Here is a 121,295-nt window from a genome sequence, read left to right on the forward strand (position 1 = left end):
AACAGAACACCTGATGGTGCTACTGTCATGCTCAAAATTTGATCTCATTGCTTGGTTCCTCTAAACATACATCTTGTCAAATTGCCTTGCCTAAATGCAAAAAGGATAGTAAAAATGTCTGCTTAAGAAATCAAATTTAATAGAACATTCCAAACATTCACCTCTTCTCAGCAGTCAGTGCGAATGCATATTTGTTGGCTGTTCTGCTCACACTACAGGCAGCATGGGAGACGGCCACAGACACAATGCCGTGAGCTGAAACTGTGACGTGACGTCATGTGGGTGGCCGTTGAGTGCAGTCAGCACTTTTTTTCTACCCCCGCCCTGCTCCTCCTCTTCCTCTTCTCCTTTGCCCTACAGCTGCACATCACAGACTGACCTCTGTGGGGCCCAGGAGGGAAAGGGCCAGCACCTGGAACCCTGCAGAAAACCTCGAGGGACCCAGGCTGGAGAACCGAAAACTTTTTAAGGTCATCGAACATCTATAGCAAGAGCGTGGTGTTAGTCTGGCAGCCCTGTCTCGCTGTGGTGTCCAGATAAAGTGACAGTCAAAAGGGTGAGAAAGACTAAAAGCTGCAACAGGCAACCTGGAGTGCCTGTCTCACATGCTTCCCCATGTGAGAGTCGGCGGAGGGAAAACGGGCGCTGCTTTATGTAAGTGTCTCCGAGCATCCTGTGGGACGGCTGGACAGCCTCACATGGCTCAGCCAGACCAGGCCACAGGCCGTCCCGGCTCAGAGCACTTATCATCTGTCTCCCTCTCTCACTCGTTCTCTGAGTGTTTGCTGTCTGCCTCGCTGTTCCTCCTATCAGCGTCTACTCATTCATTTTTTTTTTCTTCCATTCATGCCACTGCTTCCCATTTCACCCCAGGGTGTAAGGGCTTGCAGCTGGGAAAGGGGAGTGGGGGAGGAGAAAGTGGCGGGGAACCAAAGACCGGGAGGAGGAGGAGGAAAGGTGGGAAAGGATCAGGACAGATCAGAAGCACCAACTCTTATTCCCCGTAGACATAGCAGAGATCAAACATAAATGCAAAATTCAAGCCTTGCTGCAAATCTTCACTAAAGTAGCAACAAAGCATAATCTGGTGAGAAAAAACACTGCCACTTATTAGTAGATACGCACTAGTACAAACGCTGGAAATATATTTTACAAATGTAATTTCTGATGAGACGTTAAATGCATGACTTAAAGCAAACGCACACACAAATGCTCAGCTTTGACTCAACCTCCCCTCCTTGTGCCTCTCCTCCCTCCCCCCTCTTCTCCTTCTTCTCTCAGGGCAGCTGGCAAAACACAAAGGAGAGAAGTGTGCAACTGGTGCGATAAAGCCGGGAACATCTTGCTATTCAGGCGTCAGCATAATAAACTGGAGGCACAATTAGGAGGAGGAGAAAAAAAAATCCCCAAAACCGCAAGTGCCGCAGCACTCGGTGCCTCAGCCCAGCTGTGCATCGACTTTAGCAGGAAAAAAAGAACAACTGTGCTGTTCTGTTGCCCCCCACCCCCCATCCCCCTTCTCTTGTGGGAATGCAAATGATTAGATTCAGTGATAACAAAGCATGTGTGTTTTAAGTTCAGATGTGTATCACTAATACTATTGGAGAGGTCTGACACATCATTGAGGACAAACATAACTCCCTTTGTCTAAAGTTCCCTCGGGGAAAACAAAGGCAGCAGAAAAACAAAGGAATATTCATGCAAAAGCAGTTGTCAAGAGGTGTTTTAAACTTTGTGCCTTAACAGAAAAGAACAGAGCCCTTTGCAATCAAGCAAGATTATTAAGGTCTTTAAAATACCCCCAAAAAAAGCACCAAGTTTGGAGCTTTTTTTTTTTTTTTTTAAGGCTTGGACAGATTCCTCCCCCTCAAACCTCCTCTCTGTTCTCTCAATCCCCTAAGGAGGCTGGTGCAAAGTCTGCCAATGTCTGGCTGTTCGCATGGCAACCACCAGGTGAGTGGCTTGGAAGGCACGGCGGAGAACATGTGACTCGCTCCACATGCTCAGGCAGCACACGCTCAGTGATAACACTCCCTCCTCCATTCAAAACTTGCAAGAACACGGCACAATGTCAAAAAACAAAAACAAAAACAAAAAAAACTGTGTTTGGAAAGTCTAGGAAGCCAACAAGCAGATGACCAGTCTGCCAGTCCGTCTGTTTACCACTCTTTGTCTGCCTCTCAGCGTGCTGTGACACACATACACGCGCACACATAAATAACCGTGCAGTTTTTGTGGAGGTCAGAAGAAGAGAAAGCCGCCCTTGAGCAAGAGGCCGGGTGTGGGGGGGGCGAGAGGGGGCAGTGGTGGGGTTCTAAGATGTGTCACAATCAGTGAACATCAAGCGGTGCTTGTGTTGTAAAGTGTGAAGGAGACAATAAAGCAGCAGGAGGAGTTGAGCTTGACAAAGCAGCAGGAGTGGATGAAAGATGAGCAGCGAGTGAATGCAGAGTGTCTGCAGGTTCCCTTTTAGATCCACTCTCAGTTCATGACATCTGGATTCTGTAAGCAATTTTTAAAATGTTGAACTTAAAGGGATAGTTCGGAGTTTTAGGTGGTTTTTTGTGAAGCACTTTTCATCAATCGCTATTTTGGTGGCTAAAAGACGTCATGTCATAGTGTATAAGAAGGAAGGTGGAGACATCCTCGTATTGGTGGAAAACTGACAACTATTACCAAATTTTTCCTGGCAGTTAATGTTCAAATGTCAAATAAATAAATTAATTAATAAATTAATGACATGATTTTAAGAAGACTTTATGTTGCACCACATTTTCATAGTTTGTGGTTCTGATGTGTTTACACTACACTTTGAACTCTATGATTAAACCATAAAACGCTGAGCAACCTCCATCTGCCACCTGTTGTTTATTAGATTGATAAACCACATTTCCTTACAGTAAACCTTGAAAAAGAGGCAGAAAATGTTTTTGAATCAAGCAGGAAAGAAATTGTCTGGAATGACCATAATTTCTTCAACGGATATTTTAGTTTACTAAAACGTATCAAGTTCTCATACGCTCACTGAGGCTAAGCTCCAATACATACTAAACTAAAAGAAACAGACATGCTAAACATACCTTCCCTGAGTGGAATAAAACAACTATTTCTGCAGTTCTTCATAATAACAAATCCAGAGGAGAGATCAAGTGTGGAAATGTGCAAATTTCTAATCAAGACTTTCAAGTGTTTCATAGGGAATTGATATATTTACAATAATTTAATGGAATGGAAAGTTTTACAGACAGTTAGGAAAACAGTTTCCTAACTGTTAAATTTAACAGATTTAAAAACTGTTAAATCATTAACAGTTTTTATGTACCTTTTACTATGGTGTAAAGTCGAAAATTCTTGAACATTATTCATCAAAATTCTATAAACTCCATATTTGATGTCTTCACAGTCTACTAATCCTATGTATCATTTTATGTCAGATGGAGGACACAAGGTGAAAAACACAAGAACAACTTAATATTTTTCCACAGCAGAGCAACATAATCCTATAGAGCCAATCATTAATCATTAGGTTTACACTCCGACAAGTGACATGAAGCCATTGCTGCTGCAGCAGGTTTGAATAATGTTGCACATCAAACGGATCACTGTGCAGGTTATTTATCGTGCTATGTTTACACTGTAGCTACATTGTTCAGCACTATAAGTTACAGGAGTAATACAATCACAAAAAAATATTAGGTCACCTCATTGAGCCTCAGTGTCAATCAACAGAAACGTTTCCACTTCCACATATATCTTCACACCTCTATGTAATAGCAGTAATAGAAAATTTCCACAGGCAGTTACATTCTCATTACATGCTGAAATTATTATATTTCAAAATTATTTCAAGTGTAGTGACATGTACACTGGACTATGCGCGTTACTGGAATAGGACATTGCTTATTATTGGCACTGTTTATCACTGAGAAATTGCCTGTGACTGTTGTGCTGTGGCCTCTTACTCTCACAGCTTCCCTGCACAGAGCAGCAGAGCGTCAGCCTCTGGCAAATACCCCCCCCTACACAAAGAATCACCGGGCTATAAAAGCTGCGAGCCATAAATTTGCCGGCACTTCCTGGCAGCTTCGGGTGATAAAGATAGACGTGTTTCAGGATAGGAAGATTCCCAATTAGCCAGATCAAATTGTTATGATGGGACACAATAGCAGGCCTGTATCAAGAAGCTCTTATTAAAATGTCAGTAGTGATGAATGAGGCAAAATCAACCCTGCGCAGGTCTCTGTTGTGGATCTGCAGTGAGAAAGAGATGCTGCACCTCTCCTTGTTCATCCTCGTAGCTTTGACTGAGATTTGCATAATCAAGCAGATGATAGAGGGCAGCATGCACTCAAGTTGCTTTTCATTATTCATTTATCCTCACCTCTCTGCCCATGTCCAAATCCTCAAGATGATACATGATTCCTTAAGGCAATACCGATGGATAGTGGATGCAGCTGACCTAAATCTGACACTGAATCAAACAGATCTTTTATTCATATCTATTGGAAAACTAGCTGTGGAAAATATTTGGTTCTTAAATATGGTCACTGTTTTGGAATTTATATGTACTTTGTTAATAATGATTAAAGTTGTATATGACCTAGTGATACTTGAGGTGATCATAAATAAATAAATGTAGATGGTCATAACGACTTGTCACTAGTTCACTATTCTGTCTATAATTTCTACTGACTGACTGAAGAAGTAAGTCAAAGAAGTAACCTTGTCTTCAGATTTTATTTACCGCCATTTAATTGTTTTTTAATATACAGTTTCTGTAAGGATTAAGGGGTTAATTAAATTGAATTACAATTTAAGGTTGCTAAGTGCACAACACAAAATTAGGCAAAAATTATTGTTGTGGTGGCTGATTGGTAAAGATGGAGACTTTATTATGTGTGTATTCTCACCTGTCACTTTTGGTTTGCATTAAGAGGACCAGAGGTTATTTCCCCCCCATCAGTCCACTTATTGATCTGTTGTGAATACGCTCAAGCAAAGTATTTTTGATGCGGTCTTGGTCCGCTTTCAAACAAACTTAGGTGTGTTTCGCTTGTATTTGGGGAAAAATAAACTGTGAATATTTATGTTGGAGAGAGATGAGAATAGCTGGAACTGGGGCCCCAAAAGGAATTATGCCCAGGGCTCCATACATTCTTGGACTGGCTCTGCTTACATCTGCTTTTATCCACAACAGTTTTCCCCGTCTATAGCTAATAAAAAGAAAAACAAAAAGGAAGCATCCCTTCTGTGGGCAAGTTGCGGTCCCTGCATCTGGTCCTCACATCTGACTATTTTCTGAGGCAATTTTTGCGGAACAAGACTTCTGAATAGATTGGCTCGTGTTGCTGTGGATTCGCCTGTCCGCCTGCAGGCTCTATAAATAGCCTCTGTCAGATATTTTCACTTCTGTGTTGAGCACACTCAGTGGCACAGCAGTGTATTAATATCCACTGTGACCGGAGTCGTGCCTCACCAGTGGGAGAGAGTACGGTGTGGAGGTGTGGAGTGGGGAAGGAGGCAGAGGAGCGTACAGTCAGCACCCAGCAGGACTGCACACAACCAGCAGGCCCATCATTTCTCCTCCAAATTCCCTCTTCAGAGTCAAGTTGCAACAATGAAGTCTTTATGTCAAACACTTGAGCATCTTTCCATTGTATGCAAGCACACAGATGCAAAGTGGATCCAAAAACGGATGTGATTTAAGCCACCTCTTCACTCAGATTATCTCATGCTATTACTCTGAACAATGTGGCAATTATGCAATCCGATGCGATAAGCTCTGAGGGTTAACCTCCTGGAGGGATATCACTTTGTTCCCAGGGGTCAGAGATCCTTCCGCCGAGTGGGAGTGACATTGCAAAAAAAAAAAAAACTGAAGTCCCAGGTGCACAATAAGAATCATCCCTGAAAAAGTACAGATGTGCAAATAAAGTTGAGGGTTTATTTTCACACCTATACTTTTTCAGAAGTACAGATGTACTTTTTACCCTCAGCTGTGTTAAATTCATGCGTGCAAAATATATCTGAAAAGGTTACCGAAAGGTCACTGTGGATTAAGTGTCACACAGAAGAAAAACTTTACATAAAACCTGTTAATTAATATCTAAGATATATGATTCCCACTTAAAAACAAACAAAAAAAAATAAAATAGAAAGATACTATTTCCGGAACTAAAATGTCCTTTTTGTTTTGGTTGCTGTTCAAGAGGCAGTAATTAATCATTTCTGTCCTGGTCATGTGTTTCCCAACCCTTCGCCACTATCACACACACAAACACAAGCACACATCCAGTGACTGCCTTGTGTAACCAGTAGGAGGGATTCTGCATGTGCAGCTGCAAAGCATTACATGTGCAACTGAGCAACCTGAGCTAAACATGCAATATTCATACAGTGACACAAAATGTGTTTAATCTTTTAAACTCTGCATATTATTGTTTGTTTGTTTGTTTTGACCTTTATCTATAATAGGTTTTTTAAGACAGACTTGTTTTTCTCACTCTTCTTATCTGCTTTTGAAGTTTCTTTTCAGTTTACCGTCTTAACAGGAATGCGTATGTAAGTGCAATATCAACTGCAGAACTACAACAGTATCACTCACAATTGTATTATATTTCTGTAGTATCATTTTCTCTAGCAAGGATTGCTCTGGAGCTTGCGGAGTAGCGCCCCTCATGGTGGAGGCTGGAATAACCAAAACAGATGATGCAGAGCTGTATGATCAACAACTTGGAAAGTACGTGTGATCACGTTTCTTGGAGAGTGAAGTGGGGAAATGGACTGAAAATTAAAATGCACTAAAGAATTAAAGGGGAGACTATATAGGATTACATGAGTTTATGTTCAGTTCACCCAGTTTTTAAATGGGATTTTTGCAACATCTGCTAATGCTACAAAACAAGTATAAAATCATTTAATTGGAGTTCATCGAGCCTTTTGGTTCTAATAAAGTCAGGCTTAGAGGTTTTTTGTTTTGTTTTGTTGGGTTTTTTGGGGTTTTTTTGTCATGTGCTTTCAAACCTTTGAGCCTCTCTCAGTCATAAAGACTCAGATTAACTTCCTAGTATTGCAAAGATTCTAGTTTTTTTTTCTTTTCCAGCATGTCCAACTTCACAGGACTCCAAAATTAATCCTGTTGACACAAAATAACACAAATATTTTCTAAACGGCTGAAGCTTTCCCTTTTCATTTACTTCTTAGAAATACATAATGAAACCTTCTTCACGGCAATTCCTAGAATAAATCTAATTATTTTAAACATAATAAAATAACAAAAAACATGCAACATTCACAAAGACGCATCCGAAATGTAAATATTGTGACTCCTCTCTGATAGTTTTTGCAGATATGAGCCAATTTGACGGTATTGCAGAACAAAGTGTCACAGTCAGTGATAAGAGATAAGTCCTGGCCTCTGTCTGAGTTTGTTCTGTCTATGCAGGACATTCCAGGAGCCACGCAGTGTGACGTCTCACACACAGGTGTCACATTTCAGAAGGCAACCAAACCACATGAACTTTTTTCCTGGTTGCAGATAATTACCTGTGAGCATTAACTAAAACTGTCACGCTTATACGTAAGATAGAGGAAGGGATGCACAGTGGAGTAATTCATTTTTCAGAAATTAAAATGGAAACTAAAGCGGAAGATGAGATACTCCAGGTTTTTATTTATTCTCAGTGAAAATCATCAAATTTGAAACTTAAAGCATTTTTCTCTGTCTATAAGGGATTTATCCTATATGAGTTTTAGTTTTGGATTAACTAACTAAATACACTAACTTTGCATTGATATTTAAATTACAGAGATGTACATGTCATCTGTTTCACATAAGCTTTTATGTGAAAGTCCTTTCACTCTTTTATTTCGTTTACTTTCTTACATGTGTACCACACAGGTATTGTATGAAGGTTGAACATTTTTATACAGTGAAGTCATAAATGAACCTCAGACAAAAAGGGCATAAAAATCTGTGGGTAGCAGAATCACAATAGTGGCAATAAAGGAAAGCTCATTAAATATATTTTAAGATTCTCTGTTGCTCATATGCTACCAATTATCCAAAAGGAGACAGAAATTCCCTGTTATAATCTCCAAGCAGCTCCCAAAACCCAAAGGTGACAGTGGTGTGGCTGGTGCATCCTTAGAGAGCAGCAGATAGTGACTCGACGCAGCACCGCCACGGCTGGCGGAGAAGGAACAAAGGTTGAGGCGATGAGTACAAACTGTGCACACAGACTGGAAACCTGATATTCCAGCTCCCGGCTCGTGCTGAGCCTGCAGGGGAGGGAAGAGTGTGTGCCTGTTTGTGATATCGACAGCTGTGAACATTAAGTCTCGCAGAACACACTCTGCACAGAACAGTACGATGCATTCGTGTGCGTCTGTTGTGCTCCCCTGCACCACACTTAATCATTCCCGACTAAACTGTGGCAACGCAGAGCCGAGCTTGCTCCTTTTAGCGGCTAATGAAACACCAGAGCAGGGTATGTAAATGATGCACTTATATGAGATGTGCATTGTGATTAGGAAGTAAACAGGGAAGGATTTCGGTTTCATCGACTGAAGGAAGAAAGCAGCATTTGTGGTCATGCACTGAGCAGTGCAAGGCCTCTGTGGGATGCAGCTGACCCAGCACTGTCATGTGAAACCCCGGGCATCAAGCTCCAGCGCTCAGCTATGCTGTCAGCCCCTCCAGGCATGTAGAGAGCACTGCCCTTTTTCGAATAGCCAGCGAGTTGCTGCCCTCCTAAGCTTTGCAAAGCAGCTTAGGAGCTCCAGCTCCCTCCACTGTGCTTCACACGTGTGAAACGTACTCTCTGACTGGCACACAGACTCACACTGGCCGGTCCCCGTGCGTGTTCACGCTGAGGTAGGCGGGCTTGTGCCTTGTGCAGACTCTCGCGGACAGCAACGAGGATAGAACCGGTCGCTGTCCCTCCCACTGAGCTGCATGGAAGCACGTTTTTTTTTTTTTTTTTTTTTCTGGAGCACAAACACACCTGCAGAAAAGCATGTAGGACGCACACAATGCGCTGCTCCTCTGTTCGTCATGCTTTCCTTCGGTATGGGTGGGGGCCAGTGTTCTCGCAAATGAGAGCCATGTGTTGGTAGAAGCTGACAGCATGTTCCTGAACTTTGTGAGCTGGAAACTGTTGAAGAAGAAGATCATTTAATGCTAGCTTTGGACAAAAAGTTTTGGCTCTTTCCTCTTTTCTCTCCCGAGTCCTTGGCGAGTGGCGGCGTCCTGCTAAAACGAAACTAACACAGCGTGTTGACGTCACAGATCACAGAGTTTAATTCATAGAAAGCGATGAACAACAAAGCTGCAGAGATACAGAGATATGCATTAACTCATAAAATAACAGACACACAAGGGATAGACAAACGAACACAGAACATATAGACAGACAACGGCGCCCAACGTGGAGAGGAAAAATGGAAAAACTCTCTCCCTGTATTAGCGTTACATTGTACTTTATACTGACTAGGCGTTTCCTCACTTTAATATATGCAAAGAAGGCGTTCCGTAATTCAACCAATCAGAGACCTGTTTCGGCCCCCAGAGAAACCTGAGAAGTCTCCCCCTTTACACCCAACTCGAACGGGCGTCTGGTCTCCGTCAAGCCAGAAGGGGAAGAACACTTAATCTCAGAGGTACTGGGTACGACTGTGCCCAGCACCGAAGTCCTGAGATAAAAAATAAAACAGGGACATATACAAAAAAATTAACAAGAAATGCTCTGCAACTTAAAAGACAACATACATCACAAAATTACAATCTGTCAAAATGAGAAACACACAAAAGTACAATCTGTTGCTCGTCTTTTTCTGTTTTATTTTTTGTTTCATATTTTGGGTTTTTTGTTTGTTCTGTGTTTTGGTTGTGTATTGCGCGGCTTGATAGATTTTTATTGAGGTCTGTTGTTTTCAGACCTCAACAGGGGGATTGTAAAGGAAAATGATTAGTTAAGTGCTAAAATACTTACAACATGTGTAAAGGAATATTAAGCATTTTTATTGGAAAAACAGGCTTTGTGTGACCCTTTGAGATGGCCCAAGGAGACAAGCAGACGCCTTCCACTGTCTGCTTAAAGAGCACACAAGGGCCATAAAGTAGCATCTCCATGGAAACGGCAGCTGGAATGTGGGACGTCAAAACTCCAGGGGAGTCTGCGAGATTTATCTCAGGACTTCGGTGCTGGGGACAGTCGTACCCGGTACCTCTGAGATTAAGTGTTCTTCCCCTTCTGGCTTGACGGAGACCAGACGCCCGTTCGAGTTGGGTGTAAAGGGGGAGACTTCTCAGGTTTCTCTGGGGGCCGAAACAGGTCTCTGATTGGTTGAATTACGGAACGCCTTCTTTGCATATATTAAAGTGAGGAAACGCCTAGTCAGTATAAAGTACAATGTAACGCTAATACAGGGAGAGAGTTTTTCCATTTTTCCTCTCCACGTTGGGCGCCGTTGTCTGTCTATATGTTCTGTGTTCGTTTGTCTATCCCTTGTGTGTCTGTTATTTTATGAGTTAATGCATATCTCTGTATCTCTGCAGCTTTGTTGTTCATCGCTTTCTATGAATTAAACTCTGTGATCTGTGACGTCAACACGCTGTGTTAGTTTCGTTTTAGCAGGACGCCGCCACTCGCCAAGGACTCGGGAGAGAAAAGAGGAAAGAGCCAAAACTTTTTGTCCAAAGCTAGCATTAAATGATCTTCTTCTTCAACAATACAGAACATTTTCCTTATGACGCACAGATTCCCATTCAAATCCCAGGCACAAATCAAATGAGAAAATTCTTAGTTTTGTTTACTTTGCTTCAGTGTTCTCCAAAACAGTTTGTAGCCGGGGTGAACTGCCACATCCAATTAGAACACCAAAGGAAGCAACTTAATGTGGTAGAAAAGACTACAGAACAGGAAAGCATTTCTTTGTACACGCACAATGCAATCTGCTGTTATTGACATTTTGGTTCCTTGCTCTTCCTTGTGTTGTCAAATTACATCATTATATGTATTTAGATTCCAGTTGTCAGACCAATACAAAGGGTGTGAGATATTGTTTTAAAACACAATCCTGTCTCACCATTCTTCACATCATGAATGGATTCTAATGATGCATGAAGACTGCATCATTGGTCTTCATGATGCAGTTTTTACAGTAACATTCTCAAACAAACTCCTGAGGCATTCGCAGAACAATTTTATACTGATTAAAATCACACAGCTAAACTCTGCTCATGAATGCTTAGTTGCATTTAACTTTGTTTAGTGCAACCACTCGATACTTTTGTCTGTAAAATTCTAATAAAATGTAAAAGAAGTCTGTGTTATAATGTGACAAAAGGAAACCACTGGTTGGAATACTTCTATAGCAGACTGCATGATTAGTGTTGATGCTTATTGTACAAATTAAGCTTGGTGATTTTCTTCCAAAACGTGGCTTCTGCAAAGTTCTCCTCTAATTCAGCTAAAGAATAAATGCACACATCTTTTTCTGACTCCTTTCACTCTACTCCCACTCATTCTTTTTACCCTCTGTTTAAGGAACAAGGCATGTGGAGAAAGAAGATGGAAAGAAAGGACATGAAGAATTCTCCTTAAATGTATATTTTTAAGCATTTCTCACTGCTTACTTGAACGTATATAGCGTAGCAAGCACCAAATGATTTATATCCTCACCTTTAATTTTTTTTTTTTTTCCTTTTACATGCCTTATCTGATCTGATACTTCCGTCTGGATGTTCAATGATTATTCAGCAAAACTGACAGCCAACCTTTTTGCAAATTGTCTGTTTCATCCTACAAGTTCAGGTGAAAAGCGACATCGAAACCTCGCTGTCAGATACTGACTCTGCAACCACAATATCCTCTGAAACTTTCACAAGCATAAGCAGCGGTACATGTAAATGTGTTCACTGAATGTCATGAAATAAAAATGTAACCCAATTTCCCAAATCCATTGTGCAGTGCTTTGTACTTATGTAGCCACACATTTGTAATATTCATAATTGAACCAAAGGCATAGATATATTTAATTACATAGTGGCTTACAGTACAAAATATTTATTTTTTTGTCACTTGAATCATACATTTCAATGTATTTTATCATAATCATATGTAATAGACCAACACAAAAATGTGCACAGTTTCGAAGTCAAACGAAGAAGACACAATTTCAATATCTTTTGCTATAATAACCTAAAGTGTGTTGTTCATTTTAATTATAGGCCCCTTAAACCACTTTGGTGCAACCAGTTTTCATCAAGAATCAACTAATTACTAAATAGAATCTGCCATTGCTGTCATAAGACATGGTAGTGGTAGCATCATGCTCTGGGTAGAACGCCATTCCAACAAGAGACAGAGCCTAAACATATAACCAGGGCTGAAATGGAAAGGTTAAGATGAAGGTATCTACCTCCATGGGGATGGTTGCACTCGATTTTATTTAGAGTTGTTAGAGTAAAGGGGTCTAAATACAAAAGTACACCGCATATTTTATATTTTTTTATATTCATTACAATTTGAAAAGCCGTTGTCAAGAAAATCCGAGCTCATCCCACTTCCCCATGCTGGAGATTTTAGTTTAACAGTAATAATAAATAAAGTTATCTTTAAAATGAATCACTCAAGTGACATCAAGGCCCAACATTAGACTTAAGTGTCAATAAAATAAATCTAGTTGTGTGTGTTGTTTTTGTCTCATGCAAACTTTGCTTTAATTCTACTTTTTTCTATCTAATCATAAGAAATCATAGTCAGTCAGAGAGATTCATGAAACAAGAAAAGCAGGTTTCCTGGAAAAAGAGGAAGTTTCCAGCCTGCAGATTTATAAAAATAGCTGAGACTATTTTAAAGCATGAAAGTTTTAAAAAATTAAATCTAAACATTTTGAGTAATTTGATAAGATTCAAAGTAAAATACTTATATTAATATTGATTTACTTGTAATAATACTTACACTTATATTTGTGAGAACACTTATAAGAAAAACAAGCAAATGTAACTTTGGTATCAAATAATTAGAATAATAGATTATTCTTGGTTTCTTTTCAGAAAACATCTGTAATAACTCACATTAAGATTATAATAAGAATAATTAATAAGTTATGGTTATAAAATTATAAATGAATGCTAAATCAGAGAAGCTAAAGAAAATAAATGTGATATAAATGTGATTTTGACATTGAACTTGAAATGGTGTAAAAGGTTGTAAAACTGCAATTAAACATCACTGATATGTTGGAGGTAGATGGTAGGTGAAAGGTGACAGGAAGGGAAACAGGGGAACTAACAGGAGAGCAGAGATGATCAGCACCTTATATGGAAACAGGAGGTTGAGCAGCCCTGAGACATTGGCACAGACATCATGACATGATGTCTCTTAAGACAGTGACGGATATGAGATCATCTGTCTAAGCAGACAGATGAACCCTATATAAGGTGGGTGCAAAAGAGGAACCGTTCGTTGGATCCTCCGGGCAGCTTCGAGCCAAGATCGAGATGGACAAAGAACTCTGCAGCTGAAGAAGAGCCGGGGCCACGGAGCCGGAGACTGTCCTGCTCATGGAGACCAACCCGTCAGCCCCACAATCTGTGGCTTCGAATCGCACTTCTCTCATCGGCTGGGTTCAGACCCCAAAGACAAAGATGAAGACAAAGACAAGGAAGAAGAACTGGTGCCTTTTTTCCTGCCAGCACCAAGTCCTGTGTGACCTCAGCATCCATGCGGAGAGGAGGCTCATCAGACCTGCGGAGATCCTGGCCTTCATCGATCAACATCTTCCTCCTGTTGCAACACCTTCTTCATCATCGTGCCAGGTCTGGGGTTCGAGGCGCCAAACTCCGTCCGTCTCTCTCTAAGGTTCCTTTTTTAGTTCTCAGTATCAGCAGTAGGGAAAGATAGACTAGATGATTGATTTTACTTATTTGATTATTTCTGCTACTGAATTAAGCTGTACTGACCCTTGCAAAAATGCCTTACTAATAAAATATTTAGCATAAAGAAAATCTAAAAGATGTTGTGGACATTCAGTTAATGAGTCACCTTAAAGTTCTTTGATGGTTGTAAAATAGCTGTGATGTTTGATTCTGGAGAGGAAGAGGTGGAAAATGTTTTTAGGTTGCTGGTAGCCCATATTTAAAACCTCATCCTTGGGACTCGACCGAGTCACTAAAACCTACCTGGTTCAATAACAAATGCAAGTTGCAAAATAGAGAACGAGCGACCGTTAACAGGTGTGCTCTGTGAAACTAGTTGGCTGTAGGCTGCTCAGTCTGGCTAATTCACAGGGGGAAGAAGGGTGGGACACCTGGATGTAGGCCGTCAGATAACCAGGCGAATCGTTTCTCGAAACCAGCTTAAACAGAGTTTACTTCAGTTCTGGACAGGGTAAATCCCAGCAGATTTAGGAAACTCAACGTACCCGTTAGACGGAGAGCTGGTAGCACATCTCCCCTCTCAGAAGAGGAAGTACGAGAGTGAGAGAGTAGAGACAGAAAGGAGGGGGGGGGTGTTGCGCAACAACAAGTGGCGCCCAACGTGGGGCCCAGTCCAACGGAGTAGGAGGGCCCTATGGCCAAGTTAGTAAAAACAGATGTGAGGATCTGAATAGCTCACTTGGCTTGTTAACTCTTAAGGAATAGAGTTAATGGTGACTGATAAGGCCGTCAGTCACAACCCTTGCAGTAACTGTATAGCATACAGGTGAGGGAAAGCTTCTACTGAGGATAAATGACCGGATCCAGACAGTGAAGCTAGTAGCCAACATAGTCTAGACCCATCCCTGCTCGAAGGCTAAAGAGAGGCTTTGGGGGATAGACAACTCGAACCGACAGAGAGACGGAGTGATGGATGATCACTTCGAGGAGGAAAATCTGGGGAAGAAACCGGAGGAAGCCGGCCGTCCAGATCGTTTGGAAAATGAGGAGACCTCAACAGAACTGCATCAGCTTTCTGCACAGCTACTGTGACTCAGACCTGAAGCAAGTGGGGAAGTTGGTTCCAAGAATGAGGAACTGAAACATCAACCCGAGACAAAGGAAAGTTGGCTCACTCTTGCTGGAGTGGTTCGTGATGTAATGCTGACAAGACCAGCCAGCAAGCATGCAGAGGAGACGGAGAAAGGTGTCATCAGCCGACGATGGATGAGGAAGCACACCGCGTCCTCCACTGCAGCCATCGAGAAGACATCCGGCAACAGAGGAACAAACACCAGCAGCTGACATCATCCCACAGACGCAGACATGGTTAAAGTCATCACACAGACCCGAGAGAAGCAGCTTGAGAGCGCGAGAGGGAAACAAGTAGCTCATCACAACTTATGGAAGAAGAAAGCAGAACTGAGGCTCCGCCCGAAACTTGAGGTGCAGCGACAAGGCGCACACCTGAGAAGAAGCCCTATGGAGGGGCAAAGATGACGACCTTTCGTGCCACTAAGAAAGGTTGTCTCTGCCGGTGTCGAGGTGGGACAGAACACCTAAGGACAGGTGGTCCTAGAGTAGCACGGGGACCAGGTAGTACGGTGCGTGCATAAGGCCCTCGAATATGCAGGCGTGCTACACCCCCGTGAAGAACTGAGCAAGCAGGACTGCTGGATGTCCCTTCAGCCCATCCGATGCAGCTGTGTGACTTTGAGGTATGTGGTCGATACGCAGGGCACCCAGGGCAGCGGATGGAAGGTTTGTTCATCAAGAGCACAGTCCCATGGGGTTCAGTCTGCATGGATGTAGCAGAGCCAATGGGGATAACAGAAAAGAGAGGTGAGAAGTACCTCTTGGTGCTGATGGACACAGTGACAACTGCTAGAAGAGCAGGTCTTCCCCTGCAGAGGAACTCCGTTCACGTCACAGAAAGCAGGGAGGCGAAGACACTTCTCCTTTTTGCTTAGAGAAGGAAAAGGGAAGTTGCAGCTCAAATTGTCACTGAAAACAGGGCAGAGAGTTTGGATTAAAGCTCAAGATCGGCCTGCAACTACGGTGATCAAGCTGAGATTCAACGCCCGAGATTTTGTAAAGTAAGTACTGAACTTCAACACAGTACTACTGATGAAGAAAGGGGTCCATGAGGAAGCAGTGCTCAAGCCAGTTCTTAGCTACAGCGAACCAGAACATTACAAGAAGATGGCCAGAGAATCAAGCACCATGCCATCCTACATTAGACTGGCCACTATTACAGGAAGGTTGCCGTTCAAAGAACAACTTCAAGGCTTTGGACTGGGAGGGCCGTGAAGAAATTGGACTATGCTAAAGAAGAACTCCTGTCACAACCTGATGGATTAAAATGGAAAAGGATCATGATTACGGATAAAGCGTCATGATGCTTATGCTTTTTGCTTTGCTCTGCTGAACAGCCAGAATTTGATTTTTTTTTTTTTGAGGCCTTCTGTCTCAGCCCATCTTCCCTAAAGAACCATTCCACATCCTGAAGAACCGACAGTTCATCCAGCGAAGGTTCCTGTAGAAGAATCAGAGCGATCCAAGTTTTCTTCGACATTCATCACCTCATGGGGGAAATCAAAACTCCATGGAGGGGGTGTCAAGAGAAGTGGAGTTTTGATGACTACACTGAGCCCTCTGTGAAAACTGAGGATGAAGAATCTGCATCTTCACATCCCAGACGAACTTCTTCTCTTTCTAGGGGATGAGGACGGCGAACTGCAGGAGGGTGATGGACTCCCAGCATGTGAAAGGTCTGACCTCGTGGAGGGGGTGTCAAGAAAATCCGAGCTCATCCCACTTCCCCATGCTGGAGATTTTAGTTTAACAGTAATAATAAATAAAGTTATCTTTAAAATGAATCACTCAAGTGACATCAAGGCCCAACATTAGACTTAAGTGTCAATAAAATAAATCTAGTTGTGTGTGTTGTTTTTGTCTCATGCAAACTTTGCTTTAATTCTACTTTTTTCTATCTAATCATAAGAAATCATAGTCAGTCAGAGAGAGTCATTAAACAGGAAAAGCAGGTTTCCTGGAAAAAGAGGAAGTTTCCAGCCTGCAGATTTATAAAAATAGCTGAGACTATTTTAAAGCATGAAAGTTTTAAAAAATTAAATCTAAACATTTTGAGTAATTTGATAAGATTCAAAGTAAAATACTTATATTAATATTGATTTACTTGTAATAATACTTACACTTATATTTGTGAGAACACTTATAAGAAAAACAAGCAAATGTAACTTTGGTATCAAATAATTAGAATAATAGATTATTCTTGGTTTCTTTTCAGAAAACATCTGTAATAACTCACATTAAGATTATAATAAGAATAATTAATAAGTTATGGTTATAAAATTATAAATGAATGCTAAATCAGAGAAGCTAAAGAAAATAAATGTGATATAAATGTGATTTTGACATTGAACTTGAAATGGTGTAAAAGGTTGTAAAACTGCAATTAAACATCACTGATATGTTGGAGGTAGATGGTAGGTGAAAGGTGACAGGAAGGGAAACAGGGGAACTAACAGGAGAGCAGAGATGATCAGCACCTTATATGGAAACAGGAGGTTGAGCAGCCCTGAGACATTGGCACAGACATCATGACATGATGTCTCTTAAGACAGTGACGGATATGAGATCATCTGTCTAAGCAGACAGATGAACCCTATATAAGGTGGGTGCAAAAGAGGAACCGTTCGTTGGATCCTCCGGGCAGCTTCGAGCCAAGATCGAGATGGACAAAGAACTCTGCAGCTGAAGAAGAGCCGGGGCCACGGAGCCGGAGACTGTCCTGCTCATGGAGACCAACCCGTCAGCCCCACAATCTGTGGCTTCGAATCGCACTTCTCTCATCGGCTGGGTTCAGACCCCAAAGACAAAGATGAAGACAAAGACAAGGAAGAAGAACTGGTGCCTTTTTTCCTGCCAGCACCAAGTCCTGTGTGACCTCAGCATCCATGCGGAGAGGAGGCTCATCAGACCTGCGGAGATCCTGGCCTTCATCGATCAACATCTTCCTCCTGTTGCAACACCTTCTTCATCATCGTGCCAGGTCTGGGGTTCGAGGCGCCAAACTCCGTCCGTCTCTCTCTAAGGTTCCTTTTTTAGTTCTCAGTATCAGCAGTAGGGAAAGATAGACTAGATGATTGATTTTACTTATTTGATTATTTCTGCTACTGAATTAAGCTGTACTGACCCTTGCAAAAATGCCTTACTAATAAAATATTTAGCATAAAGAAAATCTAAAAGAGGTTGTGGACATTCAGTTAATGAGTCACCTTAAAGTTCTTTGATGGTTGTAAAATAGCTGTGATGTTTGATTCTGGAGAGGAAGAGGTGGAAAATGTTTTTAGGTTGCTGGTAGCCCATATTTAAAACCTCATCCTTGGGACTCGACCGAGTCACTAAAACCTACCTGGTTCAATAACAAATGCAAGTTGCAAAATAGAGAACGAGCGACCGTTAACAGGTGTGCTCTGTGAAACTAGTTGGCTGTAGGCTGCTCAGTCTGGCTAATTCACAGGGGGAAGAAGGGTGGGACACCTGGATGTAGGCCGTCAGATAACCAGGCGAATCGTTTCTCGAAACCAGCTTAAACAGAGTTTACTTCAGTTCTGGACAGGGTAAATCCCAGCAGATTTAGGAAACTCAACGTACCCGTTAGACGGAGAGCTGGTAGCACATCTCCCCTCTCAGAAGAGGAAGTACGAGAGTGAGAGAGTAGAGACAGAAAGGAGGGGGGGGGTGTTGCGCAACAACACCGTGTATCTTCACGCTTAACCAATACTTTTTCACGTAAGTAAGATACATTTAACTTTGTCATCATAGTGTGAACCAATGTGAAAAAGTTTGAGAAATTGAATTTATCTACTATTGCCTGGTTTTGGATTCACACATGGTGCATTGTTACGTCATCTAAACTTATCTTGTTTAACAATTAAAACCAAAACCTAAGGAGCACAGTATATTGGACATTACTCCTTCTGGGTTTTTAGGAAGAATTTTGTAAAGCTGTTGAGACATTCCTGACAAAATTATATATCAACATTAAGGTGAGAACATACTGGATAAAAATGCACATGTTTGATTTTGCATTGTCATCATCTTTAGCTTAGAATGATTGAGAAACAGTGAGCAGTAGTTATGACTAAAAAGTAACCTGTGCAGGTTAATGTCTAGTCTGAGCTACATGTGCTTTAATAGGACATTCAACAATGGGGGCTTCCTCCTGGTATCCATGTGATCTAGTCAGAAAAGGTGTGATAAATGGATAACATATTCCTTCACGTGCCAAAAATAATGTGCAACCACAAAGCTACAGATGATCTGAATAGTGTTACAAAGTGTTTAACAGCTAGTGCTTACTTATTGAATGAATCATGTTTTTTCTACTGCATTCACCAACACCAAGCCTGTTTTTATTTGATCTCAGACAGGATCTGAACGATCACCACCTAGATTACCTCAATTACATGTTGGACAGTGTCATTTTTAGTAGCAGAGTGAATCATGCACATACAGACACACACACAAGCATGCACAGTGCTGCTGAGTCACGCAGCCACTGTCCGTGCATTTGTCACGAAGCATGCATACGTCCAACTCCGACCAACTCATGACTGCTGGCTTTGTGAGGTGTGTTTCTGTTGCTCACATCCAACAACCAGCATCACATGTTCTGAAAACGTAAAACAGGCGTCCTTTTTTTTACCTTCTGTATTACTTTAAATGTCAAAAACAAGCTGCTATGCTGCAGCATTTAGACACTATTAAATATTTACTCCAATGTCCTAAAAAATGTTCCTGCATTCAGAAGTTTTGAACTGCACTCAGCACTTGGACAATATTATCCTTAACCATCCTGCCTCTGTTCTGACTGCTCTCTGTTCTGGGTTATTTTGGTAACTTTTAAAGAACATAATTTGGCCTTGGATAGCCTCAGCATAATGTTCCCACATAACCCCAGTGTGGTTAAAAACACTAAGCCTTGTTGTAGTGGTCTCTATCGCCCCCTGCTGGGGAAAAGGTGGCCCTTCTATCCTCATTGTTATTCACTCAAGAAAGGGATCCTCATGCAGGAAGCATAAACACTGTGCTTTTCTTCATGCAACTCTTTATAATCTTGGAGTCAGATCTACTGCTGTTTAACTTACCCTCAGACTACCCACTAACCTTCTTCATAAACACAGGACTTGTGTTGTAAATGCAGACCTGTAAAGTCCCCCCTAATATCGGTGCCCAGTTTACAGTCATACAGAGCGCATTGCATATTCCCTTTCATCTCACCAGTGCCTTAGAGACAGAGACGGGAGCTGGTTTGAGAAGCATAAGGAGGGGCATGAGAATGGAGAAGGAGGAGGAAGAGGAGGGAGGAAGAAGGAGAGAGGGAGGGGAAGCAGCCAGGCTGAATCTCTTGGTTTTTGCCCCAGGGGTGTGTGCTGCTGCTGCTGCTGCTGCTGCTGCTACTGTTGCTCTCTCTTTGTCTAAAGACTGATTAACAGCAAAAAGGACCAAAGGGGAGTAAACAAATAGTGTGTGCCAAAGACAAAAGCACATAGACTTATTTTAAGTGCTACCATGCTGGTAATGCTTCAGAAGGATGTTGGTTGAGTTTCAACAACACAATCTCTCAATGATGAATTTGGAAAGCCGTATTATGCATAATTAAATTATATCCTTCTGCAAAACGATTGCAAACTTAAAATCTTATCAACATGAGGAAATTATAAAATTATGACAATAAATACATTTTAAGGGTGCGTTACTGCCCTCAAGTGGAAAGGAAAATCGCAAATTAAAAGACTTGTTTCATCAAAGTGGTGTTAAACCATTAGTGACTTATTGGACTCATATTCATGTGAGCCATGAATATGACTCAGAAAGTAGACTGGTTCTCCAGAGTTTTGGTGGGAAATATGCAAATCAAACCCAAAACAAAAAGACAAAAGGAATTAAACGACCTCATGAATATCCCAACTGAAGCTAGTAACAAACTCCTGTACCAAGACATGGTGACGTTATTCCACTCTGGTCCTCTTCACAAAACCTTTCCATTTGTCTTTTGTAAACAACATGGAAAATTTTGGGGGGGGATTTTTGCAGATATATTAAAAACAGAAAACCAAGAAAACACGTTTACATATGCATTTACAGTCTTTGCTTAGTAATTTGTTGATCCACCTTTGACAGCAATTGCCGACACGCAGAGATATGGCTGTTCACAGTTTAATATTTATATATACATATACATAGTTTGCGGTCAAGGTTTTATATATTTACAGATTTACAGATCCAATCTAAACAGGTAGAGGCAATAAGGAAGTAAAAGGACTTTGCTCCAAAAACGCCTGTTATCAGGTGCAGGTCTTATGATGCTGCGGAAGTGTCTCTATCAGGCTGTCGCGGGGAGCAGGCACTACATGACATCTGTAAGGTAACCATTCATTAAAAATAACCTCTGGAAAACATGATAGATGGCATGATGTTGTTTCTAGAGATTAAGATTATTAATGTGGCAGTATGTTTTCATAAAATGATGTGAAAATAGACTCAAAATGAAAACTACAGGTGAGAGGCTATGTAAGTAAATTATCTGGAGACATTCTGACTACTGCAGAGATGTAGTGTGTTGGTGATAAATCATTCATTTTTGTTTGACAAGTGCTTGAATAAAATTGGAGAAGACCTGACCTGCTTTGATTCGACTATGGAACGGGAAAAGGATCTAAGGCGCAGCCAGTCTTTGAAGAGTCTCCCCTCGCAGTCTGACAAGGCGATCTGGACAGATGCAGGACTGCAGGACAGGACGATATCTGTGTCCCAGTTAGTGGCCAGGTATAAAAAATATCAACTCTTTTCTGTCTCTGTGATAACGGAACATGCAATGATGTGTTAAAAAAAGGCTTTTAAACTTGATAATGGTGTAGGTATCAAACTACAGTGAAGAAAAGGACATCAAGTCAACCTGCGCCAGAGAATAATGTTGAAGGAAATGCAAAGAAACCACTAATGGAGGTAAACCTGTTTATTAGCGATTCTGCACTAAGAAAAATAATTACTTCAGTCTACTGTTTTTTTTTGTAAATATTTTTTTCAGATGACTCCATCTCCCCTGAACAGCAGAGATACTCATCTGGAGTCCCTTCTGAAGAGAAATGAAGAGCGGGAGAGAGCTCGGGCCACAGCCACCCTGACCCGCAGTAAATCAGTGGGTAGCCTCCAAAACAGCACTGGGTCCATAGAGGCCTTGAAGGCTCTTTTTGAGTTGAAGACAACGGCAAAGCTGAAAACAAAGAGCAGTTTTAGAACTGGAAACGTAGCATTAGGTTACGCTGTGGACGAGCCAGTGATGAATGGAGAGACTGAGGATGTGCAGAGTGCTACAGAGGAGCAGAAAAAACCTGCTGAAAAGAAAACTAAAAAGGAGCCAAAAGATGATTTTCTGACTCAAAAGGTAATTACATAACCCAATTATTTTTTGGTTGTTCCTGTTTTTAACTACCATAGAAAATTCAGTTGAATTAGGTTAATTCCTCTTGGTTAGGTATGGAACTGTGTGTGTTACATTTAGGAAGTTTATAAAACATGCATCTTTCATTTGCAAAAGCTGTCCTTTCTTCACTTTGTTTTCCTTGCACCCACAGATATTTATGTTTATGAAGTTACACAAGAGTAGGGGCCACTTTTTTAAAACTATCAGGAAATATAACATATTGACCAATTGATGGTTCCAGTCCCAGAATAAAAACCTTCCATGAAAGGATTGAGCATAACTGAACCTTTGGGATGGATTTTGAGTTATATTTTGCACTGTTGTCTGGCAAGAATTTGCTTTTCCCTCTTTGCTTGCAGAATTTGCAAGAATAAAGCAATAAAAAAATTTAAGCCATAAATGATCCAGTCAAACTCTTCTGATACTGATAATTGCTTTACTTTGAGTGTCTGACCAAAGAATTTTGATTTCAAAAAACTGTAACATATAAAAGAAAAACATGTCCTGCAAATTCTTTTGAATCCAACTGAAAAGAAAGTAATAAGTAGAGTAGCACCTATTTATCTAACATCGTCATAAAACAAGCATCAAAATGCAGGCTGTTTGTGGAAGCATTTGTAGACTGAAAATATTTGAATTTCCCTGCTTCGATGTAATTGACATATCAGGGGTAAAAAATACATTTCCCATTACTTGTTCTGCTGGTCACTGTTCAGAGATGATAAAGAGATTATTGACTGATCTCTAGATGAACCATTTACTGTTCCTGAATCCTTTTCTTAACCTATCCAAATAAAGCTAATTGTGGCGAAAGTATAGGTTATTCCAAACAACTAACATTAAGCTTTGAAAATAAAAACAAAAACAGCTTGCAGACACTGCTGCATAGACGCTGATGCATAGATGCATTAAAGCTTTTCAGAAAGTGCTCTACTTTCTGCAGTGGCTGGAACTATTTCTTTAGACTTTGAAAAATAATAACACATCCAGTTTATCAGCAGTGCTTTGGTTTTGACACCTCCACAGTTGCACCAGACAGACTGTAAGGCCACTTATTAGCAGTGATGATTTCTTTATTCTCTCTCCAGGTGGTGAATCAGACCCAGACAGAGAGGAACAAAACAATAGCGGGCATTGATTTTGAAAAGCTTGCAGCATCTGAAGCTGGTGAATTTCTCATAACATCTTTTTATTAGGATTTATCAACGTTTTCTCCATGAAAACTCCAGTTCAGTAAATCCAGAAATCAGTCAAATGTTCCAAGTGTTTTACCCATGAAGGTGTAGCTAAGGCCAAACTTGTACCTCTTCACTAATCAGGTGTAAGATAAAGTAATGAAAGACAGGCTGACAACAAAAGACAAAACTCAGCAATAGCCTACATATGACTGCAATTAAACCATGGACTAGCGGATGCATAATTTACGCAGTCAGGTCAAAATCCAGCTGATAAGAAAGAACTTGGTTTTCACATTGTATGCTCATGCATTGTGGGCGTGTTCCATCTCCATTTAAATCAAAATGCACAGACACTGAAGTATTCTTACAAGTACACTTACATTTAAAACAAAATAAATTTCTGTGAAGGTGTATGCATCTATGTAGATGTGAGATATCCACACGGTGACTACGCAAAAGCTATGATTGACTAAACCTTGTGTGGAAAACACGGGGTCACTTCAGAGTGGGACAGAAATAGCTGCCAAGTAACAAGTCCTGAATAAGTATAGGAGGGTGAAACGGTCAGCTGTCTCCAGGACAGATGACCCAGAACGAAGGAGCGACACAGCTAGGCAGACACTTTCTTTCAAAACACAAATCAAAAATATACCTAAAACATTTTATTCAGATAACTAGAACAAATTCTGAAGATAGGATCTAAGGAATCAGAATTTCTTCATATTCTGTGAGTATGAAGCATTATTATTATTGAATAGATCTCCATGCATTCCTAAGTCTTTTAATTATCACTTACTTGGAGATAATCCTCCTTAGGTTTTGTTTGTTAGGCCATTTAACTCTGACTCATATATTTGACTTCTGAAGGCAAATGGTTGGTCTGGGTTTTATAGAGGAAAAACAGAGTAGAGAGGACTGAAGACAAATGCATGCTACACTGCTCCATTTTTTATTTTCCTAAAAATTTCAAGACCATGTATCATTTCTTTGCAACATGACACTTATGAGCTAATTTATGCTGGCTTGCCGCCTAAGTCTTCAATATAACCTGCATGATTCAACAGGATAAAATGAGAATAAGTACCACAAAAATCTGCTCTCAAACTCAAGGTAGCAACCTGTAATGATTATATAGAAAACACAGCCAGTTTTAAATGGGATCTTTTGAAACATTTTTACCAGCAGGCTCAAAGAGAGACAATTTTTTCTCACAGTTGCTTAAAAGTTTGGGGTTTGGGAGTATTACCTATTTTCCAGTAACATAGTGCCATTTTATATCACAAACAAATAACTATGTTACCTTCAGTTGTTATGAAAATGCTGTATGTACCAAAAACTAAAATGAAACTTTGATTTTGCATCTGATTGGCTTGCAATTCGCCTCTGTGCTTTTAACAACTTCCTAGCAAAAACATCACAACAACCATTCTTAGGAGAGGTGCACTGAGAAGCAGTTCGTCTGATAAGCTCAGCAGATGCACAGTTGCACCAGGTATTTGCTAATTGCTGTTGCTGCTAGTCTGGAGGAACTGAGTTGGGGAGGAGAGTGTGTGATCTGTGTGGCTGAAGCTCAGCTGGGGCCTAGAGCCGAGCTCCATCGTGTTAAGTAGCGCTGTTTAGGTGTTTCAGCTTTCCAAGCATCATTTACCTTTGAATATTTTTGTTCCTCAAAAATACTATGCAAAAAGGCAGATTTTCCGCAAATAATTTGGAGTTACATTAAGCAAAAAAGTATTTGTGAATAAGGAACCTCAAATAGGCAGGGGTCCACTGCAGCATGATATGCATTATTTAGGCTAAAACTATTCATACCACTTGGCAAATTTGATTTAAAAGCCTTTTACACTAGATGTTTGTTTCTGATAAGAAATGAGAAGGGTTTATCTCCAAAGATAATTAAATAATGTAAAGCAGTTCCAAAAAGACATAATTTTTTAGTCTTTGAGGTTGGAAAGCTTGGAGGGCCTCATTGCTATCACCCTAACAAAGTGAATTCACTATTAGACTGCACTCCTTGTTTAGCTTTTGCTGTGGGGATTCACTCGTGCTTTAACCGTCAGTATGTGTATCAGTGGAGTCAGGTATCTTTCCTGCTCCACCACAAGTATACATTTATAACTCAGCCACATGACAGCTGGTAAATATCATCTCGGGAAGAACTCTGAGCAGGACCCTAAATTAGTACCTGATAATAAATACAGTGGTGACGTGAACATTAACACGGGAGAATTAAGCATTATGTTAGCGGATGACTCACTGTTTAAAACCCTCTTTACTCAATTGCATCGCTCACCAGGCCTTTTTTCCCCTCATGCAAAGTACAATGCGTGTTAAAATTTCAAGCTTACACATCTAATGTCTCTGCAGATGAAAAGAGGAGGTCAGCTGCTGACTTCAGAGACAGTTCTTTCATCCAAACCACAGAGATACCGTCTGTCTCGGTCAAAGCTATGTCTGCTCTCTATATGTCAAAAGTGGCAAATAAGGAATCACCAGACAGGCCTTCTAAAGTGGAAAAGGTCAGTCTGTTAATCATCTGTTTCTTTTCATCCAGGTCAGACTAAACTAGTTTTATTCATAGATCTGAATCAACATCAACCTCTGCATTTAATTAAGATAGTCTCTTATATCATCCATTCATTTTGCATATCTTCCTTAAAAACATTATTTATGTTACTTATAAATAAACTGTAACATTTATAAGTAATGTAAATGTTACATTTACATTACATAATATAATGTAAATTATATATAAACATAATGTCTGAAAGCTTTGGATATCAAATGTGAAGAAACACAAAACTCTACATTTCACTCCATATTTATGGAAGCTGTCATTATAAAAGACATAATGAATGACAAAATAAAAAAAAATTATAATAATTTGGCTACCCTGGTGAAGATATATAAAAATCCTTAGTCAAGAAATTGTCATAACTGGGTCAAATCTTACTGTGAACATATACCAAGGATAATAATTGGAGGCACTTTGCCACCATCTGATTGTCAGGACATTTTTTGAAAAATGTTATGAGTGAGTTTGTTCTGTAGGGATGAATCGTAACTATTTCTATGAAAGAAATATCATTGAAGCCCTTATATTTTGCAGCTGATACTATAGTTTTTAAGTTGTCGAGTGTCTGGCAAGTAACCATGACCGACTGTTTTCTTGGGGCACAATGGTCACAAAGTAACGTCCGGCAGTGGAATAATTTTGTTTATCACATACGTGTTGTTTCCTTTCAGGATCAAGCTCAACCACGAGATTTGGGAAAGTGTACCACGCTAACTAAGGTAAAGCAGTCCATCGCCAGATGTTTTGTTGTTGTTGTGTGATGATTTGGTTGGTGGAATTGGTTCATTTACATTGTCACAATAACAATCAATTTCCCTGCTGACTGCCAACTGACTGCTTGACCTGAGTGATGAAAATTGCACAGTTGTTTTTGAATGAATAAAAATAATCTAGAAAGTCAGTCACTCTGCTTATGTTCACTGACCATGCATAACATTAAGATAACTGAGATGAAATTAATTTAGAAAAATATGCAAATATAAGGGTTTCAGTGAATTTAGCCAGGGCCAAATTGTGATGGCAAGACTGGGCGGTCAAAGGTCATTGATGCACATAGGGAGAGAAGACTGTCCATCATCCAATCCAACAAGCACTAATGCTTATTGGAAGGTCTCTGAATACACACTGAATCATAGTGTTTGGAGTGTGGGGCTGCTTAGCTGCAGAACAGTCAGCTTGCCTATTCTGACCCATGTCCAGCATTGAATCACCAACAAGAACAGGATCAAGGAGTAATGAAAGACGACGGCATGGGCTAATTAATAATGCCACTAATCTGGATGTTAATTTTGATTTACCACCTACCCAAGTATGAGTGCAGTACATATACACCCTTTCATGTACACAATGTTCTATGATGGCTATGGCCACTTTCATCAAGATCCTGCCACAAATAAAAAATTGTTGAGGAACACAAACATTTGGTTTGGTTGGAGACTTGACCTCCAAATTCTCCAGATCTCAATCCAGTTAGCATGTGTGATCTGAAAAGTTCAAAACATGGAAGCCCATCTTATAATTCATAGGACTTAAAAGATCTGCAGCTAACATGACATAATGTTATTGCTGATCAGCACATATTTCATTCCTTCTGCTGCTTCATTTGTTGCTGCAATGCAAGTTTTCTTCCCCCTGTTGGAGTTTTCCCAATCTGTTTACACCCGGCTTGTTGAATGGTATGCATTCATGCCTGAATCTGGTGATAATACGCAGCTCCCTTTTATGTGATGTGTTTGCCTTAACCCTAACCCTTCCTCTGGAGCATGGCTTTTATTTAATCGTCATGTTTATTAAAAAAGATGGATTTTGTAAGACCCATACTTTATTCTTCTAAGATGGATGAAGACTCTGAACAAAGAAAAGATGACTATCCACCACAGCCCCCAGAAGAGCCTGAAAAGGGACTTGAAGACATTGCTGACGGACATTCTGAACAGTTGATGTCTTCCCAACTTGCCAGAGAAAAGTTATTCCAACAACGACAGAAAAACGAGCTGAGACGGCTCCTAAAACATACCTGCCCAGAGATAAAGATGCTGGATGATGTTGTGAATGAGGAGTTTGCTGAAGTGTTGAGTTCTAAATCAGAGTCTGGTGGGGAGACCGGATATGAGGGAGAGGTTCTTTCAAGATGCTTGATATTTGAAAACCGTGGCAGCAGCTACAGCACCCCAAAGACCTGTGTAGAAGAGGGAGCTGTGGAAAGGCAGGATTATCGGAAAATATCAGCGGTTTTGGAAGGGCTAAAAGATGAGCCTTGCACTAAGAGTTGTGAAGGGATGATGATAAGTGATAAATCTCCTGACTTAATATTAAATTATAATAAAGAAGTAGAGGAACAGATAACAAAAATAGATGTTAAAGCTACAAGAAAGATATTTGAGAATAAGTGTTCAAGCACCGTAAAGCCAGATGAGAATCAGAGGAATGTTACTATGGTTTTGAACAAACCATCTGAAATATCTTCTGCTGATAGCATACAAGGCGATAACAAAAGTGGGAATAAGAATTTAGAAGAACAAAAGCTGTGTGCTAGTGCTGTTGGCAAAAGTACAGAATATGACATTTCTTGCAGAGAGGCATTTCCCTGTAATGATTTCCCACTTGAGGGAAGTTTCATAAGTTTTACTGAATCAGAAAGAAAAAGAGAAATAATAAAAACAAATGCAGCACTTTTCCAAAATAACCCCTTTATTTCCTCTAACATTGAAAGAGAGAATTTTTTAAGTCATCCATCAAAAACTCAAAATCAAAGCATTGTAGCAAGTGAAGACTATCCGATTGCCAACGTAAAGAACAGAACACATCTGTTTGAATCGATGCCATTTGATAAAATTAGACATCAGAATCAGGATGAAATTGAGACACTGGTGGAAAATATCAAAGAAACGTTAAATTTCCTCTACCATGTGAAAGCCATTCACTCAGATGGGGCAATTATTGAGGTTAACGAGACAATGATCGCTAAAAAGGCACAGTTCATAATATCAGGCAGGGGACCTGAGATAAAATACGATAAGGTGGCTGAAGGTGGTGCACAAAATTTTATAGTCCAGCTGCTACCGCGGGTAAACCTAAAACCTCAGATAATTTACCTTAAGGAAGATGATAAAGGATTTATGGAGGCCACAGTGGTGGATGCACTGGCTCACCAGCATAGATTCAGTGCAAACAAAGATGCTGAGTTAAAAACTGCCAATGTAGTACAGTTGGTTGAGGATATCCTCATTCAGGACAACTCCCTGAGAAAAGGGGTAATTATTCAAGAAGATGCCAGAAACGATGCAAAAGTCATTGTTTATTCCCTCTACAAATACTTTGATGAAGAAGACGTGAAGAGCTACAGCCCTCCAAACAGTGCAGATCATGATGAACCTGAGGCAGAAACAGTCCCAGTTTCAAAGAGCATCCAAGACCAATCCAGGTCAGGGTCAATTAGGGCCAATGTCAAATTGTTCAAAACTTGCATCGAAAAGGGTGATCTGGGATATTTAAGATCACTTCATGATGATGAACAAACCATTCACAATACTGAACATAGTCAAAGTGAAGTAGCTGTCAGGCTGGATGATGAATCTCATCATCACCATATAAGTAATCCAACTGAAGAGTGTATCCAAGTGGATGTAAAAAAACTAAAAGGCATGTTCTCTGAAGGAACAAGTCCTAATTGTAGTAAATGTGTCAAATCTTCTGCAGTGACATCTGGAAAAAGTCAATCTCCTATATTATGCAATACAGGAGCATTCTTGTTTCCACAGTCCAACAATAGTTTTAATGCTTGCTTCGGTCAAGGGCTTAAAGAAGTTCTGGCAAATTCTGAACATCAAAATCAAAACAGAGTTCAACAAGGTGAAATGGCAGAAGCCTACACAGAAGAACTGTGTGAAATACCCACTGTAACACTGTCAGGAGCAGAAGCAGAATCAGCTCGAGAAATTTCAAGCACAAAAGTGGAATCATGCTTAGAAAAAAGTAATAAATCTCCATTAGTTGAAGGAATTTTCTCAGCACCTGAATCAGACTGGTTATCCAAAAACACAGAAACAGTCAGTGAAGAGGCCAGTTCTAAGAACGAGCACACCTCTGAGACATGCAACAAAATTAATGAAGGATTTAGAGAATTAGCTAAAAATGAAAACGTTAAAATTTCTTTGGTTCCTGAACAAATTTCAGAAGCAAAACCTGAACAACAAGAAGAAGTTTGTTGTCAGGGCACAATACAAGCAGCTTTGGATTCCTTGGAGAAGTCTAATATCAATGTGACAAGAGGAGACATCAGGGCAGCTATGATATACAGACAGTCCAACAAATCTTATCAGAAAAACTCACAAAGTTATGTTCAAAAGCACAGTACTACAGACTTTTGCTTTTTGGCTGAGCCTAAATCAAATCAAGAACAACAAAAGCCAGAAACACCCAACCAAGAAGTAACAGTGGCAAATGTGGAGCCTCCACACCTAACAACAGCAAATACTGAGCCTCTACACCTAACTAAAGACCCACTACACCTACACATGACTGCATCAAATGCAGAGCCTTCTCACCCCTCTGTATCACCACTAAACCTAAAAGTGACTCTGTTAGATGCAGAACCTCCACACCCAACTAAAGAACCACTAAACGTAGATGTGAATGTAATGAATGCAGAGCCTCCACACCCAGCTAGAGAAGCACTGAAGCAAAAAGTAATTGTGACAAATTTGGAGCCTCTGCACCCAGGACTAATGGACATACAAGTGACTGTGTCAAATGCAGAGCCTCCATGCCCAACTACAGAACCACTCAACCAAGAAGTAACTGTGGCAAATGTGGAGCCTTCACACCCAACTAAAGAACTATTAAACCTAGAAGAGACTGTAGTGAATGCAGAGTATCCACACCCATCTAAAGAACTGCTAAACCAAGAAATGACTGTGGCAAATGTGGAGCCTCCATGTCCAACTAAAATGCTGCTCAACCAAGAAGCCACTGTTGCACATGTGGAGCCTTCACACCCACCTAAAGAACCACTAAACCTAGAAGTGGCTGTGCCAGATGCAGAGCCTCCACACCCACCTGAAGAGCCACTCAACCAAGAAGTAACTGTGGCAAATGTGGAGACTTCATCACATGCACCAAAAGAGCCACTCAACCATGAAGCAGCAATGGCAAATCTCAAGCCTCTACATCCAACTGAAGATCCAGTAAAGCTGCAAGTGAATGTGGCAAATGCAGAGCCTCCATGCCTAACTAAAGGATTACTAAACCAAGAAGTAAATGTGGCAAATGCAGAGCCCCCACATCCAATCAAAACCCATAACAGGCCTACTCAGGGTGTTGTGTCAACAAAAAGCAAAAGAATCACTGGCCCCAAACCACCAATTCCACCTAAACCTGAACATTTGAAAGAGAAACAAGAAGTAAGTCAGCCATCTGCTAGTAGGCATCCAGAGGAACACAAAATTAGTACTATGGGAACTGAAGAAATGTTCTGTCAGGTTTCCCAGCCATCAGTAACAACATTGTTTTTAGGTCAAGAAGACACTACCAATAAGTCAGTGGATCATCATGAAAACTACAATTTAGACAAATCTACGAAGATGTTGCAACAAATAAAAGGGAAGTCTGACATACAATGTTTGACTATGCTCTTAGAGAGTAATGAAACAGATATAAGAAAAATAAATGAACAACAAAAGATTGAAACCATAGAAAAGAAAGATATGTCTGAAAGCGCATTCGTACCTGACATAATATCTGAAACAGATGAAACCCATATAAATTTCCATGAGGCCCGGCAAAAATTCACCGGCAAAGTTGTGTCATCAAAAAAGACGGCCCCTGTAAAGCCAAAACGAGTAAAACATGTTCAGTCCTGTGACAAAACCCAAAAACACTTAACAGGAGAATGCACTACAGATGGCACTGTCCACATTGGAGCTAATCCATCATCCAGCAACTGTGAAATAACTGCTGACAGTGCAGATAGGCATTACAAGGACGCAAAGCAAGACATCAAAGTTGAGATGAGGGAAAAGAAAGCAAGAATGGAAACAGATGATGAACGCAGACAGCGACTGTCCATACACATGGATGAGATTGTCAGAGGAAACGTAACTGCGGCAATGGAAATCTTTGAACACTTGAGAAAGCAAGAGCAACTGCAAAGCATTCTGAGTCGTGTAGAAGAAATTGAAAGCGACACGAGTGAGGTTGATGTGACATCTCTCAGGAGAGTATTTGAGAACTTCCCTGACTGGATTGTCAATACAGACAAAACAGGACGAAAGAAGGTCAAAGCAGAAAATAAAGACAAAGTGATGCAGTCGTCAGCAGACAAAAAACATTGCAAGTCCTCAATGGAGCATGTTTATGGAGATCTTGAGCGTGCTAGTGAGGAAATAATAAATCTTAAAGAGCAGACTCTAGCTAGACTTAAGGATATAGAGGATACCATTAAGAAAGCACTTCTTTCTGTTTCTTCACTTAAATCTGACTCAGATATTGCAAATTTATCAAATCTGCTCAAAGAATCCCTGGGGGTTGTGCAAGAATCTCCCCATTCTAGTAAAATAAGCAAAACTGATTTAAGCAGAACCAAACCACAGCAATCAGAAGAAAGTTATTTTCCACAAAGAAGCAGCTCTACAGGCACTGCAGCAGCTCCTACCACAGATCAGTTTTCTACAAAGCAACGGCAAAGCCCTCCATCTTCACCTGCATTCATTTCTATTCAGTCAGCAGCAAGAAAAACAGATAAAACAGACGCTGTGCCACCAGAAACTTTAATCTGTATGAAGTGTCAGTTGAGCCCGAGGCCAGAAGGAAAATTCAGAACCACAAAGACAGTGATGTGCAACAGCCCCACTCAAGGTAAAAAAGTAAAACCCAAGAAAGGAGAAGGACAGCAAACTTCTAACAGCCAACAAAATCGAGAGCTTAGTGTGCTCCAGGTACAAACTGACAGCGAAGGGAACAGCATCAGAGGGACAGCAGTGGAAAACTATGAGAGGACAGATGACTCTGATAACAGGTCTTAGACATCCAAAGCCTCTGCTCTTGTTGCTACTCAGCCAGAAAGCAAAACAAGTCAGGCTGTAATCCAGAGGTTCAGCCGCCAGTAAATCAGGTTAATGATTTGGGTATCTGGACAGATAAGTGTTTGTCTTTCATGTTCTCACAACATGTTCATTATCTACTAAGTACTTATTTGAGTGCTAAATAGAATGATCTTTTATAAGTTTATTGCTGAAGGTATTTCTTAGGTTTTTAACTGTTGCTACTTCAGCATTACGTCATTTGGTTTTTGCTCTACTTTGCATTTGAATTTTAGTACTTTTTACATTTCTATCAGCAACTTTCTAATAAATTCTTTTTGTGAAAATCCTTCTTGAGCTTGAAGTAAACCTAGTCTCATTTTTCTTATCAGTTTCAACCAACTTCTCGAGAGATGTGCTCAGCCTGTCAGAAGCCAGTTTATCAGATGGAAAAAGTCACAGCAGACAAATATATTTTTCACAAAACGTGCTTCTGCTGCAAACAGTGCAAGAAAAAACTAAGGTGGGATATCAAAATATGTTTCACAAGGATCTCTTTCAGTTTTAATCAGGTCTTCTTCCTCTTTTGATTCCATGTTTTACCAACTTAACTGCAGGTAGGCTAAATGTTGTTCATATCCTTGGTAGTTTAAGTTTAATACAATCTTAGGCAACATGTTTCTTCTAACAGGAAATAGTATTGAGATTATGGTGTGGCCAAAGTCCCAACTCTGACAGAGAATCTTTGATGACAAGGAGATAAATCATCAGTCAAAAAACTGGTCAGCACGTATTATAAGCATTTGATTGGTGTAATGATATTAACAGTTTTCCACTCACCATTGAGTATGGTACAATGATTCTTTGAAATACTATATTCTTCATTAAATATTTACCAAAAAAAAAAAATTCTCAATCGACACTTTATTACAGAAGCAGTAAACCTAAATCTGCCAGGGGTATGACATTTTTTCTTCTGAATTGTATACAGATTTAGCAATACAATGATAAATGGGAAACTGATGGAAATAGTATCCAAAAGCAACATATACTTTATACCATGGCAACTACTGCTGTTAGCTTTACCATTGTATAGAAAAAAGGCAAAACAACACAGATATGCCTAAATCCTGTGCTGTTGTTCACATTTAGGCTACAAAGAGTTAATATTGTCACTATCTTACAGTAAAACAGAAAAGGATTCATGTAGATTGTACACAACACAAAGTCTAAAAAGTGCTAAAAACTACCTACCATAATTTTATTTGAACAACCTATATGTATGCTGTGTTATGGAAGTTTACAAAACACTCATGAAAACTGACTTAGAAATAGAAATATTTTGGATTTTGCATGATATTAAAACAGACCAAGCTAACTCCAGGTTTACATTTAGCAAATACACTGTAAGCAGATTCATCACACTAGCAGCATTGAAGTACTAATGTATAGACTAATGTATAGACTAATATTATCCATCTATCCATCCATTTTCTTACACCCTTATCCCATTGGGGTCGGGAGGGTGCTGGTGCCTATCTCCAGCTGTCAACGGGCAAGAGGCGGGGTACACACTGGACAGGTCATCAGGTCACAGGGAGACTAATAGTTTGCTACTACAAAAAACATAATGCTCAATGCTGAAAGTAACAGGTGTAGGTTCAAAAGAAACTGTAGCTGGCAAAATGTAACATATACAATATAGCAAAAAATATACACAAAATAATTTTAAAAAATCCTTTAAAGGTAAAAGGTAAAGGTAATTTTATTTATGTAGCACATTTTCAGCAACAAGGCAATACAAAGTGCTTTAACTATTCATTGGTTGTATCTATTTTAGGCTGTTTAAATCAATCTTCACAATATGTTATACTGCAATGTTTCAAATGTGGGAACTCTGTCCTCATTAATGTTTTCTCTTCCAGTAAAAGTTTTTAACAACTACTGTACATATCACAGGCAATTAGATTTGCTACTAACTTGTACTTTTTTTTAGCATGCAAACTTACACACCTTTGAATGGTGAATTCTACTGCATATTTCACTACCAACAACTGTTCAAACGAAAGGGGAATTATGATGAGGGCTTTGGACACTCTCAGCACAAGAACAAATGGCTGTTCAAGAATTCATCCAGCACAGTGAATGATGAATCTGAGGCGTAACTCTGCAATGGGAAAGTGAGTAACAACAAAAGCCAAAAAAAAAAGGTCTTAATTGCTTGTGTTAATGAATTCAGTCATTTTTGTTGTTAATCACTGTAATCATCTTTGTAACCGTGCTCTCTTTGTGTTCTCAGCCGATGAGTGACAATGACAGCACAGAAAATCCTAATGAAGATGTTTGAGGCAGCTTGTTCAACGGAGTGCAACAGAATTGCACAGGCATATAAACTGCATGATAATTAATGTTAGACAACATATCATAAAATCTACTAATTATTTTTTTAAATGTCTTGCTTTGTGTTGAGACACATGTAATTGTAATCTGTTATTCATTTTATATTCAGCTTCATTGTGCTTTTCTTAGTTTAAAACTGCAGCAACAAATTACAGTAAGGAAGAGCATAATAGAGAAACCACTTACTGCTTGTAATTACCAGATAATCAACAACATAAAAATATCAGGCGAACTTATGAAGATTTCCAAAGTGACATTGTACTTTATGCATATTTAATTTCGTTCTGCAAATTTCTGAAGAATGCTCATAAATAAGTAAGCATTGTTTTGTAAAGTGATTATTTTGTAAATCATTATCAACTTTGTGCAGAGAGAAAAAATTAACCACATAAAATCTAATTTTAATTTCCTTGTGTTTCAGTTCAAAGAGACTTTTATGAACTGTTGCCTCAATGTTTAAGTGCCTTTATTTTGTGCAGATCTGGGTCTGTTACTTTGCTCCCAGTGCCTTCAGGTTTATTGTTCTTAAAATGTGGCTCAGCTGATATTTTACAACTTTTTACAAGCTTTCACTTGGTCCATCCAAGCAGTCTACTGTAGTTTGTTGTGTAGTAGAGGTCTGTGAATTCACAGATCTGTAATCTTAAAAGAAAACATATCCTGATATTTTGTAGCATCCAGATGTTGAAAACAGTTACATAATCTTTAATATGGGCATAAAGAAAACTTATGTTGAGACGTAACAAGATACTGTTAATATTGTGCCCAGGTGTTTGCCATCACAGTGAAATCTCTCCCACAAAGGGTTACTCATTTACCGTCAGTACAAGACTTTCCCTTCAAGTAAATGCAAGCTAATACTAAAATACTCTGATTTTGAAGTAAGAAAGAATGCATTGTAGCGTAAACAACATGGCGACGTCTATGTATCAACATTTTATTAAAATTTATAAAAAATTAACAGCCTACAGTATTAATACTGTACTGTTTTTTTACATATAAAATAAATATTTCCCCAATGAAGTCTATTGTAACTAATTGTGGATGCCTTTAGAAGAAAAAAATATTCTGCATGTTATATTTTATGTTTATATGGAAACTTTGTGACCTCCATGATGAAATTTACACATTTATGCACATTGAGTACTAAGTGTAGTACTCAGTGTGATTGATAGCAGAAAGAGCCTAGCCTCACCATACTCACCAGCAAAGAAAGTACTTCTTCAAGACATAGGGATGCTTGCACATGAAAAAAAGCAAAGTTAAAGTTGTTCAAGACACAAATGAAATATAGTTATTATTTTTTTACTTTTTATTTTGTGCATTCTCCTGTAACGCTGTTCTCGGCAATTGTCCACATAATTCATATCAAAATTACTGTTAGTCAGATTATGACAATATGAAAATGGTGATTTCAAATTAAACAAGAAAATTAGATCAAAATAGATTTAAAGACAAACACTGAATAGAAACAAAGAATTAACAGATTAGGATGAAGCGCAAGTCCAGAACTCCTATAATTAGCAATAACATTTGAATTTTCTCTAAGGGGTACTCATTACTTTTGTTCGCAGTGTTGTAGTGGATAGACTACAGTGGAGAATATGTAACCCAGAGAAGAGCATTATATGTAAGAGCCAACATGTCTGTATTCAAACTGTTGCTGATTTTACAGCGCTCATTCAAGCTTATAAGTATAACTGCTGCCCTGATGTAACGTTTTTTTGCCACAGTGTGGCAAAACATGGACGGAATGACGAATATTTTTTGGTTGTTTCATTAAAGTCTGTTAAATATTATTACCAACAGGTGTGCTGTTAATTAAAGGAGAAACCCTGATAGCTCATATCTGACAATATTGTTGCTGGTCTGTTAGTAATTTGACAGGTCATGAAAGCACACTGATTGCTTGTTTAAACATTAACTTAAAGGATGGGACTCCTTCTCTTCTCTTGAAACCAAAGCTGCCCCTTGCCTTCATTACTTGCTGAGGACTTTAGGACACCATTATGAGCAACTTTGGGCAAATCTTGAAGGAGATCGGGGAATTTGGCTTCTTTCAGAAACGCTTGGTGGCTGCATTATGCATCCCCAGCGTGTTTCTGGCGTTCGACGTGATCGGCCAGGTGTTTACAGGTATGAACTTCCCGCACCAGTGTAACACCGACTGGATCTTGGAGCGGGGACCCAACCTGACTGATGAAAGACAAAGAAACCTCACCATACCCACTAACAGAGAGGGAAAGTTTGACAGCTGTAAAATGTTCACACCTGTAAGTTTGGACCTGGAAACCATTGAAAGGTACGGACTTAACGAAACAACGGGATGCATAAATGGATCAGTTTTTGAGATGCCCAATCATGCCTCCAGCATTGTGACAGAGGTAAGAAAATCTTGAGCAGATCAACATAGAGAGATAACTTTGGCGAATCTGCGATATGCCACATAATTGTCACTGAATGATTGACTGACGCTAAATAAGTGCTGACCTTAGAACACTGATCTGCTGAAAGTGCATAAATATGACACAAAGTACTTTAAAGTCAGTTGACATGGTTTTTTTTAAATCTGCCTATAGTGACATAATACATGTAAAAACCTTTGAACAGATTAGAGAGTCAACAAGATGTTAAACACTGGAGGGAGGCTCAGAGTCTAGAGACTGGAGATTCCATCCATCTCACTACTTTAAGCTATAGATACTTGAGATATATGGGATAAAAGCGGAAAAAAACACAAAACACATTATATGAGGTGTAACTAAGGACATCAAAGAGACATGCAGTAACATGATGAAGACAGTGGAAGCAGCATCATAAGATTGCATAAAAGTTGGTAACAAATACAAAGAAAAGTAAATAATGTTAAACAAAATGTTTTACAACCTATCATAATGGAGGAGGCAGGTTTCAGACAAAGGTTATATTTTTTCATTCATTGTCTATGCCCACCTAGCCAATCAGGGCAGTAGAGGTCAGGGCTGATGCTACCAACTTTTAATTAGAGAATATTTTAAATTTACTTTTCTGCTTACAGTTGTTTCACATTATTAAGTGTAGTATTCAAATTTGCTATCTCTAGAGTGCTTTTCTAGACCCCTGCTAATAATATTTTGTGATTAGTATTTTCATTTACAGCCTCTTAACGTGTTGTCTTTCAGGATTGCCTGGTATTTGGCTTTCTTGTCTCTGGCAAAGAAAACAAAAGTCCCCGCAGCATGATTCTGCCAACACCATGTTTGATTCCGGGGATGTAGTTTTGGTTTTCCTCCACACATAGCTTTTTACATGAAGGCTGAAAAGTTTAGTTTTTGTTTCTTCTGATTAGGGAAACTTCTTTCCCTAATTTTCTTATCGTTTCAAGATGTATAATAACTTTTGAAAAATGTTGTGTAGCCATGTTTATAACAAATTAATACATCCAAAAAGTAAAATATATCAAAGTAGCTGAAGTAAAAGATTAACAGGCTTAGAGAAATGAAGTATAACTAAATTTTTCTTTATGTCTCTTCAATGTTGTTGTCAGTTTAACCTTGTGTGCGACAGAAGCAATTTCATTGAGGCATCTCAGTCTATTTACATGGCCGGTCTTCTGGTTGGAGCCTTTGTTCTGGGACAGATGGCTGACAGGTGATGACCACTTGTGTCCAGCCATTAACTAGGAAACAGTTAACTAACAAAGTAACTTTTAGGGACATGTGTAACATTTCAGCCTTTCTTTCTGTAGGTTCGGCCGACGTTTTGTGGTCCTGCTGTCTCTCCTCATCTTATTTGTGTTTGGAGTAGGACTCAGTTTCTCACCCAACATCTATGTTTACATTGCTCTCAAATTTGTTTGTGGCTTCTCAACATCTGGAATTGTTGCAAATGCCTTTGTGATTGGTAGGTTTCACAGCTGAATTTAATGGCAACTTTATTTCGAGTGCATTAACTATACCAATCAATACCGTAATTTCCAGACTATTGAGCAAACCTGAATGCAAGCCTCACTTAGGAGGCAAAAAAGTGTACATAGGCTATATTTGTCTATAAGCTGTAGATGTCGATGAGATATTTAAATAGAAAGATAATTTTTTACATACCCTACATGCTTTTTCCATAACAGTGTCTGTAACACAGCTGCTTAAAAAGCAAGAAACTTCAGGAGCTGACCAGAAAAAGCCACTGATCACATCTTCCTCCTGCACACTGGAACCACCAAAGTAGTCTTCTTCACTATCAGAATTGAACAGCCTCTCACACACGCCCTAAGTCTCTCTTTCTTTGTTGCTCTCAATGTCACTTTCCTTTCACTCTTAAGTTTGTGCCGTCCTCTTCATCGGGCAGCAGTCCAACCTTTTGAAAACCTGGGAAGAAAGCGTTATATTAGTCACATCGCAGTGTTCAAAGCGTGTGAAAAAGGAGCAACTCATAGTCTGGAAATTACGGCACATAGATAATTGATTTCACACTTGTTATTTCCATTAAAGGCGGAGAATGGAGTGATTCTTCAAAGTTTGCTCTCTGCACCATCATCTGCCATGCATTTTTTCCTCTTGGACTGATGACACTTTCTGGAGTTGCTTATTTCATCCGCAACTGGAGGATCCTGCAGCTTGTGCTCTTCAGCCCTCTTATCCTTGTACTGGGAATCTTCTACTGGTTAGTATTTGTTTGACTGCCTCTAAAAGTAAGCATATGTATGATTTTCGCAGTATTAACTTGAGTAAAAAATAATGTGATTTTATGACCATGTTGACATGATTTAAAACAACTTGACCAAATTATTTAATTTGAAACAGCTTCTCAACTTCAACTTTAAAACAGTGTTACCTCAGTAAAACTGATGGGTGGAACTTCTTTAGTTTCCACACTATGTCTGTCTTTTACATAAGGCAGGCAGAGGAGATGGGTGCAGACAAATTTCTTTCCTCAAGAGAATGAAACAACCAAAAAAAATGAAAGAGATGGATACAATTCTTGTTTCTTAGCAGTTGGTTCAAAGTGTATCATCACTTCAACTCTTTAGTATCAATGGATTCCCTGTGATCTCAATATTGTGAGGATATGACTGCAATCTAAACAACCGAAAGCTACAAAGCCTGTGACCAATATATTTCAAAGCCGGAAACTTTTTTTGCGACTAATAGAAATATGTTGTAGCTTTCAACATGTCATGCAGCTGAAAACAGCCACAACAATAATAAAACAAACAGCACAGTTTGTGATCCAGACTTATTTGTCAAGCAGGATTCTTCCAGAGTCGGCTCGCTGGCTCATTACACAGGGCAGGAAGGAGGAGGCCTTAAAGGAAGTACAGAGAGCCGCTAAAGTGAACAAGAGAAAAGTGCCAGAGGAGCTGCTAGAGAAAGTGAGTCCCACCAATCACACTCTGACCTCTACCAAAAACCAAACACGTGCTCACTAATCACACCCACAATTTTTCAGCTGGATGGTATGGGTGCGAACAAAAAGGGAACCATGCTGGACATCTTCAGGTTATCATATTTGAGAAAACGGGCTCTCATAATGAGCACTATCTGGTAAGCATCCAGTTGGCACTTTAGTAGCTTTAACTTTATGGGGGTCACTTAATGTCTTTGTCATGACTTAACAGGTTTGCGACAAGTCTGATGTACTATGGACTAAGTCTCAATGTTGGCAACTTTGGTCTGGATATTTACCTCACACAGTTCATCTTTGGCGTAGTGGAGGTTCCTGCTCGTGTAGGTATTTTGCCATTCTTACAGTATTTTGGAAGGAAAATTTGCCAAGGAGGAGTCCTGTTGTTTGGAGGCCTTGCTTGCCTTGGCATCCTTGTTATACCAAAAGGTAACAACCTTGGCTTGAAATGTACTATTTTAAAAAAATCACTTTTACCCTTCTTTTTTTTTTTTTTTTTTTGCTACTAGGTCATCTAATGGTTATGGTTATAAAAAGTCCAGCCCTCATTACAGAAATGCAATTTGTTTGCTCATCAGATCTTCCCGTCGTGATCACAGTTATAGCTGTTCTGGGTAAATTTGCTGCCACTGCCAGTTTTGCCACAGTTTATGTTTATACAGCAGAGCTATACCCCACCATTCTGAGGTAAGAAAGTAATGACCTGAAGGCAAAACTAAGGATCCATCTTTATCATTTGGGAGAAGATTAGCTTTATTTAAGTGATGAGACAGCTGACGACTTGATCTTCTGTCCTTCCAGGCAGAACGGCGTGGGTCTGAACTCCATGTGTGCTCGAGTGGCAGGAATCCTTGCTCCCCTGATCCGTCTCTTGGATGTTTACCATTATATCATCCCCATGTTGATTTATGGCACTGTCCCCATTGTGGCTGGAGGTCTCTGTGTGCTTCTACCTGAAACTCGCAACGCCGAGCTGCAGGACCTTGCTGAAAACAAGTGAGTTTGCACATTTCCCTCCACCCCCACCAGTTGGCTTATGTTGACAGCTAATCACTCAGTTCTGTTTATAATTTCAGAAAATCATCTGATGAAATCACAGAGAAAGGATCCTGTGCTCAAGAAGAAAAGAGTACAAAATTGTGATTGTTTCGGAGGTTACTGACATTATGACTATCTGATATAATAGTTATGTGTTTTTATTGAGTTAACTGTAGGGTTTATCATTTGAATTATCTGTGACATTTTATTAGTTGTTACAATCTTAATTTTTTTTGACAGTCCAAAGATAACGGGTCACTTATAAATTACAGTGCTTTTAGTACTTTTTTCCCTTTTCTTTTTAATGATATGTAAATGTTAATATGTGTCTTTGGCAGTTATGTGTATTATAACAGAAAGCAGTGAAAATAAAACAAATTCTGCCTTCCTGTGTGATATATTAAAGTCCTAAACAGGTCTACATATGTGTTTTAAAACTCTCCTGTGACTAAACCATCTGAACTTCACTAAAGGGTCTGCAATGAAGTTGACAACTTATGGCAAAGAAAATGTAAAACATTACAGGGTTAATCTGCATATTTGCACCACATCCAGTAGCGAACCAAACAAATGCAGAATAAATGACCTAATTCCAACTATAAAAGCTTAGAATAAATTATGAGTCAATTAATTTCAAGTTTCTTACTTCAGCAACATGGTTGTACTGAAAGCAGTTGTCTCTGACTGTGTCTGCTGTTTTGGCAAAGAAATACCTTAGTTGCTGTTTCTTAATGACAAGAAAATCTTAATGCTTCCTACCTAATTTTCTGCTAATTGAAACTTTTATTACTGGCACAGAGAGCTAGACTGAATAGTATTATACAGTTATTATTAACAGATTAAACTATGGGTTGCAGTGAGGCTTGTTTGTCACTTTAAAAGTACCTTTTGAAAATAATCTTTATCATGTATTAAACATGTTTTTCATTAAGCACACATTTCTGTCTTAGAAATGTTAACTGGTCTGATAATACTCTAATCATTTAAGAAACTAAGTCATGTTTTCATTAACTACAAGTTGGAAATTAGCCTTAAACCAGCTTGAAAGGCTTAAAACGTTGGTCTTTGTGTAATTAGTCACTAAGTGAACTGAGTTAAAAAAACAGAGTAACTTTTGAAAATTCAAATGTATTCATTATTACTATAATTGTCTAATTATTGCAGCTCTGTGTAATACTGATGTACTGTATGGCAGACCAAAACTGCCATACAGGAAGGGTTGTGAATGACGTCAATTTTCTGCGCCATTTTAGAATTGGAGTCTATGGTTGTAGTTTGGCAATGGCAGCAGACAAAGAGAAGGAACCTATTCAGTCAGGTGTTCAGTCCAACATTTCATTGCTGACAAAGATGTTGTACTCCTCAAAGGATTTGGCAAAAGCCTAATTTTCCATTTGGCTCCATTAATAACAGAGGAGGTGGGTAGGCTGAATGCTAGAGAAGCACACGATTTTATAGCTTGATTTCATAGTGTAACTTTTTTTCACAATCGTGTTGCCGCATTACATACTGTATGTCACAGACAAACATTAGCTATTGGGTAAAATCAAATCCAGTTGTTTAAAACTTCAACGGAGTCCATGCGGTGTCTGATTTTTGTTCCTGTTGGAAGATTTGCTATTAATTTACCTAAGCCTTCATCTCCAATGTAGATTCAGCTATAAAAAAAAATCACCTTGTTAAAAGCAGGTAGGAAAAGATACCCACCCAGGAAGTGGAAATTAAATCAAATTATGGTGGTATAGCAAAAGGATCAAATAGTATTAATTATAATTCAAACCTGAGCCTATTAATTTTTCTATCATCTCACACTTGCTTTAGTTATGTTCCAGTTGTGAGATTAAGGGACCCTGGCTGGGACATTTTGTGACACTTTGTAACATACTGCTCTGTTGAAAGATAATTTTAGCTTGCAAATCAAATTACATCTATCAGTAAATTAGAGAATTGAGTAAACAAAGTAGTGAGCTTTCTTTCATTTATTGTGGATTTTTTAAATAATGATAATCTTCCATTTGTATCTATACAATATAGTTGTTTTATAACGTATCACACACCTTTAACGTCATTGGAAAAGCTCATAAACATAATGATCTTGTCTTAATCCTTATCTTATGTTCTTCAAAGGGAAGAGTTAATGCTCAAGTTCAGTCATTGCACTGTAGGTGTGCCATGGAAACATTTTCATGAAATGTGAACTACCAGAGTGAAGTTGCTAAATATAACAGATGACAGATAAACAAAACTGCAGCAAGATACAATGACATTTGAAGAACAAACATGAGCGCAATCAATAGCTTCCCAGGCATGGATGATTACTTCACTGTGATTCAGATTTCACCTGAACTCACACATACCTGGTACTTAAACCCACCCTGGGAAATCTGATGACACATGGGAGTAAATACTGATATGAATGCATTAGTTTCTAAAAGATACAAGTAAAATCGTAAAAGTAACATTTCTGCTTGTTTTGAAACATAATTATTAACTAAAAACTTAAAGTTTGGGCGTGCCGTGGTGACATATTTGGAGGCCTTGAGTCCTCGACGCGGCCGTCGCGGGTTCGACTCCCGGACCCGACAATATTTGCCGCATGTCTTCCCCCCTCTCCTTCCCCGTTTCCTGTCAGCCCACTGTCATATAAGGGACACTAGAGCCCACAAAAGACCCCCTGGAGGGGTTAAAAAACCCCAGAAAACTTAAAGTTTATCAATGATTGTCAGTAGAAAAAAAAAACACTGCATTGTAGAGGCTTTATGGATCAATAGACCCATAAAGCCTTTTTACAGGTGAGTTAGTTTTCTCTTCTGTGTAAAGTTCATTTAGATTTTTGAAGCTGACTCTACCTGCTGTGGTCATTGAATTGGAAAATATGTCGAGTCAATCCCGTTTGTATTTCCTAGGTCTGTTGCATGCTTACCTGTTTGCATGTTTACATTCACAAAAGTGTTACTCTAGTTTTAGTCATCATGACTCTTGGTGGCCTAAAAATGCCACAAAGCTGCAACTCAAGTGAGTCTCTATTAAATGAGTTAAAAAGGTTCAGGTGACCAAAGATTTCATGTGACACACAAACATTTATACAATGTTTGTGTGTCACAAACTAGTGCTCATAGCACATTGTGTGACATTGACTACTACTTGCATGCTAAATGCCTGGTTATTTAGTTAGGGAGAGGTGCATATAATGTTTGAAAACAAAATATTATATTTTACAGCCAGCAAACCAAGAAATATTCAAAGTATGAAGCATGAAAACACAGAAAAGTGTTTTGAGTTAAGTTCTCAAAACCAGATATGCACTTCTATGTATATATGGGTTATGACATATTTTATCCTGCTGCACCTTGTAGAATTTCGACATTGTATTTGGCAAAGAATGCATTATTTTCTTGACGAAATACATATTTTTACTATAAATAAATCAAATACATGCACAGCTATTTATTGAAGCAGGAAAATGTAAACACCTTGGAAACTATAATGTATTCTGAAAATATTTTAAATCTGCACTGGATAAATTACTGATGTAGCACAAATGCTAAGTATATACTATTAATGAAAAAGCTATAACATAAATTCTCTCTATTCATAATTTGTAAATGAGTATTTATTGTGCTGTTACATTTAAAAAAAGGTCTTGTGGCCAAATGTTATTTGGATTTGAAGGAATCCAAATAAACTAGCTTAAACTAGTTATTGGTTTTATTATGTCTGATTATTAAGCCATCTGTGTGTATAAACAACATAGTAGATATGATGAGTAAGATATTTAAATAATGTTCTGTTATTGATTATGATTAGTCAATACCCAATAGTTTGCATAAATTATTTCTTTTGACTTCATTGTTTAGATAAAAGTGATAAAAATGTTAGAATACCAAGTGTTTAGTAGAAACCTATAATTTGTATGAATATCTGATGGATATATGCTGAAGGTGTGAAATCACAACATCTACCTTTCCTTGTAGGCCCAAATAATGATGAAACAAAGTTTAAAACGTCTGTGTCGGCATGGAAATATTCAGATTTACAGCTCTCTGTAAATCGGAATATTTAAAGAAAGATTTACAGTTGAATATTTACAGCTGTAAATAAGAATTTTATCATCTTATTGTATGCCTGTAAAACAAATTAATAATGTCTTTTTGATTTATTGATTCAGGTTTTTTTCACTTTTGGATTACTATCTGTGTTGTTTCCAACTCAATGGCATTTTATTGCTGTCGTGATAACTGTTGTTCCCCTCGAAGGAGTTACAAAGGCAGTTACAAGGACTATCTTATTTGTGATTAGTTAAAAATTAAACCTGTCTCTACTGTGTAGATCTATGAGAAGCCTCTGTTAAACGTCCACATGCCAAGATGAGCGGCTTCAGAGACGTCCTGAAGGAGGTCGGGGAGTTTGGTTTGTTTCAGAAAACCTTGCTTGTTGCTTTATGCATACCCAGCATTTTCCCGGCTTTCGATGTCAGCAGTCAGGTGTTTGCGGGGCTGAGATTCTCTCACTACTGCAACACTGACTGGATCTTGGAGAGAGGTCCAAACTTGACAAAAGAGAGACAAAGGAACCTCACCATCCCGGTGGACAAGGATGGGAGATTTGAAAAGTGTAGCATGTTCACCCCCGTGGATCTGGATTTGGAAGCTATTGAAGCATATGGCCTCAACAGAACAACAGAATGCATCAATGGCTGGGACTACGAGGTTCAACAAGGAGCCTCGAGCCTTGTCACAGAGGTAAGCAAAAATTCATTATTTTCTTACAATCTTGCATTCCTCCTTATAATTCTTAGTGCATTTTTATCTTCATCTGTAATAACAGTTGCTTTTGTTTACAGTTTGATCTAGTTTGTGGCAAAAGTGGGTTAATCGAGGCATCGCAGTCAATCTACATGGCAGGTATCCTTATTGGATGTTTACTGGTTGGGGCTATTTCTGACAGGTAATACATTTCCTTTTACCTCACCATTTAGCAAAGAACTCATGGTACGAATATCAACCTTAAGCTATTGGTTCCAGGTTCACACATTGTGGGAAATAATGTTTTTAATTTTATCTTAGTCAATATACTGAGACAATTTTCATTTTATTGTGTATGTGATGTTAGATTTATCAGATTTTAGGCTCTTGCAGGGCTTCTGCACAGTCCAGACAAGTTTGGAAAAGTATGGAAGTTCTTTTTGTCATATTCCAGGTTTGACTAAGTTTGGGTGGAAGGAAAAGCTGCGGGAAAAATGGTCGAATTTACAGACTTGACTTCTTACTCCCCAATTTAAAAGATTGGGTCTATATTCATTTTATCTGAAAGAGAAAAGAGGCGCTTTTTATCTTAATTTATATCTAAATTACTTATTCTTTTGATTTTCCACAGCACAACTTGAATTTCAAACCATTTGGGGTTTTGAGAGGTTTTGAGAACCCTCACATTCAAAAGTCAAGAGAGGAATAATTTCTACATTTTCAACTCTACACCTTCTTAGATGTTTATGGGGTGCTGTTGGGATGCAAAAGAAATATCCACTTTTATGAATGTCTGCAAAAATATTCAAAAGTGTGAAGAACTGTGACTTAGTGGTGGGCAGTCAGGTCTGGTATTTGATGGGCATAACGTAATTTTTTTATTTTTGGTATATGTTTGTTCCGATAACAAATCAAAATAAACAAACAATAAAATGTGAAATAGCTCTTTACATCACAGCCTCATCAGAAGCCACTTTGACAGCATTGTGTTGTTTTTTGTAGTTTGTGGAACTTGCAGAAAATAAAGCCAAAGGTGAATGTTTCGGCCTTAAATATTATAATAAGTGATGAAAGAAATGAAGAAATCTGACTGGAAAAGCGTTTAACTGTGAAATTAAAAATGTGCAGGAAGCCCAGGTCTTTGAAGTTGTCATCCTTAGTGATCATCATCAGTATAATACCGATAAAGTTGAACTAAACAAGCTGTAAAGTTTTGTTTGTTGGTCCTGGAGGTTGGAGCCAATGACTGTCTGATAGCACACATGAGTAAAGTCGACTTCTACCATTTTATAGCAACTCTAATCTCAAAACATCATAGGTGTTTAAGAGAATGCATTGGATATTTATATAGAAATATGGAAATGGTTATTTACAGACAACATGGAGATAGGAATCCTTATTCGTGCACTATTAAAGATTTTAATTTGTGAAACGAGTACTGAGAATGTAATATGCAAAGCACGTCAGAACAGCTGATATGCCTGAAGGCTGTCTGTAACTTAATGTTAATTTTAAAGAGTCGTGTCGAGTATTATGATTTTTAAAAAATCAAGAATTTTGTGTGATTTCTTTGCACTCCTTTTCAATTTTGTTCTCTAATAAAGCTCTGTTTTCTTTTCTAGGTTTGGTAGAAGATTTGTAATCCTGCTTTCACTTCTCCTTCTACTGTTGTTTGCTGTGATTACGGCTTTCTCACCAAACATCTACGTTTACATAATCTTTAAATTTTTATGTGGGTCTTCTGGTGGTGTCATTATTATGAACACATGTGTCATGGGTAGGTCAAAGTTTTATTCTTTTGTTTTGTTTTGCTTGAACCCTGACTTACACAGATCTTATGTATTCAGCTCTAAGTACAGTATAAATGTACAGTTGTAACATTACAAAGGTTTTAAGCTCTTACTCTTCAGCAGTGTAAAATAATTATGACCATAAGTGACTTTTCTCCTAATCTGGTTTTCAGCGGTGGAGTGGACTGACGTTTCAAAGTCTGCTCTTTGCACAACGTCCATCATCAGTTTCTTTTCAATTGGACAGATGCTTCTGTCTGGTATTGCATATTTGACGAGAAACTGGAGGATCTTGCAACTTGTGCTCTTCAGCCCTCTTGTCATAATCCTGTTGATCTTCTACTGGTTAGTAGCAGAAAAATTACATTACCAACTAAAACATTGCTTGGGCAGTCTTTAGTTGCATTGGAGGTCTTGTTTCAACAGGCTTCTCCCAGAATCATCTCGATGGTTAATGACGCAAAACAGGAAGGAGGAGGCTGAGAAGGCACTCCACCGGGCAGCCAAAGTTAACAAACGAAGAGTACCAGCACATCTGCTAGAAAAGGTTTTCATCCACACGTAAACTTCAAAAACCTCGAATGTCTTCCTCAGACCTGATATTAATATATTTACTTGGATGGTTTTGAATTTAAAGTTTTATGTTTTCACATGCGTCTTTAAATATAAAAAGTTTTTCTGTGACATCACAAAATACAGGCAACTAGGCTTTATTTCTTGATCTGAATTGTTTCATTTTTACATACATAGATCAATGTATCTATGTATTCAATACATACATTGATCTATATATCTAAATACTTAGATCCTAAATACAAATATTTAGAATCTAAAATAAAATGCCACGAAAATTTCCTTAAATTGGATGAACGTCAGCTAGGACGATGCACTATCTAAATAAAGCCATAAACACCAAAATGTCTATAACTGTATTTCTGTGAAAATTTTTCTGAAGTTCATTTTCCACATTTTAGGTAAATTTGGAAACTACTCCAGACAGAAAGAGCATGATGGACATCTTCCGCATATCATATTTGAGGAAACGCACTCTAATAATGAGCTTTAACTGGTTTGCCTTCTTAAGAATCCATTTGCTTTAAAAAGTTACTATGTGCAGATATACCACAGTAGTCAAGCTAATGCTGCATCTGATTTCAGGTTTGCAGCCAGCTTCCTGTTTTATGGACTGAGCCTAAATATAGGGAGTTTCGGCCTAAATATCTACCTCACGCAGTTCATCTTTGGCACTGTTGAAATTCCTGCCAATGTGGCTTGTTTGACTATGATTCAACGTTTTGGGAGGAGAATATGTCAGGCAGGCTTCCTTTTCCTTGGAGGAGTTTCTTGTTTGGTTGCCACTGCTGTCCCAAGAGGTAATCATATTAACTGTTTGTGGTTTTCTTACACTTTTTTTGTTTTTATTTCTATTTTTTTATTTGCTAAACACATTTGTTTTATACCCACCAGCTCTACCTGTGGTTGTGACAGTCATTGCTATGATGGGAAAATTTTCTGCTGCTGCTGCCTTCAGTACAGTCTATGTCTATACAGCTGAATTATATCCTACTGATATAAGGTATTACTGCTTATTCCTTAAAAAACCTAAATACACTGTGAGATCTAGAAAATAAGAAAAAAAAGCTGATTTGGCTAAAATATGCATTGAAATAAAGACTCAATGAAAAAGCTGAGACAACTTTCTTCACTTATTTTTTTTAGCAATTAAACATTATAAGTACAATACAAACAAACAACTAACTAATTAGTATATCAGTATTGTTATAACAGAGAGAAATTCTGATAGTAAATAATGAAGATAGTAAATTTGAAACATTTCTATAAGGGACATGTTTCCATTAAGCTCTTTAATGTGTATTTGTGCAATGCAGCCCAAACATGACATTATTTGTTCAGATAGAAATATTAAAATTTTTAGATGCCAGCTAACATTGAGTCACTCCAAACTCAATAAACAAACTTTCAAATAGACATTGCAAACTCTCACTATATATGTAACAAAGAATACAGACAACATTGTCCAAATCATATTAACTTGTCAGTTAACCTATTTTAAACAGCATCTTCCTTTATTTTCTAGGGAAGTAACATTACCGCCACCTAGTGGTATATGTGTTCCTTATTTTCATCCTAGAGAGATTCCACAAGTTTTGATGCACTGGCCTAAAAAATCCTATATCCTCTGTGATAACCAAGTCAAGGCACTAAAAATAGTCTTTTCAAAATCTCTGGAAACTGTGACAGTCATGTAGTGTGTCACCTGCTAAAGCCACCAAGCTTCTTTCGAAATATACAAATGTAAAATAAGAAAAATGTGATAGTTGAAGTTCTGGTGTTGAAACTATAATCCAACTCTGACGACTGTGTAGGGGGTTGAAAATAAGAGCTATTTAAAGAATTAAATGACTGTGAACACCATATTTTACATTACATATTCTTACATATTTGGTTGTGTAGAGCCAAGAGTTGTTTGGTATTAGTGCTCAACTCATTAATGAATTCCCCTTACAAATATTGCATCATTTAAAATATGTCTATTCAGACATATAGGCATATTTTAAATGTGTCTATATTTAAAATATGGCTGTGCTATCTTGCAGACATAGCGGTATGGGTGTAAACTCTATGTGTGCTCGAGTGGCGGGCATCCTCTCACCACTGGTCAGGCTCTTGCAAGCCTACCACTACAGCATTCCCATGGTTGTTTATGGCATCATCCCGATGGCTGCTGGTTGTTTCAGCCTGTTGCTCCCTGAAACACTCAATGTTGAACTTCAAGACTACATTGAACTGAAGTAAGCTGATGTCAGTGAAAGCAACATGAATTATTTTCAATGCATTACACTGTAATTAATATGTGTGTTGCTTGTTATGTTTTTGAAATAGAAAAGCGACAAAAGCACCAGAGGGGAGCCAATGCTGTGATGTAGGAACGGATGAGAAACTATAAATTTGAATATAAACTACATTGTTGTAACAGATCTAACTCAAAAAACATTTTAGGAGGAACTGATTAAATATGTTAAATGTGGTGTGTTCTCATTTTAATGACTGTTTATTATGTCAGAGAAGAGCTGAATGTTGGTCATTTGTGAAATTATTAATGGTAATAGTAATAATGAATAGTGTCTTATGTGACTGATGGAAGGCTTGAGAGAAGGATTACTGCCGATCAAAGGAAGTTAGAAAGCATTTTTTAATCTTCTGCCCACTTGTTTTTCCAAATGATCTGTCTTTTGAAACATGTTACATGTTCTTATCGTTAGGGGTTACAGTAAATCATTTTCTCACAACTTTCAATCTGCTTGAAAGAATGACAACTATCGGTAGGACAATGAAGTGTCATTCCAGAGTTGTTGATGTTTTGTCAGGTCCATGATTTTCTATAGGGGTTTCTCCAGATCCGGTGAGGGGAGGGTGGGGGAGTGGATTCTTTTAAAGCTGTAACTGTTTCTTTACAACAGAAGTTGTTGCCTTCTTCTCAAGTTTAAACTTTTTAATACTTTCTCAGATCACAAAAAAGTGAACTCTTCTCCTCTGGTACCAACTGCGTTTCAACACTCATGTGTTGATGTATTGATTCTGCTGTTTCTTTTGATCAGCTGCTGTTTTGGCAAAGAAATACCTTAGTTGCTGTTTCTTAATGACAAGAAAATCTTAATGCTTCCTAGCTAATTTTCTGCTAATTGAAACTTTTATTACTGGCACAGAGAGCTAGACTGAATAGTATTATACAGTTATTATTAACAGATTAAACTATGGGTTGCAGTGAGGCTTGTTTGTCACTTTAAAAGTACCTTTTGAAAATAATCTTTATCATGTATTAAACATGTTTTTCATTAAGCACACATTTCTGTCTTAGAAATGTTAACTGGTCTGATAATACTCTGATCATTTAAGAAACTAAGTCATGTTTTCATTAACTACAAGTTGAAAATTAGCCTTAAACCAGTTTGAAAGGCTTAAAACGTTGGTATTTGTGTAATTAGTCACTAAGTGAACTGAGTTGAAAAAACAGAGTAACTTTTGAAAATTCAAAAGTATTCATTATTACTATAATTGTCTAATTATTGCAGCTCTGTGTAATACTGATGTACTGTATGGCAGACCAAAACTGCCATACAGGAAGGGTTGTGAATGACGTCAATTTTCTGCGCCATTTTAGAATTGGAGTCTATGGTTGTAGTTTGGCAATGGCAGCAGACAAAGAGAAGGAACCTATTCAGTCAGGTTTTCAGTCCAACATTTCATTGCTGACAAAGATGTCGTACTCCTCAAAGGATTTGGCAAAAGCCTAATTTTCCATTTGGCTTCGTTAAAGCAGAGGAGGTGGGTAGGCTGAATGCTAGAGAAGCACACGATTTTATAGCTTGATTTCATAGTGTAACTTTTTTTCACAATCGTGTTGCCGCATTACATACTGTATGTCACAGACAAACATTAGCTATTGGGTAAAATCAAATCCAGTTGTTTAAAACTTCAACGGAGTCCATGCGGTGTCTGATTTTTGTTCCTGTTGGAAGATTTGCTATTAATTTACCTAAGCCTTCATCTCCAATGTAGATTCAGCTATAAAAAAATCACCTTGTTACAAGCAGGTAGGAAAAGATACCCACCCAGGAAGTGGAAATTAAATCAAATTATGGTGGTATAGCAAAAGGATCAAATAGTATTAATTATAATTCAAACCTGAGCCTATTAATTTTTCTATCATCTCACACTTGCTTTAGTTATGTTCCAGTTGTGAGATTAAGGGACCCTGGCTGGGACATTTTGTGACACTTTGTAACATACTGCTCTGTTGAAAGATAATTTTAGCTAGCAAATCAAATTACATCTATCAGTAAATTAGAGAATTGAGTAAACAAAGTAGTGAGCTTTCTTTCATTTATTGTGGATTTTTTAAATAATGATAATCTTCCATTTGTATCTATACAATATAGTTGTTTTATAACGTATCACACACCTTTAACATCATTGGAAAAGCTCATAAACATAATGATCTTGTCTTAATCCTTATCTTATGTTCTTCAAAGGGAAGAGTTAATGCTCAAGTTCAGTCATTGCACTGTAGGTGTGCCATGGAAACATTTTCATGAAATGTGAACTACCAGAGTGAAGTTGCTAAATATAACAGATGACAGATAAACAAAACTGCAGCAAGATACAATGACATTTGAAGAACAAACATGAGCGCAATCAATAGCTTCCCAGGCATGGATGATTACTTCACTGTGATTCAGATTTCACCTGAACTCACACATACCTGGTACTTAAACCCACCCTGGGAAATCTGATGACACATGGGAGTAAATACTGATATGAATGCATTAGTTTCTAAAAGATACAAGTAAAACCGTAAAAGTAACATTTCTGCTTGTTTTGAAACATAATTATTAACTAAAAACTTAAAGTTTGGGCGTGCCGTGGTGGCGTATTGGTTAGCGTGACCCATATTTGGAGGCCTTGAGTCCTCGACGCGGCCGTCGCGGGTTCGACTCCCGGACCCGACAATATTTGCCGCATGTCTTCCCCCCTCTCCTTCCCCGTTTCCTGTCAGCCCACTGTCATATAAGGGACACTAGAGCCCACAAAAGACCCCCTGGAGGGGTTAAAAAACCCCAGAAAACTTAAAGTTTATCAATGATTGTCAGTAGAAAAAAAAAACACTGCATTGTAGAGGCTTTATGGATCAATAGACCCATAAAGCCTTTTTACAGGTGAGTTAGTTTTCTCTTCTGTGTAAAGTTCATTTAGATTTTTGAAGCTGACTCTACCTGCTGTGGTCATTGAATTGGAAAATATGCCGAGTCAATCCCGTTTGTATTTCCTAGGTCTGTTGCATGCTTACCTGTTTGCATGTTTACATTCACAAAAGTGTTACTCTAGTTTTAGTCATCATGACTCTTGGTGGCCTAAAAATGCCACAAAGCTGCAACTCAAGTGAGTCTCTATTAAATGAGTTAAAAAGGTTCAGGTGACCAAAGATTTCATGTGACACACAAACATTTATACAATGTTTGTGTGTCACAAACTAGTGCTCATAGCACATTGTGTGACATTGACTACTACTTGCATGCTAAATGCCTGGTTATTTAGTTAGGGAGAGGTGCATATAATGTTTGAAAACAAAATATTATATTTTACAGCCAGCAAACCAAGAAATATTCAAAGTATGAAGCATGAAAACACAGAAAAGTGTTTTGAGTTAAGTTCTCAAAACCAGATATGCACTTCTATGTATATATGGGTTATGACATATTTTATCCTGCTGCACCTTGTAGAATTTCGACATTGTATTTGGCAAAGAATGCATTATTTTCTTGACGAAATACATATTTTTACTATAAATAAATCAAATACATGCACAGCTATTTATTGAAGCAGGAAAATGTAAACACCTTGGAAACTATAATGTATTCTGAAAATATTTTAAATCTGCACTGGATAAATTACTCTTGTAGCACAAATGCTAAGTATATACTATTAACGAAAAAGCCATAACATAAATTCTCTCTATTCATAATTTGTGAATGAGTATTTATTGTGCTGTTACATTTAAATAAAGGTCTTGTGGCCAAATGTTATTTGGATTTGAAGGAATCCAAATAAACTAGCTTAAACTAGTTATTGGTTTTATTATGTCTGATTATTAAGCCATCTGTGTGTATAAGCAACATAGTAGATATGATGAATAAGATATTTAAATAATGTGCTGTTATTCATTATGATTAGTCATAAATATTGTTCACCCAATAGTTTGCATAAATTATTTCTTTTGACTTCATTGTTTGGATAAAAGTGATAAAAATGTTAGAATACCAAGTGTTTAGTAGAAAGCTATAATTTGTATGAATATCTGATGGATATATGCTGAAGGTGTGAAATCACAACATCTACCTTTCCTTGTAGGCCCAAATAATGATGAAACAAAGTTTAAAACTTCTGTGTCGGCATGGAAATATTCAGATTTACAGCTCTCTGTAAATCGTTGTTCCCCTCGAAGGAGTTACAAAGGCAGTTACAAGGACTATCTTATTTGTGATTAGTTAAAAATTAAACCTGTCTCTACTGTGTAGATCTATGAGAAGCCTCTGTTAAACGTCCACATGCCAAGATGAGCGGCTTCAGAGACGTCCTGAAGGAGGTCGGGGAGTTTGGTTTGTTTCAGAAAACCTTGCTTGTTGCTTTATGCATACCCAGCATTTTCCCGGCTTTCGATGTCAGCAGTCAGGTGTTTGCGGGGCTGAGATTCTCTCACCACTGCAACACTGACTGGATCTTGGAGAGAGGTCCAAACTTGACAAAAGAGAGACAAAGGAACCTCACCATCCCGGTGGACAAGGATGGGAGATTTGAAAAGTGTAGCATGTTCACCCCCGTGGATCTGGATTTGGAAGCTATTGAAGCATATGGCCTCAACAGAACAACAGAATGCATCAATGGCTGGGACTACGAGGTTCAACAAGGAGCCTCGAGCCTTGTCACAGAGGTAAGCAAAAATCCATTATTTTCTTACAATCTTGCATTCCTCCTTATAATTTTTAGTGCATTTTTATCTTCATCTGTAATAACAGTTGTTTTTGTTTACAGTTTGATCTAGTTTGTGGCAAAAGTGGGTTAATCGAGGCATCGCAGTCAATCTACATGGCAGGTATCCTTATTGGATGTTTACTGGTTGGGGCTATTTCTGACAGGTAATACATTTCCTTTTACCTCACCATTTTGCAAAGAACTCATGGTACGAATATCAACCTTAAGCTATTGGTTCCAGGTTCACACATTGTGGGAAATAATGTTTTTATTTTTATCTTAGTCAATATACTGAGACAATTTTCATTTTATTGTGTATGTGATGTTAGATTGATCAGATTTTAGGCTCTTGCAGGGCTTCTGCACAGTCCAGACAAGTTTGGAAAAGTATGGAAGTTCTTTTTGTCATATTCCAGGTTTGACTAAGTTTGGGTGGAAGGAAAAGCTGCGGGAAAAATGGTCGAATTTACAGACTTGACTTCTTACTCCCCAATTTAAAAGATTGGGTCTATATTCATTTTATCTGAAAGAGAAAAGAGGCGCTTTTTATCTTAATTTATATCTAAATTACTTATTCTTTTGATTTTCCACAGCACAACTTGAATTTCAAACCATTTGGGGTTTTGAGAGGTTTTGAGAACCCTCACATTCAAAAGTCAAGAGAGGAATAATTTCTACATTTTCAACTCTACACCTTCTTAGATGTTTATGGGGTGCTGTTGGGATGCAAAAGAAATATCCACTTTTATGAATGTCTGCAAAAATATTCATAAAATGTGAAGAACTGTGACTTAGTGGTGGGCAGTCAGGTCTGGTATTTGATGGGCATAACGTAATTTTTTTATTTTTGGTATATGTTTGTTCTGATAACAAATCAAAATAAACAAGCAATAAAATGTGAAATAGCTCTTTACATCACAGCCTCATCAGAAGCCACTTTGACAGCATTGTGTTGTTTTTTGTAGTTTGTGGAACTTGCAGAAAATAAAGCCAAAGGTGAATGTTTCGGCCTTAAATATTATAATAAGTGATGAAAGAAATGACGAAATCTGACTGGAAAAGCGTTTAACTGTGAAATTAAAAATGTGCAGGAAGCCCAGGTCTTTGAAGTTGTCATCCTTAGTGATCATCATCAGTATAATACCGATAAAGTTGAACTAAACAAGCTGTAAAGTTTTGTTTGTTGGTCCTGGAGGTTGGAGCCAATGACTGTCTGATAGCACACATGAGTAAAGTCGACTTCTACCATTTTATAGCAACTCTAATCTCAAAACATCATAGGTGTTTAAGAGAATGCATTGGATATTTATATAGAAATATGGAAATGGTTATTTACAGACAACATGGAGATAGGAATCCTTATTCGTGCACTATTAAAGATTTTAATTTGTGAAACGAGTACTGAGAATGTAATATGCAAAGCACGTCAGAACAGCTGATATGCCTGAAGGCTGTCTGTAACTTAATGTTAATTTTAAAGAGTCGTGTCGAGTATTATGATTTTTAAAAAATCAAGAATTTTGTGTGATTTCTTTGCACTCCTTTTCAATTTTGTTCTCTAATAAAGCTCTGTTTTCTTTTCTAGGTTTGGTAGAAGATTTGTAATCCTGCTTTCACTTCTCCTTCTACTGTTGTTTGCTGTGATTACGGCTTTCTCACCAAACATCTACGTTTACATAATCTTTAAATTTTTATGTGGGTCTTCTGGTGGTGTCATTATTATGAACACATGTGTCATGGGTAGGTCAAAGTTTTATTCTTTTGTTTTGTTTTGCTTGAACCCTGACTTACACAGATCTTATGTATTCAGCTCTAAGTACAGTATAAATGTACAGTTGTAACATTACAAAGGTTTTAAGCTCTTACTCTTCAGCAGTGTAAAATAATTATGACCATAAGTGACTTTTCTCCTAATCTGGTTTTCAGCGGTGGAGTGGACTGACGTTTCAAAGTCTGCTCTTTGCACAACGTCCATCATCAGTTTCTTTTCAATTGGACAGATGCTTCTGTCTGGTATTGCATATTTGACGAGAAACTGGAGGATCTTGCAACTTGTGCTCTTCAGCCCTCTTGTCATAATCCTGTTGATCTTCTACTGGTTAGTAGCAGAAAAATTACATTACCAACTAAAACATTGCTTGGGCAGTCTTTAGTTGCATTGGAGGTCTTGTTTCAACAGGCTTCTCCCAGAATCATCTCGATGGTTGATGACGCAAAACAGGAAGGAGGAGGCTGAGAAGGCACTCCACCGGGCAGCCAAAGTTAACAAACGAAGAGTACCAGCACATCTGCTAGAAAAGGTTTTTGTACTGTCTTTCCCACTTCACTACGAAGTAGAGGACCGGCAGCAAGGTTCAACACCTTTCTTCCATTAACACACTGAAGACAATTCTCTTTGTCCACAGGTTTACTAATGCAGAAAGTGTGAAACTGAAATAAATACAACAAAAAATACGATTACAACATGCACCATTTTGTTACAGTAAAATATAGTGAATAAGCTAAACATAAGTAGATAACAAACAGTATACATACAGACGATAAGACGAAGGATGGAGGCAGATGGACCTGGATGATGATCAGACGTCAAGCACCATGTAAACATCCACCGATTTTTTACTTCCTGTGACGTCACTTGCTGTTTACAAAATCTCCTGTTGGGGGTGCTAAAACTACACTTACAACAACACTAATACCACTCTAACAGCACAGTTTTCATCCACACGTAAACTTCAAAAACCTCGAATGTCTTCCTCAGACCTGATATTAATATATTTACTTGGATGGTTTTGAATTTAAAGTTTTATGTTTTCACATGCGTCTTTAAATATAAAAAGTTTTTCTGTGACATCACAAAATACAGGCAACTAGGCTTTATTTCTTGATCTGAATTGTTTCATTTTTACATACATAGATCAAAGTATGTACATAGATACATACGTTGATCTATATATCTAAATACCTAGGTCCTAAATACAAATATTTAGAATCTAAAATAAAATGCCACGAAAATTTCCTTAAATTGGATGAACGTCAGCTAGGACGATGCACTATCTAAATAAAGCCATAAACACCAAAATGTCTATAATTGCATTTCTGTGGAAATTTTTCTGAAGTTTATTTTCCACATTTTAGGTAAATTTGGAAACTACTCCAGACAGAAAGAACATGATGGACATCTTCCGCATATCATATTTGAGGAAACGCACTCTAATAATGAGCTTTAACTGGTTTGCCTTCTTAAGAATCCATTTGCTTTAAAAAGTTACTATGTGCAGATATACCACAGTAGTCAAGCTAATGCTGCATCTGATTTCAGGTTTGCAGCCAGCTTCCTGTTTTATGGACTGAGCCTAAATATAGGGAGTTTCGGCCTAAATATCTACCTCACGCAGTTCATCTTTGGCACTGTTGAAATTCCTGCCAATGTGGCTTGTTTGACTATGATTCAACGTTTTGGGAGGAGAATATGTCAGGCAGGCTTCCTTTTCCTTGGAGGAGTTTCTTGTTTGGTTGCCACTGCTGTCCCAAGAGGTAATCATATTAACTGTTTGTGGTTTTCTTACACTTTTTTTGTTTTTATTTCTATTTTTTTATTTGCTAAACACATTTGTTTTATACCCACCAGCTCTACCTGTGGTTGTGACAGTCATTGCTATGATGGGAAAATTTTCTGCTGCTGCTGCCTTCAGTACAGTCTATGTCTATACAGCTGAATTATATCCTACTGATATAAGGTATTACTGCTTATTCCTTAAAAAACCTAAATACACTGTGAGATCTAGAAAATAAGAAAAAAAAGCTGATTTGACTAAAATATGCATTGAAATAAAGACTCAATGAAAAAGCTGAGACAACTTTCTTCACTTATTTTTTTTAGCAATTAAACATTATAAGTACAATACAAACAAACAACTAACTAATTAGTATATCAGTATTGTTATAACAGAGAGAAATTCTGATAGTAAATAATGAAGATAGTAAATTTGAAACATTTCTATAAGGGACATGTTTCCATTAAGCTCTTTAATGTGTATTTGTGCAATGCAGCCCAAACATGACATTATTTGTTCAGATAGAAATATTAAAATTTTTAGATGCCAGCTAACATTGAGTCACTCCAAACTCAATAAACAAACTTTCAAATAGACATTGCAAACTCTCACTATATATGTAACAAAGAATACAGACAACATTGTCCAAATCATATTAACTTGTCAGTTAACCTATTTTAAACAGCATCTTCCTTTATTTTCTAGGGAAGTAACATTACCGCCACCTAGTGGTATATGTGTTCCTTATTTTCATCCTAGAGAGATTCCACAAGTTTTGATGCACTGGCCTAAAAAATCCTGTATCCTCTGTGATAACCAAGTCAAGGCACTAAAAATAGTCTTTTCAAAATCTCTGGAAACTGTGACAGTCATGTAGTGTGTCACCTGCTAAAGCCACCAAGCTTCTTTCGAAATGTACAAATGTAAAATAAGAAAAATGTGATAGTTGAAGTTCTGGTGTTGAAACTATAATCCAACTCTGACGACTGTGTAGGGGGTTGAAAATAAGAGCTATTTAAAGAATTAAATGACTGTGAACACCATATTTTACATTACATATTCTTACATATTTGGTTGTGTAGAGCCAAGAGTTGTTTGGTATTAGTGCTCAACTCATTAATGAATTCCCCTTACAAATATTGCATCATTTAAAATATGTCTATTCAGACATATAGGCATATTTTAAATGTGTCTATATTTAAAATATGGCTGTGCTATCTTGCAGACATAGCGGTATGGGTGTAAACTCTATGTGTGCTGGAGTGGCGGGCATCCTCTCACCACTGGTCAGGCTCTTGCAAGCCTACCACTACAGCATTCCCATGGTTGTTTATGGCATCATCCCGATGGCTGCTGGTTGTTTCAGCCTGTTGCTCCCTGAAACACTCAATGTTGAACTTCAAGACTACATTGAACTGAAGTAAGCTGATGTCAGTGAAAGCAACATGAATTATTTTCAATGCATTACACTGTAATTAATATGTGTGTTGCTTGTTATGTTTTTGAAATAGAAAAGCGACAAAAGCACCAGAGGGGAGCCAATGCTGTGATGTAGGAACGGATGAGAAACTATAAATTTGAATATAAACTACATTGTTGTAACAGATCTAACTCAAAAAACATTTTAGGAGGAACTGATTAAATATGTTAAATGTGGTGTGTTCTCATTTTATGACTGTTTCAGGGGAGTTAGTGCACAGCATTCTAGGCAACTTTATCTTTTAAAAATGTGTTCTATAGTTTATTAGTTCATTTGATTTTAATTTAATAATTTTTTGATCACAAAAATCCCAACTTTTCCACATTTGTACATTTAATAAACTTAGGAAACCAATGCTAGGCTTCCCAAGACTTTCAAAATTCCTTACCATCGCAGTCTCCATTTTTTTCATTTTGATATATCAATAAAAAATAATCTTTGTGTTTTTTATGGGTTGTCTAAAGTTTAAGCGGAAGTTGAATGTGATATAAAATATTTTTTATGGCTTATTTGTTCTTGTTTTAGCAACTAGAGTATTTTTGCTCAGCTATATTTAAAATCTGTTATGTCTATAGTTTATGAATTCTGGACAAGATCATCTCACACTAAATGCAGAAGTACAGTTTATGATCTGTTCATTATGTTTAGTTTAAAGTTATAGAAAGATCCAGACTGGTTTGAGAGGTTTTATTCTTAATTAACATTTATTAAATCATCATTTGTGTCTATCTTCTTCTGAGCTCTTTAATTCATTTTTCTTGTGGCACACAAGAATACACAAAATATTTGAGTCAAATATATCCAAAACGTTTTTCTGGAGGCCACCCCTTTCGTCAAATGCAAATGCGAGGACATTCAGCGAGATCACTCAGCAAGAGTGAAGATCACTCACAAATTCAGAATATCATGTTCTAGATTATGGGAGGAAACATGGGTACAACCACCCAGACTCCATGCAGAATCAGTCCAAATGGGATTTGAACTGTTAATTCATCTATGAAGGAGATGCACTAGCCATCATCAGATCCAACAGCCTGTCAGTTTTTTTCTGAGTTGTTGCAGCAGCTGTAGAGAAATTTGATCGGGTTGAAAAAGGATAAAATTGAAATCAAAAAGATACTTCTAAAAATGACTGTGAAAATTGTTCTTTTTCACAAAAATTTGAACATTTATCTTTGTGTATTAGAATGTTTACTTAATTACTACAAAACGGAATATCCTATTTTATATTATGTAACAAAGATATATATGGATATAGAATAATAGATATCCCATTAAAAAAACTAAAAGTGAGTTTTATTAAAAAGAAGTTACCACATAAACTACTTTGTAAAATAACAGCAAAAGACAGAGAAGTCAACCAATAAGTTGTGTCCCTGTCTCTTCTACCTTCATGGAAAACAGATAGAAAACACTTATTAAGTTATTTTGGTCCTTGCTCTTTGTAAATATTCAACTCTTTGAGTTAATCAGCATGGAAACAGAACAGAACAGACCATGCTCTGGCAAATAAGCAGGATTAGCTTCAATCGACCATTTGCCTCATTTCATGTCTTTGCAACACTCATATTCAACTCATATGCAACTCTCTTGTCATATCCACAGTCACAACCCTAGTCCCAGCTCGCTGTAGTTCAGCGTTAATATGTAACATTATTTAGTATGTTACATAAAGTCACCACTAAATAAATAGTTTTTAGTTGTAAAATCTGTTCCGCATTTTCAAGGCACTGAATTTAACAAGGAGTAATACATTTTAAATCATTTCCTGGCCTCAAAAAGTGTCACTTAAGAGAAATAAGAGAAAATATTGATTTAAAAAATACCGCAATTAATCACATTAAACGCAATGAATTGCTATTTAAAATAATAGTCAACTATATTAGTAATCAATTAATCGTTAACTGTAGTACACAGAATAAAAAAAAGACTATTTGCTGAAACAAGAACACACGCAGAGCAGTAATTAAGCCAAAACTGCAAACAAAATACATAAATTTTGCAATTAAGATAAAAAAAGAACAACTTTCATTTATGAAGATGTTCGACAAAAACCTCAACCTCAACAAATGACAAGTTGTACACTGAAGGAATATATTATTACATTTTAGGCAATAAAATGTTTGATTTTTTATTTTAAAATTAATTATTTGTTTATATGCCTCTCTTAATATATTTCTAATATTGCACAAAAAAGGCTTAAATGAAACATCCACAGAATGGGCCACTTTTTGTCCGATTAATCTTCAGAATAATCTATCAATAGATTAATCGATAACTAAAATAATCGTTACTTGCAGCCCTAATGTACTTTAGAATGATGTCAAAAATGATAAATTATAAAATGATAGTTCCATTTCCTGTACTAAATACATACTTCTCTGATACACAGATGATGCACATAGTGGGTGTCCTAAATAGATACTCCATTCTTGCACCTTATTATCAGTATGCATTGTCTAGTCACTGTTCAGAACATTAACTATATGGAAGGTAAAAGCATATATCCTGAGACAGATTGGACTTTAAGTAAATTATTCATAGAAGAGCTGAATGTTGGTCATTTGTGAAATTATTAATGGTAATAATAATAATGAATAGTGTCTTATGTGACTGATGGAAAGCTTGAGAGAAGGATTACTGCCGATCAAAGGAAGTTAGAAAGTTAGACCCAGACTAAGAAGTCTCGGTCTAACATTTTTTAATCTTCTGCCCACTTGTTTTTCCAAATGATCTGTCTTTTGAAACATGTTACATGTTCTTATCATTAGTGGTTACAGTAAATCATTTTCTCACAACTTTCAATCTGCTTGAAAGAATGACAACTATCGGTAGGACAATGAAGTGTCATTCCAGAGTTGTTGATGTTTTGTCAGGTCCATGATTTTCTACAGGGGTTTCTCCAGATCCAGCGAAGGGAGGGTGGGGGAGTGGATCCTTTTAAAGCTGTAACTGCTTTTAGTGTGTATCTTTACAACAGAAGTTTTTGCCTTCTTTTCAAGTTTAAACTTTTTAATACTTTCTCAGATCGCAAAAAAGTGAACTCTTCTCCTCTGGTATCAACTGCGTTTCAACACTCATGTGTTGATTCTGCTGTTTCTTTTGATCAGCTCTGTGCTGTTGCACCTGTGAGAGTAAGAACACATTTGGCTGGTGAAACTTGATTGACCTAATTTAAATATTGAGGGTGTTTTCTTCAACTTGAAACATTCACAATAGAATAAGTTGATTTGAAATTCTACACTAATATTTGGTTTGTATTTCATGCTAGCAGTTGGACTAGCGTGGTTACTACAGCTCTAAAGGTATTTTTACTCTTTCTTGCTATTTAGTTGGTTTAACCCCATTTTGTTTGAACTCTTCACTTGCATTGTTTACAGAAGAGTTATTTCTTTAACACTTGTGTTATCAATCATTCTAGCAGTTTAGCTGTGTTGCATTTTATTGTTCTTGGAACAATCATAAAGTAATAAGAACTGAGGACATACCATTACATTTTTGGCTTATCTTAGCTATGCTTGGCTAATTATTAAGTGTGCTTAATAGTGGCTTTAGTGTCTCTACTCCTCCTTCAGATCCTCAAACTGCTAATGGATGAGCCACAAGCCAAGATGAGCAGCTTTGGAGAGGTCCTGAAGGAGATAGGGGAGTTTGGTTTATTTCAGAAAAGCTTACTTATTGCGCTGTGCATACCCAGCATTTTCCCAGCTTTCGACGTGACAAGCCAGGTGTTTACTGGAATGAGTTTCCCACATCACTGTAACACTGACTGGATTTTGGAGAATGGACCAAACCTAACCAAAGAGAGGCAGAGAAATCTTACCATCCCCGTGGATGAGAACGGAAGATTTGAAAGCTGTAAAATGTTCATCCCTGTGAATCTGGATTTGGAAACGATCGAAAAGTATGGTCTTAACGGGACAACAGGATGCATCAGTGGCTGGGACTATGAGGTCCAACCTGGTGTTTCCAACATTGTGACAGAGGTAAAAAATAAAAATAATAATAATAATGTGCAGTTGAAGCCAGTTATTTAAATTCATAGTTTAAAAAGCCACAAAAGCTGTGTTTTTTTTCTTAACCAAAGCCAGAATAAAAATGGCCTTTATTAAATCAGCTGGGATTTTCTAAGAGATTAACTTATTTTGGTTTTGGAACTTGTTTTGTAAAATTAGTGCACCAACCTCTGGCAAAAGCTGAAAAAAAGATCATTATCTTCAGCAGGCGCCCAATGTAAGGCCTGAGGGTCATTTGTTGTCCATTGGGGGATTTTGTGTGGCTCCTTTCCAGTAAAAAGGAGCCACCCTTCCAGTGAAAACTTGACTCAACAGCACAGGCAGAAAGGAATATTTTTTTCTTTTTCGAAGGTGAGTAGAAAAACTATATCCCCATATTTGGATCAACAGATCTAAAAAAAACACCTTTCATGAATTTCTAAAGAGGTTCAGAAATCATGCACTTGAACCTTTTTAGTGCTTAGACAAAATGATTTTCAAATTTGTTTTATAATTTTTTTTTCTACAAAAATCAGACAATGAAATATGGCGTGTTTCATTTTCTTATATGCAGGTGTCTCGTGAGTATATTCAACCTGACAATTTTGGCTCGTGGGCCAAAAAGTTCGGACCCTACAAGTCCAAGTTTGCAGTCAAAAGCCCCCTCCTCATTGAAGAAAGGAGATACTTCAAAGAGCTAGATTGTAGTGCAGATACACGTAGGGAGGAGTCCTTAATTACTGAAGATATAGTCAGACAAAAATGCAAGTTAAAGGCAATAATTTTGTGGGTTTTATCATGGTTTATTCAAATATCTGCCGTCAACAGTATATCTGTGTTTCTCTTGCATACTTTGCAGATTGTTCATGTCTATCTTTATACTGTCTGTCCCTTCTCTGTAACGATTGCTCCTTTTTGCAGTTTAATCTGGTTTGTGACAAAAGTGGTTTAATTGAGGCATCACAGTCCATCTACATGGCTGGTGTTCTGGTCGGTTCGCTGATGTTTGGGGCAATTTCTGACAGGTATTACTTTTCCTTTAAACATCAGCAGATCTGTTGCCAGAGCAGGCTTCACAAATTTAAGATCATTCCAAATCCAAGCCAGATTATGTTGCATCCTTTAAAAATCTCAAACAGGGTTCTGAATTCCAGTGAGCGATTAATGAACACAAGCTAAAAATGGAAAGGTTGTTTCTAGAGAGTTGTCATCAGCAGACAATATCTTACCTGAGAGAAACAGGTCTCTGAACATCAGAACTAATCTCAGATTAGATAAGCGGAGCAAAGGTCTTAAATGGGTATCTAATAACACCATTGCAATTCATCCTGAAGACCACATCAAGTCCATGTCCATCAAAGCTCAGACACATTTGTTATTATTAAAGTCAGATTGCCAGCTGAAGAAAAAGAAGAAAAAAAAACTTAAATTTGTTTGACTTAAATTGAATACTTGTCTTTTAGACTGTGTCTCTGAACAGTTTCTTTAACAGTGTTAATTTCTGCATTTCAGAAATCACATGTAACATTAGCTTTACATGTTACCTCAGTTTTTTGAATTTGAAATTGTCAAGATTATGCCTTGATTCAGATGTGGACTTGGATCCGTATCAAATTACAGTTTGCCCATCTCTCAGTTCATTGTTTTCTGAACTGAGACTGCTTTTGATTCTAGTCTGCTCTGCATTTTCAAGATCTGAACGAAATTTGAAGAAGCAGTCTTCAATTTTTATGCTTCACAAATCTGCAACAAACTTCCAGAGCATCGTGTCACAGCCAAAATACATCGTTCCTTTAAGTCAAGGCTACCTTCGATTAATAAAAACTGGATCTTTTAAAGTAATATCTAGTCATAGCAATGTAATTTTTTTGTTTGTTAATTGAGTTATGTTTTTATTATGTAAAGAACCTTGAATTGCCATGTTGCTAAATGTGCTCTGCAGATAAACTTGAAGATGATACTGGCAAATAATAGATGTATTGCATTTTTCATATTAAAAAGTAGAGCACAACCTAGATAATTTAGAAAGTGTTAAAATCTACTATTCCTCTCTTTAGGTTTGGCAGAAGATTTGGGATCCTTCTTTCAGTTTTCATCCTGCTGTTGTTCAGCGTCAGCACAGCTTTCTCACCAAACATCTACGTTTACATGACTCTCAAATTTTTATGTGGAACTGGTGTTGTTATCATGAACACATTTGTGATGGGTAGGTTCATCGTTTTGTTTCTCCTTTATGTTCTGTGTCCTAATATTAGAAGCAGCAATATTGGCAAGTTTTTTTTTTTTTTTAAGTCTCAAACTTTTGAGACTTAAAAATGTAACATCAAGCCTATTTTACCAAATGTATTCACTTCTGATCCACTTTTCAGTGGTGGAATGGACAGATCCTTCAAAATCAGCTCTCTGCACGATGTCCATCATGAGTTTCTTTTCAGTAGGACAGATAATTTTGTCTGGGATTGCTTATTTGACAACAAACTGGAAGAACATGCAACTGGTGCTCTTTAGCCCTCTCGTCATTGTCCTGGTGACCATGTTATGGTGAGCAGATGGTATATTATTCTTAAAGAAACAGATTTTACACCATAAAATTCTATTCAAGGAAATTTAGGGTTCAAATTGTTTTTTTTCCCAGTTTTCTTCCAGAGTCGCCCCGATGGCTCGTGTCTCAGGGCAAGAAGGAGGAAGCTCTGAAGGAGCTCCAACGGGCCGCCAAAGCTAACAAGAGAAATGTGACAGCGGATCTGCTTGATAAGGTCTTTGTCCACAATTAATCTTTAACAAAACCAGATTTAGAAAGTCTTTGGGTTGATGTGAACAATTTCTACCAACTCTTTTCTAATTTTTTAGATCAATGTGGAGTGTTCTCCGAACAGAAAGAACATGGTGGACATTTTCCGAGTAGCCTACTTAAGAAAGAATACTGTAATCATGGCCTTTAACTGGTATGCACTATTTAAAAATGGCTCACATCTGTAATCGCTACCAAATAGACATGGAAACTAAATGTATCTGATTCCAGGTTTGCAGCAACTTTTCTGTTTTACGGACTGAGCCTAAATATCGGAAGTTTCGGCCTAAACATCTACCTCACGCAGCTCATCTTTGGCTTCATTGAAATTCCTGCCAACATGGCCGGCTTGACTCTGATTCAGCGCTTTGGGAGGAGAATATGTGAAGCAGGTTTCCTGATCTTTGGTGGGGTTTCTTGTTTGGTGGCCATTATTGTCCCAAAAGGTAGCTTTAAAGTCATGTCATAAATAGTACGTTGTTGCTATAAAGTGTAAAACAGTTTTGCACCTCTATGTTTTGTATCTTGTACCAATCAGATCTTCCAGCGATAGTGACTGTCATAGCAATGCTGGGAAAGTTTGCTGCTACAGCTGCCTGCAGCACGGCCCATGTCTATACAGCTGAATTGTACCCTACAGATTTAAGGTAACTTTCTTCTGCCTTTGCTCCACAATCTATAATAATCTCCTAAAGATTAGCTGCTATAAAAACCGTTAGAAAATACAGTCCACATTGAAATGGCCATTTGTATCTAGTCTAAGGTTGCTAGTAAAAGCATAGCATGGTCTAAAAATGTTACATAGGTAGAAGAAAAATAGCAATGTAACCAAACCTGCACATGAGAAGCCTTTTAAATACCTAAAGACATTGATTCAAAGTAGAAATTAGATCAGGACAGTGATGAAGCATATCTCTGTTTCTAATGCCATCATGTACACCAAGGAAGATGGAGATGCAAAACAATTAACCACAGTTGCAATTCAATAAAAGTTGGGTCCAAATTTTCACCATACTGCAAAGCATGGTGAAAGTTTGCAATAGGGAAAGCCAAGTATACAAAGGAGGACACTTTTTATGCTGTGTTATCTATGTCTTTGATAACATCAAAGACATGTTTACAGTCATAAATATTTAAACAGCTGTACTAGGGTGCTTTGACCTTGAAAGTCCATTTTGTTCTTAGAACTCAACCAATTAAAACAATAACTCATTCTAAAAACCAATAAAGCAAGAATGTCTTTAGTAGTTGTCTTAACTACCTAAATATTAGTAGAATTATTTTATGCAAATTTTCCAAAGAATAATTATTCGGAACATCTTTCAATATGTGGAACTTAATAATGCAGACTTGCAGTAGCTGTAAACGGCTTTGATTTGGTCCAATTGTTTTTTTGTTTTTGTTTTGTAGACATAGTGGTGTCGGCTTCAACGCCATGTGTGCTCGTGTGGCTGGCATACTCTCACCACTGGTCAGGCTCTTGGAGGTCTACCATTACAGTGTTCCCATGGTGGTGTACGGCATCATCCCAATGGCTGCTGGCGGTTTCTGCTTGCTGCTGCCCGAAACACTCAATGTTGAATTTCAGGAGGTCACAGTGATTGGGTAAGCTGAATACAACAACAAAAATTTCTATAAGTAATGCAATTGATACATTAAAGACTAACTTTATGGCATGTGCTCCTTTCCTGTTTTATTGCAGACATAGAATAAATGGACCACTGGAGGACCAACGTTGCACTGAAGACACTGTCAAGAGTTCATAAACTGTAATGTTTATCTTGGTTGTCTTATGCCAGCCTAACCATGCTTTAAGCTTTTCCACTGTCTACAGTTTATTTGCTTTTATGATTGTGTTTGTTCAATAAAGCTCTGTGAAGACCTCTGAGGTCTTCACAGAGCAGCTGGATTTATACTGGTGACTTTATTGCATTTGGTTGGATATTAATTTGTGAGTCTAAAATAGAAGGGGGCTAGATTAAAATGCCACCCTTTTCTGATTCGTTACAAAAATGCCTAAAAACCTTTTCTTCCATTAAGTAACTGTGGCCTACTTCCTAAAATCCCAATAAAAACTTGAATATTGTGAGAAAACATACAAAAGTCAAAGAGATACAAATACTTTTTCTAAGGACTGTCTTTAGATGCAGTTTAATGCTGTGTTCAAGTTGTACTCAGAATTGGGAAATTTCAACTTTCCAGGCAAAACAATTCAACTGGAAAGCCCTAAAAAAAATTTCCCGCTGGGAATTTGGGAGCAACACTGATTACCCCCAGTTATGACTCATAAGGTGGACTGCGCTCTCCAATATGGCCGTTCCTTGCATCAACAGGAGTAAGATGTGATGAATTCATATTTATTTTACAAGACACACAAGCGAGTCCATCTTAAATCAGTGTTACATGAAGTGCCTGCAACTCTAAACCGAACAAATTAAAAATGGTATTTGCTTATGCAAAGTAAAACTAAAAATGTTTTAAACAGGTACTGTAAACAATATTAATGGGCATCGCCATGTTGCAATCCCGACTTTTTATCTAGAACGCCGTTACCTCCGGTCTGCCATCAAACATAGCTCAGAGTTCCCACTTCCCAAGTAACTGCAATGCAGCACCAGTGGCAGTCTTAATAAATAATAAAAAAGACAAAAGTCTAAGATGCAGATGTACTAATTATTTTAATGAATAAAAATAAGATAAACATGCCTGAACTCCAAAATAATCAAAAAGAAATGGAAATACTGAACAAAAACAGTTATAAATCATATAACGACCTCAATTAGTCCTAGACAAACATTGTTTACTCTTTTATCTGTTCAGTTGCTACAGTTTTGTTAGACGGTGTGGAAAAGGGACAGAAGATCGAGAAAAGAACAAAGCCACAAGATCATCTCCACTTGAAGCCAGACTCAGTCTACACAAAGCACACACAAACACAATCTCATAAGGCTCGATCATAAACGTCCTGACCACCTTAGCAGGGCTCAGTCTGAGACCATCAGCAAGTGATGAAAGACACGATCACTGCTTTTTGTTCCCTCACCTGCGCAAGTTTCTTTCAGGAATTTTTATGTGAACTAGGACATATATCTAAACCAAAATCACCTCCTAAATCCCACCAAAAAATTAAAATAGAAAATAAAGATTAAAAAAATACACTTGGTCATTTGTGATTTAAGGCTTGCACATAGGTTTACATCTTCACAGGCAAAAACGTAAAGCTTTTCTCTTAGTTTTCTTTGATGGCATCCAAAAATGGCATCTGGAGAGTTGTGACAATACATCATTATCTAATTAAATAGATAAACCACACCACAGTCTATACTGTTTCATATGCAATACACAAGTTCCTCAGACTGGGTCAATAATGCTAAATTTGCAAGAAAATGGACTTTTCCAACTGTTTACAATTAAGTTTTTATTTATCAGCTGTAAGAAACAAAGATGAGAAAGCATGTGAGAGTGACTGTAAACGGCCCACAACTGGGGTCTAATGAACGGCGTTGACAATACTTTAAGATTTTGGAAACTCAAAGTGATTTAGAACTTATGTTCACAATTTTCAAGGACATTAACCTTTTCCGATAAGAAATTATGAACAGACATCATACTTGTCAAATTGTTGCCGACATCAAGGCCTTCAAAAGTATATGACCCCAAGCCAAGAACCAATCGCCACATTTGAGGAACCTACAATCATGTCGTGAGACAGAAACCCAAGGCAGAGTGAAACAGCATGAAAATAAAACCAAATGACATTATTTACATCCTCAGGTTTAAGTCAAGTACTTATTTTCAGCCCTGTTAAAATAAATGTTAAATTCAGAAACTAATACCAGACAGTGAGAAGAGTTCAGCTGCTGCACTTTCACTTCCAACTAAATAGAACAAAACAAAAAAAATGTCAAGAAGGCTTTTGGATTTTTTTTTTCTGGTGATAGTCTGAATTAACTGGAGTTCTTCAGAGCACAGTTTTAAATATCAGAAGAATAAATCAGCTCATTTAAATGCATAAAAGCCAAAACAGAAGAGCCATTGTAAATTTTTATTGCAGTACTGGGTTTTGTTCTTTATGGGGAACTGCAATGCATTATGTCCTGCTCTAAGACTGATGATAGATACTTTCATTTCAGTTGGTTGGAAAAGAGTGAGATTGCCCAGGTTGCCATTTGTGCAAGAACCATCACTAACTAAGCATAGTGTTTCTTTTTAAACAAACACTTGGATGTTAGTTGAGAATTTGCATTTATATTTATCCAGTGACCTTAATAATCAAATAATTAAGCAAAGTATCAAGAGTTCAAGATTCATGTAAACCATAAAGCCTTCAATTATTATACACAGTTTAAGTTAATCTGATGTATAAAGTCCATTGCTTAAAACAGTCACATGTGTTTGATATACGTTGTAGCAATGTATATATATATATATATATATATATATATATATATATAAACCATGCTTTGAACTTTCAAGAAATAAGTCCTCCTTATGGGCACACGTTTAGGACAAAAATATTTTATACGTTTAAATCCAGTTTTGTAACACTGTGACACAAAGTTCCTGAGAAATTAACATATTAAAACTGCGCGTTACCCATTTGCATGAGCCAGTTGAGCTGAAATTGCAAACAGAACCGGGTTGTTTTGCTGTATTTAAAATAAAACTGTGGAGGTAACTTTCTCAACTATAAATCTCTGTCATTTTCACATATAGTGTGAAAATGAGATGAACTGTATAAATAATTTCTGACGTACCATTTTTAAATGTAAATAGTAGCAGTTATACTGTATATATATTTTCAAAACTCTCGGGACATGGCTGCGTCATTTCTCATCAGAAACAAGTGTCTTGGTCTACTTAAAATAATTTCAAACCTAAATCTGCACATGAAGTCAGTTTCTCAACAGTATACCCGCTTTTAAATTTGCATGGGTGTTTTCAGAGTAGCAAAGCCATAATCATTGTATGTCGTTTTGGAAAGGGCTCCTAAGAAAAGATTTTGCATTTTAATTCTAGAGGAAGTAAGCATTGTAGAAAAGAAATGTCATTCATCATTTGCAACTTTTGAGGATCAATTTTGCATAAGTAAAAATTCTTGCAGTGAAATATTTGTTAATTTATTCCTTACACTGATAATAGGAATGCAGAAGCTAAGGTAGTTAGCTAGAGAGTGAAGCTAATAAAATATTTCCTTGTTCGCCATTTTGATTGATCACTTTTCAATCAGTTTGAAGAGTAACTGCTGCAGCAAAGCTTAAATTTGTATCTCAAACAGTTGATACAGATGGGATGTGAGTTTTAAACAAACATAATGCAAAAAAACTGTATACCAAAAAAAATATGGAACATTATTTCACATTGCTACAAAGCTAGAATTAATTACATGTTCAAATTATGCTAGGTCCAAATTTGTTCCCATATCACCTGCTTTCCAAAATGACACCATAATTTTATACTATGAAGAAGAGAGAGAGTTTAGGGCTAAGAATCACCAAAAGACAATGGTGCTATAATCAGTATTACAAATTAAAGACTGAAAAAATTAAATAAAATCATATTTTGGCATTACTTTATTTTCCATCTCATCAGCACTCATAAAAAAAAAAGAAAGGTAAAAAGTTTGGCATCAGCACTTGAAGCCACGTTTGTGCATTTCAAACGACACAATGCTCCACATGGGGGAAGAGGAGGCGTCTCCTAAACGTGCATTCAGTAGTTCTTATGATTATAAGGCATTGTTACACTTATCTGGATCATCGGGATTTGAGGGTGTTGGATCAGATTGTGCAAATGCATCACATATTAATGAGAGAATAACAAGATGAAGGAACCAGAATGTTAAATGAAAATATTTGTCTTGTAAATGCTCAAATCCTTCTACATATGCACTGTAAACTTTGAGCGATTCTCACACTGTACGTTCTGATACTACGGCTGACCACCTAATTCAACAAGGTGGTATTGTATAGTCCTATGGGTAGCAAAATGGCAAAATGGTACTATTTTCTTTGGCAGTAGTGGTTTCTTTACAGCCATGGAAAGAGGACAAAAAAATGCATTAAACTATTTTTTTTTGTTTTTAATTTTCACATTTTTTAGGCAAGTCACGGTTCCAGGTAGAACAACAGTTTAACTAATGCTGAGCTGAGCGAAGCCCATCAGCTTGATGTCATCTGGTATTTCAGATTCCTCCACCCCAGAAGCCTGTGAAGAGATCAAAATCAGTCAGGAAATATTCACTAAGTTGGATTATTTCAGTTTTAATAAGTACATGTGTATGCTCCTTGGAAGAAAAAACTTGGATGGAAGATTTGTAATATTCCCACTATGTTTCAAAATGTGTTGATGTGGTTTTAGCAGCAGCAAAGTTTATCACAAAGCAAGACGTTTAAACTACTATTCTTGAAAAATCTGGGAGGAAAAAATTCTCCTTGTTGGATGAATGAAGTATTGTTACTGTAATAATGCAGTTGATAATATTACCAACATGGGAAAAAGGCTTCACTCACCAGCTTGAATGTTACATTTTTATGGGCTTGAGGCTCATCGACTATCTTCTGCAAATTTGCAGCAACTGAAAGAGAAATTAAGTTTCAGTACGAAGAAACGAATACAATAATCTTGGAAGAGAATGTAGATGTAGACTGGCTTCACTGCCATTTTTGTATGCTGACTTTACACTGGAATTATTCTTTGCTTTTAAATGCAGTGTTGCTTAGCAGTATGACTTAAACCCTTACTTCTGAACTTCTTTTTGGACCTCCTTCTTTTGGATCTTTGTGTTAACATCTGAGGAGCTGCTGGGTAAAATACTTTTGAAGTTCTGTACAAATAATCAGTGCTAATATATAGATTTCGTAAACTCCAGAAACAAGCTGTTGAAGGGCCACAGGGCTGGTATAATTGGACAGCAATCAACACTCTTCACCATGGTATATTGCTTAATCAACTGAGCTACATCGGAGTTGACAAAAATCACATGCAGGGTATCTCAAGGCTCCATCTTGGTTTCCCTCTTGTTTAATATCCACATGCTCCCATTATTTCAGATTATAGGAAAGACAAGTTAGCAGAATTACCCAGATGATACACAGCTCAACATTACAGTATCACCATGCAACTTTGAACCCATCCAAGCATCGAGTATAGGCACAGAGTGAATAACTCATGGATTTGCCATAACTTTCTTCAGTTGAATAAAGACTAATACAATTTTTTTTAACAGAAGACTAATGTCCCAGCAAAATCTTAAATAACCTCATTCAGGAGTTTATGTTTAGTCAAATTGATTACCGCAACAGTGTCTTCATGGGTCTGAATCAGCTGTCTGATCAAGTCGATCAGACAGCTGATACAGAATGTTGCTGCTAGAATTCTCACTATAAATAAAAATAAAATGTGCAGCACATCACTCCTGTTCTAAAGTCCTTATATTGGCTTCTTGTAGCTCAGAGAATAGACTTTTATTAGCTTATAAATCACTGAAAGGTTTAGTACCAAAATACATTTAAGAACTGTTATCGTATCGGCCTCCCAGACCACTGATGTATTCGGGTTCAAGTCTACTTTCCATCCCCAGAATCAGAACCAACCATGGAGAAACAGCATTCAGGTTTCTACTCCACTAATCCGTAATAAACTTCTAAAAACTGATGAAACACTAAGTTCATTCAAATCAAAGCTAAAAACTCATTTGTTTAGTGTTGGCTTTGATTAATAACTAAAATATCATTAGTCTGTATTCAAATTTTTCTTCATTTTGCCACTACAATACTGTATAAAAAGCCTGGTTATGGTGGACTTGCATTACACATACAAAACAAAGCTATTCAGGGTTTGTTGGCAGATAGCTCTATCTGCAGAAGGCTTAGTGACAACATACAAAAGAACCTTGTTTAAAGCAGGTCAAAAGCAAATTTTTAATCTTTAAACAAATATGCTAAGAACTTAAAATGATAACCAAAGACAGAAAATTTTGCTGAACTCACCTATTACTAAGTCCCTCCCGTCCACCAGACCGGCTGACACCAGCTCTTGGGACACTCCATCTGCTGTGTCTGAAAAAATCCATAACATTAGGCAACTCCCACACAGCTTAGCGTGAGGGCATCGATGCAGCACAGAGAGGAACATCTTGTGACACTCATAGGAGGGGGGTCAACAAGGACATGACTAAAGAAAGAGACTTCCACAATATAAAAGAAACACAATCAGACAGGAGTCTAGCTTCTCTGAGTCGTTTTCAAAAATAAACTACACTTACCTCTTCCTGGCATAAATTCAAAGCGGATGTCATTCAGCTCCTTCTTTGAATTTCTGATGAGAAACAAATGATAAAAAATTAGGTGGCAAAAAAACATTATTCACAAGATGTTAGATACCAATATATGCCCCTAGAATGAGTTTTAAAGATGTACCTTAACCTTAATACCAAACTAATGGGAGTGTTAATATCTCCTGAGGCAGCCGGGATCTGTTGAAACAAATTTAACAAATTAATTTGAGTAAAACTAAGCCAGTAGATGGAAACCCATCTAATTCACTTCTTTTTTTTCGGTGACATTTTAAAAGTTTCCTCAAAATTCTCATGACAAATAGATGGAAGCATAGCTACAGATTCAATAAGGAGGACTGGACCAAAATTCCAACTTCTGGAAGGATATCTACATGCATGTGGATATCCACATGCTTGCTCCAAGTCAAACTGTTTGAAAACAGTGCTACTTGGTAAGAAGTAAAGGTAAACTCATAAATTCGAAGAAAGTAGTAAAAGTAAAAAAAAAAAATGAAAACGACTCATTTAAAATTAACTTGTAATGCTCAAAAGAAATTCTGATTTATTGTCAGTGAGAATAAAACATATTTTTTGTCTCCTCCACGTATGTAAATGTCTTGTTCCAATTGTACTCAAAGTTCCACAAAAACAAATGAAGTTGCAAATAATAAAGTCACAATGGTAAGCTGGGGGAGACTGACCTGAGTGGGAACACCAGCAGAAGCAGGAACACTGAGTGAGGGGGATGCAACCTGGTTGGGGGGTTGAGTGTTGACTTGCGTAGGTTGCAGTAGATGTTGACCTGCAGCCTGAGGTAGTTCAGCCTGACCTGGAGGCATTGGCTGGAGGTGACTACTTAAAGGCTCAGGAGTCTGAAAAATCTGAAAGAGGTTCATTTGGTTGGTCCTCTCAAAAACATTTTTTCACAGACTCAAAACTAAGACTTAAACTCAGAACATATTGACTTTAGCAGATAAAACGTAAGGATTTCCTCCATTTTCCCATGAAAATTCAAATAAATCTTTTTAAACTTACCTCTGAATTCTGGGGACCTTCCTTCACTCTTGGTGACTGTTGATGACAGATGGAAGAAACGTCAGAAGAAATTTATGGAGATAGATTTTGAGAAGCAAACAGAGCGGCAACAATAACTAGTAAATACATTAAAACGGATCACTCGTTTACTTTCCTCAAGGACGTGTCCATTGGGCTTACATTTCCCTTTTCCAACTATAGTGAAGTCAAGTGAAGATTCATTGTTGGCTACAGAGATTTTATTGCCAAAAATTAAAGGGTTTGTTTATTTTATTGTTGAAATCCTTTCTAATAACATGACAACCTTATTTTATTTTCTACTTGAAAATCCAAACCTGTAAACGAGTGACGGCACATCTTGCACAATTAGATTTAGTAGAAGAAGCAGAGCAGAAGTATTAAATGGGATTAAAGAAGTGAAAAAGTGATAGATATACTGTAGGTTCAAATTGATTTTCTGGAAAAAAAAGTCCAGTTGAACCTATGAGGCACCTTGAGGCTCAGAAAATAAACATTTTTGCAAACTTCGATTGATGCCCAATGTAACCACATATTTTTCATAAACTGTAATCACTTACTCTAACGCTTTCCCATAAATAACTAGTAAATGTAACCCTCTGTCTTGAAAGGAAAACAGTTTTAGGTGATCACTCCCCTAAGCCACCAGGGGCAGAGGAGCGTCTTCAAATAATATTTCAATGGAGGCCTTAATCTCTTATTGCAAAATGCAATGCAATATAAAAAAAGTTAACCACCAAAGAGACAATCTTGATAAGTTGGCATTAACATAAAAAGTGGAAAGCATTAAGCTAAGCTAAAAGACATGTTTGACAGGTGACAGAATTTTAAGCAAAAGTAATAAGACATGACATTTATGATAAAAAGCACATAAAGTCCCCAAAACAAATAAAAAATACATATCTATGAATATGTCTGAAGTTAAAAACATAAAAAATAAACATTATGAAAATCTACATGTTTAGGTCTGAAATAGCTTTAAAGAATGTGATGTATTTATAATAATAAATATATATATATATTGAAAGTAAGCAATTTCATCACAATTTTGTTAGAGGAATTATTTTGGGCCTCAGGGTAGATAAATAAATATCATTAAAAGGTGCCTCAAAGGTCAATCAAACTGAAAGGAGTAGGGAGGAAAAAGCATTGTGGGCTAAATGAAGGCAAACTGATTCGACTTTTGGGAAAACTGTTACCTGTAAAAGGATGCAGATCTAACATTAAACTTAAAATAAATGGCAGGAATTCCAGTGTGCCAACATGTTACCACAAATGATGATTGATTGGGAATAAACTGGTCAGTGGTCAATGTATTGCTTAAAAATCATTGTAAAGATAAGTAATTTGCTGCTCTCAGTAAATTTAGGCAGTGTAAAAACAACAGTGATGGAAGAGAAAAAGAAGTAGAAATACAGATGGCTTCCAGGACAGGAATCTCTCACTGGCAAACTATTTAATCTATCCTACACTCTATTACAAGATTTGATTGTAAAGAGCTCAATGCCTGCTGGTATTTCTGGAAGAACCAAAAGAAATGTATTTGTTGAACAGAACTAAACTACATTTTCAGCATGACCAGCTGTAAATGCACTGTCCAATCTGATTGTTTAAGTAGTTTTTCCCCACAATCCATGGATGAACCAATGGCTAAGCATTTTCTTTTGCTTTTGTTTAAATTGCTAACTTTGAGGGACTAGGAAACATATAACAACCAAAAAATACACACACACGCCCACCCACACAGAAAGGTACCTTTTGTGTAAAAGCGTTTCATCAGTTGTTCAAGATTTTGACGATACATTAAAAATCTGCAACTTTTCAAAGGTTCTAGCTTGTAACAGAAACAGTAGGAATTTGCAGTGCCTCATAGAAGTATTAACACCCTTTGTACTTTTATATTTTGTCATGATAAAAGCACAAAATTCAATGCATTTTAATCAGATTTTATTTTATAAACCAGCACAAGGTAAAGGATATTTGTTCTTCCATTGTAGCTTTGGCTTTGTGCTGCTGCAGGGTGAACCTCTAGACTACCCGAGGCTGAGGTGGTCTAGTTTAAACTTATATCAAGTGTTAATGTGTGCCTGTGACTTATGCCAAGTTTAAACTACACAAAAGTGGATAATAATTAGGTGACTTTTGAAAGCGACTGGTTGCACATGATTTTAACAGTGAAAAGAGGGAGGAAGTTTTTGAAAAATGCACATTGGTTTTCTCCATCTTTGCAATTATGGGCTATTTGTACTGGTCTGTTAATTTAAAGCCCAATAAAATACTTTAAAAGGCTTTGTGTGGACAACAAAATGTTTGAGCAAATCAAGACACCTGCACAGCTATCTCACACTAATGGCGGTTGACTTTCTTTCCCGTCTTTCTTAGCTGTGAGGACCAACATGTGAGAGTCCTTCCTTGTTAGGGCAATGCCATCTGTATTTCTGTGACAAGTGAACAACCCTGGATGTAGGCAGCTCGAGTGGGTGGGCGAAGCGCACTTGTCGCCTCGGGGCACTAACAGGCTTCACCTGCTGCTCCTTTGCGTCAAAGACAACATACAGAGAGACTCACTGGAAAGACAATGGACGAACATGCTACTGCACAGACACGAGGATGACAACTTCATCAGAGTACAGCGATTAAGAGACATGGCGTGTGGAGTAATAAAAAGTGTTAATGTGTGCCTGTGACAGAGAAGGAGGTAGGGTTTTACTCACTCTTAAAGCTGCGACAGCTGCTTTGCCTTCCTCGCTTTCTTCATCGAGCTCTTCATCGCTCCATTCCCATTCGCCGTCCTCCGTTTTATGGAGCCGGCCACTGGAACCAGGCACTCGTCGTACCTGACACAAGAACACAACTAAGCTTGCCTTCTGATGATTTTATAAAGGGCAAGCAGCAAATCCATTGATTTACCTTACCCTTTTAGATCTCTCTGTTATTGTAGGAGCCCTTTCGATCAACTTCTCATGCAAGTATTCATGGGTCTGAAAGGAGAGAGAATTGCTATTTGCTTTAAAATAATGAATGACAAAGCATGACATCTACTGTTCACACAAGATTCTTCAGCTGAGAATTGCATCTAACAAAATCCCCCAGGTTGTATTTGGACTGGATTTTTTGTTATGCAAATGAACTTCTCACAGTTATTGAGACAAGAATCACATTTGTTTTCTTCTGTCCGAAATAATCCCAAAAGAAGAAATGCTCTCATTAAAACATGTATCTAGGGCATCCCTTGTCCACCCAGACAATACAGCCAAAACTAGAAATAAGTGAATGCACGGTGATGCAGCAAAACTAGTTAATGAATTTGTCGTTTCTAGCCCGGAATGTCTTTAAAAGACCTGAAATTTCAGTAAAAATACAGCTGACCTAAAATAACAAAGCAAGAGTTATGAAAATTAAAAAAAAGAAGAAACTATATGTGCCGTAAGAACCAACTTTCTTTATTTTATTTTAAAGATTTGAATATTCCCAACAAAATACAGGTTCACTGCTTGTTCTTGGAGTTAAAAAAAAAATTAAACACTTACTTTTGCTTTTTGAAAGAATTTATGCTTCAACAACTCTGATGACGTTGGCCTGAAAAACACAATGTGTAAGAATAAGACCTACAGACAGCTCTGTAAAATACTATGATACATTAAACCAGTAAATTCAAAAGTAATAAAATGACCACTATAAGCTTCTTTCCTTTTTATGTACAACCCAGAGTAAATCCACTATTGTTAACTAAGTACCACATTCTGCTTTATAAAAGAGCTAACTAGAACACCGCAAAAACAGATTGATGTGGACTGGAAGCTTCTCTAAAGAAGTATGTGTTATATACGACTTCCTCACGGCAACACACCGTTTCTCTGGCTCCTTCTGTAAACACTGGGAGATCATCTTCCTGAAAGATTTGCCATATTTCTTCACCATCTCCTTATCTGTCACACCAGTGTCCAGAGATGGTGGGTCATTCTGCAGTGTCAGCATCAAGACCTGAAAACACCAGAAATGTTTTTAATGACCAATATTCTTATCTTTATTTTTTTATATATACAACAGATCATCCCAGCAGTGTCCTTACCTTCATTGGTGGGTATTTATGATAAGGTGCAGCTCCAGTGGCAAGCTCTATAGCTGTAATCCCAAAACTCCAAATATCGGCTTTGAAATCATATCCCCTCACCTGAGAAAGCAAATAAAGCACTCAGTAAAACTAACTGAAAAATAATAACTGAAGCTTTTTGCTGTATTTATTTAGGTTCATGTGAACTAATATGAATTACTATTTGTTGTAAACCTTTTTTACAGTCCGCTGTGACTTTTTTTTCCTTATAATTTTTTTTGTCATTGTGTCAAACAATTCCAGCACTTTGAAAAATCTGTTCACCCCTTCACCTGTGGTGGTGCTGCACCAAGAACTCCTAAAGGAAACAACACAAAACCTCTGAAGAAGTAATGAGCACAACTTCCTTATTCACAAAATATAAACAAAAATGGCAAGGTGTCAGAGTTTAGGATTTCTCTTTGGTAAAAGACCCCAACCTATTTCTCCCACTGCCGTTAGACTCTTGCGTTTGTTTAGGTTGTATTTACCCGGGATGTGGGCCCTATAGCTCGCTTGAGACGCAGTCTCTGGTGTTTTTGGGATCCACATATGCATTCTAACTGCACGAGATTTCACTAAAACTGAGACTAGAGACTAATTTTTCTAGAAAAAGTAGATTTTTTTTTTGGTCTGCATCAGTTTGATTGCGTATTCACACTTCCCAGAATGAACCGGTTCCCCAGACAAACAATCAGGGTTCAATTACTGACTAAACATGGCTGGTATGAATGCACCCTTAAACTCAAAAGAGCAGTTTCACCAATGAGAAAGTAAAAAAAAAAAAAAAAAGGAAGCTTTATTGTTCTCCAACAACTCTTTAGATCAGTGCAAGTTTGACAACAAAAATGAATAAATGATACCTCTCACACAAGCTTAGTGACTCACTGAGAATTCAGTGTGCTGTCTCACTTTTCAGCATTCAATAATTTGCCAAACATGAACTGTGGCACAAAAGGCTGAAAATTTCTCAGGCAAAAGAGCCAAAATGTTTTTTTCTCCTGTCATTTGTAGCCACAAACTGCTGCCTTAAATATTCACTGCTATGTGTTGCTCTCTTACCTCCTGCTCTGCTCCTGTCTCTCCCTCATTTTGACTTCCTGCCTCAAGCCCTTGATGTCTCTGAATGACATTAATGTATTTTTAAAAACATTACATAGTGTAATGAACAGTACTAGCATGTGACTTACTGAAGCTAAAAATTATTTTTTTTTATCATACAGAATGAGAATTTTTAACAACTGATTTGCATTATACATGCTGCCTACTCTTCTTATAGCATAACTTAGCCCTTCAGGAAATGTTTTCACTCATTATTTTAAGACCTCACCTCAAGCCCTGTACCTTCCTCTCCTTTTCTTGTCTCCTTACTACTGCTGCTGTATTGCTGCTCCTAGACATACAAAATGGCTTCAGAGATGCATATCTAAGCTACAGCTCCTGAGTATAAAGGTGGTTGGGAAAATAAAAAATAAAAAATCAACTCAACAAGAGTCTTCACCTGTACTTCTTTCTGGGTCTATTATATTAAATATGAATTTCATACCTTGTCTCACACTCTGAAGCTCCACCTGGCTCTCCTATTTCTTCTGTGAACTAGTTATTCTCATGATAAATTAATATTTAAAAAGAAATAACAGGTTAATACATATTTAAATCAACTAATTTAAGAACTCACCTCTGTCTCTGCATTACAATTTTTCAATTGCATCACTACTCTGAGTTCTATCATTCTCCTGATTAGACGTTATTAGGTATTATATCTAATATAATAATCATACATCTTGATAAATAGTCATGTATGATCAGGTGTTGCCCTTGTGTTGTGTAGCCATTATTTGCACTGACATTACTCTATTCTCACAGGATTAAGATAAGTGAACCAAAATGATTTTGATTTCTATATAAGAAAGTAAACTAACAACTAGTCATTGTAAACAAGCCATAATTCTAGACAAACAGTTTTACCTCATTCAAAACATTCAGAGCCTTCACAAAAGGGCTCCGATATGATGCTGTATTGCACCTTGAAAATAAAAGCACAAGAGTTGAACATTTCAAAATCAAGTATTTTTCTCCACTGCGGTGAAGTTCTTGGATGGGACACATTCCCCACCCGATTCCTACGTCTATAGCTCCAGGTGCAAAACAATCTTAGATGGGAAGAGGTTCACAAGTCAGCAAAAAATGCATTAAAAAAAAAGGTGAAATGATTTCAGAGTGATGTTTCTCAATAAAATACTAGGGAAGACTTTAAAAATCCCATCATATGCAGTTCACAATACCATAACCAGATTTTTAAAAATCTGGGAAAAGACCAAAAACTGATATTTAATGGCAGTCTTTGATCGTTGGGTTCAGAGGCAGGACCACATTAAAAACTGGTTTAATTCTGCTGCAGAAGGTGCTGTGTAGGCTCAGGAACATCTCTACAAGACAGTAATGTTTGTGAACCTATTTTACTGAGTAGTCCATAAATTCAAAATAAAGTTCTGGCATGGAAGAAGAAGAAGATGCTTCCATTGCGTTCTCCGAGCCATAGCTCAATTTTAGATCAGGCAGAAAATGACAGATGTCACATCCTCTTTAAACCTGCCAGGAGCACAGAGTTCAAAACCCTGCATCTATGACAGCATGAGGTGCATTAGTACCTAAGGCAGAAATAGCCTAGTCCAGTTCTTGAGAGTCGCAATCCTTTAATTTTTAGATGTATCCTTCTCTCCAACTTACCTTGATAAAATGATTTATCAGGCCTCCAGAGAGTTGCATGACATGCTGATGATTCAAGTGTTTTAGAGCCGGGCTGCATACGAGAGTTGTAGTCTGGCACTTTTACGCATACATATTATATTCAGGAGCCTAGAAAGATTATGCTAAAAGCATACTGGGCTATGTAGCAGCAGAGTCTCCCTGCAGTCCACACTTCTCAACAATAATAATAAAAAAAGATTTGGAACAATGTGAAGAATTCATCAATTAAGATGCACGATAGTTGATGAGCCAGAATCCCAAATGTAACATTCCCTGCCAAAAACTTCAGAAATCAGTCTATTCTTTCCCAGAACTTTACCGACTATTGTTAAAAGGAAGAAAGGTTTTTAACAAAAAGTAAACATGGCCCTATCGGTTTTTTTTATAAGTGTTGCTTCAATTAAATTCAAAATTACCTTCATATTTAGATAATGCAATTATTAAAAATTTTGTTTACAATTTTCTTTTGCAAATAAAAAGGTTTGAGATTTCCTACATTTCACAATGTCAAAATAGCAAAAGTTATTCTTTAACTTTAAACTGCAGTCAATTCACACATATTAGCTTTTGCTGTGATAAATACTGCAAAAAGGAAAGACTGCATTCAGGTTATTTAATACTTACTAAATGGTTGCTTTGTCACAGATTGTTTTACTTCCTGAAGAACAGTTTTCTGTTTACTACCCGTTTTTATTCTAAACAGTACTGACCTGCTCCATAACCTCTGGGGCCATCCAGCACGGCGTTCCCACAAACGTCTTGCGCACTTTGTTTCGGGTCATGTCACCACCTGTAGCTAGAAAGGCACTGACGCCAAAGTCTGAAGTTCAGAGAGATAGGAGACAAAAATAATAATAATAATGAAGAATCCCAAGCAAGCAGGAAATAGTAGTATTGTCAAGACAGATATTTTTTCTATGACCATCAATATTTGTTAAAGATGCCAAAAGCATCTGGATGAAGATAAGGAGTCTCTTTATAACTGATGTGTTACAAGTGGAGGCAGATGAAAAAAGCTTTGTTGGAAAAAATACCTGCAATTTGCACAGAACCGTCATCTCCAAGGAGAATGTTTCCAGCTTTGAGATCTCTGCAAAAGTAAATAACACCTCATTTTAGCAAATGTCTTACAACACTGTAGCACAAGCTGACATTTGGTTGACATCAGAATTTCTTCGTCTTGAAACGGCACATAAGCTCTGAATCACATTTGCTGCAGCTCTCTTATTTCTTGCATAGTCTGTCGTTAAAATTTTCATCCCTGCTCTGCCTCCCCTGTTGGTGATAAGAAGATTCAGCAGGGACAGCTGTCTGACTGCCACACGCAGCGCATACTGTCATCTCGCCAGCCAGACAGTGTCGTCATAGCAACAGACTTTTAGAGATAGAGGCCGTCGGTCAAGTAAAAGGCGAGGATGTAATAGTTAGGACAGCAGAAGTGTCACTATCGCGCGTGTCTCTGCTATCCCTCATTTAGGACAAAAAGAGGAATGAATACTCCATAGAGCGCAGAGAACAAAATCGTCGCAGAGCATTTCAGAAACAACATCCAGCTGTTCTGGTTTATATAAGCATCTGTCCTGAACGGACTTAAAAGTACACCATTAGAAAAAACAATGACAGAAAAGAAATCTAAACCATAAAGCAATTTTATGTTGCCACCAGGTGGGGGCGCTGGAGCAAGAAAATTGATTCTTCTGCTGCTTCAGAAAAGAAAAGAAAAAAATTACAGGACACATTATATAAATAAATATTGAAAAAAATATATTTTTACAGAATCTAAATCATCTAGAAAAGTAGATGCCTCCATGTAAACAAATTACAAAGGAAGATTAAAGGTAATCTCCACATAAAAGCTACCAATGGGACATTATTTACTGAAGAGATATTCACAAAGAGCTCAGATCCCAGTTTAAAGGCTGCTGTATGCTTGAGTGAAGAGGCTACTTTCACTAAGAAGGGCTTCAATAAATTAGCACACAACCAACACGTGTGTAAGCGACAACAGCAGGGAGTGGCAAACACCACTGGGATGAAGGCAGCTAATGTTCCTAAAAGCAAAAAAATGGTAATTCCCATGTTAAGGAACAGGCAGACAGGGAATGCTACAATGCTTTATGTAGATAGTTGCCTTCAGGGATCTAGTTTATGTAAAAAAAAAAAAGAAAAAGAAATTAAAAACAGAAAAAAACTGATTCTTTCCTACGTGTGATGCAACGTTGATGAGCATTTATGTCTAGACAACTTTAATTACACAGCTGTCATGATGGTGGTGATGATTCAGAAGAAAGGGGATATGGATGAACGAAATGAGAAGACAAGATATTCAGTGCAAGTAGCTTGTAAAACCACAGATGGAGCTGTGCAATAGACATCTGAGCTCAAAATATTTGTAGTGTGTCAGTCACTTTGCAGCTGGGTGATACCAGGTTGCATTATCTTCCAGATTTTTGCACTTTCTGGATACGAGCACACTTGGCCCTCAGTAACAAGTAAAAATAGGTCATTTAGGACACTGCCTCAAACAATGACTCCAGAGGAAACATCCTGGTTTAAAGGCATGGTTTGCATGGTTTTGTTAAGTGAGTACTTAACTAAAATTAAAATAATGGAAAAAAATGAAATCTAAAAACTGACATTTAAAAACAATAACAACTTTCACAGATTAGAAACATAGAGAATGTTGTCTTTTTCCAAACAATGAAATCACCATACCTAAGCGCTACATGTTAAGGGAACACTCTTCTGTGTCGAATTTGTTAGTGAAGGAAGAAAAAAATAACAAACTCAAACGTATCTTTTTTTCAGTATCAGTAACGCATTATTTATAAGGAGATTATTTTACACAACATGTTGAGACATTTATGGGGCTCACTTAGGATGCGAGAGAGAGAGAACATGACTTTGCTTTCAAATTGTCTATTGTCAAAGCAGGAACAAATTAATGCATGGTTAGTACAAAGTATTTTTTTCTTAGAAAACAAATAAAAATCATGGCCTAAGAAATACATTCATCTTGGCAATTTTGGCCCTCAGAAAAAAAGGTTTGTACATCGTTGCATTAAGCAGTAAATTTTGTTTGCTGAAAGCAAATCTGCAATAAAAAAAAAGTCACAATTTCTCCATCTACTTTGGATGCTGAGCTTTTGTATGTAGTTTTAAAGTCAGTCATTCATTCATTAGCTGGAGGAAGCCTACAATTTACTTGATGGGTTGAGTTTATCTTGATCTGCATGTAATTCAAGATCCAAGTTCACACATTTGCATTTTAAAAGCTATATGTCAACAAAAACTGATGTAAAATGGATTAATTCCAATGCAGTGTCATTGAGTGACCCTGGTATGATATTGAGAATGTTGTTGAGGCTGTATAATTAGCATCATCTTTAGAGCAAATGTATGGTAATTGAACACATCATGTAGAGCAAGACATAAATTATCTGATGCTAAAACAGCCCTAGAGGTTAAGTGAAGAGTAACATGGTAGTGTATCAATGCAAATACAAATGATGGATTATGACAGACGAGAGAGGGAGAAAATACTTGGGTTCATTACTGTAGCTAATGTTGGAATAGCTTGAAAAAGTGCAAAACGTCATGATGTAGAGTGCCATGAAAAGTATTTGCCCCCTTATAGATTATATGTATTTAGGGAGGGATGAGCTGCTTGTGGTATTCCTGGCCAGAACAAGGTGAGACCAGCAAACAACAGTTGTCACACCTACAACACCACATATTGATCAGACACATTGTGTGAAGTTTTGAAGTTATGTCCTGTCCTGATTTATTGACTACAAAAAGTTTTCTAAGCTGGGTATGCTTTTTTTTTTTAAATTTTACTGACATCTTTATTTGACAAGTCTCCTTTCTGTAATGGTGAATTGCTTCTTCTTAGCTTGTTAAAATTCATTGAAAAGGAATGCTGCAGATACAAACCGTTACTTTAATGTGCATTCAAGCTTTATTACTCCATGCTACAGTAGGTGAAAAAACATAATTTATGAAGAGTGATCAATCCAATCTTGGTGCACTCATTTAAAATCCATGGCGCCCATGGTTCACTGCAGCAGATCATAATGCTCAGAGAAAGGCTGAAGAGTGCAGACTCTGTACAGTCATTAACATTCACAGAAGAGGAAAAGGAGGATGGAGGAGGTGCTGACACAATGCACCATGTAAGTTCAAAGAAAAGCTGGAGCAGATGGGTTTAAAAACAATCTTACAGCCCTGAGTTATTCCAACAGCAGTTGCTGGATGGCATTCATTTTAATGTGTTGATCCAAATTAAGCCTAAGTCCTTACATTTGGCCTGAATTGAGAAGGTGAAAACTGAACAGCACATGAGTGGTGCTCTCATAAAGGTATGACATAGTAAAATATTAGCCAGCTAGCGGCCAGGTGGGAACAGCCGTGGTATGAAACTGTCAGGGAGATTTATCATTCTCATCTGGCAGCCGTGCACCTTGCAGCACCAACAGGTCACCTCCTAAGACATTACATCCCAGTGCCTGGCTCACCGTGTTCCTAACAGGGCTGTAAAAGGGGCTTTATTGGATGTTTTGTGGGCCATATATGGGCATAAAATAACCTTTTCCATCCTCACCCCTGTTTAAGAATACCCCTATGGCCGTAAAATGATCTTTCCTCTGGAACTACATTTTGATAGATCTTTTCACACTGCTGGATTTCTTTCCTGTACTCTATTCAATGTAAACACAGATTCATCTAAAGCATCTCTTCTGACAGACAATGAATATCAGTAATTTGCTGTTCAAATATCTTTCAGGCACAGTACAGATATTCATACACTTTACACTTTTGGCACATTACAGCGACAGCAATTAAAACATAATTTTTGTGTGATAGCTCAATACAAAGTCTTGCATAACTGTGAAGGAAGAGGAAAATGATTAATGGTTTTCTGGATTTTTTTTTTTAATTCAGGGTGTGCCCATACAAACTTTGCACATCCAAGAGATTGAAATTCATGCCAGTTCCTCTTTCACAAATGTCTTAACTCACTAATAGCATTGCATGCAGAAAATTAATGTTTAAGTCTTGCTAAAGACTTTTAATTGAATTTAGGTCTGCACTTTGATTGAACCATTCTAATGCATGAGTGTGCTATTCCTGTGCACAGTCACCCTAAACATTCTGGCTATATGTTTAGGGTTGTTGAAACACATGCTTACTCTTTTACAGTTTATTACAAACCATAAAAACGGAAATAAACATTCAAACAGCTACTCTGATCAGATGAGAGGAAAAGTTAACTTGTTGACCTTCATTTCCCTGTCACTCTTCTATCAAGATTGAGTTTGAGGGTGCAGGACTAATAAGTTGTCATGTCAACCTGGCCTGTTGGTCTCTGTAGCTCCTGCAGAGTTACCTTGTGTCACTAAGCCGTATCTTTGAATAATCATCTTGTTACCCTGTATGTGAGTTTAGGTGGACAGCTAATTGTTGGTAGGTTTGCAATAGGGTCACACACCAGTTCCAGCTTCAGATGATGGATGGAACAGAATTCTATAGGATCTTCATAGCTTGGGATATTGTTTTATAACCCAACTCTGCTTTCAACTTCTCCACAACAGTCTCCCCAGAACCTGCCTGCTTTGTTCCATAATGTTTATGTTGGGTTTTTTCCTCTCTTATATTCTTTATCAAACCTCTAAAGCCTTCATAGAAACAATGAATTTATAAGTGAAATAAAACTGCAAACTTCCTGGTGACTCCTAAAAACAACTGTTCTATTTCACTAAAGATTATTAAAACATTTCAAGCTGCTTACAATGTATGCAACACTTCTTTTGTATTTTATGACAAAGCCTTGCATCATTCTTCTTCTGCTTCACAATTATGCGCTACCTTGTGTTGTTATTACATAAAAATTACCCAAACTACACTGGAGTTTGTGGATGTAACATGACAGAATGTTGAGGCATGGAAGCTGATTTTCTCCAATTTAACTGAAATAATCTGCTCTTGCTCTCATACATGTAACATATCGTCCACCTGCTGTCAACATTTCGCCCCCCCCAGTAATGACTTTCCAAGCTGCTGAGAATGAGGAGGTGAAACCCTTCACCGCCTTGTGGTAAATACCTCCAGCTGAGGCGGTCAGGCTCTAATTGCTTTCCGGCTGACCAGTGCCGGATGGAGCAAGTCATGTGACATTGTCTCCCGTCTCCTTGTTGCCGTGGAACCTCAGTTCCTGAGCTCTTCCTCATCCCTATGCCCAGGCACCATCGCCATATGAAATTAAACACTCAGGAACATATTTAACTAACACAGGCCCCCTCCTTGGCTAGAATGTAAATTATTTTCAGTTCTGTGGGACAACCTCTACTTTTCTTTCTCATGAATCAGAGCTACATGTAAGAGCCTGTGGATAAAGTGCTCTGGTGAAGACATGATCTTTTGACATTTCCCTAATTTATTATTTTAAAAAAAGGGGAGCAATACTGTTTTCATTTGGCCTTTTTTATTTGTTTCATTTGGTTCCCAATGTAAGCTTATTGCCACAGATTTGGTAAGCCATTCACCCAGAGGCAGAAGCACCCTGCAGAGAATCTTCTCTTCAGTTTTCCTTCTAATTTAAATTCTGCAGACACCGATATTCCTTACATCGTCATAAAGGAAAGCGGGCATTTCTAACCTCCTAATTAGTGCATTTCATATTGTTACTTTGAATTGCTTGAAAAAATATTTCAGAAACAATAGGTATGTGGACAAGAAACGTTTCTGAAGTAGTTTGAATAAATCATTAAAGGGAATCATTCAAGTTAGGCAAATTGCCTACTATTCCTGGAAATTAAGAATGATTAATAGCAATTAGTTTTAAATCAAGGGCACTTTATAATGTCCCTCTGACAGAACTTCATAAAGCATCAGTTTTAGAGACGCAGAGTCTCTAAAACTAACCCTAACCCTAACCCTATGAGAGTGACTCATAATTCACCACTCTCTCAGCCACCTGTTTCTTCCGAAGCCAACAGAGTCACTTTGCTTAATTCTAATAATTATGCAGCAAATGTTCAGCTTGAAATTGCTTGGTCTGTTCTTGTATTTCACAGACAATCAATGAAACCAGCACAGATACAACATTTAAAAGAAAATATATGAGTCACAACTTCCAAACTTTGCATCATTAATAAAATTATTTCAACACCTCTTCAATCCTCACCCTGTCAGACACTGACTGTAGATTTACTTCTTAATCAAAGTGATATAAAAACTAACTTTGTTTGTTCTGGCAGATATAACTTACTGCTTTCAGTTGTTCCTAATAGCAATGAGACACTTTGCAGAGCTGTTTCATTCAAAATTAAATAAAATAAATAAATAAATAAATAAATACTGTTAACAACATAAAATAAACAGAATTTGGAATTTATTGTTTGTCACTGAACAGATGTACAATGAGATTAAGGTCAGCTCCAATAGTGCAGACAATGTAAACATAAATAGGGTGTACCATTATTCATAATATTAAATCAGTAACATTTTCATACATATACAACCACTATATAATTAGCACATATGAGTGCTAAGGGTGTTAATTGCTTTTGGGAAGAAGCTGTTTTTGAGTCTGCTTTTGTTTTTGTTTTGATACACCTGTAGTGCCTCCCTGAGGCAGCAGGTCAAACTGGCAAATAAGAAATTTATGTTTCCATGAAATGAAAACAAAATAAATATTGGAGAAAAAAAAATTAAGAGGAAGCTTTTTTTGTCATTCATAGCTTACGTTTATTTATTTCACAATTTATGCATCTATTTCATATTTTTTTTTATTTTGTTAAATTTTGTTAAATAACTTTAACTCTTGAAAAATGTGATACTTTATTTCATGTTCATGTATTCAAATGATTTCTAAATGAAATAAATCTTGCAGAAAATAAAACTTTAATTGACTAAATAAGCTTCCCATTAAAAAACATTTTTTATATTGATTTTTGCTTTATTTCATGGGGAAAATGTAGGCACTGAGCCTACTTTATTTAACAAAGTATAAATGCATTTTTTTCAGTCAACTAATTAATTTTGAATTAACTGTTGGATAAATTGTATTTTTAGTAGTTATCAAATATTCGTTGTATCATGTAGCCTTGTAGCTACATTTAGATAATGTTAAATTATATGCTTTTACTCTTTTCCTTCTATTTTAAGTGATGTTTCTGTGTGTTAAATAAGTTTGATCACATTTTTACCAAAATAATACAGCGGCTGATGGGAGCTTGACGAAGGCCATTACAGGGCTTCGTACTCTTAATGGCAAAATGAAGGAACACTCTGGAGTGGATACTTCCATGTGGGATGCATGGATGGATGCCTTTGGGAAGTATAGAAACCTTGTGTCCTCTGTCTTAGTATCAATTGCAGTTTTTGCTGCAATTTTGACCTTGTGTGGATGTTGTTTTGTTCCGTGCCTGCGTTCTTTGTTTAACCGTCTCATTACCACAGCGATTTCACCCATGGAGGACCAGATGGCACAGATGTATCCTTTATTAGAGAAAAAAACCTAATGTTGACAAAGAATACTCTGATGAGGATTCTTCTGACAGGTATCCAGATCCTGGCTTTTGGACTGGATGTGACCTCTGAGTGTATACATGTTTGCTTTCCAAAACATGAACTCCCAGTTGAAAATCATTTGAAGTGACTGTTTTTAGAGGGATAAGGGGCATGGAACAAATATTCGATAAACAGGAGGGAACTTATAGTCCTGCAAAGAACTCTGCTTTGTTCTTCGTTGCTTTGAAGCTATACAACGTGTCCCATTCGACGCCGTGCCTAGAGCAAGAAGGATTTAGATTGTAGATAACATGTGTTTAGTTAGTGATTATCATTTAGCGCTGCAACTATGTGAATTGTTTTCCCCTCCACCATTTTAGAGTTGCAGCGCCCCGTGTGGCAGGGTTCCTAAAATCAATAAAACAGAGGAGCGGGAGATGTGTTTTTCAGAGCGGTTGGAGATTTGTAACTGAAAGCATATCTCTGTCTGTTCTCCTCGCGAGAAACAAAGAATCTAACTCTCTTGTCTTTCCTATGTTTGTTTAAATTGTTTTAATAGGTATTTAGACCTGACATTAACCCTATCCATAATTGCCTCAAACCTCACAAAAACATATTACTGTAAACATCTTTAATAAGTGTTTTTAATTGCTTTAAAAAAATGGCATTTTAATTAAATTATTTATATTAACAGGATGAGTAAATGTTGTCTTTCTGACGGCACTGCAAAACCGTCATAAAGTCTCAAGAGTATACATTTAACTGTTGTGTTAAATGCATACATTTAATATACATGTATATTAAATGTATAACATAAAGTCGCAGTGTCATCGACTTTTATGGCGACGACACTGCAGCTCAGCCGACCTGCTTAGAAAATATCTGGTTTCAACTGATCAACATTTTGTGTGCTTTGTAATAATGAGATGCAGCAAAATGCAAAGACAGATACAGAATCAGCAGATAGTCCATAAACAGCATTCCTATGCCTTCTTCATGTTTGATTTCAATACTAATCTACACAGAAATTACAGCCTGCGGTCCTATGTGTAAACAGATAAATGCACCTCAAAAATAAAATAAGCGACAGGTTCATGGACAGATGATGATGGATGACAGCAATACTTCTTCAATAGGATGAAAGAATAGATGGATGAATAGCAAAGTATTGTTTAGTTGAACAAATTACTTTCCTTGAAAGCCCCTCAAGTGAAGTCCAATAGAACGCAGAGAAATAAATGCCAAAAGGCCGCTGTGTCACGTTTATCGTGGCACCAGTGCCGGAGTGGGCCTACCTGTGGATCTGGCCGTTCTTGTGTAAGTACTCCAATCCCTCCAGCACATCTTTCAACACTGTAGCTATGCTGGCCTCGTCCAGGACACCGTTCTTGTGCTCGCCACGTGAGATGATGTGCTTGATCACGTCCAGCACTGAGCCTGGTTAACAGACAAGACAAAAACATAAAAAGACTTGCACAGAAACTGCACAGATGTGACTGTGGGGGGCGGGGGGGAACTGACAACACCCCAGTGTGGAAAGAATCATGTTAGATTTATTATTTTGGATCTTTAGTTAAGTTTAGTTAAGATGTACAATTATTTAAAATAAATGTAAATTACATTTTAGAACAACAAGATTTTTTATCCCATCATTCCAAAAAATGAATTGGATTCTGTTAACTGTAAACAGAATCATGCCATTTTCTTTGGTTGTAAGAAATAAACAAAAAGAGCACAACTATTTGATATTTTAGAACCATGCATTTTATTAAGTGCTAGGTTCAAGATCAACTAAACCCGCTCTGAAAGCTAAAACCTGCCCCTGGCAAATTTTGAAAAATTCTACCAAAGTGGGCAGAGCCAAGAGACATGGCCAAGTGTGGGAAGCGCTGTTGTCTACTTATCCTCTTAATTTTTCACACTCCTCTAGCAATTTTATTTTTTTCAAAAGAACAACAATTGATAAACCTAACGAGTCTCTTTCTGTGTTTTTGGAGACTTTTGTGGCGACGACACTGCTGCTCAACCGACCTGCTTAGAAAATATCTGGTTTCAACTGATCAACATTTTGCAAATTTAAGTGTCACATTGCGCTATATGCAAAAACTGCCCCGTTTGAATATCAAGCACGTGCAAGGACTTTATACAGAAATCGAGCACTTTCCAAACCTTGAAAACACATGATTCAAATTAAAAGTATTTGAGGATTTCAAACACCGGTGTGAACCGTGTAATAGACACTTTCAAGTTTCCTGAAAATAATATTTAAAATCCATCTACAAGACTCAGATTAAAAGTAATGAATGAATTCATGAATGAAAGAATTAAATTCTGGGTTAAGATTTGTGTTTACAAATTGAACTGATGTCTTTGTCTTCATTGAATGCAGAGTCGGAGGCGGGGGGTGCTCTGCTGACTAAACCTGTCGTCATGTCTCCCCCGCCCTGGCTCCAGCTTCACAAAGGAAAACTCCCACTGAAAAGTCAGTTTGCCATTTCCTTTGTGCACCTTTCCGAGCAAACAAACGGGAAGCCTCTGATGAGAGGTCCACTATTTGCAGAAAACTGTGCAACACTGGTGAACAGAGACAAAGCAGAGAAATTGAAATGAATGTGAACTGCCTGACAAGCTTTATTGTGCTGCATTGAGACAACAGCATAAACAGAGCCACAAACTAAACAAGAGAAACTAGAGGGGAGTTTAATGAATTCTTCATGATTTGGCATTCATTGAGCCAGAGACAAGGAGAGGCTGAGGAAATGCTGCAGTAGCCTGCAGACATATTCACACCTCATGAACTTGTGTTACTATAATCTTCTGTCTATTTTGGTAAAAAAAAAATTTAATCAGAGAAACCAAAGTGATGAATGTAGAAGGAAAAGTATAGATGTTTAACAATGTTTGAAAAATCTCACACTTTCAGGCATGGCTGATATCTCCTGACCGCAAGTAAGAGTTGAAATGTAGATAGACAGGTAAATGTAAAGCTTTGCTTTGTGGCATCTCTGTCTTAATCACAACAGATCTGAGTAGCACCAGCATTACTGCACATAAAACTCCAATCTGTTGGTCCATCTCCAACTCAATCCAACAATCACTCCTGAACATGGTGCCAAGGTATTTAAACTACTCCGAGAATGGTGTCTAGTCATGTACTCCACATATTTCTTCCGTTGTGGAAGAAAACGTAGGGGCAAAGCAACAGCAGCAGTGGAAAATGAGACAAGATGAGACAAGAAATGTAAACTTCACATTTTGGCCTTTTTGTATAATTCTAAGTGTGGCAAGAAAAACAAATAAATCAACATTATTGTTATTATTTTTTGCAAAAAACATTTGAAGATCTTTTGCACTTTGACAATTCCTCTGGACATGATTTTAATTGCATCAAGTGTGCTTTTTCAAGAAGGTACTTGAATGTTACTTGCATTTTAAATATTAATTATTAATTACAATCATGTCTTTATTCAGGATAGTTAAGGGCAGCAATTTCAACTGTTTTGTAAGACGAAGTAATGGCAAATATGAAGCTTAAGAATGTACAAATTTGACTGCAACCTTTCAAAAGAGTGTCACAAAATTGGGGTAGTATTTTAGCCGACAACAATCACAAAAAAACACTGCAACATCCTGGAGGGAGTGAATGAAGGCTTTTCACTCTGATGGGACATAATGTGAAAAAAAGTTATACTTTTACAAGGCACTGTAAACAAGGAGCCATTCTGCAGGCGAAACACTTTTTCTACCGTCTGTAAACAGCGAATTCCCCTTTACAGTGGTAGAAGCATGCGCAGCATGACGCAGGCTTTGGAGTCTCACTAAATGCCAGCCTTGTCAGCCCGCTTCAAATTAAACTCATCTGATCGAACTCCTCATGCCTCATTAGGTTGTTTCAGCGAGCTGACACGTACTGACAGGTTAACAGTGGAAAGGTTCATTCAGCATGGGAAAGGCAAGACACCCGCAAGCCTAATTTGAAAGCTGCCTTTCGAAAACCTTGAGGAAGAGTTTATATAAATCACAGCAAGCAAATTAAGTCCTGACAGGGCAGAGCAGCAAAGAGCATGCAAATACTCTGGAAAATGTCAAATCATAGTTTCAGTTACATGGCGGATTAGGCAAATATTTTGGTTTCTTTGAATTTTAAACAAACTCCAACTGGGCAGAACTTCAAGCTTCATTCGGAAACATCGCCTCCTAGCTGTTCCTTTAAACAGAGTGGCAGCTGTGAAACAAAGGGAGAATGGGGGGCTGAGGAGAGGATGAGGAAGTAGATGAAGGACATGAAACCTGGTGCCAACTGTGCTAAAGGCCTTTGTGGAATGCCAAGTGAAGCTGTAGGAGGAAAGTGAGGGTGGGGCATTGGAGGAACTGCAGCAAGGCGTGGAGGGTGTAAAAATATCATTGTGGGCTCAGACTGAAGGAAGCCTCTGGTGAAGTTGCATCATTTTCTGAGGGGGTGAGACCAATGTAATGCAGTAGAATGCAAAGATTAGTTTCATTAGCTTAGCATCTATATTCAGTCTGAAAACCAGGAGATGAATGGCAACAACCAATAAAAGAAAAAGGCTAATTCTATTTGCCATCCTCTAAAAGTGGAAAATTAACTTTTGAGATCACTTCAGGAGGAATGTATTGAGAAGACAGCAAGATCACATTCAGTTTCTGTGGTTATAAAACAGCTTACAGCATTGAGTTTCTGCTTTCTGATGTGCACCACTAAAAGCCACTCTTTGCAGTGAGGACAAAGCCTAAGCGTGTTCAATACTTTATCAAAACTGAGTTTGACTTTTTATAGTTCCTCTTTTAAAAGAGCCATTAAAAAGTGCAACAGTTTAGTTCTAAAAATCAGCATATCGAGTTGAAGATCTAGAAATGAAAATGGAGCAAAAGCAGTGTTAAACTGTGGCACACTTCCAGGAGGAATATATTTGTCTTATTATTTATGTCTATGCAATTTAGAATATTAGCATTAAATCTATTATTTGCAAAAATATCACTAAAATGTGCAGTGCGCACCATAGACAGTGTGCCTATTTTGAGTATTGATTGCATAACCCTAAGAGAACAGATACAAGAACAAAATTGTTTGGACGATTCAAGGTCTTTTCAGCTCTTCCAGTTTTGTGAACCTTTGACCTGCCAATTATAATTTTACACAAAAGAAGAACACTAAAATATTTGTTCCTAAGCTTCATGTCCCAAGTGTTTATTAGTTATTTACAGTAGGATCAAAGGCAGCATCATTGCGGTCGAAAAAGCAGCCACTGTCTAAACAGTTTTTAGCACCCTTTATTTGCCATTGGCACAATGCCAGCATTGCAAAAACAGCAGTGTGCTGACAAGAGAATGTTGATGATTCTTGACATTTTCAAATTCATCTGTGTTACATGACAGACATCTAAAGCTCAAAAGGTCAGAAAAACACCCACACACTGTTTTCCGTCTTCCTGTTATCTATGGAAAGTCTTGCTCTCTCCCACCATTTCACAGCCTGAATAAACCACAGATATGTCTTAACATTATTCTGATTACCAGCACATTCTCACTGTATAAACAACCAGAGCTTTACAGTTACTCTTACAGCACTGAGTGACATGTTGGCATGAAAGCCACCAGTCAAAATTTTTTAAATAGCTGAAGATCATATGTTTTCATTGAAATCCTTCCAAACAGGCATCCTGTGAGTGATATCTGAAAAAGAAGGTAGTAGGTCAAGAGCAACTGCCTGTGATCTCCAGGAAATACATGCATTTGCCTACAATGACTCATAATCAGTCTCTTTGGGTGATTCAGTGACTACATCTCAGATGTGAACTCACACAGTAGAGGGCTATGGAGCCTTCTGATGAAACTATTGTTTACGTGTCACATTCACAACAGGAATTTCCTGAAAAGCCTTTGTGCGCCTATTTCAAAATTCAGCTCTGCAGGTTTTGACTTGAATGAGTTGTTCAGAGAGCAGGTCAGTCCAGGTAGTGCTGACTGATTTGAGTGAATAGTATGTTAGTTTCAGCCCACAGATTTACTCAGTCTGTTCAGGATCAACATTTCCTACAATGCCAGTTCAAAAGATTAGCAAGTAAAGTAAAAAAACATAAAAAAATTCTCTCCAGCAGAGATGACTGAAATTTGAGCAAAATTTGGCACCACATGCCGACAGGAAAAAGTAAAAAAGAAAAGAAAATATAACTGGGGAAAAAAAAAAAAAACAGACTACATTTTTTATTTTTTGATGAAGAAGAAGAGTGAAGTAGGCAGCATTTGCTCTAAGAAACTGCAAGTCTTGAGGCAATATGATGTATTTTGATGAGTCTCAACTTGTACTCATCTGTCCAAAAATCAAAGCTATTGCTGAACTAATCTAAATGCGGTTCAACTCTTTTTTTTTTTTTTTTTTTTTAAATCGTGAATCAGACCTGAAGGAATGCTCCTTTCTGCCATTGTCAATATTAAAAAAAGTCTGGGCAATGTCTGGCTAACCGTTGAGCTGTTTTTCAAAAAAAAAAAAGAAAAAGCAAAAGACAGAAGCCGGGATGGGGTTGGAGAGTGGACAATCAGGCAGGGGCTGTTCTCCCTCTAGTCTGGTATGCTCTACCCTGTGGAGTGATGCTCTAGAAACTCAACCTCAATGTGGTCCGTTTCCATGGCAGATGTCGCCACGGCTATCATTTAATTACTCCACTCAACAAAGCTCAACATCAAGAGCTTCGGTTTAACGGGGATAAGAGGGAACGAGGCCATCTTAGGTTGCGTCTGCTCCTGCTGTGAGGCTGGCTATCGGCTCAAGCGTCGCTTGGTGGGCACGGCGCCCTGAGCCCAGCTGCGGAGCGGCTGCCAAGGGGCTTGTATGCAAGTAAGCCTGGTGCGCCACCTGGGCATGAGCCGTTAGAGCGGGACAAAGCTAACGCAGGGAGGGGCTGAGAATGTCAGCAACAGTTTTCATACTTCAGCGGTACAACCACACATGTTTTGTTTGGAGTTTGTGTGGCAGATCAAACCAAAGAAGTGCATAAGCATGAGGAAATGAACATTCATCTTTTTTCAAATGAAATTTGGCATTCATTTTGTATTCACGTTCAGACTTTTAGTAATTACAAAGTCTTAAAGGATGTCTCAATTTAGTCCTGCTTCATTATAAGCTACTTTGTCTTGATCTATCACATAAAACACAGATAATTTACACTTAAGTTTGTGTTTGTAACATGAGAAAATGTGTAAAAAATAAAAGGGGCACAGCATGAATACTCATGCAAGAGACCGTTATCAATGAAAATCAGAAAAAATTTGCATTTCTGACAAACACAAGTTTGGGGGAAAAAAATGCTTCATAACTAATGGAAAATCCCAACTAGAGTCATATCACTCATATGTTTTAAATTTAATAAATAAAAACAGAACTAAATGATGCAAATAGATGGAACCGTCTGATTTTGATGATCTCTTCCTTACAGGGGCCTCCTCTTCATGCTCCTTTTACTTGGTAATTGCAGCACTGCCACATGGTTGCCATGTGGGCTGTTATTACCTCTGCACTGTCATTAGCTCTGAAACAAGTTAAAGACCACAGAGAGCTGCAGCTCATAGGGAACACAATGAAAACGTGTGTCGTCACATTTCCTGTAATAACAGTTAAATCACAGGCAGCAAGTCAACCCGTTCCTCTGGCTGGCACCCTATCGTCACGAGAACGACATCTAAAAGAATCATCACATTAAAACCAGCAAGACAAAGTGAACCATCCTCATCCTCTTTTTTTTGTTATATTTAGATTATTTAAATATTTTTTATAATGCAGGCACCCTATTTGGAGTAGCAAGGACTTTTATTTGGCAGATATGAGATGAAAAATGATGTTCACTTACCCCCACTGAGCAGCTTCATAACCAGCCACAGTTCATCCTTCACAACAAAGGATGTGTAGTAAGACACAATGTTGGGGTGGTGGCACTGGCTCATGGCCTGAATCTCTTTCTGTTAGAGGAAACACAAAGAAATTATCGTCAAAAATACCCCATAAATAATCTGAAATGTCTGGGCATAAAATAGTCATCATTCAGTTATTTACATTTTGAAATCGGAGACCATCCTTAAACCGAACATTTCTCACAGTGTACAGAAGTAATGTAATCTGCCATGTAATCAGGGCATTATGCTAAAATACTTCTGAAAATAAAATACTGGGGAAGCAACAGAGCAGATGCGGAAACTTTTATTTCTGCACTGTAAAACTACTGCAAGAGAGAAATAAACCAAATCCTAAAAGCTTCTGCTTTTCTTTAATGTGATGTTTGGGATTGATGTGACATCAGTAAGCAAAGGAAACCTGCTATGTCACTGCAATGCACAGCTATGCAGAGGCATAAAAAACACTGCCAGCACTTAGCTCTTTAAACAGATTTAAAGCTTTGTTATCGCGTGCAGTGGTATGTGGGTTGTGTGTGTCTGTGTGTGTGTCTGCCTGGAAAGCAGCAGAGCTGAGGTAATGCTGGCATAGCGGACTAATTCATCACTTTACCACCAAACCAAAAGTTGTTCACAGAGAGACGAGCTTCCTTCGAGACAGAAAATACAGCTGACCTTTGGCAGTAGGATCACTGACTCGAAGAAGTTTTGTATTTTTATGTGTGTGCTGGAATACTTAGACATGATGGATCTCATGGCTAAAGAAAAAAACACAGGTGGTGAAATCAGATGGTGTAAATACCCTGTTTATTGTAAGGCCACAATAACGACAGACAGAGCTGGTGTAACTGAGCTAGGTATGCAGACCACTTGCACTAAAACAAAGATTTTACTATCCTTGAGCTAATTTTAGACTAATCTGGTGGCATGCTTAGCATCAATGTTCATTTGAAAGACCCATTAGTCTCCAGCCTTTAACTTCTGGGTGATATTTTGAGATGTTGCTTTGATTTTTTTACAGTAATTGTTACTCAAGTTGCCTATCTATTTTCTAAAGTGTACCAGATCTTCCATCAGTAAAAACACACAACGTGATGCTACTACTCCTGTGTTTCACTTTCTATTCTCTAAATAAAAATCAAGTTCAAAACCTTATTAGATGAAAGAAACAATGCTACAGTGCAGTACCACCAGCCATGTACATAATATAACATTAACTTTATTAATGAGTAAATATGTTTTGGTTTTATATTATTTATTACTGATAGATCCATGCAACTCTGGAAGTTACCACATTTTTCCCAATTTCAGAATATTTATTTTTTTGTAAAATAATTAATTTAACATAACAGGTGCACTGAAGGCCAGAGAGGCATTTTAACTCTCAAGCTAAGCATTCTTGTTAAAGACATCAGTCAATAGATGTCTTTGAAACCCCCCCCCCCCCCCTCCCAAAAAAAACTGCATGTAATCAAAGTCAGATACTCCATCAGCATAAATGCTTAGCTCACACATTGTGCATTAGCTGCAGAGCGGTTCTGCTGCAGAGTCATCACTATTGAAGCTGTGGCTCTCAGTCTGGCACTTCAATAAGGAATCTCTTCAGCAGAATAACTTCATGATTCCGAGTACATTTAGCACAAAAAAGTGCTACAAGTTAGAGCAAGACAAAACAAGGTTGAGTACAAACTGAACATTTCTCTCTTAAATCTTCATGGCCTCTCGGTCTACACCGCACACAGCTGTAAGGTGACAGCTGTGCGAGGAGATGAACCCGGAAAAATAAAATATGGAATAACAAGGAGCTTATTCGGCAAAGTTTCCTATCTTTTTGCACATACACTGAGAATGGGATTTTGAAAGTTTTACTTTATCTTTCAAAATAAAACTTAATTTATTTTGAAACAATAATGGAAATACTACTTTTAATCAAAATATCCTACATTATAATCTGATGTTTTGGCATAATATTAAAACAAAAATGTTTTCTTACAATAACACATGTTCCCACACATCGTATCAGTGTTTTTATGCAGCTTTTGTTTGATGGGTAGGTGCTGCAACAACTGGTCTAAATACTAACCCAGGCATTCCCAGCAGTTGTTTTTCCCCATTCACCTAACTTTGAAAGTAGACCAGACACACAAAGACGTCCACACCGCAAACAGTTTTCTTATCTTTTGATTAAATTATGGACTTAAAGTCATTCATTAACCTGTGTAACCCGTTATGCTGTGAAGGCCATTAGGACAAAGTAAAATGACCAACTGTGTCCCACTTTTGTTGTCAATCTAGACACAAAAAAGTATTTTTAAAGAAAAACAGAACATTTGATTCCATTAAATTCTATCTATGATTTTTATTTTATGTGTTTTAAAAGAAAAACTTCAATCATCTTTAGACCTAAGAAACTAGTGGTCAGACCTGAAATCTGGGTGTAGCAATGGACTCAGAACCTCCAGAGACACATAAAGATAATTATCAAATCAGCCTTCTATCACATAAAAAACATTTTCAAGGTCCAATGTTCCAAGATCTCAACGACACGTTGCATCAGTGTCTTCACAGGTCTTTATAAAAACTCAGACAACTGCTTATTTGTTGTTTTATTTAACTTGTAATCAAGTAATGCTCTTTCAGTTGCCTTGTTGCTGAAAATTTGTTATCCACAAAAGTCTCTTGTTTTAAACTTATAGAAAACCACCATTTTTATTTACCGTAATTAATTTTTGTTATTTCATCCTTTATTTATTACATAAACCTTCCTCCTCTATATTTCTGTAGCATTTATTTTATTATTGTGCTTCTTGTATGTTTATTTCTATGACAGATCACCTGACTGCTACGATATCAATGACTTTAATAATAAAACTTGTAGTTACCAGTTGAGAAAGTGACAGGTCATGCTAAAAGTCAGCCCTACCTAATCTTTCTCAATAATCTCCAGACATCTAACCTACACAGAAACACTACTCACTATTAATAATATTTTTCTAGCCAAAATTCCAGTTTCATGTGATCTGAAGGTACAAATGCAAGAAAATCAGCTTTTACAATCGTGTTAGCAGGGCTGAATGTGTGTGAGATGTGTTTATTTTCATAAACAGAACTGAAACTGACCGATTGTTGCAACATCGTGTTGTGTACGATAGAGCGCTGCAGCCTTTGAGCTAGTTTAACCTAAAAAAAATCTTCCCACTTCTATTTTTCGACAACAAAGCTCTTTAGATCTATTAAAAAGCTGCCACGTCTGAGAACTTTGAAAGTGAGCGGAAAATAAATGACCTATTGTAGCAAACTGAATAGAGTGCAGGGTCACAAACTGGTGCAACAGAACCGTAGATATGGCACACACACAGAGAGGCCTCTATAGAAGCAGTATTACATCACCTCTGGTTACTCAGAGTGCCTCACATCCACTATGACTCAATCCCTCTGCAGCTTCCACACATGCACACACACCAAAACTATTTGGAAATGAAGTAGGTGCTGTACTGCAAAATATTTCAATATGTATTCACAATATATAATCATATAATTATAAACAAAACTGATCACAGAGATTATTTGAGAATCTAACTGTTCTGAAGATAGCCCAGTGGTTTTTAAATGATAATAAAAATAATCACAGATTAAAAATAGGAACACAGTGTTGCTTTTCTGTCCATCATTTGAACAAAGCAAGAGAGCGATGCAATATAAAGGCATGCTGTTAACCAAGAAACTGTCACCAACCACAGATTGACTGCCAGTAATAAAGCCCCAGACCTCTATGGTTGCTGGTAGCACATTGAAGAGCGTCAGACTTGAGGACAACATGTGTGCCTGCAACACGGGCGTCCGCCTGGCGCCAGCATTTGGATTTCCTCCCGGTTAAGCGAGTGCTCTCAGCATCAGGAAAACCAAATGACCAGAATAAACACTCAAGAAGAACTGGCAATTCTGGTTGGCATTGTGTCAGCAGATTTGGCCCTTCAGACAAAATTAAAACATCAATGCTAAATCATCAGTAGTCTAGGCAACCTCTGACTCAGCTTAGAGATTCAAAGAGCGCCTGATTTGCTTCCGCTTTGCGTTCAAATGGAGAAACAATTTTTTATAGTTGGACAATAATAAGAACTTGGAAAGTAAAATTGTAATTAAGGACAATATTTTACTCTGTATCCCTAATATTCAAGTGCAACTTTAATGCTAACTAGCCATTTTATGAGAACTGAGACTTGTTCAGATTAAACAACCACCTTTCACTTTTAATTATTCACCTTCTGATATCACTTCGAATAGGATTTAAAATTTTTTTTTACATTTTATCTAATAACTCATTTTCATTTTATTGAAAAAACTGTGACTTGCAATCGTTGTCCTGTCAACACCCGAGTTGTGAATCTCTGCATATCCCCCAGACAAAGAATTGAACGGCGCTCTCTGAATTGTTCAAAGTTTGGCATATTGTTTAGAATTTAACCTGCATTAAATTTCAACACAACTTTCTACCTGGCCTTTCTGCCAAGCCCCCTGAGCTTCGTGATGCCGTTTGTTCACTAATGTTCTCTAACAAACCTCTCAAGCTTTCAGAGAACAGCTGGATTTATGCCAAATTGAAACAACACATAGTTGGACTGACGTAGCTGAGTTTTGAAGGTGTACAGATGCACTTTTTATTTACTGACATCAAAGCACATCACACTTCTGAGATGTTAATCTGGGTTCAGCAACTTTAAACGCATGTGTCCTTTTATTCCACTTCAAAATTATCCATTACTCTGTGCTGCTTTATTACATAAAATCCAAGAAAATACATTGAAACTTGTGATTTTAACATGATTGAAAGTATAAAAGTTTTGCCGGGCACCATAAATGCAAGAGAATATTTAAATATTGCCACCTTACATTTTGAAAGAAGTGCCCATAATATCTGCTCTACTCCATCCTTCCAGAGCACCGGCCTGGTATATCATATAAGAGAAAAACTACAAAAGTAGACCCAGAGAGATGATGTACTATTGCTTCTCTACCATCAAAGAATTTCAGAGACGAGGCTAAATACCTGCAAGCTCTGGCAAAAACCTTCTGCAGCCTACTTTAAAGCAGAGATCTTGGAAGGGACAATCTGGCTTCAATTTCGTGCATCCTCGCCTTTTAAGTGGGCACCCAGCACACTGTGGAGCTGTGGGAGGAAAACCACAAGCAGGAAATCCGATCGCGCAGTACTCCATGTGACCTCCTCCACCGAGAATCTGGGAGCAACATTCCCCTGATTCATTCTGCAGGATTCAAGGGGGTGGGGAAGGGTTTAGTGTTGCCGGTGAGTACTGAGCAGCCTGGCTGCCGGTTTTCTCCGGCCATGATCTTCGAAGGATGCGTGTAGGCTTACACAATATTTATTTCCTGTGAGATCCTATCTCGGATTTCGGGTAGAGTACCTGGAAGGGCTGTAAAAGCACATTACTCATCCTTCTCTGAAAGAGAAGGGTAAATCTAACTTCTACTACCGTACATTATAATACCTCAAACCGCACCTACTTCAATCACAGAATCATATTTTGACACTCTTAAGTGATAAAAAGATTGATTTTGAATAGAAAAGACTGTTTTGAGCCAACACAATTAATTACGTGACGGTTTGACAAATACAGATGAAACCACTTGCTGTTCATGAACCGGAGCCACAAACAAGCATCCGATTATTTTTAAGTACAGAAGAACGTTTATGAAATGGGACATAATGTCACCCCCTCTGGAGCTAAATCAGCTGCATGTCGTTCAGTAAAATATGCGTTTACCTGCAGTGCAACACTGGTTTAAACTGCCTGGCATGAAGACGCAGCAAAGCGCTGCTGTGAGAGGCTGCTCCAGCAGTTTGCCATCTGTAAGTGGAGCCCCACTTTAAGGGAGCAACTAGAATAGTGTCTAAAGTGACAGGATCGATTGGAGGCATGCCCAGAGAAAGTGAGTAATGAGAAGCAGGGGTAGAATAAATTCCACACACGCACAAAGAATACAGATTTCTTAAACTTAATCTAAAACTAAAATTGGACTCAAGAAAAAGAACCAACTTACCAGGAGTTCATCCATACTGGTCTGGCACTTCTCTAGGTTGATCCGTTTGATGGCAACCTTCTCCTTTCGGGGTGTACAGTAGGCTGCCTGGACCACTGCTGTGGCTCCACTACCTGGGGAAAAAACCCAAATTCTTCACTTACTTTTATTCCAGCAGAGAGTTGTTTAATACAATATGGTACGGGATCTCATTAAAACTTTTAACGGCTTTATTCCAACACTTAACATAAGACGCTATAGCTCAGTGACAGTGAGATTTCTACATCAGCTGAGAGGTAAGAAGATCCAGACCACAATAAGATGCACTGATGCTTCTGATGAGGCTTTTTTATCAACAATAAGATGCCATTGTTGACTCAATGGTATCTACAACAAAATAGCTGATAAGGAAAAGAATCAAGGTGGTCAGACCTCAACCTGATCGTACTGCTGTGGTGAGATCTTTAGAGAATTGTGCAGAAATTAATGCCTGAAAATCTTGAACAAAAAAAAAATTGATGCAAGTAGGAGTTAGGTCATAACTCCTCCACAATGTGGTGAAAGATTGATGAAGTTAAACAGAAAAGTGATCATGGAGAGTTACTGCTGAAAAGCCAACGCTGACAACATTATTTGAGGAAGCTTTTTGTAAATCCTTCAAGAGCGGGCTCTTCGGTTTGGAGTGCCATCTGATATGAGTTAAAAGCTGATAAAACCCTCTGCAGGAGAGGCATGCCTGTTGTTTCTGCATCGTGTGAGGTCAGTTAACTTCCCCCTCACGGCTCTTATTTAACACCATGAGCTTAAGGCTATTTTCACTGGTTCTCTGGTAGAAATGTGCTGGGAGGCTTCCTTCCCTGTCAGAGTAAGCTTTTCCTGACTTCATAACTGCGACAGCCAAACATTTACAAAGTGCTCATTGTTTGAAGGATTTAATTGGTCCAAAAATGGAGTGAGGTTTAAAAGAGGAGTTAAAAAAAGCCTGCAGATCTTAATGAAATAATAAAGCTGTCCCTGTAGATATGTACCATTTTAATCCAGCTTTTTTTAATCAAATTAAATACAACTCCAGGCAATAAGGCAGCATAGTGGGGAAAAAAAGAGAGGCTAACATTATTTAAAGAATAAATAAATAAAAGGCAGGGGGTAAAAAGAAATGCTTGCTGATTCAAATAATCTAATAAAACAGCAATTTCCTTGGAAGATCCAAAGAGTAAGCATAATTTATTTATCCCTAACAACATCTGAAAAAAGTAAAACCAATTTCCTAAGATCACAATGGTCTATTCTCCTGATTCTGTCTGGCCGGCATTCAACAGGATTATCAAGATAAGCTAATGGGCTGTAAATTTATCTCCCAGCTTCAGCACCTTTAGCCAGGACTAACACCAAACGAGCACCTGGAGACGGGCCGCTGATGGGGCAGAACCACAGTGAGCCTGTTTCCCTGTAGCACCGGTTGTAAAAATCCTTTACAACAATGAATTGGAATGTTGGGTTTAAAGGGTTCTGCATAGTCAAGCCGAAATCAGTGCTCATTGTCGCAGCTGCCTCACAAAAATCACATAATTTTGTTCACAGACTTGCTCCTTCTTATCACAACCCTCCCTGGTGAACTTTTCGCCCCCCTAAACACGCACATTTGTTGTGTGGTTGGTCTGAATTTCATGCAGGCGGAAGAACTATGCTCTGTACAGAAAAGTCCAAAATAAAACTTTTTGGGCTGTGTGACTTTTTGAGGCTACATAATGAGGAAAAATTGACATCTCCACAGTGATACAAATTCATGCCACAATTTCATATCTTTGTTACATAAAAGTACAATACGATACACATGTGAAAAGTATTGCAGCCACTGTATACAGTCTCAGGGTAACACCAGGTGTGATTGTATTAAGAAATGTATACCAACTTCACAGATGGAAAAAAATAAAAATTAGATGATCAAGCTATTCTATCAGAGCCAAAGGAAGCAAAATGGAGCTAAACTCACCAAGGGCAGGATTGAGGCCAACATCCAAACTACAAAGCTGTCTGGCAAAGACATAAAGGCAACATGAAAAGCAGAAAGGTTTTTTTCCGCAAATACTTAATAATTCAATGCTTAAACTGTATTAATCATATAAACTGAAAAAAAAAAACAACTTTACAGTTGATTCTTTGTTATTTTATGTTCCAAGATTGCAAAAGTTAGCTCATGGTGAAATAGTGACCACATTAAATATTATAGCTCGTTTGATTTTGATTTTTTCTGCAAGGTCACAACACAAAGCTTTCACGCTGTTTTGATTTAGTTATACGTAAAGCAAAGCAGAGGCCCAATTTCTTATTTTTACTTGAAAAAATAGGATAAAGTAAATTATTTTTAAGAATTTAAAAATATGCGATAAAGTAAAAAAAAATAAAGGACAAAGAAGAGTAGTTACAAAATTAGGTCTTTTGCTTTTAAATTTTATACTCATTTTTTTTTTCCAAATTGTGCCAAAACCTGCCTCACATGCAGATATTGAGGAAAAAAATCATGCTGCAGATCATGTGACCAAACGTGCACAAATCCGTTGGACAAACATAGCCAAAACAGTCGTGATCTTCTCAAAAAGCAGTCAATGTTTCCGGTAAGCATGTTTTCCTCCAAACAAATCGTGCTCGGCATGGGAACCCTAGAGAGAACATTGTATCATAACCTGGCACTACATGACTGGAGCACAACAGCCACAATGTTCTTGACTGTTTTAGCCTCAGTGCCCTCTGGTGAGGGCTTAACCCAGCTGACGTGTTTGGTCTTTGGGGAGTCGTCAGTTTGCGGTCCTATTATTCTGCTTTTTTTTTTTAACGCAGCCTATTGTCCGAGTAAACAGCATAACCCAAAGGAATAATGAACAGAATAAAATCGTAATATACTGGCTCAGCAAATGCATTCAAAGGAGGCACTTAAAGACTATTATAAGAGGTAGAATTTCATGGGAGGATTACAAAGCACACACTAGTTCACACAGTTCAACGAATCTATAATTTTCACCACAAGAAATCACACACAGTGATATTGCTCAGCAACGCTCAGAAAGGTCTAGAGCAAAATTCAGGTGCGGAACACAGGATGAACCACAACTCTATAGCAACACACACAGGCCTCTATCTAACAGGGAACATGTTGAAAAGTCTAAAATAAAAACCACTGCACCACTGGTGCAGAAAAATGCATGTAAATGAGAAGTTGGGTTTTTATTATGCTGCAGCAATAAAAACAAAAAGCAAAAAACAAAAAAAAAACGCATTATTTTAATGCCAACAAAAGTGGTCTGCACTGTAGGTGTTGCAAAGTCTGCATTTAGAGCTGCAGTCTTGCTGCAAAGCACTGATAGAGATCAATGAAAGGAAATCAGAATGATAAACCTGAAGAGATGGCCAGTAAGATAAGAGAGTTCGAGCAACAATGGCCTTTTTCACACAGACCAAAGAGAGGCAGATTGGCATCACATCAGTGCACCTATACAGAATGAGGCAGCATTATTGTAAAAAGCTGAGTGACAACAGCATTGTTGGTGAGAGCGATGTGCTCCATTCCTCACACAAAATGCAACTTAAGTCTATAAAAACATCTGTCGCCGGCTCAGACTCTGTAATTTGGCTCACAATGATGAAATATAATGGAGACATTTTTAAAAGGTTCTGTGTAAGAAAGACAAATGGTTGGCAAAGTTGCAGATGACTCTTCTTACAGGGAAACTTTAGTATGTATCGGATGACGTATAATGAGTATTTTTGTCATTTATGTTAAACAGTGTGAGGTGTACCAAAAAGTATCAGTATTCACTTTCTATGTCTTTAACTCTGCAGCTTGACTTATTTTTCCTGGCACAAAAGTTATTGGAACATCTTAGCATTTTACAGTACAGATCAAATCCAGAGTCTTAAAGGGCTAGGCAGGTCAAATCCTGCACGATTTATAATCAGGACAACATTTTTGGACCAATAATAAAGCTTCAGTGTTTCATTGTTATTTTAAATTAGCAATAATAAATTATGCTTTTACTTGATACTTTGTTGATCCATGTTTCATATTTTAACCTAGAGGCACACACTGTGTTCTAATAATGCATATTGATCAATAATATAGAAGAACTTAGGCCAATTTTATCATTTAAATAGTTATATGGCCTTTGGGATAGTCATTTGCTGAATTAGTGCTGGCAGTCAATATTTACTTAGAGTTTATAAAAAGACATGTCTTATTTATTTTCAAGTAGCTAAATTTGTTCCTTACCTGTAACTTATGCACTTTTTGTATTTTTAAGTACAAATTTAACATAATGCTTAAATTGATTTGAAACTACAGTAGAATGGGAAAGCATGTTTTTATAAAACTGATAAACGTGCCAGAAAAAAAAACAGTCTTGGTAGTGAGGAAGCACTTCCTAAATGGATCTTGAAAATTCTGTATTTGTATTTCCAAAACAAAATTTCTCTAATTTTGTTCTGGAAAGATGTAAAATAACTCCTATTAGCTGAGCATTTCCTAGTCTCAGATCAAACTCATCTTCAGCTTCAGTGTTTTTGAAATTATATTTTCAAAAACAAATTTTAAAAAACACTACACAACAGGAGCAATTGCTATTGTTTGGATTTTAATGTCATTCGTCAGTATTTTACAGTGCTTGTACTCAAATAGATTGAAACATCTAAATAACATATCGAATAAAAATGTAATAAAAAGCACACACACAACAATGAGGTCATCAAAACCATTTTTAGAGAACAAAAAATTAATGCTGAGACAATTTACAGACTTTATGCTTTGTCGCAGCACATTGTTAAAGCTTTTATTACTATTTCAAACGTCCTCTAGACTGGAAGTGATTTTGATTCGGTTTTATATGCAACCGCTGTGAAATAACTTAACGCTTTGTCTTTAGTACACCCACTTGTAATCTCTGACTGAGCTTTCCTTTCCTCACGTAAGTAAACATAGATAGTGATGGCAAAATTACTTTAAAGTTTCTTTCCATTATATATTTCCATAAGTTTTATAATGACTCTACATAAGTTATATAGGGTCATTTTTGTGAAACAATCATTTAGTTTCATTGCTGTTAATGGGGAGCGCTTGGGAGTAAACGACATGAGAATAATGGTGCATTGGTCTGATTTCACTGTTTTTAATTGCGTGCTGGACTCACTGGTTCGTTGCAACGGTTGCCAGCCATTGTTTCCTCCTGAAAAAGGAGGACACTTTTTCAGGAGGACACTCTTAGTCTCAGCGGACATGATTTACGTAAAAAGCTCCGTTGTGGACCCCAAAGTGAAAACACGCTATTGACTGACAGGGTCAAATGAGGTTTCTGGAAATAATGTACATGGGAGAAAATAAAAAAAGCTCACAGGTCACATAGTGGAAATTCACTCAATCAACCCACTAAAATAATTTCAGATTTCCCTGGTCTTTAATTTCTTACACTTGCAGTGAACTTTGTTCCTCATGTGTAAGTTTCCTCCAAGATGAGCAACAAGCAGCAGTGTGGCAGCAGCATTGAGTTTCTTTCCCCCTCATCCCCAAGCCAGTCTAGAGCTTGACGTCATGCGTCTTTCATATTATATGTCCTCAGATACCTGTCTTCAGTATCCAAATGGTATTCAAATGTAAGACAACCAACCGCATCAGCACCCACTGATTTACAGCATGCGTTCCTCGATTGCGCAGGATGCAGCATGTTAAAACCTGATGCGGCCTGAACCGTCATATTAGAGCAGAAGTCCTTTTGCTGTGGCTTTTTAAAACCATAAGGAGGGCTGAGTAAAGAACAGGGAGGAGACTTGGTTGCCAGTGGATACAAACAGTGGGAGCATAAAGTTTCCATTGCAGATTTGCCAAGACCAACGATGCAAAGTATGATCCAGGATTGAAGAGACAGGTCTGCTATTTTCCAATGAGCTCTGTCCGGAGCTCAGTGGGATGAAAAAGAGTGGGCGTGAACCATGTAATAATAAGTCCCCCTTTTCCCTCGGGAAGTTACCAAAACAATAGCCCTGCTGGTCACAAAGTCATCCTCAAATCCAACACTTGCACACACATAAGAAGGCAAACTCCGATCAGGCGAGTTGCCTTCAGTAAGATGTGTGGAGAGATGGGATGTAATGTAAGAAATGTCTACTGTAAACTGTTATTGTAGTTTAGCTGTCTTAAAAAATGCCCATATGAGCGCTATACATTCCTTCAAGAAAACCTCAAAGCATTGTTAAAAATCTAGAAAACAAATTAAGAGATTTTGTTTTATATTTATATATATATATATATATATATATATATATATATATAAATTAAATAATATTTTCTGGTCCTGGACAGTAATTGTGGGTGTGTTTCTAACTTTTTTTTTTTAAAACATATAGAAACTGAAAATGGAGATGCACTGAGAAATTAACTACCACCAACACGTGGTACTGGCAACAACAGTCTTCAGTGCCGAAGTAATTACTGAGCAAAGGAGTTAAATATTTTTAAATATAAAGGAATAAAGCCAGGAGCGCAAAAGACCTCCTGAAACAGAGAATTTTCTGTAGAGACATGTCATCTGATCTTTCCAGCTGCTAGAACTGAGCGCTGGAAGTCAACTGAATGTAGGCTATTCTAGGAAAGTTGCTCAACTTTACCATTTGCACTTGACTGCCTAAAAACATAAGCATTAACCTTCAGCTGTATTAATGAATCTATCACCTTTGTCTTTTAATTATTTCTTCACATCTAGTTCTTTATGAGTAGATATGATGTGATGTGTAAAATTGTCCATGATTTAAGGTAAAGAACGAAATGTTTAGTGAAATTTCAAGTTTTTCAGTTTAGCCTAAAACACACAAGAAGTTGGAAAACCCTGCATTGACATCTAGGTCTTAGTCATTACATTAATTATGGTACTCTTTTCAAAACACTTGAAAGTTGAACAACTAATGAAGCTAAAATTGTGAGAGATTCAGAACTCTGGCTGCAGGATTCAATAAGTGAATCCAGTTTAGGGAGATGACTAAACACAGAAACTGAGACATCTCAGAAAAAACTTTTAAATAAAAAAACAAAACATTGAGGGAAGGCAGAATAGTGTAAATAAAGGAAGATGTGTAATAATAGCAGTTTTATTGTTTAATGTTCTCAGAGGAACCCTGCAGACAAGTTGCGAAAGTGATCTGTGGCTGTTTAGATGAAATACAAACTAAACCACCATCTTTACATTTAGGGAACAAATTCTGACTAGTTTTAGCATATCCGTAAAATAAAACAGAATCTAGGCTAACTGCCCTAATAATTTCTAACCCCCTGCATTAAGACAGCGATCCCTATCCCTAAATATTTTTAAAGTCAGCATGGTACAGGTCGAAAGCTTCAAAAGCCTCAGCAGCTTCAAACCTATGGGCAAGTTGTGCTTAACGCAGCACAGGAAAATGCCACAGAACTGGTTTCTGTACAAGAGTCTTTATCTCTGAGTGCAAGCTAAAAGTGCCAGCTGTTATCTTGAGGGGCTTGAATTTTCCAAGAAAGTATAGGGAAAAATTACAAGTATTTAAAACTCACAAAAAGGAAAGATAAACATATTACAGTAAGCTTTCAATCTTGACAGCCATCCTCTGATCTTCTTTGGACATTAAGGAAAAACTAGAATCTATAAAATAAGCAAATATGTCATCATTATGCAGAATATGAATGCATGACAATTGAAACACCAAATATTGCATCCAAGCAGTCCTTTAAAATTGCAATGCTGCATTCACTGACACTGTTATGAGTTATTGTGCAGCATTAATATATCTTGCTTATATAAACTTGATTTCATAGTTAGAAAACAATTATTTCTAGGTTTTCTGATCAAATAAAAACATCAATGTTTTTAATGGGCCTTTCTGTATTTTTGGTGAAAAAAAAAGGATGAAAAGAAGAATAGCTTGTGGCCAAATTACAAAAAGAAAGTCTGAACAAAAAGCTATTTCTGACACCATTTTAAAACTCTATAGAGATATTTAATGAAACCAAAGAACACATGGTAAAAGTAGCCTTTTTAATCAGTAATGTATAAAAACACTACAAAATTTGATCAAATTATGTGCTTAAAGTTATTAAGAGCCCCATACAGCTTCAGAGATGCAGGTTGACAACTCCTGATTGAGAAGAAGCATTCTCAGAAAAAGATATAGCATGTTAGATACAAAACATACAAAACACATTTGAATGCTAAACTAATACAAATATTTTGGTTGTCTACCAATGCTAAGAAACAGATCATTCTTGGCTATACAATGCATCAGCACCATTGCAGTAATTCCAAACTTTTGCGCTTCAAAATCAATTACTGTTTATTGATTTTTACTGTTGATTTGAGATCTCAACAGTAATTAGTTGAAGTCCTGAAGTATTGCTAATATGGCGATTTAAAAAAAGATCTTAATTGTTCAGACGAACAGTTTAAACAACTATGATATTATTTTTACCCATTTGTAACTGGTAGGAAAAGAAATCTAATGGCTCAAGAAAGAATGTGAGAAACCTATGGCTGATTAACTGTTAATAACAACAATGTTAAAGTTAGCATCTGCTACATGGCTTCCCATAAGTGCTAAAGTGCTGTGTTTGAGCATTTTTTTTAATGAGTCTGGACTGTATTCAATCATGTCTACTTCAAAATCCTAATTGCTTAGATTGGTTAAATCTGAAATGAATAATTTCAAACCAAATACAGAAAAAACAAAAACTTTGAGATTTATTAAACCCCTATTCTGTTTATAAAAGCACAAACAGGGAGAATTTATTTGCTTTTCTTGAATTCGGACCACCTTAGAATTATGCTGGTCAAGTTAAACCTGGAGTGAACTATTCTACACAAATTAGTTTCTTAAAAATAGTTTGTGATCTTAAAAAAACAAAACATATTGCCATTTTCGATTTTTATTAAAAAAATAGCTTCCTTGTGAACCCAAAACGTTAAATCACTAGCCTCCTATGCTTTCTTATAATAGCCAGTGCGTCTAATCTCATGTAGCAACCATCTTTGACTTTTATATGACTTCATCACAAGACCGTCCACGGGATGTTTCACGACCCACAGTGAGATCACGACCCCCACTTTGGGAATATGTGATCATGTGTTGCAACTTAGATGGTGCTTGCATTTTTATAGAGTTTTTTAAAAAAGTTTGACTTCTAATGTAGTGTATATATTATTTCACTTCATCAAGTTGTATATTTTGTTTTCAGTCACGTAGCTACTCCCAACTTAGAAACATGTGAATCGGTTTTTCCCCAATGACTGGGATGGGCGTGAACACAGTTTAAGTTAGTGACTTATCATGCAGCACTAACGACACGGCTGATACAGAAGCTTTAAAATGCAATGTCCCTAAGTAGCAGTGGTTGCTCACTTTTTAGGCCAAGTCAGGCAGGAAACTCTTGTTTCGGGTTTCGCTAATTGATTTAGCATGGAGCACATAAAAGGACCTTTAAGAAAGTATCACGAGGACAAACAAAAGCGGTTATTTTCCAGCAAATAGTCTGATCCTGGCTGCACGTAAACGTTGAAAATGCCCATTTACAGCCTCGTAAATTGTTCTGTGTCCAAGTCAAAACACGGCGAGATTGGCCAACTCTCCCAATGCCTTCAGCTCAGCCTAGATTTAGAAAAATAAAAGCCTTATTGCTTCTCTTTTCCAGCTACCTAAGCTAGAGTTCAGCGCTGTGAGTTCCGCTTTGGGTGAGCTAATAGTGAGACATTCACAAACTGCCGGTTAACAACATGCTAACAAGCTAATGATCACATACCAATCACCTCCAGGAGCTCGTAATCATCTTTGTTGATGGACCAGGGTTGGGAGCTCGGGTCCTCGGACATGGCTGAGAGAGTCTGCTAAGGCTATTATCTGTGGAAAAGGTGCTAAATCCACCAAAAACTGCAACTGAGAACAAGTCAAAGTAATCCAAACAGAGCCAGCAAGGGCGACACTTCCCCTTCTTTGCGAATCCCGCAGCACTCCTGTCATTCCCAAAGTTTGACACCAGCCGAGCGCGGCCCCGCCTACCGCATTCCTCCCGAGCAAATACTGGACCTTCGTGGCTGTGCAGCTACCAGATAGGTTCGGCTCGGCCTGCCAGATCAACCCGGGGTCCTGCGCTTCAAGATGAGGTTACATGTTATGATTGGCTGGACTTCCGTGCGTGCTGCGTAAATGTCGGTACGTCTTAACGTGAGATAAGAGAAGTGGAGGGATAAGAAAATTATATTTTTTCCATCATTTGTTCTAGTTATTTTCCTCAGTTTATTTTTTTTAATTCAGTGATGTGCCTAAAGTACAGTGCATGTTGACGATAAATATATTTACGTTTTTTTTATGTTTCTGTGAGCTCAGGCTGATTTTTGTAATATTAAACTGAAAAAAGACGTTTACTTAAAGTGAACTATTGATTTATGATTTTTCTTTTACTTCTCCTAATTTTCTCTAACGTTTCTAATTTTCCAAATGAGTTAGAAGTTAGAAGTTGTTCTTTAAGAATTGCTCATGAAATGTTTTCTGGAATAAAAATGTGGAAAAAGTAGTACCATATAAACTCAGTTTAACAATTTATTTCTTTGGCATTCCCAAATATCTAAATCACAGACTATTTTCTTTATTTAAAACTTCTCATTTGTCTTACGGCGGCTGGAAGGAAAAGTTCTTAATAAACAGTGTATAATTGAGCTTTATAATTAGCAAATAAGTAAACTTTAAATTAAATTCGACTAATAGAAAAGAAAATAAAGTAAAAACATTTATTTTAACTTTACATAGGCAGGATAGCTTTTATTTATCCTATGTCAACAGAATTCTCCATATTAATCTGAACACCACATTGACATAACGCACACTGTTCCTTTAAATATTGATTGTTGTCAATTTACTTTTCTCTTAGATACATTTGTATCTGTTTTTGTATATTTGTAACTACGACATGTTACTATATATATATGAATGAAGTGCGAAACTGTGATTATCAGTGACGTGCGGTGAGGTTCATAGCTGGTGAGGCACTGACGTCATCAGAATCAGATTTGCAAATAGATGCATAGATTGACAGCAGTTTACAGGTTATGTTTCACTTCTGCATCCTTACACATACAAACCTTTCAGCTCCGGCGTTGGTCTTCCTTTGGTTATTATCTCCTGCTTCGATTGAAAGTCCACTTGAGAAAACTTTTTTAGTGTTGTAATGTAGTCATCCATGTCGAAAGTCGGGATAAGCGAGAGGAAAAAAATCACTATCTCTATTATAATCTATCGCTGCACTTGACTTGCTTCCCGAATCGTTTAGCCTAGCTCGCTGTCACTTACTCGGCAGTTGAGGAGTGAACAAGACGAACGTCTGGGATCTTGAGCGCCCCCTGCCATGAGGCAAGAGAACTGCCTGCCTCACCTCGAACCTGTTCTCTGCCGTTTATAATCGCTCATTACACGAAACACGTTACACAAACACAGTTGGTGACAAAAAGCACTGTACATTATATACATAAGCTAAATTATTGGAAATAAGTTCACATATTAAATTTGTTTAAACCATTTTATTGACGCCGTACAGCAACATGCTCTCTCCGCTTAGCAGCCAGCGCAGAGCCAGGGGTTGCGCAATCCAAGGTGAGGCAGAGCTCGCTGCTGCCTCACCCGCATCGCTTCCAAGCATTTCAATGGGAAAATAAGAAAATTCAGCGATTTTGAACAAATAAAAATCGAAATTGGTGAAGCTACATGAAAAATAAATATTTTTTAGTACAAACCACCGGATGAATATAACAATTTAAATTACTTTATGATTATATATTTTCTTTCTTTCCATGATGGCTGGTGAGGCACTGCCTCACCAGCCTCCCCTGACCGCACGTCACTGGTAACGACCTGGTATAGAGCAAGGCTTTCTGGTGATATTAAGAACTGCAGCTGGTGTGACACATATTATGCGTAAAGGCGGGGACGTCATCTGCCCACGCAGGACCCCCAGCTTGTGTGGCATCAACCAGTGGGCATATGTGGCATATGAGCCAAACTTCACACTGTAAATCCGAGATTACGCTAAAGAGATTTGTTTTCTCTTTATAGTAGAAACATATTGCCGGAGCTGATTCATCTCGGAACTGCCCTAAACGCGGAAGTGCGACATTACAGGCTCAAATAAATAACATCACTTTGCAGAGCTGTGCCGAGAAAAACACTCCAGGAAGGGCCAATAAGTGGCAGTGTTTGACTCACGCAAACAGTAATATTGTAGAATATATCCCGATTATAGCACGGCTCGTTCTTATTGTTTACTTTTCTGGAGTTGAAAGGAGGATGTAAGTTACAACAATAAAGTTGGTTTCTTATTTGTTAGACTCACGTTTAAAGGACTATTTCATCCTTCTGATGGATTAGGTCCACATTTGTTCACCTACCTCCAATTCACAATGTAACAAAGATAGAACATGTTTTTTGGAATCAGAAGAATTTCCACACAGAAAATATCTTAACAAAATAAGTGCATAAACCTGATCTCAGTCAACTGACAGCTCCTGCACTTTGACATCTAATTCAATTTCACACTTTAAACAACTGCAGTTTAAAGGTGCTGCAGATTCGATTAACAGTGAAATTGCCCTTATTTCAACGAAAAGGTACCGAAACGGAGGCCAACTTCGGATTTGCGAAGAACTTTGTGAATCAACCTTTTATGGAGTGAAAATAGTGTCAAAAAGATTTGTGTGTGCGTAAAATGATTTGTGCGTGCGTAACAGGATTTGTGCATGCGTAAAAAGATTTGTGCGTGCGTAACAGGATTTGTGCGTGTGTAAAACGATTTGTGCGTGCGTAAAAAGATTTGTGCGTGTGTAACAGGATTTGTGCGTGCGTAAAAAGATTTGTGCGTGCGTAACAGGATTTGTAAACCTTAAAAATAAAATACATGTTGAAAAAGTACACACAAATCACCTGGTACGCACACACAAAACTGCAGTTACACACAAATCCGGTTACGAGTGCACAACTATTTTTGAGACTCATTTCACGCCTCGGTGGAAGCTCCAAGATTTGTGTGTAGATGGTGCGTTTACATGCTAGTAAAAGCTGGGACATCTGAGTTTTCTTCGGAACTGTTTCTTTTTTCCACAGTTCAATACATATTTCTCTCTTTACTTGTCTCGTGGCTTAGACATATTTTTGTGAGAGAAAAATACATATGTCATTACACCCACGTCTACTTTTTAATACTATAAGATTGTTTATATATGAATCCGCATTTGGGACCTATTCAACTGTAATTACTTGGGTAAAAAATTCAACCACTAGGTGGCGGAAGTTTATTCCGCTCTGACTGGGAAAAGCCTTCATTCAAACTGAGAGAAGAAACAAGAGAATGGCGGGTCAGCCGAGTGATCGTGTTCGTGGTTTACCGTCCGAAGTTAGTGGATGTTAAAATTTGCACGTTTTCCTGACCGTTGTAATGCGTATTTTTTAGATTATTTCAGATTACGTTTTACGTTTCAAGTAGTTCGACCCAAAGTTCTCGCCCTTCTATAGCAATAGCTCATGTCTACGTTAGCTAAGCTACTATTAGCCCTCGATTAGCATCGGTCCAGTTTAAAACAGAATCTTCCTGGCCCATTACAGCCATGTCTACGTTTATCACCATGCTCAGCTAGTTTTATGATGCCGACAATAATGTAGGCTTAGGTGACGTCTTTTATTATAATTTATTATAATTATATTTTATTAATTATCTGGCAGATAATTAATAAAATATTCCATATTTAATTTGTATATGTCCTTTTTCAACTATGCAATTTATAAAGTGAAAAATTGAACACTGACTGAAATGTGGAAAACACATACATTATTAGCACTTTTTGGGGACAATAGAAATATAATTTCACTAGATGGCTACAATTACAATTTAGTTAATGTGAAGCACAACTTAACATATTATCTGTCCAAAAATGTAAGTCATCACATGGAAGTAATGAGAAATGTGGTTTGCTCATAATGAAGTAACAGAAATATTAATATTTTAAAGATTCAGCCGAGTTACTACACTTATATTCAGCTGCTTACAAAGGCTTCAGTGTTGGATGAGGTTATATTTTCAAAATTTGAAATATTGATGATCTGCATGAATCTAATATAAAAAAACGGTGCAGATGTATATGTATGGCATAGAATACATTTGTACATTTGTTAAGAGATGTTCTACGTATTTATTTCTGGTACGAAAGCAATGACCATCATATTCCAGGAAGAAATGTAGAGAAGAGTAAATCTTAAGTGATTACAGTAAGATATAAAATATACAGGTGATAGACGAAACATAAGTCTGTAGCAGAACTAAAAAAAAATTTAAATCAAAAACTACAATTAGTGAGGAGAACTGGGATGAATCCTTCAAATAATAAAAGACGTCACCTAAGCCTACATTATTGTCGGCATCATAAAACTAGCTGAGCATGGTGATAAACGTAGACATGGCTGTAATGGGCCAGGAAGATACTGTTTTAAACTGTACCGATGCTAATCGAGGGCTAATAGTAGCTTAGCTAACGTAGACATGAGCTATTGCTATAGAAGGGCGAGAACTTTGGGTCGAACTACTTGAAACGTAAAACGTAATCTGAAATAATCTAACAAATACGCATTACAACGGTCAGGAAAACGTGCAAATTTTAACATCCACTAACTTCGGACGGTAAACCACGAACAC

The 121,295-nt window shown here is 37.6% G+C and overlaps 6 protein-coding genes across 14 annotated transcripts; 5 read left to right on the forward strand and 1 right to left on the reverse strand.

Annotated features, from left to right (window-relative positions):
* The first annotated feature begins 21,319 nt into the window (after positions 1-21,319).
* Positions 21,320-37,417, forward strand: LOC114137031 (xin actin-binding repeat-containing protein 1). 5 transcript variants are annotated; one of them, XM_028005514.1, is made up of 10 exons: positions 21,320-21,375; positions 21,609-21,781; positions 21,874-21,961; positions 22,044-22,400; positions 23,528-23,606; positions 25,985-26,136; positions 26,864-26,911; positions 33,604-33,734; positions 35,208-35,391; positions 35,511-37,417. In XM_028005514.1, the coding sequence occupies exons 1-9, from the start codon at positions 21,367-21,369 to the stop codon at positions 35,374-35,376; spliced, it is 1,206 nt and encodes a 401-aa protein (XP_027861315.1). In that variant the 5' UTR covers positions 21,320-21,366; the 3' UTR covers positions 35,377-35,391; positions 35,511-37,417. The 5 variants fall into 5 exon arrangements, with proteins under 5 accessions (XP_027861315.1, XP_027861311.1, XP_027861312.1 ...); XM_028005510.1 differs by lacking the exons at positions 33,604-33,734; positions 35,208-35,391; positions 35,511-37,417 and adding exons at positions 21,495-21,526; positions 28,028-33,568 and having other exon boundaries at positions 21,337-21,380; XM_028005511.1 differs by lacking the exons at positions 21,320-21,375; positions 33,604-33,734; positions 35,208-35,391; positions 35,511-37,417 and adding exons at positions 21,399-21,526; positions 28,028-33,568.
* A 139-nt stretch (positions 37,418-37,556) lies between these two features.
* On the forward strand, positions 37,557-42,419 carry LOC114137033 (solute carrier family 22 member 13-like). Its single transcript, XM_028005515.1, has 10 exons — positions 37,557-37,995; positions 39,138-39,241; positions 39,339-39,493; positions 40,081-40,252; positions 40,841-40,961; positions 41,039-41,133; positions 41,208-41,422; positions 41,572-41,680; positions 41,795-41,989; positions 42,070-42,419. Exons 1-10 carry the CDS (start codon positions 37,621-37,623, stop codon positions 42,134-42,136), a joined length of 1,608 nt encoding a protein of 535 aa, XP_027861316.1. The 5' UTR covers positions 37,557-37,620; the 3' UTR covers positions 42,137-42,419.
* Positions 42,420-46,255: 3,836 nt separating this feature from the next.
* On the forward strand, positions 46,256-51,615 carry LOC114136726 (solute carrier family 22 member 13-like). Of its 2 annotated transcripts, XM_028004938.1 has the most exons (11): positions 46,256-46,428; positions 46,512-46,773; positions 46,875-46,978; positions 48,399-48,553; positions 48,740-48,911; positions 48,993-49,113; positions 49,541-49,635; positions 49,725-49,939; positions 50,034-50,142; positions 51,185-51,379; positions 51,471-51,615. In XM_028004938.1, exons 2-11 carry the CDS (start codon positions 46,651-46,653, stop codon positions 51,532-51,534), a joined length of 1,353 nt encoding a protein of 450 aa, XP_027860739.1. In that variant the 5' UTR covers positions 46,256-46,428; positions 46,512-46,650; the 3' UTR covers positions 51,535-51,615. The 2 variants fall into 2 exon arrangements, with proteins under 2 accessions (XP_027860739.1, XP_027860738.1); XM_028004937.1 differs by having other exon boundaries at positions 46,256-46,773.
* Positions 51,616-54,135: 2,520 nt separating this feature from the next.
* LOC114136725 (solute carrier family 22 member 13-like) lies at positions 54,136-61,879 on the forward strand. The gene is made up of 10 exons (XM_028004936.1): positions 54,136-56,076; positions 56,178-56,281; positions 57,703-57,857; positions 58,044-58,215; positions 58,297-58,417; positions 59,253-59,347; positions 59,437-59,651; positions 59,746-59,854; positions 60,897-61,091; positions 61,183-61,879. The coding sequence occupies exons 1-10, from the start codon at positions 55,702-55,704 to the stop codon at positions 61,244-61,246; spliced, it is 1,605 nt and encodes a 534-aa protein (XP_027860737.1). The 5' UTR covers positions 54,136-55,701; the 3' UTR covers positions 61,247-61,879.
* A 1,990-nt stretch (positions 61,880-63,869) lies between these two features.
* Positions 63,870-72,321, forward strand: LOC114136724 (solute carrier family 22 member 13-like). 2 transcript variants are annotated; one of them, XM_028004934.1, is made up of 10 exons: positions 63,870-65,137; positions 66,068-66,171; positions 67,204-67,352; positions 67,516-67,687; positions 67,782-67,902; positions 67,997-68,091; positions 68,169-68,383; positions 68,476-68,584; positions 69,348-69,542; positions 69,640-72,321. In XM_028004934.1, exons 1-10 carry the CDS (start codon positions 64,742-64,744, stop codon positions 69,701-69,703), a joined length of 1,620 nt encoding a protein of 539 aa, XP_027860735.1. In that variant the 5' UTR covers positions 63,870-64,741; the 3' UTR covers positions 69,704-72,321. The 2 variants fall into 2 exon arrangements, with proteins under 2 accessions (XP_027860735.1, XP_027860736.1); XM_028004935.1 differs by having other exon boundaries at positions 65,057-65,137; positions 65,373-66,171.
* A 1,171-nt stretch (positions 72,322-73,492) lies between these two features.
* Positions 73,493-116,739, reverse strand: oxsr1b (oxidative stress responsive kinase 1b). 3 transcript variants are annotated; one of them, XM_028004930.1, is made up of 20 exons: positions 116,367-116,739; positions 106,592-106,704; positions 100,492-100,600; positions 93,922-94,063; positions 85,147-85,202; positions 84,823-84,932; positions 82,692-82,754; positions 82,424-82,483; positions 81,341-81,442; positions 81,119-81,252; positions 80,799-80,847; positions 80,184-80,249; positions 79,983-80,105; positions 77,251-77,286; positions 76,917-77,096; positions 76,358-76,413; positions 76,204-76,256; positions 75,929-75,997; positions 74,450-74,514; positions 73,493-74,144 (listed from the first exon to the last, which is right to left on the reverse strand). In XM_028004930.1, the coding sequence occupies exons 1-20, from the start codon at positions 116,434-116,436 to the stop codon at positions 74,070-74,072; spliced, it is 1,731 nt and encodes a 576-aa protein (XP_027860731.1). In that variant the 5' UTR covers positions 116,437-116,739; the 3' UTR covers positions 73,493-74,069. The 3 variants fall into 3 exon arrangements, with proteins under 3 accessions (XP_027860731.1, XP_027860732.1, XP_027860734.1); XM_028004931.1 differs by lacking the exon at positions 82,692-82,754 and having other exon boundaries at positions 116,367-116,738; XM_028004933.1 differs by lacking the exons at positions 82,424-82,483; positions 82,692-82,754 and having other exon boundaries at positions 116,367-116,735.
* Positions 116,740-121,295: the final 4,556 nt, after the last annotated feature.

The sequence above is a fragment of the Xiphophorus couchianus genome, chromosome 21, assembly GCF_001444195.1.
Source record: "Xiphophorus couchianus chromosome 21, X_couchianus-1.0, whole genome shotgun sequence".
Lineage (NCBI taxonomy): Eukaryota > Metazoa > Chordata > Actinopteri > Cyprinodontiformes > Poeciliidae > Xiphophorus > Xiphophorus couchianus.

Bases quoted from the DNA above. Each gene is read 5' to 3' on its own strand.
- LOC114136726 (XM_028004937.1), top strand. From the start codon at position 46,399: ATGAGCGGCTTCAGAGACGTCCTGAAGGAGGTCGGGGAGTTTGGTTTG. The intron at 48,912-48,992 runs GTTAGTAGCAGA...TTGTTTCAACAG, and splicing joins ATCCTGTTGATCTTCTACTG to GCTTCTCCCAGAATCATCTC. The intron at 51,380-51,470 runs GTAAGCTGATGT...TTTTTGAAATAG, and splicing joins CAAGACTACATTGAACTGAA to AAAAGCGACAAAAGCACCAG.
- LOC114137033 (XM_028005515.1), top strand. From the start codon at position 37,621: ATGAGCAACTTTGGGCAAATCTTGAAGGAGATCGGGGAATTTGGCTTC. The intron at 37,996-39,137 runs GTAAGAAAATCT...TGTTGTTGTCAG, and splicing joins CCTCCAGCATTGTGACAGAG to TTTAACCTTGTGTGCGACAG. The intron at 39,242-39,338 runs GTGATGACCACT...TTCTTTCTGTAG, and splicing joins CTGGGACAGATGGCTGACAG to GTTCGGCCGACGTTTTGTGG.
- LOC114137031 (XM_028005510.1), top strand. From the start codon at position 21,654: ATGGAACGGGAAAAGGATCTAAGGCGCAGCCAGTCTTTGAAGAGTCTC. The intron at 22,401-23,527 runs GTAATTACATAA...TTCTCTCTCCAG, and splicing joins ATGATTTTCTGACTCAAAAG to GTGGTGAATCAGACCCAGAC. The intron at 26,137-26,863 runs GTCAGTCTGTTA...GTTTCCTTTCAG, and splicing joins GGCCTTCTAAAGTGGAAAAG to GATCAAGCTCAACCACGAGA.
- LOC114136725 (XM_028004936.1), top strand. From the start codon at position 55,702: ATGAGCGGCTTCAGAGACGTCCTGAAGGAGGTCGGGGAGTTTGGTTTG. The intron at 58,418-59,252 runs GTTTTTGTACTG...TCCACATTTTAG, and splicing joins CAGCACATCTGCTAGAAAAG to GTAAATTTGGAAACTACTCC. The intron at 59,855-60,896 runs GTATTACTGCTT...GCTATCTTGCAG, and splicing joins TTATATCCTACTGATATAAG to ACATAGCGGTATGGGTGTAA.
- oxsr1b (XM_028004930.1), bottom strand. From the start codon at position 116,436: ATGTCCGAGGACCCGAGCTCCCAACCCTGGTCCATCAACAAAGATGAT. The intron at 81,443-82,423 runs GTAAGAGAGCAA...TTGCTTTCTCAG, and splicing joins AGACAGGAGCAGAGCAGGAG to GTGAGGGGATATGATTTCAA. The intron at 80,250-80,798 runs GTAAGTGTTTAA...CTCTCCTTTCAG, and splicing joins AATTCTTTCAAAAAGCAAAA to ACCCATGAATACTTGCATGA.
- LOC114136724 (XM_028004934.1), top strand. From the start codon at position 64,742: ATGGATGAGCCACAAGCCAAGATGAGCAGCTTTGGAGAGGTCCTGAAG. The intron at 65,138-66,067 runs GTAAAAAATAAA...TCCTTTTTGCAG, and splicing joins TTTCCAACATTGTGACAGAG to TTTAATCTGGTTTGTGACAA. The intron at 66,172-67,203 runs GTATTACTTTTC...TCCTCTCTTTAG, and splicing joins TTTGGGGCAATTTCTGACAG to GTTTGGCAGAAGATTTGGGA.